Source organism: Vidua macroura, chromosome 2 (assembly GCF_024509145.1).
Source record: "Vidua macroura isolate BioBank_ID:100142 chromosome 2, ASM2450914v1, whole genome shotgun sequence".
NCBI classification, from domain to species: domain Eukaryota; kingdom Metazoa; phylum Chordata; class Aves; order Passeriformes; family Viduidae; genus Vidua; species Vidua macroura.
The window spans coordinates 73,116,177-73,223,700 of NC_071572.1; the positions used below are offsets into that span (position 1 = coordinate 73,116,177).

The following is a 107,524-nucleotide window of genomic DNA, read 5'->3' on the forward strand; positions in this document are numbered from 1 at the left end:
CAGGCAATTGATCAGCCTTATCTGGGGCAACCTCCACATCCACCCACCCCTCTCTACACTAAGTTTTGGATGTAATGAACCAGGATTTGGAGCACTGCCTTGAAAAGAACAGCCGCCCGCACATCCTCTCTTGCACAGCATGGTGAGTGTGCACCCTGTAGTGTTTGAGACGTGGCTGGTATCACGTACCAGGCCAGTCTACACTCTCCATCAGCACAACTGGCAGCTTCCTCTCACGTCACTGTGCTGCTGTTATCCTGGAGAATCTCTGCTGGGAAACCACCACTGGCATTCTGTACAGCTTTGAAGCTGAGTAGCATCTTGCACCATGTACTATTCCAACACAGAAGAAACAGATCTTTACCATCGGCAGGCCACTACTCACTGGTCCTATTTAAGCAATTTTAAGAGTGCCAAGCTATTGTTGATAAAAACACCAGTACAACAAAAGCAAACAAAATAACCTCCACCAAATCCAAACCCCAGGGTTATGTATTTACTAGTCATTTTTAAACAAGGAATGAAGTCAGCTCTGTAGAAATGATTGTGAAAGCCTAGTCAGTAAGGTCAGTCTTCTGGTTTCACAGTGACATGTAATTGTGGCTGGACATGACACATGGTCTGAATGTCTTTAAGATCTTCTAGAGGAAAGCAGCCCTCCACGTACCAGCTGAAGATCTGTTCTCATTGTCACAGGAACAACAGCCTTGATTTTCAACATGCTGGTCTGCAAAAAAGGTTTCCCCTCCTGCTACCCATCCTGATTTTGAAAGATTTCTGACATCATACATAAAAAAGGATCAACAGAAACCCGACCTTCAGCAGAACAAAGTTATCATGGCCCAGCCTATGCTGAGCCTCTTCCTCTCAGTCTGCTTCACGACAACTGAAATCTACTGTTAAAAACATTCTATAAAGAAATTACCTGTTTCATCAGTCTTTCATGCCTACAGGCTGCAGAAGACAACAGCACTGAATGCTAGAAACAGAACAACACCTTTTTCTATTTCACAGAAGGAAAGATGCACAAGCTTGAGAGGACTTTCCAAGCATGCGGGATCTGCCCACCTCTATTCACCACTTGAAAGCAACGGGAAAGCCCCAGTGGAAGAGGCAAGGCACCCACAGGACTCTGGACACGGCCATCAGCTGTGCTCAAATGCCTTTACTTGCAGAAATAGAACTTAAAACCAGGGAAAGGAAGAAATTCTGCTGTTTGTAGGGTCCACTATTTGACCCCCATATGACAGCAAACAGCCCAGTAATTTTGTAACTACCTCAATGGTAATGCTGAAGCAAGGTTCAATCCTGGACAAACACCATCCCGGAATCCTCAGGGGTCCCTAGCCACAGAATTTACCTGCCTGTGTTCAGTGTGGCACACAGCTCACACCGATGCCACTTGCACACATTCCAAAACATCCCACTCCACACACAGCTCTGAGGTTCTCAGGAACCAGCAGAGCCGCATCCTCCTGGCCCACGCCCAAAGTGTGGCATGCAATTCCATTTACTCACCTTCGTGTTCCATCGAGTTCAACAGCAACATTAAACAGCCTCTGAGCCACCTGATTTGCTGTGGGCTACTGTAAGAGACACCCTCTGTGCTCAGAGCAAACTAAATAAAGCAATTCAACATCTTATTGCAACCCTCTGTATGCAATCACCCCAAGAAGGGATGCTGGGGATTCAGGAGTCTTCTCATGGTATCAGTTTTCCATACTCAAGTTTGTATAGGACTACTTGCTTGGCCTTATATTCAAACTGAAAATAATTAAATGTTGGGCTGATTTTTTGGGGTTGGGGGTTTTGGGGTTTTTTAACATAGTTTCCTCATAACTAATGCAAAAAAGGAAAAAAAAAAAAATCTGTGTATCACATCCATTTCACAGGTCATTTATCACAGCATCTGTTTAAGTGAAGAAGCTTTCCACAACAGCTGAGCAAACATCTGGATGGATAAAGGAAGACAACGATTAATTCTCATTACAGTCTCTAGTTTATACAGAAATAAAAAATTATTATTTCAAGACTATTGATCCAAGTCTATACACACTCGTAGAAGTTTCTATTGTACAACTGGCTTAAAAGGAGAATTTGTCCTTGCAGTTGATCCAAGCCCTGGAGAGAACAAATATTTTAGACACCTATCCTAGAGATCAATAATTAAGTACCAACTTTGAAATCAAAACTTACTGTTCTCAACATCTCATTAATTGACCATCATCTCCTGTTGAAATTTCATTAGTGGCAATTCAGCCCAGAGTGATAAGCAGTATTTGATTTACACTTTGATGATAAACAATTATAAGAATTTAACAACTGAAGAATAAACACATTTTCTGCTTTCAGAGTTGCAGAAAAACAGTAAGAAATCTTCAAGAATGAGTGCTCCAACTCAAAGTTCTGCATAAAGCAGTTGCAGTACTTTGAGAAAAAAAGAGGGGGGAAAATGAAGTTTGAACATTAGGATTTACATCCTCAAAGACTTAAAATATATTTCTACCTCATTCTCAGAAAAAGGTAAGACGAAATGACCCTGGTGCCTAAAAACAAAAGGCTTCCAAGCAGTTTGAGTCTTAACTGCACAAACAACTACAAAACAGATGCTGCTGCACAGATCTTTGCCAGCTCTCAGTAACACAGGTACATTCCTTAATTTCCCACTCCCTATACATGCAAAGCTTTAGGGATATGAGAGTATATCCAGTAATTTCATTGCTGTTGCTGAATTCCAAAGTGTTTGCAAGACAGGGCCTATATTTTTAGGGCTCTGTTTGAGTTCAGTGGTTCTTAAGATCATATCAGCTGATAACCACACAGACCTCGTCACTTGACTGTCAACCTATCTGAAATAAATACAAAATAAAAAGTAAAATATACAGGTGTAATTGCAGCAATTCAGCTTTCCTCCTACTCATCTGCCTTTAAATGCTGTGTTACTGCTGGGGTGCTGCATTCAAGCTTTCTAAACACAACACCATGGCCAGGATCAGCAGGATCAGGTATGAACAGCTGTTTCCTCAGCTCAAACACAACTCACCTTTAGAACTACTCTTAAATATTCAGATGGAGGGACAAAAAGGGGCCCCTGGACAGTCTCATTCCCAAATAAGACACATCTTCAGCTCCAACCCAAAATGGTTTTAATTGACACCATATCCCCTATATAAAGGAAAACTCCAGAACTTGGAAACACAGACCAAAGGGCAGCAAGCAACAGATGCTGCCTGTCAGCATTGCCGGAGCAATGGCAAACCTGTATCCATACACAGCTCTGAGCCACTGCTGCTCATGTTGAGCAGTTCAGAACAAGGCTGGTCACTTCTTACTTTCAGAAATGCTGAACCTACTACACTTGTTGATCACTCTGCAATTTTTATTTCCTTGCAGACTTCAGCAGATTATTTCCACAAAAAGACCATGTTCACTGATATTTTAGCAGGCACCAGCTCAGGGAGAGCCTTCTCCCTGCTCAGGATAGGTTTTACTCTTTCTTCCCCTCTGGGATCACTGAAGCTGTAGAAGTTCAAGAAAGATGCCAGTTTTGCATTCCGATTGAAAATTGTTTTAATACTATAAAACTCATTTGTTCACATATTTTGTACAAAAGATGAGTTGTTTTCTCTTAATTACAGGAGAATCATTTCAAGCTTGAGAATTCGGCTAAGTAGGTCCAAAACAAAACAAGACTGGGTTCTACTGGTTCTGGAGGGTCCCAATTCAGCTCACCCAAGGTCTCTTTCCAGTTTGGCTCTCACAGTTATGGACCACCTTGATGGAAAATACCCCACATCATCATTGACTCTTCGGAGGCTTGTAGTGAATTCGGCACCGCTCGTTAAATACCTGAGATACCAAAATAGAAGAGCAAAAGTGAATCAACCCCATCCAGGAAATGAGCAGAACTTCACAGACAGTTCAGGCAACTACTTCTTCATGTAGCACCCATCTCAAGCTGCCCAGCTCTGAGGTATCAATAAATGGCACTTACCAAGACATCAATCTCCATCCACCTTCACTCCTGGCTTTAGTAAATCCAAAGTCTGCAGCCTGAGACTGTTGGGAGACTGCACAGCACTAAGTGTTCTCCCTCAGAAAATGCAGACTCTTAATCCTGGCAGGCTGTTACCATCAAAAATGCTGATGCCTTTTTGCTTTTTAAAAGAGAGGGAAATAATGATGGGAAGGCTCCTGAATGGTTGTGTTCTATTAGGTTCACTCTGGCATTCAAATTTGGGTGCTGTATTCTTGTCTTTCCTGAGCAGGAACATTTTACATTGGCGTGACAGCCAAGAAGAGGGGCAAGGGCTCCTGAAAGCCACGTGCACAACTTCCAGTGACCTGCCTGCCTGTGCCAATGCTGCCAGCACTCCCTGCAAAGGGCACAGCACTCCTGCCTCACTCACCTCTGGCACCTTCTCTAGGTAAAATTTAGCCTCCAGAACTGGATACTGAGGATCGTGTATATTTAGCTTGAACTGCTGCCAGCCTGCCCTAAGGAGGGCCAAGAAACGTGACTATTTAAAGTAAGGCAGTCTGAATCCAAAGCAAAACACACTGGCTCCCACCAAGGTTGCAAGTGCTCTTCGTAAGCCATTCAGTTATTTATCAGTTTTTATCCAAAATTGTCCAGCACAAGTCCTGAAAGCGACACAAGCAGCACCTGACATCAAGCTGAGGCTCTGGCAGGCTGTTTGTTGGTTGTCCCACCAGCATTCCCACAAGAGCATGTTTTGCCAAGCTGTCCAGGGATTTGGCAGACCCAAGTGCCTGTGATCATCAGGATATGAAGTTTCATGAACTCTCCCAATGGCTTTATGTGCAAAGTGAGTGATCTTGTCATTTTGGGGAAGTTATCCAACACTTTATATAAATACACAGTTTCAAGCTCTATCTTCCTAGAATCTTCTACAGCAGATCTTATTCACAGTTCAGAACCTATGGCAACTTTAGCAAAAGTGAAGCCTGGAGCACACATTAGGTACAGCATTGCTTCTCAACAATTTTGGAGCAATTTTCAACTACCTTTCAAATTTAATTTATTTAAAGAAATAGACATGTATTACAAACTGATTCATACTGCAGAAAACGAAAGCTGTGATACAGTTTCTTTCACACACAGTAATGTGCAGCCATTATGTTACTATATGGAAGGGACACCTCTGGAAAAGTTCAGATGAGGAAAAGGTTTGAGATCAGTGATAGGAGGAAACTGTAGAAATTAAGAGCAACAGCATGAAGTCCAATTCAGAAACATTTTACTCATAAACAAATCACACCATTTTTTGTCCATTGTCTGTTAATGACATTTTAATTGAATAATGTCTAAAAGGGTGCTGGAAATACTCTCTAAAGCACTGCAAGGGTCTCTAGCATCAAACAACACACCAGCTTGCTTGCTATCATGCTAACTTTCAAAGTATCTTCAACAGTAACTCCACAACCTGTGGCAGGAAGATCAACACTGCACTCTTACTAACACTGCCTCCTACTTTTAGGATCATTGGCTCACAGGTCTCAGTGTGTTTCTCAGGCCATTTAACTTAATTGGTCTACCTGTGAAGTGCTATTCTCATTTATCAGACATTTTTCAGGAAAATCAATGGCTGAGAAACCTTAATATGCATGTTACTACGCAAAAGTTTGATTTTGCTGGCTTTTACGTATTTGTATAAACCACTCCAACAATAAACTCCAATCTGGAGGTGCTGGACAGAGACTAATGCAAGTGTCTTGTTTGAAAGTCAATTCCTTGTTTGGTATCATCCAAATTCCACATGCATTTCTCTAAAGCAGTATCTTCTGTATGCCACTGTTGCTACAGTCAGCCAGTGTTTAAAAATCTGTTTTCTAATCAGATTTTTCCAATTAGTTTTCAGTTGTTTAGGATTAATGGAAATACACAAGTGTACTTCCCAATCAGAAGTCTACAACAGTGAAACACCAGCCTGCACACCAATAATCACTTCCATGTAACAAATTGCATTCAGTCTGCAACCATGACTGGTTCTAATTGACATTTTAACAGGCAGCTAAAGGAGAAATTTATGTGTATATTCAGAGCACAGTACAGCAGAGCTGGAGATAAAACCCAGAAATATTTATCTCTCCAAGCCCCACTCTGAACACTGGCTGAGGAATACACCAGCAGACTAAAGTACCCCTGCACCATGCATACCCTCACTGTTTATAAACTCTCCATCTTTAGGAAAAATTAGACAGTTCTGTCACCAGTAAAAGCTTAATGAAACTACAAGAAGTCTCTGGGATCATTACTAAATTTAGTGCTTGAGAATGAAGAGTAGGGTGGGGACTGTTCCCCTGTAGCACAGACACTGTAAAATATTTGCCCCTGGTGACCTGCAGCATATTGTTGTTAAGGCTGTGGCATTGCTTAATCAGATCTGAGTGGGTTTAAAATTAAACAGAAGTGCATGCTTAGCTTTTTTGGGACAGTACAGAGGTGTATTGATGACAAAGCATATGCAGAAAACTGTGTAAATGCTCATTTCATCAGCCTGCACTGAGGTTACAGATGAACAACCAAGACATAAAGCTGTATTGGTTTTACACTGGCGCAATCTAGGGGACTAAAATCATGAAGTAGAGATTAAAAAGGAAGGTGCAGCTAGTAATATGGCTATTTGCAAAAATCCTTTTTGCATTTAGAGAGGGAAAGAGGTTCTCTCTGCAGTACTGAAAGCTGTGAGAAGCTACATCAAACCAGAAAAGGATGCCAGATGTGAAATGCTGCAGTGACACAATACAGCCACCTCAGAACTTAAGCTCAGTGCTAAAATCACCAGATAGACTTCAGGGCCATCAATCCAGAGGGAGATCTGCACCCTCTGCTGACACAGGAGAGCAACGGCAAGGCTGCCTTTTGCACCAGGGAGTGTCTGTTCATGCCTGAAGAAACTCCATCAGGAAAAGCTTCAACTTCTACAGCCTCACCCTCCCCTGGGCTCTGCTCAGAGTTGTGATCAGCACTAGACACAGGCAAATGTGAAAGACCCTTCTCTTGGACATTGTTAGAGGCCCTGAAAAGCTTTTCAGAGAAGTCACCACAGAAAAGCCTACAAGTGTTCAGCCACTGGCAAGGGGGAGAAAGGGACACAGGGAATAATCCACAGTCCTTCCTCCATGCTAAACTAGATGCTTTTCTTCCCTTAGCAGTGCAACAGAAAAGCTTTGATCTCTCCATCCAGAACTGGGAAAATTACTGACTTGAAGCATTTCCCCCAGCAGTGCCCTCATCTATTTCCAGTTAACCTACTTCACAAGGCACCAGTCCCACACCTCCAGGGCAGGACTGTCTGTTGGGACAGAACATCATCATTAAATGACTGAGTACCTTCCAGCTTCTGTCGTTTACCACTTCTTCAACATTGAGCTCCGACTGCATCAATTTCAACTGCAGAAAATAACAGATAAAAGGGTTATTGTCAAACAGGCCTCCCTGCAGCCTTCAGTATTTACTACCAATGCAACTTTCCAGCTCCCAACCCCAGCACCAGGTGCACACCTCCTCTGATGGTGCAAACCAAAGGGCACGATGTATAATCACCCTGGGAGCCTATCCCTTCCAGTCAGCCAGACTCAGAAAGCAAACCTGGCAGTAGATCCTGATGACTCATGCTCTATTCCTAAATAATGCCCATCAAGATTTGCTAGCAATTAACTGATTAACATTGATGGCTTCACAGGCACAAATAACTGCACCTAATGCAAGCACTGAGCAAAGGGAATGCCAGGGCTGGGGTTAGCTCTGCAGCCTTGAGTTGCCACATTAGAGTCATATGAAGCTGGCAGCAAAGCTAGGAATCCAGCTAGGATTCTGGATTTAAAACTAAGGTATGAACAGACCCTCTCTGCTTCATTTGCCATCTACTAAGTGCACTGACTAAAAAGGGTTTGCAGTCTGATCATGTGTTGCTTGTGCTGTCTGAACCAGTTAATTTAATGTCATCACTGCAGTACAAATCAGCTCTACACAGATGCAAAAGCTCTGGCAAGAACTACCACCAATACACAGTTCTTGAGCACTCACTTGACCACTGAGAAGGATAAGAATCTCTTTGTTTCACACCTATTAGAAACCCTGAGGGGCACGTGTGACGGTTGTGTTTGGGTAATTTGGTCCTGAAGAGATTTAAGAACCATCTGCCATTTTGCCCAAATTTAGGATGTATTCTTGTTGGAGTCTTTAACAGAACAGACAAAGAGTCAGAGTTTATCCATTTTCAATACGTGGTTCCAATTAGAAGCCTGGTAAACAGGTGCAAGCCAAGAGAGCAATCCCACTAAAAACCCTCCAAGTAAGATATCCAGGGACACAGAGTTGCTACAGCTGTTGGATGCACTTTCCCCAACTCAGCAGGACTTCAATCTGTTTGAAATAACAACGCAGCATTCAGAGTGACTGGATGACCAGGATAAGTCTCTATAAAATAAATACTCAGAAGATCTTTAGTAGTTCAAAGAAACTACCCCTCCAGTTTTCTCATTCAGTAACCCAGAAGTAATAATTATGCATTAAGTCCTCCAAGTTGTACAACTAGCAGGATGAGAGAAACACACAGAACAAGGGAAAAGAGATCTGTATTGCAAACAAGTGTATAGATATTTGAAATTCCCACTCTTAAAACTAGGATGTGTTCTGTCAAGATAGTTTTTCTGACATGTAGAAAAAACACAACTCTCTGTGTTTCGGAGAGCCAAAAAAAAATAAACAAAACAACCAAACAAAAAAAAAAAAAAAAAAAAAAAAAAAAAAAAGCATGGGATCACACCTCATAAGGTCCAAGTACAAATCTGACTGACATGATCTAATAAAAATTTCTGAGCTGTGTCTAAATCATGAATTGCTTTTAACATTTAAAGCCACCTCCTATCATTAAACACTTTCATTGTGATCCTCTCAGTGTTTTCAGTAAGAGATTTCGGGCTCAGTAACTAAATTATTTAAGGAACTGCCTGTGCTAACAAAATTTGTAGAAAATACTAAGCATTCCAAGCTAATATCCATGCTTGTTCAATAAGTGAGGCTTTAAGAATAAAACTGCTCATCTGCCACATGGTTCTCTCAGTATCCTTTTCCTTACAAAAGGGACCCTGGAAGTGAGGAGAGAACTTCAATGGGGTTCCTTTCTCCACTTCTGATACTCAATCCCCTCTGGTCACCTCTGTTAAAGTACTTCCCACCCACAGGCCAGAAGGCTGAGAGGGCATTTGCACATTAGAATTCTGTATGCAAACCCAGAAGTCTCTCTCTCATCACAAGGTACTCCAAATATTAATCCAAGAAATACCAACCAGCAAAAAGGTTGTGTAAGTGGAATTCAAGGTTGCCTGGGAGCATTTTGTAGTGAACAGGAAAAGTTAAGCTGTGCCTCAGTGGTGTCAGTCAGTGAAGGTTAGAATCCATCACAGGAAAGAATGTGTGTTTTTCTACAGCATTCATGTAAAAGAATCTCAGGAAATGCTCCAGCTGCAGGATAAAAGCAGCTCTCTGCCTTGAGGCCTTGGGAAAAATACTTCTCACAAGACCCAACAAGAACCTTGGAAAAGACTGCTTGACTCAGGATCCACTTCAGGTTCTCTCCATCACACTGGTCTTTCCGTTTGGGAAAGATATCCACTTTTTCCTCTATAAGTGATCTCTCAAAGGCTCCACCACTCACCTTTGTCTGCTCTTTCCTGAGTTGCTTTAATAATGCTGCATCTTCATGGGCCTTTTCCCTCTCTTCTTTGAGAGTTTTCACTACAGCGGAAGTCTGAGAGATGCAGTTTTTGATGATTCTTTCTCTATTGGTGTGAGCATCCATTAACTAAGTGGGGAGAAAAAGAAAGTCACAGTGACTCATCAGAGAATAAAAACCTCCTAATTATAAGTTTAAATAGACACTTTCTAAAGTCATGGTATTGCTGTGCCTACAGAAATCCCTTTGAATTCATAATCCACACGTGGGAAACAACACGGCTTTGAGCAGCAGCTACTCTCAATTTAGACTATCCTGTCATTCTTGCTTTTACCAAGTTGATCAGAAGTCAAAGGTAAACATGAGGAGTCTTGCAGAGCAGCAGAAAAAGCAAGCACTCTTTTAAAAAGATCCTCGAAGGATCAGTATTGCCAAACAAAGAACTGCCCTGCATGGTTTTAAACTGAAGCAGTGTGTGGAGATGTTGAGCAGGACAGTTAGGAATACACAAAGCAGGATCTACCAAGGCAGTGTTTTCCTCAGACACTGAGGATGCTTTACTGGCCACTGCACACGACAAAGCAGCAGGAAGGGAGCTGAAAGTGGAAGGCGTGCACACTCACAGACTCGTACAGCTCTTTACACGTCTGGCCAGGATCAACTTTCCCCACAAAGGAAGCTGTTGGAATTGTAGTGTTTAATTCATGAACAATTCTATCATCGATTGTCCTCATCACCCTGAGCAGCTCCTGTATTAAAAAAGAGAGAGAGATACTCAGTTATATCTCTCAGAAAAGCCTGCTACAGAAAAATTTGCATAGTTAAGCATTTTAATAGAAACTAAATAGGATTCCTTACAAAGAGTTAGAAGCACACCGAAGGAGCAATCCCACATGCAGGAGTATGTGCTGCAAACCACTGAGTTTCCTTGGCAGCAAAGGCCAGAGCAGGGGTGAGTAACTGATGCCCCCTGAAGTCCCCTGGCCCTGCAGGCAGCATGGACAGGCTGAAGAGCCTGTGCCTAAGTCCCCGACCCCACTTCCACACAGGAAACTGGGACCAAATCTGCACCAAAACAGCAAACTTTGAATAAAACCCCCCCACCATTCTGGGGGCCGTGAAGATGAGCTGGGGGAGGTTTAGGTTGGATCTCAAGGAAAGTTTTTCACACAGAGTGGCAGAGCAGTGGAACAGGCTCCTCAGGGCAGTGGTCACAGGAGCAAGCCTGACGGAGTTCAAGATGTGTTTGGACACTCTCAGGCACACGGTGTGCCCCTTGGGGTGTCCTGTGCAGGGCCAGGAGCTGGACTCGGTGATTCCTGAGGGTCCCTGGCTACTCAGGATATTCTGGGATTCCGTGTTCGAGACACAGGCCGGTTCCCACGGCCCCGCCGGCCTGGGCCCGGCTCGCACCGCCGAAGACACGGGTGGCACCCCACGCTCCCTTGAACGCCGCGGAGGCGCCCGCGGAGCTCCCGCCGCCCGCGTGGCTTCCGCGCCGCGAGCGCTCCGTCCCAAGAAAGGCAACTGCGGGGAAGGGGAGGGGTCCGGCCCCGCTCCTGCCGGAGGGAAGAGGGAAGGGGAGGGGGAAGGCCGGACCCCCCTCCCTTCCCGCCGCATCCCGCCGGCCGCCAGCAGCGGGGTGACCTCGCGCACGGGGCGCGCGCTCCCGCGGGGCCGCTCGCCGGGGAGCGGCGGGAGCGCGCGGGGCGCGGGAGGGAGCGGCGGCGGCAGCGCCCGGCCCGGCCCGGCTCGTCCCCGCCCGCCCCGCGCGGGTTACCTGGAATTCGGCGAAGTCCTCGCAGCTCGCCGCTCCGCTGGGCGCCGCCATCCTGGATCGGCCGAAGGAGCCGCGGCGCCCAATCCGGCGGGGAGCCGGGATGACGCGCGGGGCGGAGCGGGGCGGGACCCGCCGGAGCGCGGCCCTCGGCGCAGCGGCCCCCAGCCGGGCATCTCCACCGGCAGCGGCCTCGCGGCCCTTTCGCTTCCTGCAGCCGCTGCGAGAGCTCCGGCCGCCCCCAGCGGAGGCGGTGCCGGCCCCGGCGGCCCCGAGCGTCCCGCGGCGCGGCTGCCTCCAATCGCGGGCCCGGGGCGGGGCCCAGCGGTGACATTGAGCTGCGCCCGGCGGGGCCGAGGCAGCGCCATGTGGGGCTGCGCTGGTGAGCGAGGGAGGGAGGGAGGGAAGGGGGGAGGGAGTGACCGAGCGAGCCCCGCGGCCGGGCCGGGGCTGCCGCCGCCGCTTCGCCTCCTCCCCGGGACCCCGAGCGGCCGAGCGCGGAGCGGGGCGGCGCCGGCCGGCGCTGCGGCGGGAGCCAAGCCAAGCCATGTCTGGGGGGCCGTGTCTGATGGACTGGCGTCCAAAACAGTGACAGGAGTGGGGCTGGGCCTCGGTTTCTCTAAAGAGTTTGAAAAAGGGCCGGTTTCCTTGGGGGTGTCGCCTGTAAATGTAAATTATTGTTTTTTCAGAGCGGGAGTATATTATTCCTCGAAAGTAAAGGGCCTTAGGAGAGACACCTTCAGACAGTGTAACAAAGTAAAAGAATTCATTTTGTACTTTTTAAAGTGCCCTTTTTGCCTTTCTGAGATAGGTTGGTTGGTTGGGGTTTTTTTCCCGAACTTTTTCATTATATTAATTAATGCATTAGAAGCACCTTCTTTAAAGTATGTGTTCGTATATAAGGTGCCCTGGCCTTTTCTAATGTGCTACAAAGTCGTTACCTCTCAGTGCTAAATATTCTGCTTTTTTGACTTGACTCTGTCAATGCTTTTGGGATGTGACAAGATTGGTAGAATGCCGGTGTGCAGTCCTTGAAATAGCACCATCCAAAGTGTATCTGAAACATATGTATAGATTAATTCCTGGAAATTGTAATGTGTTTTAGAAATTGCTGGCAGGACATTATCTTGCTTTTTTTTTTTTTTTTTTTTCCCTAAATTAATTTAATGGCATTCACATTTTTCTATATAAGATTACTGAGCAAGCTCAAGGCATACCTTATAAGCAAGTTTTAATTTCTTTGGTAGGCTATTACAACTAAATCTGGTACTTCTTGCCTTCATTTGTACCTATTGGTTTTCTTTCTTTTTTTCCTCTTGTGTTAAAAAAAAAACCCCAAGTGCTTCCATTAAAAAGCTAGTTCCCACTTTCTACTGCTCTGAGTTAAATTTGGCCTCTTTGCTTCCTCTGCTTTCTCTTCCAGATAGGGCTGTTAAACTGCTGGGAAGAAATATTCCCTCCGTTCTGAGGATGACCACAGGAGTGGACCCAAAGATAAGCAGAAGGCTGTGCATTAAACCCCAGCAAGACGTTCAGTCAAAGAGTAAGAGTCTTTGATAAAGTCATGGAATGTTTCATGCCATGGAATACTCACATATCCATGCTGCAGCCATCTAAACAGGAATTTGGCTGACATAGGTGGTCATATCCCTGATTTTGTGAGAGTTCTGGTCTCTAGACTGAAAAAATGGAGCATTAAATTTGGTAAAGTCTTGTTTTCTAACAAAAAGCCAGGGGTCAATGTTTCCACTTGTGACGGTCACACAGCATTCACTTTGTAGCAGATCACCAGAACCTTATCTAGTGAACACTCCTACACTGAGGCTCCTCAGCTCTGCCCTGGAACTGCTTCTTCAGCCCCACTGTAAACTGTTCATGTTCAGGAATGTTGTGTGAGATAAAAGGCTTTTGCAGTTTTTCAGAGTGCAGCCAGCTCCAGCTGTTCCAAAAACTGAATGTGCCCTGCAGGGAAGAGTCTGAATTGTTCGTGTTTAAGGGTGGAGCTGGTAAGGGAAATCTCAAGCAATTAAACATTTTTTCACTATATATGGGACAGTTTCTGTGCTCCCTGTATCACAGGTTCCTTATGGCCCACCCATACAGGAGAAAAGGAGCACACAGATGTGAAGCATTTGGCATGACTGTGTTAAAAACATGAATCGGCTGTACTGGGTATGACAAAAGGTCTCCTTAAAAGTGTGATGTCTCCAGCAGGGGCCAGTAAAGGAAGTTCCTTACATTTTTGTAAAGTGGGAGTGGTGACCTACAGCAAGAACCTAAGGAATAGAATAGGAAGAGGGTTCCTCTCTACCACTGCCCCAGAGGTGGCATCTTGGTGTTTAATAGTCCTCACAGGATTTTTTTTTCCCCAACAAATTTTCCCAGATTCCTGAAGCTGGGTTGGATGTATTTTTAGCATTCACATTCTTAGAGAATGTGAATGATAAAATTCCCTAAGAATTTCCTCTCTAAGAAGAAATTCCTCAGCTAAAGTCTTGTGTTTGTTTTTTAACCCAGTGTGCACTTTTTTATAATCTGATTTTCCTTTATTCAGTACCCTTTCCAAACCAAGACCTCATTAAAACCCACACTCCCAATGTCTCTTACAGTGCTCTCTGCTGGGCTGAAGAGAGCTTCAGTCACTGCTTTTCCAGACCAAAGGGTCTCAGTCTGTGACACAGTTTCTTACATGGTGACCATTCCATACCTGTGCCTGTTCTATTTCAGCTCCCTCTAAGTATTTCCCATGCTTTTCAAAAAGCTGGAGTGACAGTTTTACACAGAGGCTCAGTAATGCTGTGTTGGTCAGAGTTCCTGATCATTGACAGTTACGCTGTTTTCCTTTCTGTTACTTGCCAGAACCACTGTGGAACCCCAAGGCCTTGCTCAGGCCTAGGTAATGATTTGTAAGTGAGGGCAGAGTCTGTCACTTGTGTGTGAACTGGAATTGCTTCCTGTTTATGGACAAGGGAGTTCCCAGGCCAATTCATTGACTCTGAGTTCTGAAGCCCCATGGCATTTTGGGCTCAGCCCTCTTCTTTATGTTTTTGAATAACCTGGTGATGTCAGCAAACTGTATCCACTCCAGTTCCTAGGTAATTCATGAATCTGTGACGGAGAACATGGCCATACAGGATACTGCCTATCGTTTAAAAGGAAAAAGCTGTCTATCTTGGCACTTTTTTTCTTAGATATCAATGCTATGTAATATATGAAAAGCTTCCCATGTTACATTATGGATATTTTGTTTATGGAGTTAGAAAGACTGACCTGAAAATTATGTGTCCAGTCTTTGCCCACAGTCATCTGTTTATTTTTACCTTCAGATAAAATCTTACACTGCCTGAAAAAGTTAACATTCTGTGATGTTATATTGGCTTTTATTGTTATTGTGCAGCATGTTGGCTTTTCTATAGCTGTTCCATTTTTTTTAAGGTTTTTTTTTAACCTTATTTAAATGAAATAGAAAAACAGTGCTGGAGCACCTTCTACATATTTAGACCTGTAGATGCAGAGGTTTTGAGAAGGATTTGGCTTTCCTTACATGGCTTCAGTTTAATTCATATTTACACATTTGTTAATCTGTGATACAGTTTTCATTCTCTAACCACGTCTAGCAGTCATATTTAGCAATCTGCATTGCTCACCCTAACTGGTTTTGTTACAGCTCTGACCATCCAGCCTCTCTGACTGTTGTTTTTGGTGGTGTTTTTTTGTTTTGTCTTTGTGTGTTTTGTTGGGGGTTTTTTAGGTCGATCTGCTTCGGGAGTGCCTGGATACAAGCCTACACTCTGGGAGAGAAGGTTTTTGTTGTGGGCAGGCCATTTCAAAAAGCCAGAGGATATTCCAGAGACTGTCTCGTAAGTGTCGCTTTTGAAGCTGTAAAAGAGACTTAGTCTATGCAGAAATAAGTTACTTGCATGCATCTCCAGAGTAACTTTTCTAAAAAGGAATGGGTTTACACAGCTGAAAAACCGTACCCTGCTGTGTTTGGTGTATCATCCTTGTAGATGAAATGACCTCAGCAATTCTCTTGTGCTAAGATAATTGATTTTTTGATTGTTTTTTTCCTTTTTTTGAAAAGGGCTGACCAGCATTTATCAGTTGTTTCATTAAAAAACCATGTCAGATCAGTTAATTTTTACTCTTCTCTCACAATTAGAAAGCTTTTTTCAAACATTAGTGTGAGCTTTTTCTAGTGTTTTTCATTATATGTCAGTCTCTTGCAGTGGGAAACTTTCATATACAGCTATAAAATAACTGAAACTCATATAAAGTATTTATTAATGAATACCTAAAGGGCATGGGTCAACTTCCTTTACTGTTGGAATTTAAACCAACAAACAGTGTTAAGGCTCCCTAACTATGTATAGTCAAAATTTCCCTGTTCCTGCTGAGTCCAAATGTCAAAAGCTTTGTCCAGTGTGAAAAGTAGAAAATAAAACTGGATGTTCTAGTTTGGACACCAAAAATAAAGATCAAACTTATCAACAATAGACAACTATTAGTTTAAAAAACATTCCTAGTGGTAGTATAGTTATCTTTTAAAACATGCTCGTAATGCTTTTAAATACATGTATTTATTGACATTAAAAAAAAAACCAGTAAATCTTGCACTACTTGAGTAAGAAAATGATGTAGCTGCCCTCTTACATATTTTCTGTTTGTTTGGATGCACCACGTGGGAATTGAAAATCCACCCCTATATTTAAATGTATCACAATGAATGAATTTAGTTAAAAGTGGAATCCTTCCATTTTGTATTGAATCATTTTTCTTAAAACTACATTTGAAATACATACAGGAGTAAATTATTAAAACTTAGTATCACTTCTTATATTTTTGCACACCAAACACTTGTCATTAGTGTTTTTAAGAAAACAAGAGTTAGCAGAGTGATTGATTTCAGTAGTTTATTGAAAGGACAAACCAATTTCTGATAAAAGCTGACCATTTCTGCAAGTGCATAGGGAATTCTTTTTATTTAGATAAATAATTCAGCCAAATCTGAGAAGACAGTTGAGAACTATAAAAGCACAAAAACTTGTTTTTTCTGTTCTGAGATTAATTAATTAATCTGAGATTAATTATGTGTTGTAAGGGCTTGTGCTTTAACTCAGTAATCTTGTAAAACATGGTGAAGCAACCCATTTATTAAACAAATGTTAAACTTAGCCACTGAACTGATTTAAAATGCAAGTTGTGTTTAGATATCTACCTTTTGCTCTTGTAAATTCTTAACACATCTAAGGTATTTTCAAAATTAACTAGCAAACTTTTTAAAATCCTACTGCTGTGCATTTCAGCTTAATTGCAGCCTGCACTCAAGGCTTTCACTGCAGATTATTAGCAGAAACAAATAACCTGGATGCTAAAGTTAGTTTCATTGTATTCATTGTAGATGGATGTGTTTGTTCCCTATGATCAGAAATCTTGTATGCATATCAATGCTCTGACAAAAACAAGAACAAAACTTCTCAGCTCTCAGGTCCTGTGTGATTTACCATGCTGAATTACCATGGATCCTGAAGTATCTTTTTTTTTTTTTCTTCCAAATGTAAGGATCAAAATGTGGTAACAGATTCTATATTCACTCATGTTTATGTACAGCAATAATTTCCCAGTTCCATTAAATCCATTCTCCACATCAGTTTGGGGGTATAAGTAACCTAGTTTGATGCATTTATTCTTTTCATTACACAATGTTGGTGGTTTTCCAGTCTTCTAGAATTTTGTCATGTGCCAAATATAATCAGTCAGAGTATCAGCCCTCCTTGAGAAGGGAGTTATCTGCCCTAAATTCTGCAAGGAGAGTTAATATACAAGGTCTTTGGTTGTTGTGGAAAGCACTTCTAAAAAGCATTAATGCTTCACTGGTCCTTCTTCCATTGTTCTCTCTAACACAGACTTAAAACCTGCTGTAACCAAGATGTCATTTGGGTAGAATGACCTTCAGAGTTAACTCAAACAAAAAGATCTTTAGTTTTTACTTTCCACACAGCTGGAAGGTGTCAATAACTGCTACTCTTCTGGTGGAAGACTTCTGGTTTTTAAAAGATAACAGCAGAGTAGGCAACACATTTCCCAAAATGGTGGTATAGCTATTGGTGTGGCTAGCTAAGCACCCTAAAATTAAAAAAAAAAAAATGTAAAGAGTTCCTCTGTCCAGAGCTCATACAAAAGCTTATGATCCTCCATGCCTCCTTAGTTTCTCAGGGAAGCAGATCACTTTAGGACTATTTATTCAAGCAGGAGTGGGGACCACTGGTCTTTTACCAAGCCCTATTCAGAATTTGTGAGTGTTGCATTCAGCAGCCTGTGTGTCACTTATTGCACTTCCAAGTGCAATAGCACTTTCCTGTAGCAGAGGAAGCACCTTGCTGGGAAATAAGACTGCCTCATAAATGAAACCACTGTGAAGTTCGGGCAGAAGACGTTGCTAAAGCTGTGCTAATTCTTCCCTCTGCCCAATAAACTCTCAACTGTTAAAACACCATATTTTGGGTTTTACCAGACTTCTGCTATTGGGAGAAAAATGCATGTTTTACTATGTTAAATACATAACAATTACAATACAGATGAGTTTTTCCTGACTTTGCAGATATTGGAAGGTGGTAGTGAGCACAGACGGAGCTGACAGTAAGAAAAATATGGTATTGGTTAAACCATTCCTCTCTTTTTCCTGTTCTTTCCATAATGAGCGTACACACTTAAATCCTGCAGCCTTCCTCCTTTGCATTGCAGTCAAGTGGTCTGCAAAGGCACTATTTTAACAATAGAGTAAGCCAAGTTTAAAAAGTTTTGCTTGTTTCCAGCTTTGAGAGGAATGCCTGTTACCAAGTATCTCCCAATGTAGTTAGGAATCAGCCTTTCCTGTTCTTGTAGAACTTTTTTGTGCAAAGAGCCAAATGCTGTTAGCATTACACAAAACTACCAAGACAGCGCACTAGGAGAAATTAAATAATTAGCCAAGTGAATTATTTTGGGTCTCTGATAATGAGTCTGTTCTTTTACTCTTTCTTGAGGCTTGAAACAGTGAGAGCAGCAGAGACCGCCCTGCGTATCAAGTTCAGCTATTTCATGATTGCCTTGACAATAGTGGGATGCATCACCATGGTGATCAGAGGGAAGCAGGTAAGCACAGAATTTGGGCTGATGAGAGCAAATAAACCTTCATTTAAACTTCTTAGTTCCTCTATGGATTTTTAGTACTGTCTTGCTTTGAGGGTTTGGTGGTTTGTTTGTTTGTTTGTTTTGGGTTTTTTTTGTCATTTTATCACTGAACAAAATTTTAACAACTCCTCCTGGTTCCCCAGAAGTGACACTCATTGACTAATTCTCATCAGAAAAGGATGATGTCACCTTTAAGATGCTTCCTTAAAAAAAAACCAAACAAAAACCCCTGAGCTTACAGCATCTGTGTGGCAGAAGAACCTTATTTGTTATGCTGCCTCTCTTCTGATGACAACGTTCAGGTCTGGTTTCTACGGACTACTGTGTTCTAGAGAAACCTTAAAAGTAGTGACAATCTTAACCCCAGCACAGTGAGCTACTGAGTGTCACCTGACATTTCCATCAGGATTTGTCTATTACAATGAAAAGGATGCAGCTCTCTGAAATGAAACAGTGGAAGGATTTTTCCTGGTTTTAATAGCAGAGATCAAACACTGATGATTCCCAGAGCATTTTCCTCTGTACTGGAGAAGTATGAATGCAAATACCAGGAAGAGAGGACAGCTACTTTGGAATCCTTGTTTTCAAAGCAGCTGGAATTATTTATGTTTCCTGAGATGAGCTCAGTTGGCCAGAGAATGGTGCTAATAAAGCCAAGGTTACAAGTTTGATCCCACAGTAGGCCATTCACTGAAGAGTTGGAATTGATAATCCATGTGGTCTCTTCCATCTCAAAATATTCTGTGAGTCTGTGATAATGTTTAACTTTTGATTTGTTTCTCTGTCTTGTGAAAATCAGATCAGTATTAAATACTGACCAGAAGCACAGAATGTATCTGCTAGTGCCTCGAAAAAGGGGTTTAATTTTTTCCCAGAGAAGTAATTACTTTCAGCCAAAATAATCTCTCAATATTTTATTTTAACCCTCTTGGCTTCCTGGCCTTAAAGCTGTGACAGATCTGCCTTGGTAAGGACAGGTCAGGTATTTTGTAAGTTATTGACTTAAGTTTCAACTTCATGGTCCTTCAGGTGATAACTGATGATCTTATTACATTGTAGGGTATGAAAAGACATGAATCTCTTACGAACATAAACTTAGAGAAGAAAGCCCAGTGGAAAGCGGAAGGTGCATCTGCTAAACCATAGAGGAGGAAAAGAAGAGATCAAGGACTGGGGTACAAAAACACTGACAGGAAGATATCATCCTATCTTTCCTGTTTGTTAAGTTCTGTACACTAAGGTTCAAGAAAGAATGAATATGCTATCCTGTAATTAATAAAAGCAGAAATACCTATTTTCTTTTCCTTATAACTGCCCCTTTCTTCCAAACTCTTTTTTTCATGGTTAGTGGGACAGGACACATGAGCACAGTGGAGGAGAAATGTAATTGTTTCACATGTGCTGTGCACCAGAGCATCTTTTAAAGTACTGCAGGACCTACACCTGAATTCTTGGTACCAATCCCCTGCATGAAGTCTCATGTTCTTACTTACCACTTACAGGAAGGTAACTGTAACACAAAAGAAGGGTCCATTTGGTTTCCACTTGTACATTCCATGCTTGTAGAAAAAACAAAAACCTTCACTAGCCAGCCATCCACTATCACTGACTATTTCAGGTCAGCAAAAATGGAACTGTATTTATTCTGTATTGGTACTGGCTACTTCAAGTAATCCACATGTTCTTATGCAAGACAGAAAATTATTAAGGCAGCCCTTGAGCCTAAAGTTACTGTCTAACCTGCATTAACATCAGCAAAATTATCCTAAGGTATTAGCCTAATTCCCTGGTCTAGGTCTTGTTATTCTGTCTGCATTTGTTTAAGGGAGGGATAGCTTCCTGTGAAGAACTGCCTGCCTTCAAGAAAATGAGGAAGGAGATGAAGAGTGAAATAGCATTCCAGAGAACCATGTGTTGCAGCTGACATCTAAGAGTGGTCCCAGCAGAGCTGGCAGTGAGATGAGAGAGAGAACATCCCAGCTGAGGGAACAGAGATTACTATTTTCAGGAATACTGAGCAACTGCTTCAACCTGTACTGTCAGATTTACCAGAGACACACGAGTATGAGAAAGTCAATAAGGCATCCCTGCTCTCTGGTACTAAGCTCTTTCTTTATGAATCTCATTTAGATTTATGTGTATTTTGCTCTTTTAAATTACTAGACCCACCTAGAGATCACCTGCCTCAAGAGTACTATTACTGGCATTGAGCCCAGTCACACACTATTCACGTTAAAGAGCCCACAACAACCAGGGGAAATATTTTCCTTTCTCCTTTCACTTAGTCTGTAAGGAAACGCAGATTGGAAGTGTCAGGACTGCTCAAAATGTTGCTGCCCAGCACTGCCCTCCTGACTGGCCCTGGGGACTCCAAAACCACAAGAGACATATCAGCTTAACAAAATTAGTTTGTGAACTTTCTCAGAGATAGAGGGAGATGATTTTTGTTGTACCCCTAAAAATTAGCAGTATTGCTGAATAATCAAAAGCCCTACAAAAATGCAGGGCAAATCTTCACTAGCTGCTGCAGTTCCATCAATGAATTGCATTTCTGAGTACCACAGTGAGATGTAACCCATCAGACAAGCTGTGTAGTCAATTCCACCACAGAAGTCACAACCTTCAGGTGATAACAATGACCTGTCATCAGATTCTCTGGATGGAAGCTATCATAAGTACACTGTCAATCAAGCAGAGCAGGATTGCACAGATTTGTCCACTTAATTAGCACTGAATGCAAACCATGTTTAATTTCACTGCAGGTATGTGAACAGATTTTCCATAAAAATTCTGGTTCTTGGCCACACCAGTAGGCACACAGGTGGGAACCAAACAAAACCTTGCCCAATTACATGCCTGTGGTAATGTATGTACTAAATGACACCAAAAAAAGAGAACGTGCATTTCAGGTTTCTGTGAAGAAAAAGCTTGTGATTTATCCTCGGGAATGGCAAAGCTTAAAACTGTGCATCTCAAAAATACCACCCTTTCAACACACCTCTGAGTGCACTCTGTGAACAGAACTGGCAGGTTCCTCTCCTAGTTTTGGCAATAAAACTGTTTGGACTCACCTAGCTAGTATAGTATTTCAAATGGAAATATGCAAAACACCACTTCAAAAGCAATACTTCAGAGCAGCAACAGTAACCAGTTTTTCATTTTACTTAAATTTCTATAAGCTTTATGCAATTTATTCAAAAACTGAAGTCTGGTCCAGTGGTTTGACAAAAGCTCCACATATCCTTCTGCCACCCTGGTATCTCCATTTCAGAATCTGGCATAAAGACTCCACATCACTGCCCAACTTTGTGTTTTCTTTCAGCTTCTCCATAGGCTCAAGTCTCAAACCAAAGCCCAAGACAATGGGCTTTGTGTGGTCTCCAGCTCGCTCCCAGCCACTGTACTGTTTTCTCTGCAAGTAGCTGGGTACTATAAAATGATGTAGATCTTTCTCAGTAAGGCAGTGAAAGGAACCACCTCTTTCCCGGTGCGATGGTTTCCAAGAAGCACTTCTAAACGCAGACAGTGGTTACAAAACCAGCACATGTTTCTGGCTGAAGCAGCCAGTCCAGCTGACTGGAGAACTTAACACCCCTCAGATCACTGAGAGCTCACAGCTTCAGCCCAAAGCCTTTCAACAGTGCACAATGGAAGGAACATACTAAGCCTGAAATGGTACCTCATTTTCTTTCTTCCCTTTGGCTTGGTCTGAAACACCATTCCCATTTATCCAGAACAGTCCAGTTTATCAATCCTATACTATGTGCCTTATTACTGTACCTGGTCCAGAGGCAACTGAAGTTTCCCAATGCAGCAATCACCTGACAACTCCAACACTGCATCAGTGGAACGTGCAAGAGCCACAGCAGGACACGGCCATAGCAGCACACAAAGAAGTCTCACTTACTTTTCTAAGACTCAGGCACCTGAAGAAACACCTTCAAGTCTAACACCTTCAAGAGTACCAGTGGTGTGTTGTGGCAATTTTCAGAAGCAAAAAAAAAAAAAAAAAAAAAAAAAAAAATCACACTGGAAGAGATGGGGATTTACTGTAAGCTGGCATAGAGATCAAAGTGTAGAGAGCTAAGACAGCTGTTGTGGAAGTCCCCAAAGAAGCAGAGAAGTGTATTGCCAGGAGCACTGTCACATGTAGGACCATGTGGTGCAAACTAGTTCTTCAATAGTCTTGGGTGCTGACAGTAAAAAAAAAAGCAGGTCCAAGAACATGTAGGTCCAGGGTCATTGCCTTCCTCCCTTCTTCTAACATTAGGCAAAGGGTCTTAAACCACCTGTATTTGGTTGGCATCAAGGAGCAAACAGGAATTTAGGAACAGGCTGAAGTCTCTAGGCAGCAGTTCCCTCAAATGATAGTGTGATATCCTTCCCAGGAAGTGCTGGCCCTGACTTAGTTACTGAGCTTTCAGTAACCTGCTCCATCATCCTTTGTACCCTCCTGAATCCAAGACATTGACCTTGCCTACCATTTTCCACTGAGAACTTTACCAACAGAAAGAATGATGGTTCCTGTTTGCTGCCCAAACAAAACAATAACTTTAATGGCATTACAGATCTGTGTGCTGTACTGCTAGATAGCAATTCCAGGCAGTCCTGCATCTTCCTTTCTCTAACACTCAGTTTAAAACAGACATTGTTAAAATCTCAGTGCAGTTCTTCCACCTCATTCCTGATGTTTCAAAAAAAAACTCAATAAATTCTCATTACCAGCCTGTGTTGCTTTTGGAAGACACTTAGATCGGATCTCCACAAGCAGACAGAAACCAATGCGAGTATTTTAATTTTGAAGAAAACATGAGACACTTTTCTACCATTACATGCTGCCTGACAGAGCTAAGAGAAGAACACAAGAACTCCAACAGCTCCCCCACTTACCCTCTACATGAGACCATGCTGCCTCTTATTTAGACAAAAACCAACAACAGATCAATCAAAACACAGTGTGACCTTCAGAAAAGTGGCAGCTAGAGGTGTTCTCTGAGATGGTCCCTATCTGAGCACATCCTTCAGGAGAGCAGAGAATACTGGTTTCAGTGCTTCTAGCAGGGGGGACAGCCACACAGAACTGTGTTAGGAAGCAGTGTTCAAGCAATATGATATAATGATCCTCATACTTTCACTGGCACTTTTCCTCCAAAACAGAGTCCTTCATCTGTGGCATGAATGTTACTTACTAGATGGGTAAAGTTACACTACATGTTTGGCTCTGTTAGAATGCAAGTAGTTTACTTGCCCTTGGCTTACCAAGTAATTCTGGTCAGTCTGTATCAGTGAGCTTTTCCTTTTATAACTCACAAGTCTGATCTCCCTTCTGTACCCATTTAATTTGCAGCCTTTGTTAGAAGTAGATTTTGTTTCTTTTCAACCTATTAATAAGGCTAAGTAAAGCAATGCCAAGAACTGGTTGCTGGAAGATCCTGATGGAAATACACTCAATTAAGCACCATTTAAAATTACATTGAGACCTATGAATTAGCCACATTTTAATCCATTTAATGTGTGCCATGTTGATTCTTGTATTGGTGTGGTTTTTGCTCAAAATATTATGCAGTCAAATGCCTTACACAGTCTAAGTATTTAGGATAACAGTATTACCTGCATCAACCAGGCCTGTCACTTCAAACAAACATACCAAGTTTAAAGATTTATACTTATCTGCTCTGAATTCACATATCCACGGCAAAAGTAACAAATACTGGCCAGGCTCCTTACACAGGAAGGCACACCAGTCAGCTTAAATGGACTCTTTTTTAATTCACTCATTTAGAGGCAACTGTCATTACTTTCTTGGGGGGCAGGGGAGGGAAACGCCAATGCACCACATTGTTTTCACTAGCCTGGAAGAGAAAACACTTATATATATATAGATATATAGGTATGTATATATATACACACACACTTTATGCGTGTGTATATATATGTGTGTGTGTGTATATATGTATATATACACGCCAGTGTATATATACACAGAATATACATATATGAATATACAGAATATATGCACACACACTTTGCTCAGATTTGTTTACAAAATATGTAGCATTTTTATACCATCCAATAAGAGGTACATGGTTTTAAACAAATCTTATAGAAATGACATGTTATTGGAAATTTACACGTAAAAAAATCCAGCACAAAAAAATCCAAAAGCTAAAACAAGATTTTGCTACTAATCAGTGCTTCTATCACCCTTCAAGAAAAGAGAAACACAGTTATTTATATGTGATGTAAAGGCAACATTGAGGGTTTTTTTTTTCTTTTTTAAATTAACCACCAAATTTAACCCCCTAAAATTACAAAGAATTGAAGTCCATTTACAGATCAAGTGCAGTAAACTAAATGTTCCTTCAGCACAAAGCAGCACTAGAGAAAATAACTGGGAGAAGGAAAGTAGAGGCCAACTGGCTTAGCTAGGGAGGCAGCAGGTGGCTTCTGCAGTGGCCACACAGGTCAGAGTCTCCATCCTGAAGCAAAGACAGAAGACTTTATTTAAATAATGGTCACACAGAGCTGATGTTCAGGCCTTTGCCTAGCTTCTTTCAGCAGTATGACAAATGACTTATATGTTTTTATAACTCTGTATCCAATGGGCTGGTTTTGCTTTTGCAGTGGCTTATCACTGAGAGGAGTCATGAGGATCTTGAAGACAGTTCTGCCACAAACATTTACCACAGGTACATGACGCTGCAGTTGCCAGTGGCGATTCTGAAATGTTTACACTGGACAAATGTGTGTTCCAAGCATCCAAAATGGCTTGAAAGAACATAGCCCGATGCAGGGGGCAGTGGACGGCCTAGGGAATCCATTGCATTCTCTGAAATGGAACTGCCACTTTCAATCAGGCGGCATCTCCCCAGATGTTAAGTTTGGTGTCAGTGTCAGCTGAACTCAGTGAGGAGTGGCTGGCCTTTGCATCAGAGGTCTGTGATCCAAGCAGGTTGCAGAGCCAAGAACATGCTGCTAGCAGAAGGGCAGTCTCCAGCTGCACGCGGCAGCTGCTATGCAGTCAACGATGCCTTACAGATGTCACCTGGAGGAACCATGTGTTCCATGCTAATTCACCTGAAATCTCATCAACAGTGAAAGGGGAAAGTGAAATGAGAAGGCCAGGTGGATACAGATGTAATAGTACTGTCCTGCAAATGTAGTGTCATTTCAGTTAAATAAGGGCCTTGACCAGAAGGACTATATTCCATCAGGTGAGTTGGAGAGGAAGCTCTTGTCTCGTGAAAATGAAAAGGAGATCTAACACTCCGTGTGCCAAGTTTTACAAATGAAGATTTCTGTATTCAGAAGTTAACTTTTCAGAAGACAAATCTGTTCAAGTCACGCTGTGTAAAAATGTAAAGAGGCAGACAGGAACTTTTCAGACATAACTAGAATACTGGGGACCAGACTAGAGCATGGAGCCAGAAAGGGCTTGATCTTTAAGGAAGGCCCAGCTGGATCATACTGTGCTGGCAAGCAGAAGTGGGGGCAGTTTCTCCATTCTAGAAGCTCTTTTGGAAAGTCATTTCTGGGGAGGTGTTACAAGTGACCTATTCACAGGTTCTTTTTTAGTGGATGGAGAGGAAAAACTGGGAAGGTATACAAATCTCCACTCCAGTGGTCTGCAATCCAACCTGGGAGCTCAGTGTTGAGACGGGGCCAGATGTGTTCAGTATTCCTAAGAACCAAAGAACATGTCCATTGCAGCCTGTTGTTGCAGGGGAAAGAGAACTTACTCCATTGTTTGTAACATGTTTCTCATGCCAATAACCCCAGCTGGCACATACAGCAAGGTAGATGCATTGCGTGTGAAGGTTTAACGCATCTCTCACAGCTGTCCAAAGAGGCATCCAGGGAAGAACGTGAGGGATGAATTCAGCTACGTTCTCAGAAAGGCTGAATGTCTCCCTGGACTGCAGGCACACTCTGCAGCAAATACAAGAGAAAGGCAGCCTTCTCTTGGATGCCAGGAGTAGGGGGCCAAGTGGAGGAGGGATTACTTTCCTGTAATAGGAACAGGGAATATCTCAAAGTATAGAAAGGTGCCTCAACTCCACGAAGATGACAGTGGAGAGATTCAGAATCTAGAGGAGAAGGGTGATTCTGGCGACCCCTTGCCAAGGAGGGGGCATCCTGCCACGGAGAGCCAAAAGTTTTCCAGACGTATGTAAGAGCATGTGCACAAGGCAAGCGAATGAGCGCAAACAGGGTTATGGAAAACATTGAGAGAATCACTCCACGGGTGGCTTGTGGCTCGACAACAGGATTGGCTAGGTAGAGGAGCACACAGCACAGGGGCACCTCAAAGCTGGAAGCCTTCCATGGGAGCCTCACACTGCTGGAAGATGTATTGTTGCTGGTTGAGATCCACTTGTGGGGCAATGCTGCTGTCTTCATCCTCTGTTCCAAAGTAGTGCTCAATCAGATCAAAGGCCTTCTGATAAATCTCTTGATTCTCATGGCTCTGCAGGAATTCAATCTTGTCTAGGCCTGCAGAGAAAAGCAGTACATAAAAGTTACAGCTCAGTCAAAGGATATGACCATGATAATTTTCAGTCTCTTCCATTATTCTCTCCCACCTTCAGAAAGAACAGGCCCCTCTATGGAGACCTGCATCCAACTTGTACTCACCAGAACCAAGGAAAGCCAGTTTGAACTACAGAGATCTCTGTAACTGTGTTATGTGTTCCATATTTTCGGTCTGCCTTTACCCTTTCACTCAAAAATTAAATCAACAAGCTTGAATGGGTAAAGAACAAGGCCTCAAACTCAAAGACTTTTTCTGAAGAGACTTTTAGGATCGTGTTTTCTAAAAGTGTGTTCACAGTGCTTTCTTTAGGAAGACAGTGACTACAGAATCACCTACGTGTAAGCTGAAATAGACTTCTGATAATCATCTAGACCAACCTGCAGCCCATCCCAGCAGTACTAACCAACACCAGATAAGATCTGATGTGTCTGGACAAGTATTCCAAACTTCCAAGGATGGAGACTCCATTTCCTAACCTGTATAATAATATATATGTATACAATGCAGTTAAACTCAGGCAATCAGTTTTTGGGCAGGCATTAAAGCACATGGGCAAACTCAAGCCATGAAGTCAGATACAAAGGAAAATAAACCAGCAAGGAATGATGCCGTAATGAAATCCAAGTGTTAGCCATTCTAATAAATCTCTACTGCTGGGAATTGTAGTGGTTTTCTTGTTAACACCTTTTACTCTGTATGGATCAAGAAAAGAAGATCTGCACGTTCTGTCTCCAATCTATACACAGACAAAGATAATACAGACGATGGAGTACTCTGGAGACTTATCAAATAACAGGTTATTTTCAGTAACAGTGATAAGGGAACAGAACTGGGCCTGCTGAGACTCCAGTGAGTTCGTGACCATTTCTGTATCCTCTGATTTCCCCAGGTGTTTTGCTCATACCATATGCTTCTTCAATAAGAGCACAGTAAGGATTAATGCCAGTGCCGCTGCGTTTGGATTCTTGCTCTCCAAGCCTCAGGATGTTCTCCAGCCCATTCAGTGCTACTTGCACAATCTTGGAATCCATTACTGTAAGGAGGTCACAGAGTGGTTTGATGCATCCCAGTTCTACTAAATACCTGAAAAATATCACATGGAACCCAGTAAATTGTCTGCAAAATTATAATTGGTGTAGCCATTTAAGCGCTTAGTATGAAAGTCAAGCAAATCAAAACAATCAGATAAAGTACCAACTTGACTGGAAGAAATAAGCGAAATTAAAGACATCTATTTCTATCCAGTCAATTCTGCTGAAACAATGACAATACCTTTAAAATAATTTCTCTGTCTCACTCTCTCCATATAGCTATGAAATAATAACTTACTTTTTGTACCATAAACTGTATATTTCTATAATGGTAATTTATAAATATTTTCTATAAAAAGCAATTATATTAATTTAACATGCTTGTAAAGTATTTTTTTCATTTTTCATTATGCAAAATTGCATATAAGCATAATGTACAGGTATAAGCTAAACAAGAGAAACAATGCACGTGATGCCATTGTCCAAGGGGCTGAGCTATTCCTCTCCAGACTGTTACTGCACTCTGTTATACTCTACACCCCTCAGAAGTTAGTTTAAAAGCTGCATTTAGTTTTTTTTTTTACATAAGACAAATGGTTCAATTATGTAAATAAGTATTACAGCTGAAATACTTTTATGATTTCTCCCTGAAGGAATGAAAGGCTCATTCATAACAGGGACGTGGTCTCTCTGGATACAGCACTGAAATCATAGTGAAAGCTTTTTCAGTTTCTAGGCTGATAGTTTGGTTTTTTTACACAAACTAACTCAGTCTATTGCATCAAAAAATTTAAACTGTTTCATACTTGATCTGTTCAGCAGAGCCTCCCGATGTCGCATTTGTGATTGCCCAAGCAGCTTCCTTCCTTGTCCGAAACTCAGCCGTTTGCAAAATATTTATAAGAGCTGGGAAGATATGGGCGTCTATGACTGTCTGCAAAAGCAAATGATATGACAGGGTCATAATAAAATTAGAAATAACTTCTTTGCCCTCAGTTAATGTCCATGCCCAGCATAACACATTAAACAATGAAATGTCACTTTATCAAACATCAAAACTGATAAATAAGTTTTCAGCTTTACATTCAAAACCTTAGTTATTGCTGTGGTCTGTTCTTACTCTAAATGAATTCAAAACACATTCAGACTCAAGTGACTGCCCTATCTAATGAGTTACTTAATCATACCTTGACAGCAAAAGAATGCCATAGTTCCCTTGTTTTTCCAGGTAGTAAACCTCTCAGCTATTAAGTCAGTAAACCATTAAGTCATTAAGATCCCCTAAACTCAATAGGCCTGTATGCCATAATACATTTCCAGTGCACAAGACAACAGAGCAAAGCTGTTCATGTAAGAACTCAAAACAAGCAACCACCTGATGGAAAGACAAAGCACTGATACTTTGGCAGTAGGGTTCTCTGCTTAGCTCAACAAAGTGATAGAAGCCAAATGAAGACTTGGGCAGCAGCCTTAAGTTTCTGGTAGCTCCTTCTGAAAACAGCCTTTTGCAATAAGATTAAAATTAAACCAGTTTTGTTACACACCTATGACAAGGATTTGAAACACTTTGATAAGGATCATTCAAACAAGCAAGATCTCAGGATTACTTTTTTAATCTACCACTTTACAAACATAAATCATCACAGAACAAAGGGAAATCCATAAAAAGCCAAAGAGATCCTTTGCACAGAGCTCTGTAGAAGAAAATAGATTACATACAGCAAAAGCCACAGTCAATTCATAGTGTGAATGGCTAACCTGGTATAAATAAAACAATTGTTTGATATTTCTTTTATCCTTCCTGTTTGTCCGGGCATCCACACTGCCTCTGCTTCATAAATCTCTACAGACTCTCAGCTGTACCAACAGGCCCATGAACACTGTCTCCTATGCCAAAGAATCCACACTTCCGATACAGCAATCTGGGGTCCTCAAGGAACCTATTACTTCCACCAGGCCATGTTGTATTACATTTGTACATTCCCAAGAATATTTCAAAAAGTATCCTTAACTGAAATTTTAGAACATGACTGCTGAAAGTGAGAGGTCATAAATAGGAGCCAGCTATTTAAAAAAAATTAAAAAGATAAAAGGAAGTATCTTAAAAATAGATGCATTTTACCCCCTCGCATATTTTACTGCAAAAAAACCCCAATTAATTTGTGAAATTATCACTGTAGGGTATTTGGAACATGAGAACATCTGCTTCATTAAGATTATCACATCAAGAACCTTTCCAGCTCAAAGGCAGATACAAATAACAGGAAAGTAATAATTAAAACACACAGTGACACAAACCTGATAGACAAGGGATAAGGAAACAATCACAAAGAAGAAAAGGTTCCAGTCACTAATTAATAGGTCATTAAGAATCTACAGGCAAAGAGCCAGCTGGACTTTGTAACTGATGACAGGGACAAGTGGAACTGTGCAAATCTTAGTAACAAATCTTTTCTTAACTATTTTACCACATAACCTCTCTCTCTGTCCCACCTGAGCACTGTAAAGATTAGGTGCTAGCAACTGAGCACAATGCACTTTGGGCCAGGAATTGGACCAGACCTCAGGAGAATCCCTTGTGTCTGTGGGGCCAGCAGCTACAGTGGATGGGTGTGTCTCAGCAGCAAAACGGGCCATGAAACCAGGTCCCATAAAATGTGAATATGGGGTCAGCAACTGGTGTCATGTCTTGGATGAAAGGGTCACCTGCAACTGGAGCAGGTGAAGGTCTCAGCATCAACCACTGGGGCAGGATCACAGCCCATCAGGCCCATGTGCCTGGATGACAGCTACTAGAGGGACTGGAGCAAAGTTTAATGAAGATTCCAGCACCTCAGCTGCAAAGGGACTGCAGGTCACAGAACCCGTTTGCCTGGGCACCTGCCGTGTGTGGTGGGGGAATTTATGTTATTCCCAAAAGCAGTGGTGGCTATGGAAGATCACAGTATACTCAGATTGCTGGCAAACTGACTGGGCAGCAACTGGGAGGTCCAGGATCCAGGACATGGACAGAGGGTTTGTGCTGATATTCAGTGGGTCTGCAAGCATGGAGATGCCCAAGACAAACGTCATCTGTTTGCCAGTGAGAATCAAGCTGAACCAGCCAGTGAGTAGAACCCAAGCAAGGGGAGTTAAGAGAGGTCCAGATGCAGCCATGAACAGCAGCTGAGCAGAGAACCCACAATGGTACTTGAGATGTCTATGACTGTGCACCTAGAGAGTGAGAGTGCAAGTTTTTTCTCCAGTGAACTTCAGTCCTCATCAGATGGAGAGGAGAAAGAGGACTTGTCAGTCTGCACTTTGGCTTTATGTGAGTCCAGAGAATTCTATACAGGGATGTTCTGAAGCCCTCAGAAGAACAATGTGTTACAGGATGTCAAGCACTGCCTGCTGAAAGATCTTGATATGGATCTAGGATAGGGATATTTAAGGGCATTAGGATTTTACTATTGTGGCAAAAAACAAGCCAAAAAATTCTCATTATCACTTCTTAAATCCTCTATCCAAAACAATCCTTTTACAGGAGATTCATTTCCTTAGAAAGTATCTTCTTAAAATCAACTTCTATAATAAATACTAAAATCAGAGTATGTTACATGATAGTGTGCAACTACATAAGCACATCTTATCTCACAGGCAGTAACTAACACTTGAGTCTTTTTACTGCCAAAAAAATTGTTACCTTAAAATATTTCAACTTCAAACTTGTAAAATAGAAAGACAATTTCAGAAAAAAAAGGAAACTACCAACAGGAAGTCAATTAAGTGGGAGAAATACAAAAGACTGTTTTCCTCAGGCTCAATCAACTTTGAACTCTTTGCTTCAGTGCTTGGATGCTTCAGTTCAGTGGGTAAAATTACTCTTCTTAAGAGTGGAGAAATACACACTTGAACCTTCTCAGAAAGAACTGAATCCAGATCTCACATCTCTTGGCTGAGTGCTCTTACTTCTATTTCTACTGCATAAAATGCTATGGGCACCTTGCTTTCTTTCTGCTCTACAATGAAATTGGCTATCTTTACCCAAGCAGAACAAGTTAAAGCACCGCAATGAATCACAGAGTGTCATAAGGCACTTCTCTGAAAGAGACTGACTCAAGAGAGATGATTACCAGCCAGTATACTTTTCTGTTTTCTGCTGCTTGACAGGCAGCATAAGTGTTGCCGTCTCACCCTAGCATGAGTCTTAGTGAAAGGTTCTCAACTCTCTCTCTGTAACACAGCCAAGCTTTTCCACTAGCACTCTCTCAAACAGTTGAAACCCTCAGACCTCAGATTTATTAAAAAAACCCCACCATTAACTAGGTGAGAAAATGGTCTGCTTTAACCTTAATATCTTCACTAGATTTCAAAAGTCTAGTTAAGCTCAGCAAGGGAGGAAATAATAAAGTACCAATACAGAGTAAGTGCTAGGCAGCATCTATTATTTACACCCTATGACTTGTAGCCTGCCCACAGTAGTTACTCTTGAAAGCACATTAGAATGCTTAAGGATTCCCATCTCTATGATATTTTATGTGGGAACAACAGTTACTGTGGAAATAGGTCATGTTTCCCTTTCAGGTAAACTTCTTTTAAGTGATAAAATAGTAAATGGTAAAACAGAATTTGATTTAGTTTTTTTCGGTTTCGGTTTTTTGTTTTTTTTGAGAAAAGCAAGCCTCATGCAGAGCAAAACCCTAAAGAACTGTAGCAGGATGAGGCACTTAAAACTTCTAAGGACTTAGATTGGCTTAATTCAAATTACTTTACTGTTTTAGCATTCTTATACTGTGTATGCCTGACATGGAAGTGTGTTGAAGACTAAAGGAGTGTAATGCATAGAAAATGCTCAAGTATAGCTTTCAAACAAAAGGAACAGAGTTAAGAGATTTCAGTTCAACAAGAACTTGAAAAACATGAAATAAATAAAAAGGTTTTAGGCTGCCACTACTAGGCACGGAAGTGCTATCTACAAAATACATTAGAAATCTCTTTTTTGCACAACAGGCAATCTAAAGCCCATCCTTTAATACATTAAACTAACACTGAAGTTTTTGCCCAGCTGCATCCATCAGTGTTTGCTGGAACTGAACCCCATCTGGAGTTGTAATTACAAGTCTTTTGGAAAACCAAAACTAAATTTTAACTGAAATTAAATTTTAATTGAAATATTAACTTTCAAATTTGATTTGTAATGCTCGGTACTTCAGCAAACCTGACCCTCACTTCTGAAGTGTCAACTTTTCTGTGTTTGGTTTGGGGTGTGTATGTTGTTTTGGTTTGGGGTGTTTTTTTTAATACTTGGCATCCCAGTGGTGTAGTCCTCTAGGAGGGTTGCCTGTCTCTTGGAAACACTCTACCTGTCTTATTTTAATCAAGCTTCTTCACTTCACAGTATTGGATTTTTAAAGAGTGAAGCTAGATTACAAAAATAAATTTTCTAAGCACCATTAAACCTGCATGGATGTTTAATCTAAATATTATGTAGTTGTTCTTAGGGAGGTCTTCAGCCATAGTATATTAAATTCATATTTTGAGCTCGTCAATACCCTGTGAGAATCTGCTTCTCCCCCTTTGGGTTCCCACACCTAAATCACTTGTGATATGCAAACACACACACACATTTAGTACGCGTGTGCTGGCATCACATGTCTACGTATTATTCATCACATAAATGTGAAAGCAAACAAGTCGTAGACCGTGATTTATTCCCTGCTCCTGCAAGGTCTCTCATTACCTTTAACAAATCAAAATTACAGACACCATCTAATTGGCAGCTGCAAATACAGCCCTACTGCTATGATCTCCCCCTCCTGGCTGGAAATTTTAGTTCATAGAAGCTTCTCAGTGACTTCTTTTCCAGTTACCTTGTTTATTTATTCAATTTACAACTGCTTCATAAATAACTTAGCAAATATTCGTAAGCCAAAACTACTTCAGACTATGGCATGGGTACAAAGAACACTGCCTTCCTAGAGTCAGAGGGGATGCACTTCAGATCTCACTTCTAATGAACCTTTATGCTGTTGACACAGACACCTAAGCCTATATCCTCCAAACTGTGTATGAAGCAAACTTCTAGCCAGTTTACACAAGGCTGTTATTGCCATCACGAAGAACCTACAGTATGATGAGCAGTACCTTTTTGAGCTCTCTCCTGCTTTTAGAGTCAATCCTAAAAAAATCAAATCAAAGAAAGAAAAAAACCAAACAGACCAACCAGCCTCCCAAAGGCAGTAACACACCACTGACTGCTGTGGTTTTCAGACAGAATAAAGAAATTAAAGGTATTCTAGCTCTGCTGCCCTCAATGTGGTATAAGGTATCCAAAAGCCTGAAAGCAGATTTTGTACTTAAACACAAAGTCAAACCTGAAAGAGATTAATCTTTGACTTTCACTAGTCTGCAAACAAATATGACCTTGTCAGCAATGCCATATTTTGCTCTTAATGGATATACCTTTTAAAGTTCTACTACCACAAATAGCATGTTAAGATTCTTAGGTTACTTATGCAAACTATGACATAAACTAAACACACTTTATATTTAAGGTAACTTGATGCCTGTATAAACCACAGCTCTGTGTGAATCATGTAACTTCTTTTCCATGCCCCCAGTACTGCTTTTGGAGTGGTCCCCAGTGGTCCTTTTGGAGAAGAGCCTCTGACAACTCTGACCTTGTAACTTCCACCACATTTTGTAAAAATGCATTTAATTCCAGAGTTTTTAAAACTGACAAGCAATATATCATTTGCTACATTTGCCCATGTCACTCTTCTGCAAGGTTAAGTTAAGAAACTCTAGAGGAGGAAAAATATGGCACAGATCCTGTTGCTACCATGCCTATCCATACTCAGACCTCTGGATGTTCTTGTGAAAATTTAAGGTATGTTAGAAAAGAAGTGAGAAGTTTCTTAACCTGTCAAGAGCAGAGACCTCCTATGATGTCTTCACTTTCAGACATGGAAGACTGTGTCTGATGTACTGCCCTCCATAGCTTTTCAACGGGTAGCGAAGTTAAGCCACAGAACATTTTCTGAGGTATGTGATAGCCTTTCATACCCTTCAGAAGGGTCGACAGTCAGGATTAAGCTTCAGTTGTGCAGTTCTCCTTCTGACTCCCAGGAAGATGTAGTTCCCCTTCTCCCTGACTGGGGAAGCTATCCACTGAAGTACAGCAAAGCTGTATACAAACTAGGAAATTAACAAACAAAAACTATACTTAGTGACAATCACGACTGCATCAGGATATACACATCCACCCCAAAACTTGAAAGCACAGAAATAAAGAGGGGAAAGACTGCTGCATTCCACCACACTTTTCTGTTGCCTAGGCACTGTTGATAACACACTCTGAAAGGCTTTCACTTCCACCTTTGGTGGGGAAAAAAACCCAAACCTCCTGTGCTTCAGTAAGAGCCACCAAAGACAGTTCAGCACGCACTTTCACACATTTCATGCATGTTAATTTACACTGCCTTAACACTAGAAAGAGTTTACTTTATGGTGTTGGAGTGCAAATCTAATAGTGATAGGCTGCTGCCTTATCTTTTAGAAATGGCAGTGAAAGCCTTTGGAGTGTGCTACCAAACAGCATTGTAGGCAGTATGAAAGTGGAGATGAATATAAAAGTCCTTCCCTCTGACTTTATATTTCTATACTTTACAGTGGGTGTATGGAGGGAGTGTAACCCAATGCAGTCTTAGACAACACTAAATATAGTTCTGTCTGTTAATACTGGTTAGGTAAAATTCCTATTAGATTCATCAAAATATTGTAATGTCTTCTTGGTGTGCAGAAGGGATTGCTAGATTATGGCTTGAGCACTACCTGAAGTTCCATAGAATTTTAACATCCCAACTGTTCTGAAGCAACAATCAACTAGTTAGATCAGCTGGTAACTTGCAAAAATGTGGGTTACTATGCCAAGCAGATGTGAAAAAAATTACCATGTGCTAAAATCATTCTTGTCTGACTTCTGGCTAAAGATTGTGCATATTCAAAATCCAGTAAACATCACAGAGAGCGGAACAGATCTGCTCCAGCTGACCTCTAGTAGCAACTATTGAGCAATTTAGAGGGACTAGGAAGAAAGGAGAATATATAATTTAATTTATAGCTGCATCTAGTATCTTAGAATTCCTTCTGTAAGGAAGACCAGTTCTCAAGAAGTAATGTTTTAATTCGTCACAATGTGAAATTAATGTAGAGAAAGAAAAAAAACCTACCTCAGCTCACAGATGAAACAGGTTCACCCATGAACTTAATTAAATCAAGTATTCATCCCAGATGGGAATTATCCTTTATCATCACAGCAATTAAAAACAGACTACACTTTTATTCACTATTTTAGCATATGACCATCTTCAAGAAACATTTTACCAAACAGCATTTTTCAATTTCAGAAATCCTTTTTTTCAAGTTCTTTTCAGCTCAAATGTTTACAATGATATTGCCATTAAACAGGAGTTGTCTGAAGTAATACCTCAAAGGCATTTTCTAAGAAATGCAGACGCAGCTGTGGAGCTGAAAGTAGGTTTCATCACACCTTGTATCTTACACAACATTCTCTAGGTTGAGACTAGGAACTAAAGAATCAAGGGTCTTTCTGGAACTTGTTACACATCTCTGATGAGACTTTCCTTTCAACACAAGGTAATCATTGCAATCACATCTGCAACTGCCAATTTTACTTCCAAGAAACACTGACTTTGAGCTCTCCAATCAAGCGTGTTGTAAGCATTCTCCACTGTGCTTTACTTCACAACTTTCTCTAATGATCCATTTTCTGCAGTTCCAAAAATCAAGGCCTCATGATGGACACGATTTGCAGTATGTCATCATTAACAGGATAGTTATATCCTGCTCCCAATCAGAAACACTGGTTTTTAATTTATTTTTTGTAACTGTCAGTTTAGGGTATGCACTTAGTCAGTAATTTTTTCACTAACAAAGCAAGTGTGTGCTTGGAGTTTGAAGGCAGATCAATTACTCTGAATGGGGCCTGAGGGACTCTTAAATGAAATACAGCTTTCACCTTTGAGAAGATGCTTCTTACATTCTTTTTCCCTGGACTTGCGTAACACATCAACACACTTCCAACTTTGTCTGTGACATATCCTAAGGCAGCTGCTTTTAAGCGGGATTCTTTTAAATCCACATGTATTCTGGTGATTTGTTTGACACTTTTCTTCTTGATATAAGACTCCTGAGAATGAGAGCTTCTATGCACATAATCCCAAATATTTTTCTATGGAGAGTTAAAGGGCTTTTTTTTGCACTTTTTAAAGAGTCGCTGCTAGAAATGAAGATGCAATACTAATGACTCAAAGCATTAATTTCCCTCTCCCTTCTGACCTCACCTTTTCAAGTCACCATGCAATTCTTATCTGTTCTCAATAGAAAAGCAGCTGATTGGTGATAAAATACCTCAAAAGATTTAAAAACTGCTAAACACACACATGCATAGATGAATTATTTTGTTCAGGTAGATCAGGCAAATTCTGTTTTAACAAAGGAGAGGTTATTTTATCCTTACTCATTTTCAAGTAACGACGTGGTAACAGTTTAGAAGACCAAAGATTACCAGGGATACAGATAAAACTCTTCAGCTAAAGCCTCACTTGTGCCTGAGTAGCAAATACCAGGTGTAAGAGTACTGTGCAAACAAGGACAGGCATCTATTCCTTCACAATGTGGTACAGTGAATACTTACAAAGAAGTTACAGAAGTGAATACACTACTGAAATAGCTTCTGGTGCAAAATCAAGTTACCTCTAGGACTCTTCATAACTGTAACTTAAGCAGATCAAGAATATGAAAAAAAGAGATCCCAAAGTTTTGAAAATGTTTTAACAACAAACTACTTTCCACTGTCACTTCTGATGTCTTTATGGAATAACTTGTATAGGTATCTGGCTTTCTAAAGTTTGGAACATCCCTATACAATTACACATCCTGAAGTAATCCTCCAACAGACTTGAGAAAAAAACACAAACTGAAGACAATGTATTTGGTTGCACCGTTCCTCAGAAAATACTCTTAGACTTTCCAGAAAAAGCAGAAATGCCCTTCTAGAGAGAAAATACTGTATTTCAAAGGTGGCTGTTGAAGGGATAAAGAGCAAAAAAAGAAGAAACACAAGAAATACAAAGGCAAAAACATTTTTACCTTGGTACCAGCAGCAGTAACTACCTTCTGAGCACTGCTACTTGCACAGCAATTACAATTGCTGATGTGGGGAAAAAAACAGTGGTACACTTGCTGATTTTACACAACACTTTTTGTTAGAAATTCAGCTAATCCACAGATTAACACACAAACCACAATAAAAGCAGAATCAAAATTCTTGGCTCTCTACCAAGGTTAGACTGGGTAACCATATCGTTCCCTGTATCTGACAAAAAACACGACCTCCAGAGGTAAAAACAAAATCCTGACTGAGAAAGCCAGAGCAAATACCACTGTAGGGGTTCCTTTCCTCACAATCCCACTTCCATCTTAGTCACATCTTTACATCAAACAAGAAGGACCTAGAGAGCTTTCCACCTTTCTAAGTTTTTGGGTTTTGCCTACTCATTTCCTAAAATAAGGATCTCTGAATGTTAGATGAGCACTCGCTCTCATTTTCAGAAATTTCAGGTATCTTAGCAAAGACTGAAGTATCTTTCACAAAGGTATTAACTTTATTTCCCATGCCTTCTTGAGATGAAGCTCTCACTGAACGTATTAAAGCTTTATGCCTGCCTCTTCAGCAGCTGAATGTTCTTTGTAAGGGAGAATGCACACTGAAAATTTTCCAAGTGTCACCTGCAAAGGGTATAATACACTTACTCCTCAGGAAAAAAATGCAGCCTTTTCATCGTCTTGTGCAAGTTTTCTGCAAAAAGAGAAGTAACTCCACCCCACAGGTGAAGAGGATTAACCACTTCATGCTAATTCTGATCATTCAGAATGAGTAATCCAGAGTCACTATTGTAAGAGCAGAAATCAGTCTGCCTTCCAAGGAAAACAGAGGCAACAAGTACGCCTTGGCTACTTTTGCCAATATATTAAGAGATTTGGTTCATTTTCTGTGTAAATATTGTTTCTTCCAGGTTACTAATGTGTAAGACAAATATTTACAGAGTCTAATATTTCTGACATTTACTGCCATTCCTCAAAGAATAAATGTCTCCAGCAAGACTTTCATGCACCCTCTGCAACCTCTGAAAATACTTTATGTACCCAATGAGGGAAAAAGAATTGAAAAACATAACCTCAGAACTAAATTTTATTTACTTGAGACTGTTAATTTAACTGCCTTGATAGAAACACTTGTATTTATCAGATAAAGCCTGGCTTGAAGGCCAGGTTGGATAGGGCCATGGGCAACCTGATCTAGTGAATGGCATCCCTGCCCATGGCAGAGGGACTGAAACTAGATTATCTTTAAGGTTCCAAACCAAGCCTTCATGATTCTATCATTCACTACAATTTCTTTTTCCAACACTTCTGCAAAAGAGAAGGAATGAGGCAATGTTCTTTGTATTGGGTTTGCATGGTAAGGTTTTGGCAGCAGTGGGGGGAGCTACAGGACCGGCTTCTGAGAGAATCTGCCAGAAGCTCCCCCATGTCTGACAGAGCCAATGCCAGCTGGCTCCAAGATGGACCTGCAACTGGCCAAGGCTGAGCCCACCCGAGACAGTGACAGCAGCTTTGTGATAACTCATTTAAGAAGAGGAAAAAATATTGGACAAAAGTAATTGCAGCCAGAGAAGAGAGGAGTGAGAGTGAGAGAATCAGCCCTGCAGACACCAAGGTCAGTGCAGAAGGAAGGGCAGGAGGTGCTCCAGGTGCCAGAGCACAGATTCCCCTGCAGACCATGGTGAGGCAGGATACCCTCCTGCAGCCCATGGAAGAGCAGAGATCCACCTGCAGCCCATGGAGGACCCAAGAAGAGGTGGATGCCTCATGAAGGCTGTGACCCCATGGGAAGCCCACAGTGGACCAGAGTCCTGGTAGGACTTGTGGCCCACACTGGAGCAGGTTTGCTGGTGGGACTGGTGATCCCAGAGGGGACCCATGCTGGAGCAGCCAGTTTCTGAAGGACTGTCTCTCCTGGGAGGGACCCCATGCTGGAGAAGGCAAAGGACTTCCCTCCCTGAGGAGGAAGCAGCAGCAGAAACAACCTGTGAAGAACTGATTGTATTCTGCACTGCCAAGGAGAGGAGGAAAAGAATAAGGAATAAAATCCAGAAAGAAGGGAGGGGTGGGGGAAAGGTGCTTTTAAGATTAGTTTATTTCTCATTATCCCACTCTGATCTTGACTGCTAATAAATTCTATTAATTTCTCAAGTTGAGTCTGGATTTGCCTATGCCAGTAATCAGTGAGTGACCTCTCCCTGACTGTAACCTCAATGAAACATCCCTTGTATTTTCTCTCCCTTGACCAGTTGAGAAGAGTCACAGAGCAGCTTTAGGGGGACACCTGACATCCCACCAGGTCAAACCATGTCCCTGAAACACAAGCAAAAAATTCCCTAGTACAACTGCTCTTGAACAAAATTCCATATTCAGGGAAAACAAAATATATTGAGCTGTTTCTTCTTCATCTAGCCAAAGACATTTCTCTGGGGAAAAGATATTCCATCTCTCATTTATACCACCTGGAGACAAGTCCTGGGAATTCTTCCTGATGGCTGACAATCAGTCCAGACTCACAACAACAATTTGATCTTTTGGAGTCTAATTGTAATGACTGACATAAGGGAATGGGACTCAGCTTCTGTGTGCTACCACTCAATATGAAGGGATTACAACATTTGGTGTAATCAGAAAGGGCAAATCCCAGGACAACATGTTAGATAGCCTCCATTACTGTTCAGTTTTATAAACAGCAGATTTAGATTTGTCTAAGCACACATGCCTACAATGGGGCATTATAAGGCCCATTTATGGAAATTATAAAAGGAATTATAAGAAAATACAAACAGCAATAAAGTACTTTCAAATGTATGTCTGTGTCTGATAGTGAAACGAAGAAATATGTGAAATTATTTGATTCTCAAAGTTTGTAGCCTATTATTTTCATACTTGAGAATTTCTGTATCTTACTGTCTGTCAAAAGCACAAAGCAAATTATTTAAGACAAAATTTTCTTGAGCTTAGCCATATTTTGGCATTTTCTACCATTACTGTCTTCCCCCCTTATAATGTGTAGAGTATTAGAAAATTAAATTATTTGAGTTTGGAGATGACTGGGCCATTGATATATTCTAATTACACACAGTAATATACTTCTTGTTTGTAATTATATATCAGTGACAATGCATACACACAAATATGCACTTTATGCACAAAAAATCACCTGTGTTCCTTCTAGTCTGCAGGACAAAGATAACTGATCATAGCTGAACAGCTTACCTGGATCTGGGCTTTGTTTCCAGCTGTTATATTAGATATTGTCCAGCATGCTTCCTTTTTGATAGATTCTTTTGGGCTGCTGAGCAAGTGCAGCAAACTCTGCAGAGCTGAACAATTCAGAATTACCTGAATACAACACAAAAAACAAAACAAAACAAAACACACCATAGAAGAAATTTAGGATAAAGAATCACAGGAATAAGGAGTACAATGTCTTGAAAATATAAAAAGCATACCTCATTAAATGATCACAGAGGTATTAAAAAAAAACCACTAAATATACACTAAAAAAAAAACCAAAAAAAGAACTCCAGCAAGAATTAAGAAATAAATGTTTGCAGGAAAACTAAAGAGCAAAACAACCAAGTCTTTCAGGTAAGAGATTACACTTTCATAATGATTTCAGTGTGATCTGAAAACAAGAAGATACTAAGCATATTATGACCAAACAAAAATAAAACAATTGTATTTTCCCATATTTTTGTACAATTTTAAGCACCAACTACTTCTATTTCCACATCTGCTGGCACTGTGGTGCAGAGTGTGACCAGTGTTGTATGCAGTAACATTATGAATGGACAATTCTTATTTAAAAAATTCAAAAAATTGCAAAACCCTGCAATTTTACAGTGCAGAAAAATTGCAGCAACATTTCCTTTTCCCAAATAACTGAAGTACAACAAAAAATGCCCCAGAACTTGGATGTTACAAGACAGCACCCTTGATTTGTCATGTGTGATAGTGAAGGATTTTTTGACTGTCTAAAAGGGCATAACAAGATTCAAACAATGAAAAATGAACAATCTTTTTTTTTTTTTTCTTTTTGTTTAAATTCAATTCTAACAATGAAGCCAAAAACTGGAAGAGTATACCAAGAAGCACAATAGTTTTGCCTGGTGTAGCAAAAACAGCACCTTGGAAAGAACAGAATGTGTGGTACAGAATTTTATGAGAAATACCCCAGTCAAGCTGAATCATGGTCATGATTTCTGATCATGGAATCTGAGGACTTAATTCCCTTGCTTGCATCCCCCCCTGCTCCATATTCTTAAAATCTGTGTACTCCCCACTAAGATTAAAAAAGCAAAGATTATGGTTCAGGATTTTATCAGGTGTCTGCTGGGACAATATTTTTTTTTTTCTTCATGCATACTACATATGGTTTTAGCCATATTCAAGCACTGCCAATTGTTAATAGCTGAAAATGAGAGAAAAAGTAAAAGCAAGTTTGTGCCCCAAGAGAACAGCTCTTGAAGAACTGTCTTGTATGTTGCATTCATATTCAGCAATGTATCAGCTCTCAAAGCTAGGCTCTTCCTTCTGATTACTGATTTTTACATGCATCCTGTATCATTTTTTAGCATACAGCACAAACTGTAGGCAGGACTATCAAACTATCCTATCTATACAGTTCTCTAGAATTTTAGGAAAGCTCATGGTATGCTCCTCAGAAAAAATCATGCACAACAAAAAACTTTAAATTTTTAATTCAAATCTAAGATTCATGCAGTATTTAATAACCTGCATTGCATGTGAATTAGTGATCCCCTGTGGTTTTATCTTTAACGAGATTATGAAATCCCACCTCAGTCATTCTTTATGACTGATCTGCGAAACAAATGCCACTGAAAAAAACGCAACAATGCCTCTGCAATTCAGCTACACAAAATATATTGCAACAACCAAAAAATCATGTTATCTTCCTCCTAGGAATAAGATACTGACAGTGCCCTGATGCTGCTAACTCATCTTTAACTCTGGTCTCAGAGTCACTGAACTACAGAAGCATCCCAGCGATAACCTAGCGCCTCTGAAGCACCAGGTTTCCTGCCTTCCAGTTTAATTCCAATGCAGTGGTGGGAGTCACTGCCTCCTACCGATGCTTCTCCAAATAAATGTCCAGACACAGCTACACACCACCCAAAATATTACCAGACACTTGGTTTTCATCATAATATGACATATTTTCATCATATATATGATAGATTCATCACAGAATGGCAACAGCACTGAATGTGACAGGCGTTTGATGGCACTACCAGCGTACATCACTCAGCACAAAATTAAACTTAAGATACAGACTTGCTTTAAATAAGCCAAAAACATCCCACCCTTGAGGGGTATTGCACAGCTGCACATAAGTCCCAGACACAGCTACCTAAGAACTACCACCAGTTCAAGACTGAACAGAAAAACTGAAAACCATCACATTTTCAAGCAGTTAGTGTCATCAACATTCAGTTTCAAACTTCAAAAGGAACAAGAGGAGCTGCTTGTGAACAGGTTACCACAATTAACAGAAACATGAACTGCAGTACAACACAAGAGAAAGTTCATCCATACCTGGGTCTGGATATCATCTCCTGTAACGATGTTTCCCACAGCTCGTAAGGCAGGAGATACAACTTTGTAGTCATTGTGCCTAAAATTGACAAAGAAAAATGTAAGTATTAGCCTTCCCAGAGCATCTCCAGCTTCATATTCTCAAGGAAGAAACAGCTATCAGCCTGGGGAAAACTTCCCTGATAGATCTGACTTTCACTATCTAAATAAACACTGATTTTAAACTAATGGTAAACCTTTCTAGGGTTTCTAAATATTTAGACCTTTAGATGTCATTCAGCAGCTCCCATCCTCGGGAGGAAAAAGTAATTATCTTTAACTACAAAATACACTTAATGTAGCACACACAAAGGCCAAGAATGAGACAGAAGAACAGGGATAAAAGTTGTGTGTTTAACCCATCAAACCCTGTTTGATCATCTTCCATTATCATATGCATCCCTCTATCATCATTGTTAAATCAGAACTGGAGTAGGAAAGGTGAAGTAAGGATTTTTTTTTCTCCAATGAAAACACTATAAAACACTACTTAGAGGCAATATGTTCTATTCATTAATCCAGCATCACATTTGCTCTAATGTTAAGAGGCCTTAATAGTTTTTTTATTTACATCACTGAAAACCATTATTCTTTGTTCTTAGGCCATTGAATGGTCCATGTCCTGACCTTGGATCTGAAGCAATGGCTCTGAACAAGGCCAGTCTTTGTGACCCCAACTCTCACAGTTACACTTTATTGACCAAAGTGTGCATCTACTCTTCTACAGTAAGGGTTGAGGAAATTATTTATATTTCAAGTCCCTGGTACTGTCAATTCTAGTAAATTGAACTATTTCTTATATTTTTATCTTTGATATCCTTTAGGGAATTTCCTATAGGTAACTATAATACAGACTTCAATGACACAAGGAAAATTCCAGTGTATATTGTGGATTTTACAAAAATGTAGTTCTTAGGTGCAGGAAAAAAATCTCTTAAGAAACAGCAAAATTAGTACAAGAAAAGTTCTACTGTTTTTGTTAGTCATGACAAATAGAGAACATTGAACAGACAGGTAAAATTAAAACTCAAATCTTGCTCTTTGGAAATTACAACATTTCAAGACCTATTTAATTAAACTCCTTATTGTTACAATCTTGATGTCAGGGAAAAGAATGACACTCGCTTGCAATGGATTTCTTACATCAGCAGTTCCACAAGTCTTCTGCAGACTCCTGCATCAATCACAGCCTGGATTTTATCATTGGGGCCATCAGACAAATAGGACAAAGCCCAGCAGGCATCAGCTAATACATCTGTATCATTGACAAACAGCAGCCAGGAAAGCACACTAAGACAAGGTGAAACCTGTAAGACATTAAGAGGAGATACATACATTAAAAGTGCCAGAAGACCTATTATAATGTCAGCTAATTTTGAATGTCATTATTGGATTGGGCACTGGGATTTTAAGAAAATTTCAGACCTAGCTAGCACTTCTGTGCAGGACTGTAGCTATACGAGCATGGAGAAGCATGTCTCCAGAAAAGCACCACAGCAACTCTTCAACCTCTACAGAACGTCTGCCAATGAAACTTAGCCTTGTCCACTAAGATGTGCCAGGTGCTGCTCTACAGCAGCCAAGATGTGCAGAGTTTTGTTCTGCTATGTGACAGTCATCTCCAGCACACAAACAGTAACAAAAAGGTACAAGGCAGCCGTGTTAAAACAGTGGTTGTGAATGTCTGCCCAAAGGACTAAGCGAAAAACTTCATCTGGAATACAGCCATCAAATATTTCAGAATTTCTCTGAAACATTCCTTTTGCTTACTTTTAAGTTTCACCACCTTAAACTAATAATTTAGCTATCACCACTTCACAACACGTTTTCTTTCAAGGATCTCTTACCTTGGCAAAATCAGGAGGAGGATTTTTCCCTCTGCAGAGGTTGGACAGAGCCCATACAGCATTTCGGGTCATAGTGAGACGATTCTGTTTTGAAAGCAATCTAAAACAAACCAACAAAAAATTCCAACCCCTGCTTTTAAAAAAATCAAAGCCAGGCAACCCCACTAACTCTGTACACCATTAAATCAAATTCTTTTTAATATACACCAGGGCAAAACATGATAGGTTTTGGTTTTTTCAAAAATACATCGTAAAGAAAATCATCCTTGATTGCTACTAACATAAATGCTAGACACAGGAACCTAGTATCCCAACAAGAACAGTAAACATTACACTAAATTTCACTCAAATGCTTAGATACTGGCATGGCAGATTAACAGTCAAAAGAGGTGCAGGAATTGTGACAAAATTACTCTAAGAAGGAGGGCATGCAAGTAGTTTTGAAGAGAACTCTCATAGCCAAACTGCATTTTTATGTAAGTCTCAGACTATGAGTTCCACTTTGGCCTAAGAAAATGCAGAAAGTCAAGACCTAATTTCACCACAAGTGTAACAATTCAGTTTCTTTTTCTCATAGCCATCTCCCACTGTACCAATGCCTTTATGAGAGCATGGGAAATTCCCCTGGTACAGAGTCTGCAAAGGACAGAAACTGAGTAATTGTAATTTGGACATGACAACACAAGATGGTGTCATTGTTTCAGCAATAATATGCTTCTTAAGCAGAGGATCATCAAGATAATTAGCAGGCTAGAGAAATGACACGCAGTGGGACGTCAGTGACCTGGATTTGTTCGCCTTAGAAGGAGATAGTGCGAGAGGAGATACAACTGCCGCCAACAACACTTTAACAGGTGGATACAGAAATCAGGAAGCCAGATCCTTCTCAAAGGTGCACAGTGACAGGACAAGAGGCACCATCAGGAAGTAAAACACAGAAAATTCTGATTAGGTATCAGAACACTGTGTTTCACCACGCCATGGTCAAACACTGCAACAGGTTACTCCAGGTAGTTACGGAATCTACTTTTGATGTTCCAAATTTGACTGGTTAAGTAGTTGAGCAATCTAATCTGATCTCACCTGCTATGAAGAAAGGTTTTGACTAGATGACCTCCAAAGGTGCCTTTCAATTTAAATTATTCAGTGACTCTAAAATAAGCCCAGACATCCACCCACACTGTAGAATAAAATAGTTCCAGCTTAGCTGCTTCTAAAACATGTTTTCATTTTAGCTTCATTAAAAAAGTAGTTCAGGACTCCCCTTTAAAAACTGTGATTGGTCCACAATAAAAGAAAACAGTATTACTATTCTTCAAGGCAAAACCCAGATTTTAGTTCATATCAGACACTCAAGCAAAATTCTGAAAAAAAATTAAAACAAACTTACTGCAACAAAGGGGGCAAGATATTACAGTCCAAAACATAGTCTCTGCACATAGTGCTGTCTCCAGCAATGTTGCCAAGAGCCCATACTGCCTGCAATGAAAAACAGAACAATAATTGCTTTTATTCTCAAAATTCCACCAGTTTAACATATGTATTAGAGTTGGGATATAATCTGTTCTCTCTGTTAGGTCCTGGACAATGTACACAAGGGGAATGCATTCTGGTTGCATATTACATGTATACACTTAAGTTCATTATATGATTCAGGAATATTTGTGGCGATGCAAGAACACCATAACAGCAAATATGTATGTCTCCAAAGATTGTGCAGGCAGACATACCTTTGCTCTGCCCACAATGTAAGAGATGAGCTCACCTTCACAGGCTTAGGAACATTCTAATTCTACCCTCCTTGTTCACACCTAATTTAAAACCAGCCGTTTGTAGCACAGGTCAAGTAAGTCTGTATCTACCCAGAAATGTTTGTGTGGAACAGACTGCATTACTATTTACTATGAAGGCATAAAAGTGTGCATTGTTTACATAGTCATAGATAAAAATGAGACCCTATGTTCAAGATAAATCAGTATTCAGAATCAAAGAGTTCAGGTGGGCCTGGACATAAATTCTTTAAAATAAAACTATATGAGACAGAATCAGTGTTGCTGATTAAGTCATATGCATGGCAAAATGTAAGGGCTTGGATATCAGTACTACTCCTAACTTCATTTTGAGAAGATCAAAAATACCAGAATTAAAGTGGCATGAAGTCCATCTTTTGTAATATGATGAGAATAAAAGATTTAATTGGTTTTGATTTATATTTTGGGCCAAGTGGTGTTTTTTGTATCACTGTCCACTAGTAGGAGAGCTATAACTTTTAAAAGTAGAAATAGTCTATGTCAAATATAAAAACAATTTTATGAATTCCACGCAAATTGCAGTATTTTGTCACACAAGAAAGCTTATGAAGTTCACATTTGTTATTTACTTCAAGTTAGCAGAAGACTAAGTGTTGTATCAAATAGATACATGTATCTGCTCATTTGGATGGCTTATTTGACTTTTGGCTTTACAGACACATATATCTACACAACCACTATAGTACTTCCAATTCTACATACAGAGGACAAGAGCAATCCTGTTTGTCATGGATAGTAGCTGAATGTCCTCCCCAAATTTCTCTTCAGTTGAAGGCTATGTATTTAGCTGCAATAAAATGAGTTATAGTGTATAACTATTTATCCAAGTGAACAAAGCAAGTTCCTCACACAAAATAAACATCTTCTTCTCTCTCTCTATACCTATTTAAAATAAAATTCTCCTCTAAAAAAACTGACAGAATTGCCACATTTTTTACCTAAAGGAAATTTTTGGATAACCTGAAATAAACGCATTTATTCTTTTTCAATATGGTGTCAATTAATTTAATGCATTAGATTTCTCTTGTAAGATGTTTTTAAATGGTGGCAAAAAGATGCTACTATAAAAAAAATAAGACTCTAATCACTCTAGAGGCCCAAATGCACTAGCAAACCCTGCAAAATGGATACAGCTAAAACCAGAAGTATATACAGAATGTAGATAGAGATGTCAGCTTGCTAGATACAAAATAAAAAGACTCCTCCTCTGTACCACTACTACCAACAACAGCATAGGATTGGAGCCGTTAAATTACAAGTTGTGAAGAGAGTAGGCGACTGTTCTGGGAAGGATTAGTTTGTTTTGTTTTCTACTGTTTTCCAGGCTTCTGCTGTCAGCCACAGTCAGAGGCATGGCACGAGACTTTACTGACCTGTGCCATGAAACAGCACAGCCATTATAACTACACAATGTTTTCCCAAAACTGATCTTCATCATCATTTTTCATTCTAACTCTTGTTCTTTTTACAACTATTGTGACAACAGTTTATCTAAAAAGCGTGACTTTGATCTGGCAGCCTCTTGGACTCAACGCACAGCAGACAGCTACCAGAAAAATTTAGCTTAAGAGAGAGAATATATGCCACCTCCTGCAAAATATCGCTCATGTCAGAACTTTCAGGAGCCATACCTCTTGTTCACTCCAATATTTGCATTTCTACAGCAAGGAGAAGCCTGAGGAATGAACCAAGATTTCAGACAGTTCTAAATAAATTTGTGAATCTTCTGAAAATACTTGGTGGGGGGGAAAGAATAAATCTCTTTCACTGAAGATGTAAGTGATTTTGTATGAAGGCACAGTTTCCTTGCCTGAACACCCTTACACAGGTAAACAACAAGGAAGCCCTATTTCATTTGTCTGTGGTCTTTGTTTCTGCCATTATAGCAATACCTATTTTTAAGGTTGACAAGAGTCATAATCACTTAATCCAAGAATCCATTCTGACCCTGAATGACTGACTGGTTTTGCAACAGCAAATCTCACATCAAAAAGTCTGACCAGAGAAGTCAAATAGCACCTCTGCTTTCCCATTCTTCATTGTTTTTAAGGCAAGGAAAGTCTGCCTGTGTGGTCTGCTGTCACAGGAGCTGGTAAGAGATGATGTCGTAACAAATCCTTGTAATGCTAATCACTGATAGCACACAAGATGCCAATTAATTGAAATATCATGTCCTGTGGTGACTTTAGAAAAATATGCAATGTTTCATTCAATATGGAAGATGTGTCTCCTTAGGGAATTACTTTAGCTCTTCAGATAAGTAAGGAATGGAAGTCAAGCTCATTTAAACTCTTCTCATCAAACATTGCCATAAATACAAAGCTCTGTCATGGTTTCCACAAACACATGAACAATCACAAGTTTCTTTAGGGTTTGTTTGTCTGAATAATGTTCAATGATTTCCATTTCCATTTCTCCTCAAGATGCAAATACTTGCCACAACATTTTGGATTTGGCTTCATTCTACGCAACTTAAATGTTTCCATGGTCATTCAATTCTAGAGCTTATTCAATCAAAAAATATTTGACTAAAAAAAATCCATGTCAGTACCTTCTACTGTCTAAATCCCAACTTAAAGACGACATTAATTTCAAGATTTATAGCCTGATTTTTTTAACCCACGTTAGGTAGAAAGCTGTGTGCAAACTGAAAGTGCAAATGTTGCCTTTTTAATTGACATCACCTATTTTTATACACTTGTATAAATTACCATTTATTGCTAACAGCGGAGTAGGGTTTGTTGTAAATCTACAATATATTTTACTCATCACTGAACTCTAAGTGTTTTTTCCTGCAGTGCTGGACTTCAGTAGTCAGTAAAAGCAAAGTGCAAGTCTTGTAAAGTACTGTTGAACCATATGGTGCCTTCTGTGAATAATCCATGTGCTTTTTGACAACTTTCCATTTATCCCCTGGATTCTGAAGATTCTTAGTTTAAATATCCAAAGAAATAATGGTTAAGTGCTTAACCAATCACCAACAGTATGCAGAGTTTGCCTCTCAGTGAAGAAGAAATATTACAAAGAATCAACCCTTTCTCAACATTTAGATGCTGACCTGGGAAAAGGATCCAATGCTGAGATGAAGACGGTGAAGATTAGCTTGCATGCAAGTGTGATTGGCTAAGTGAACACAAGGAAGGAAACCAGAAGGACACATTCCTAGGAGATGACTACTACTATGTCCTAACACAGAAAAAAACTTTCTTTCAGTGGCTGGGGTGATTATAGCTCCTTCTTCTCATATCTTATCTGACAAACAGAGAAAGTAGCTCATCCTCATACCTTGACTGTTTGTCCTGATTTTGATTACCAAGAGCTTGTTAATAGGACTGCTGATGTAAAAGCCAAACAGAGCCTGGATACCAGGCTCTGCCAAGCAAGTGATGATTACCAAAAGGAATAGCAATACAACTAGAAATGGAAAAATACTGAGGGAGAAACATACTGGTTGCCTCAGCTGAAAATGGAAACTTTCCCAAAGGGGAACAGGGCAGCTGGGGATGCTCATGCCACTGTCTGTCCAGTGGAGCACGGTGACACATACCTGTCACAGTGAGACAATCACAATCCTCCTCGACAGGCAGCACAACACCTTGCATGGGTTTTGAAGGAAATTCCACATTCATCAAGGAAACCCAAGCTGACATCTGGGTTTTAAGTACCACAGGAGGGGAAGTCAGGAAAAAAGTGCAGCTAAGACACTGCTGAAGCCACATCAACCTTAAGCAGGTCTAAAAGGCTTTGATGGAGTCTTTCAATATAAATAATTTCAGGCAGGTATATCAAAATTTCTAGATGTCTTTTGGAAAAAATACTGTGGTAAGTGGAAAAGGACTAGGACATATGCCACTGACTAAACCTAAAAATCAGTACAACAAAAACAGAAATGGGGAGAGAAGGGAGATGTAGCCAGTGTTTTTCATAAATAATGCAGATATAGATTCTGTGATAAATTCAGTTTCTCTGATTGGAAAAATGTATGCTAAATGGTCTGACCACTGACAACAGAGAAAGACTGACACACAATACAAGCAATGAAAGAGTTAAAGGATGGTAGGCTAATTAAATAAGGCCTGCACAGCTTAATGGGAAACAGATCTTGTAAAAGGATGTAGGATGTAAGGAATCATTTCATTAACATACATGTTGCTTATTAAACATAGCTATAAAGATTCCTTCACAGACTTCTATAAAACAGCTGACTTAGACACTTCACTAGACTCAGAAAACTAGCATATGCAAAGGAAGAAACTGTAAAATTAAAACTGGCTTATAGATATGAAAAATACATGTTGGGAATATTGTGATCAGAAGATAAGGTACACTGATATCTGTTCCTGAACTACTGCTAAGGGAAGTTAGAAATAAAAGACAAAGTAAACACATACATCTTTAAAACTGACTCACTGTAAAACAAAAACAGTGGAAAATGACTAGCCAATAAGTAAGATATTATACATTTTTTTTGCTTATGCCATGCTACATATTCAAAATAATGTTATCACCTAACATTTCCTTCTAAAGAATTGCTATCCTAATTAGAACACAGCCTTCAATACTTCTTTCTCTCTTCATCTTCTACTATATGATTACAGGGTTAACTTCTGGCCCCTCTGCCCTGAACACGCTGTTAAATTTTCTGTATTTTCCTGTATTTTTCTGTATTTTCTGTATTTTTGTAATTTGTTGCAAATGCAGTTGCTTGCAAATAATAATCTTCACAGTACTACTGTGAGACACAATTAGGGTGATCATTTTAGAAGAAAACTGTAGCCAAATATCACCCAGTTTCAGAAATCCAACTTGAGAACTCCAGGATCAGACCTGCTCAAAACACAGGCCTAACTATAAAAATCACTGCTGAGTTGTCCTAACTACAAAATGAAAAAGAAATATTTCACCTTGAGCATTAAAAAACCCCAGAACAAGTACCCACTTACTGAAAAGAGAGAAGGAAATCACCCCACATCAGACACTAAGCAGTAGAAACATTTTTCTCACAAACCTACTATCAGGCTTAATCGCAAGAATTTCTTCCCTATTGTCCTCCATGTACTATAATTTGTTCCAACATTAACAAACAGGGTCATAGTGTGACAAATAAAAGCCTCCTTTACTACCCACTCATCGGTTACCAGGGCAACAATCTGTGCATATACTGAATGAGACAAGAGTCATCTGGAAAAATACTATGCAATTGTGTACTACTGCTATCCTGTAATGCAGAAGTACAAGAGCTAACTTCTCAATGCTTATATGCTCCTAATTTTTGTTTCAGAGGATACTATGGTGAAGTGCTTGGGGCTTTATAAAGCTGTTGGGAAAAAAGCAGAATTCCTCTTTTGTTGGCCAGCATAAACCCCATGGCAGCTGTGAGTAGGGCTACAATCTCCAGAGCTGCAGCACAGAAACCCACAATGAAACAGTGCAAGTAACACTTTGCCAAGGTACATTTTCCTTCTTCAGCACAACTTACTATGGAGCAATTTGTAACTGGTACTTTGAGATTACCAGTAAGAGAGAGATCATGAATTTGGCAGCAATTGAACAGCATGGAAGAATATTTTTCATTAATAACAACCAAGCCTCTCTGCCTGCCTGTAATCTGAATTTTAATATGTCAGCAGTTTATTAGGAGGTAGGGAGGGGGGAAGGAGCCAGATAAACTACTTAACTGTGGCCTCTAAGCTCTTCCGTTAATTCACCCATTTAAAGACTGAAGGCTGCACAACTTAATCTAAACAGGTTTGCTCTTCCCACCTGCTCTCTGAACATCAGCAGGGATGATAACAACCTAACAAAAAAAGCAAGTTAGCTCTTGCACAGAAGATCAGTCATTAGGAGAAAAATAAGTAAGAGCAGCCTTTACTATAAACAGAGCACCAATCATTCTGCAGGAACAGCACTCTTCAAGTGATGGCTGAATTTGGAAAGCAATGCTACCCAGTTCAACCCCCCAAACTACAAAATCTGAAAGGATCCATATAGCTAAGTCTGGATGGATTTTCACACGGGCAGAACACAGCATTTATCTGCCATTTTGCCAAGTTCCTTATTACATTCCTAATTTCTACAACAGCAGACTCAACTCCTCAAGGCTAAAGTAATGGACAAAAAATACTTCTTATTTTCTTTAACATTTTTTCAAACACCTGAATTTCATTCCTCTTTAAAAGCCTTCTCAACAATAATTCAGTCAGAGACAGAACATTGAAAATGGAAAGATACAAGTGGAGTAGCTTGAAAGCTACAAGCAACTAAGAAAAAAATCTGTCTTGTGGAAAATGTTAGGCAACCTTAAGTACAGGTGGTACACTCTGAGCCAAGAAAGCTACAAGAAAGAAAGGCAAGTTACACAAAGCAGTCCAATGTTTATGAGTTGGGACTCCTCCAATCATGCATCTCAATTCAGCCAAATGCAAGGTCAGATATCTAGCAACACAGAACAGAGGTCACACAGGATGGAGAACTGAACCCTGGAAGTCAGTGACTCTGAAAAGAACAATGGATCATACTGGATAATCAGCTTAACCTGAACTCACAGACAGCTTCTGTGGCAAGGAGTCCACAAAGACACTGGATACTTACACAGCAAATATCGAGCAGAAGTGAAAATGAGGTACTATCTCTGCAAGCAGCAGTGCTGAAAGAGTGCTACTGGAATAGCCAGTGCTTGTCATTTCACCACCACAAAAAGATACTGAAACTAAGAAACGTTCAGAAAAAGGTCACCAAAAAACAAACCAGCCACCACAGAAACATTCTCAAAATAAGAATACAGTGCTTAATTTCATTTACTCAAGTAAAGCCTAAACCATGGCCTGCAAGTAGCCATAGGAAAAAACAAAGAACTTACTAATGGAGTAAAAAATGTAACAAAAGCAATACGTGGACCCAAAGCTAGTCAAATTTGTACAGTAAAGGTACATACTTCCAAGTTAGGCTTAAGATTGGCTGAAACTAACTTTGTTAACATCGTTAATGTTTCATCACCCTAAGTCTTCAAAGCAAGATTACATGTCTGAAGTACATCCTTGTTTAAATACAAGTTACAGACCTCAAATGGAATCTATTGAATCAAATGTTTGGTCTGTGCTTTATACTCATGCCTGTGGGCCTTGAAGAATATTCATCTATGCTGTAAGGAGCTTGGAGAACAAATTATAATTTCTACTCATGCTTCATCTTCAGGAGAAACAGGCATGAACTTTTCATATCTAAAGCAATTATTCAAACAAGGCTCCCTGAATTCCTCAATAGACAGAAATATAACAACCTGTTAGAGAACAAAGTTAATTACCTCATTAGCTATGGTTAAGTATATAATTTCCAGAAAGAGAAAAATACAATACTTGCTTAGATAACTTAACACATACTAAGCACTGCATTTTCTCTAAAGGCTTTCTTACAGGATAGCCTTGTTCCTTTCCAGAGAAGGGGAAAAAAACCCCAACAAAACATCAAACAAACAAAACAAACAAAAAGTCCAACAAAAAAGCCTCCAATTCCACAAATTAACACACACAAAATTCAACACTGTTCTCAATCTTTACCTGTTCCTGCACATCTTCAAACTCTGAACTAAGCAGCTCTATGAAGATGGGGACAGCCCCTGCTTGGATCACTATTCGAGTCTGAAGGGAATTTCCCGAGGCAATATTTGTCAGCACCCATGCAGCTTCAAACTGGAAAACAAAATACGAATCAGTTTACTAGGAGCTCTCTATGCCACACCAAACATGGAGATTAAATGTCTTTTAAAACCAGAGAGATGTGACAGATTTGGCATAGGGAAAACATGCGATATTACTAATTAACAGATAATTTGCAAAGAACTAGAATCATGTATTTAAGAGTTATCACTATCGCTTGAAACAAAAACTTGCAGGAGTTCCTTATGAAAACATCAGGTTTGAGGTGGCTTTTCAAATTTTTCTTTTTTTGCTATGCATTTATGTTACCTTTGCCTTTCTTACTGGCTAAGAACCTGTACACAAAACAATGTGCTTTCCCACAACATGACACCTGCATTCACTGGATCACCAGTGATATTCCTGAAGATGCAGGAGAAGACCTTGTTTGACAAAACTTCATGGATATGAAGCAAATAAAAGATCTAGAAGAGATTTAAAAAACAAACAAACAAAAACAGATTTCTAACAAACAACACAAAGAACTTTTCTCCAACTCTGGTGATCAGTACTGATGCCAAATGTTATTAGTGTATGATGTTTTTATTCATGACTTGAAGAAAAAGTGAGATCCTGAACACTGCATTTTTAACTGTTTTTGTCATTTATTATTTTAATGTCAACTTGCAAAAGCATTAACTTTTTAAGATGAAATGCAAATTTTAACTCTACGTGAGACCTCAGGCATCAGAAAACACAGATTCTAGAAATTTGAAAAGGATTTGAGTAGGTTTCTGCATGCTTTCAGCCCAAAGATTATTACACTACTCTAGCAAATTTACATCTTAATAGGTACATTCACAATCTATAGAATTAAAAGACTGCTAAAAGTTGAATGAAAAATAAAAACCAACAAACAGTAAAAATGGAAAGTTCTAAGCTATAAATGAATGATTTTGACATTAACAAAAGATGCTGATCCAGCTGTATTCCAGTGGAAATACTGACATACCTTCAAAAACAATCTGTCTCTGTCTGAAGAGACAGAGCAAGGACTTATATTTAGGGTTTAGTTACAAAACCAAAAACTCCTGCTAAGGAGTTGCACGAAATCCTGAAATGTGCCTGAAATAAGAACTCAAGAATTAAGCCTAGACTTCTAAGGCTTTTCATTTCTATGTGTTGTTAAAGACTTTGGTTTTGAAAAGACAATTAGTTAATACAATTAATACAATATAATTAATCCTGCCCTTCTGATCAACTGAACATTCTAGTAAGATGTGATCAGAATAAAGAACTCCAAAATACATCACTGCAATGCACAAAGAGTATAGGCTGCAAAATAAAGTAGAAACAGACAAAGTCAAAACTGCAAGATTCATCATTAATGAACAAGAAGCAAAACAGTGTGACCAAAACCTAAGGCCAACGTAAAATGTTGCTTTCCTGTAATTCTACTTTCTCTGAAGTGAGTATCCAGTGTTCTGGGGTATGTTATAACATAACTCATCTTTCAACCACAGAGGTCTCTTATTTTAAAGTTTGTCCTCCAGCTTCCTAGTGGTACCACTAGCTTGAACAATTCACAGCTTGGAGACACACACTGTCTCCAGTGTAAGTCACAGAAAGGTTAGAGAATGACAGTTTCTCCCTTCCTTCTTTTCTGTGGACACCTGATGCTCCAGGATGTATAAACTAAAGAACAGTCACACATTAATGGCAAAGATATCTTTGTGGTGCTGTTCTTTTGTAAGATTCCTCTCTCCACATGAGACAAATGTACTTGCTCATGTATGGCTAAACTGACCTTGGAGAACAGGGGAGCTTTTTAAAGTCTTCCATTTACCTTGAGTAAAAACAAGACAGAGGAATTCCTAACAAATTAGGCCTCCCTATCACTGATCCCAGAGGCCTAGTTTTTACAGGATATTCCATTGAAAACATAGAAGAAAAGCAGACCATAAATTCCTGTAAAGTTCCAAGTTCATTAACATGGAAGTTGCCGTATTTAATCCATCATACAAGCAGTATAAATTATACTTCACTGCCTCAGAACAAGTTGAAAATCCTTTCCTTCTAGGCTAGGCTACAGTTAGAAATGCCTAGAATGCCAAGCCCAAAGGAATATTTTCGGAAACAATAACAGAGCAAATAAAAACATTAAAAGGTGAGCTCCAGAGAACTTCCCAACTGATCACAGCAAAAAGTTCTACCTGCAGACACTAAATTGCCAAGCAGGCAGAGAGATTTGGCAAGATGGAGGAAAATTACCCAGGTAAAATGGAGTATCAAGAGCAACATTCTCAAGCTTGTATTTTCACTGCTTTCCTACAACCTCTTTAGGACAAGTTTGCACATTTCCACTCTGACTGATTTTTCCCATTTCCATGTAAAAATCAATAAAGGTTACACCACTGAGGCCACAAGAATTGCTTCCATTTATCTGCCTGCCTTAGGTTTCTGTGCTTGACCCCAATAAGTAATAAAAGGCATTCAATTTTTTTTTTACAACACATAGCTTACAAATCTTCCCTTGGGGTTGCAAACCAACCAGCATAAATCTGATACATATTCTTAGTTACTGTCCCCAGACTCCTCAAAGGAAGCTAACAGACCTCTGGAATTCTGTGGATAACAATCTGAAAAGTAATACCTGTAAATGGTTTCTCTAATGTGTAAAAAAACTAAAGTTTTGCATACTTCCAGTCAACAAAATCTGGATTTCAAATGGCATTCACAAGCTTGTTGCCTTATGCATTTTAAAAGAACACTGATTCTGTGTGTTGTATTTAATGGTTACATGTTAACATATTTTTTCCTTAACCAGGTTATTTGTTTTTTTTCACTTTCTATTAGCCAAGATAGACTGACCAGAAAAACACACAGCTGGAAATAAGACAAAGGTCAAGAAAAATTAACCACCAATGTAGCACATATAATTCAGTTTTTTCAAACCACAGTAAAGTTTCCAGCTTTCTGTGTTTATCACTACAAATTCTAAACTTTTTTTTTACTTTAATCAATTTAAATCCTAATTCTAAAGATTTAAAACTACCTTCAATTTGTACAAAGAAGACAAATATAAAAGTTTTGTTTAATAGCTTTTCATCTGTTGAGTTCCAAATTTCAAATTCTGTATTTGCTGAAGACCCCATCCTATCAGTCATTCAATGCGCGTCAGACATCTCTCTTTCACTCTCTCTCTCCTGTCCTGCATCCAGAGGTCTTGTCAGAAATTCTGAAGATAAAATAGCTTTTTTAACATAGTGAAGAAAGAGAGGAAGTATAGCTGAACAAATCACTAATCTTTTTCCTATCTAATTTGCATCACCAAATGCCTTCCTGAACTAAGAAGGCAGATACATTTATGTTTTTATACCTGTAATGTACAGTTTTCTTTCCGTTTCAGGAACTCCACAAACCGGGCCACTACTCCTTGTGTGCTTATGACTTCATCTATTGGAGGATTTGGTTCTGTTTAAAATAAGAAGTTAAGTTAGATATATTCACTTCTTTGTAAGGAAATTCTCAAATTACTGCATCAAGACAATATCCAGTGACATACTGGCTGCTCTTTTCTTGGAGTGTGTTCTTTTTCTACAATACTGCACTAAAAGGCAACAGATTCCTATCTGTCAACATAAGAAAACTCCCAAGTTTTGACGTAATAAGATAACATGATTCAGAGCACTGATGCACTCAGTAGTTTAGACAGACTGATTTCAGAGCAGCAGCTCTGTGCAGTCACTCTTGCATGCACACATGCAGAGCACCTTTGGTATATCAGCACATTTAGATCACAGAGACACTGCCTACAAAATTTAAACTTCCATCCAAGAGGAGATCTCACATCTGCAACACTCAGTACAGATTTCAAGAAAAGAAATGACTATTACATACATCAAGCTGGCATTGTGTCAAGCAGAGCTTGACCTACAAATTTCAGTGTGAAATTCAATTTTTATTGCTGTCAAATTAAAACCACATGCTAGAGAGGCTTCTACATTTTTCTCTGCATAATTTCAGCCCTTACCTTTAGAAAGCAGCTTTCGGAACTTCTGGGTGGCTGAGAGCTGCTGTTCTGGACTATTGGAGAAAATCATCTCAATCATATCAGCAGTGATGACCGCACTCTAGGATTTACATGGGGAAAAAGAATGAGGGTGAAGAGAACAAAAGGGGAAAAAACCTGCAATTAGCGACAAACAGGTTACATTTGCTAAACCAGTATAAAGCTTATTTCTTACTGAATAAAAACTTAGGTAAAACCATTATGGACAACAAAGGAATCACTATATATGCACATCTACATATATAATATGTAGATGTATTGGGCAGCATCATTCTCAAATGCAACTTTGCTTTACTGAAAGCCAAAATTCAAATTTTCCTGAATATATGGCAAGAAAATTACTCTTCAGAATTTTTCACTGGTATTCTCTCTCTTCCTCTAAAATAAGTGTAAAATTGTCAGCTTTAATAAAAAGTAATTATGTTAGCATTTAGATTTCCCTAACATGTACATTTTGACTCACTCTCTTACACTAAAATGTATAGGGCCTGTCATTTCTAGAAGAGTCGAACCCTAATGCTTGTTATCAAAATCAAGGAGAGGTATTAAATTTTCCATAATAGTGATGGTTTCCAATAACATAAATAAATTAAATCAGCAACCTTTCTTATGCTAGGTAAAATCTGACATTCTGCTCACTACACATGTACCCATGTAAAAAAGCATAAGAAAAGTCAGATTTTTTTCTTCCACTTCTTATCTCATCTTCAGATACATCTGATCCCAACCCTTAGACAGACAGGGAGACAGATGACAGTGCTGAAAATACTTAAGCGTTGTCTGTAACAGCCAACAGCTCCAACTGTTAAGAGCCTGAAATTAATGGCATTTAACACAGAAAACTGTGTAATGACACTATCTATCAATTAGGCATAAACCTTTCCTTAGTTTTTACTCTCTGTTTAATATAAGCTTCCACACAAATGATTAATGGTATTTAGGACTTGCCTCGATATTTGAATAGTATCTTGAGGAGTAAAACCATATATTCTATTATTGATCCACCACAATGTTTATAAGCATGTCTCTTATGCTTAAATTCTCAGTAATTTTCAAGGCTCCTATAACCACCAATAGCTCAGCCTGATTTCTATGGAAACATCACTTGCATACTCTGAACATAGACACTGTGAAGATCAGCAACACTTTTAAGTGAGAACTGCACTTTCCTTAAACTTTTCTGTTGTAGAACTGAAACCTTTACCATTTTTCTTTCCAGAGAGAAAGTAAAATGTCTAATTCCCACAAGAAGTATTTTTCTGTAGTTTTTAATTCTAGCATAGAAAGTAGTTCAAGGCCTCATGCATACAGTTAAGCTAGGTCTAGCAGTGTTTCAAACACTTAGGTTAAAAATGGTGCCACTTGAAAGTCTGCTAAGAAAGACTTCCACTGAGCCCCTTTTTAACTTTGTAAATTGCAATAACACACCGCCTGATTGGTATTTTCATGCTTCAAGCAGTATGAATTTCAGATTAAAAAATCTCTGGGCAACAGTTGATAGAATCACCCGTAATGGTGATCCAGGATGTGATCAGTCTGCCAGGACAATGACATTTTTTTTCACTTTCTTGAGCACATATCCTCTGGAAAACCACTTGCTATATATCCCTGCCATTTTTCTCTCATGTAATCTGTTTCAGGGTGGTTCATTGACACGGATGTTTCAGAGTTGTCCATCTCTGAATGCATTCTTCACATCACTCTGAAATTTCATTTCCATCACGTCACTGCACAACAGACTTGCCCAGTTTCAACGAACACTGTATTCATTTCTCATCACTTACAGAAGTCATCTCCATGTTGTTCATCTGAGCCTCATGAAAGCCCCCATCTGACATCACTTCCTCCTCCGCCTCTTCCTCAGCCGTTGCAACATTTCGGCGTTTAAACAACTAAAGAGAGAAAGTATTTAACATATATATATATATATATTTAATATATATTTAATATATATTACATAGCCAATATATACATAGCATGTTACATTAGGCTGCTATAAGAACTACATATTGCTATCACCTGAGAGAAGGCAGTACAGTGGCTACAGGACTTCAACTGAAAGCACATGGAGAAAGCTTAGCCATGGAGTAAATGCAAACAGCAATGTGCTAAAATATTGGTTCCTAACATTTTTGGAAAATGTTCTCTGATGTCCCCTTCTCTTCTTCACCATCTGCCTCCATCTACAAGCTGTCTAGCTTTCACACCATTGCTTTCTTGCAGAGGATGCTGGGGTTCAAATTCCTGTGTGTTGCACATCTTCATAGAACACCTGCAGGGGCTCTGACAGTCCAGTTACAGTGGCAAAGAGGGCTTTGGAGAATGATCATACATAGGTTATTATACTGGGATGAGCAGAATTTGGTTTTGTAAGATGAGGAGAAGGTACCCAGTTTAAGATGTCATGAGAAGAGCTGGAGAGGCTACAGCTATTAATCAGACAGTTTTGTTCAAACCCTCAAGCTGCTCTGGCCAATGTTACACTTGAGTGAATGAGGAGCACTCACTCTATGTCTTGTAGAGCCTGCAGAAGAAGCATGAAGTGTGCAAGTGATTCTGATTTCAGACTGACTGTGTATGAATTTGGAGGGCAGGAACAAGTAAGAAGGGGTCTGAGAGAAGCAGAGAGTCAGAGACACTGCAAGACAGGACTGTTTAAGGACTGGTCACAGATATCTCAATGCTGTGCATTACCTGCTCCTCTCTCTTTTGTTTCCGTAGCTGAAGACCTTCTTCCTCCCGCCTGCGACGCATCTCATCAGGGTTTAGAGATTTGTTCTTGTAGCTCTTCAGCCGGAAATTCTCTTTTCCTGAGGTCGTCATGATTCCTTCACAATGCAATTTAAAAAAGAAGACAAAATTACTCTTCAACAACACATCATTTTATATCATGTCCACTCGTTAAACTCTGTAGCCGTGAACATCCAGCCACTGCCCCCCTATATTCCATCACCTAACTTCTAATAAAATTTAGAAGGTGGAAAGTAAAATTTCACAGAATTGTCACTTTGGCGTGTCAGTTCCTTACATCAGTCCAACAAACTTTTATTTTACCACTTTGAGGCATCAGAGAGTAAGTAAAATATTTTACTAAGAACTAAGGTCTATAAGGCAGAGTATATAGCCTGGGCTAAAAAGAAAACTATACTAAAAAATTTTAACATTTCTCCACACAGAGATTTAGCCAAATTACATACTCCTGTTTTTACTCAAGAGTGAAGATGTCTTAGCTGCTTTTTAGCTTAATTTACTTTGCATGTCAGTACAGGGGCTTTTTTTTTGCACTTCATATCCAACATTTTAAGTTAATTCAACACAATCCTGTTGAAGAAACCCTGTGTTCTTTCTATCCAGACAAAGCCTACAAGGAAATTGAAATGAAAAGAAAAATTTTAGGTGAAGGTGGTTTAACCATAGAAAATGCTCAGTCCTGAAAAGAAAGCAGTGCTATTGTTCCCCTCCTCCCCACCCCCAATCCCTAATCCTGCCACTGTTTACGCAGAGGGGCCTTTTTTCAGTCTGTGATTTCCATCTGCCTTACGTAACTCAGTGGGTCAGCATTTATAGCTGCCCATGATGTTTTGCATATGTACAACACCACACTTTGAAGTCACTTAGCATAAAGCAGTAGGTGGAGAACTGTGTGGAAAGAACTCATTCCCCTGAAAGCAATGGGTGTGGATCAGGTCTCTACTCTTAGTGCTCCATTCTGCTGCTACTTCTCTCCTTACATCATCCCTTTAAATCCAAAAGAGTTTGGGAATCAAATTCTCAGCACGTCAGTGTTTCCACGCATCTTCACAGAGATGCAGAGACTCCAACATATTGTAAATCCTGCAACCCAGAATTTAGGAAGAGGCACTATATAAAAAGTAAATCTACAGGACTTTTAAAGTTCTCTTTCAAATGCTCTAATGTGTTGTATTAAATAAGCTACCTACCTCAAATTCCATAAGCACAGAATCACCAGATGATAAATGATCTCCTGTGCATTTTCAACTTTAAAATGAAGCAACATGAGTCTGTACAGATTCTCAACAGCTTAGGTTTCCTCTTTAAAATGCATCAAATGTATACTGAGTCTACTCTAACAACTCTTCTTTCGGTTAGCACAAGGAGTTTTAAGAGAATAATAATAAAAAAAAATACTCAAATAAGCTTCTTGTTAGAGGCTCTTTTTAAGTTGCTACTACCTGACAACCATTTATAAGAATTCTGACGATCAGAACTGACTTTCACAGAAAGTGGACAGAATTCCACAGAAATTTTGGACATCACTTCAAGTGTTACTGTATTCTGACAACTGAGAAAAAACTGTTCAGGGACTCAGAACTACTACATTGATTGCCAGTCAGTCACAGATTGCACCAAATGCAACATTAAAAACCTGAGTATATAGGTAAGCAATTCAGCAGCCTAATTTTGCTAAAAAGGCTCTCCTGAAATGGCCTTTTTTTCTAATAGAGGTACAACAAAAAGATAAATCTCACAGCGCCAGAAGTTCCCTACATCTTTCTTAACAGCTTTGAGACCCATTTCTTCCTGTGTTTATACATTTGAGCTTCAAGTGTTCTTGCTTCTTACAGTATGCTTGGCAATTATATGTTCTTCACATTTTTAATTTAAGTGACTACTACCTGTATATTAAACACACATACTATTTGAATAAGCCTGGGATTTTAACTGTAGAAAGAAGTTCAGTCAACAAACACTCAAAATTTCTTTCATTCCTAAAATATTTTGAACTAAGTATTTTATATATTTTAGAATAAACAAGTTGAATTCAAACACCAGGTGGACAACCATGAGCTAGAAGGACATTCCTAACAGGAAAATGGCATTGCAGACACTCTGATCATTCTGTCCCTGACCATGAATAAACACAGGCATACACTACAGCCCAGATAACATCTCAGGCCTTCCATAGTGTTACTAATAATTCTCCATTTTTGTCTGAAGTCTGTCTTCTCCAAATCATAAGACAGTATTTGCCTTTGTTTGGGATTTCAGGACTCTGATAACTCCTTTGATAAAGGAGTGTCCTGTGATCATTTCATACCTTCACTTTCAATACCTACAAGTTCTTAATTTAATTGAATTCTTGACAGGGAACATCTTCATCCCTTAAATACTGAATTTAATCTAATTTCTATTATGGAGCCTCTATATAATGTTCCAATGTTTCTGAACCTCAATGACACAACCAACTTCATCATAAGTAGGTTTCCTTAAGTGTATTCTTCCTTAGTGTACTTATTAATCTAGTTTCCCTCCCAGTTTGCATACTGATTTTCTTTCAATTAATTTTGCTTCTGTCTTTAAGGTAATAATTTCCATTTTCCTCTCAGAGTTCTCTTAGCCCCTCCTGTTGTACCCTAAATCATTGTTTCACTTATTGAAAATACAGGTACAGGATTTACTTGAATTCTTTCTCTGACTTTACTGCAAGCCCTCTACCCAACAGCTTCACAGGTATTATCTTTCTTACACCGTCTACAAGCTGTAGCTGCAGGTTTTGGTTATGCTTATTTCTGATTTTCAAGACAGCTTACTTGGCTGACTAACCCCTTCCTCTACTTCATGAGCAAACTGTACACTTAAAATCCTTTCGAAATAGTATATTGTCTTTTACCTGGGAGTACAAATACCAACCACCAAATGACTGGGAAGAGAGTTTCTTTCATTAAAGGTGAAAAGATTAAACTCTCTTCATCACTGAGAAGTTACCAATCCAACTAGAGATGGATTCAATACCTTATTTCATACTAGGCCATCATTGGTAGTAAATAAAATGCCAGGACATAGCCACATACCTATTTTATACACCTGTCTGTCTAATCTCTATAACTGTTAAACCCATAGTTATTTTCTATATGTAGTTCTTATATCCTGAACGTATCTTAAAATCAATTCTTTCTTTAACATTCTTTTACTGGTTTCCTGACCACTGGTGAAAAATTCAACGAGTGCATCAAGGATTCCATCCAGCCCAACACATACTGACAGCATCTTTGGACGTATTCAAATGTGTGAGCACACGATGGCTTTTTAGGACTAAAAATGCAACAACTCTATGTTAGTTGTTACAGTCATCCAAGGATTGTTTGCTATAAATCTCCTCCTCCATTTCTGAGGATGTAACTTTTTCCCCAGACTAAACCACAGAAGCAAAACAACTTCAAATTGTCTCTCTGGTCTTCAGCAGCTTTGGTGTGACTTAGCTGAAAATCCTTCTGTGGTTACTTCAAGTTCACCCTTGCAGCAAATAGCAAACCCTGGATCTTCTCTGCATTGTCAAAATTAACGCTACTTCTGGAGAAAATCTGTGGTGGTTGTCATGGAAATGTTCTACCCATCTTTTCTTTCCTAAAGATAGCACGGCATTGTCCACATTTTTTGATACTCCTGGCTACAGATAAAAACCTCTGGAGACCCAGTAATGAATTTTCATGTTGTTCATATTCATTTTCATATTTCTTGGGCTTTTGTGCAACAGCACTCAAGCTCCATATGACACTTTCTCCTTCTCATTTTGTCTGCATAAAAACAAATTTTAACAAAATTAAACCCACTATTCCTGGATGTCTGCACTTCCATAGGGCAAACATGATCCCAAATTTTTTTGCTGATTAAGACAAGAATTGTACTGAATGTACACGTCTTTAGGGAAATAAGAAGTTCTGCATTTCTCCTTGCTCACCAAGTCAAAGAAACTCTGAAGCACTGGGAAATACAGAGTCACTTACTGCCATGACCTACCTTGTCCCAAGCAATCAGCTAGATAGGAATAAAAATTAACTCCCTGCCTTCTTAAATCAGCTATCACTGTCACTAGACTTAAGGGCTTTGCCAGAAGAAAAACCTTGTGACTAATACTCTTGGATATTCCACATGTCAGAGGTACCAAGATGTAAAAATAAAGCCCTTATAAATCAAGAACTGTATAATTATATATATGTATAAATTCCATATTTTTTATTAATGTAATAGCATATATGTACCATGTATACATAATGAAAATAAGATTACCAAATCCTGATATTAAGGACTACTAGAGACAGACTTTCCTTCTTTGGAAATAGGGGCAAGAATATGAAAAAATGTGGAAAAAAAAAAAAAAAGTGTTTCAGAAGTGTAGATCTGTATGTGACATTCTACCTCACAATGGGAATAGGTCAGAAGGGGAAGACTTGAAAATTAAGGCAGAATAGGAGTTTGAAGAGAAACAGCGTGATAAAAAAATTATCAAAATACCCGTGATTTGCCATTCTATGAGCGTACATTTCCTATCTGAGAAGGAGATAGGAAGGAGTCACTGGAGGCAGACTTGGGAGTTCTGCTGTGCTGTCACACTGCTGTCTGTCTCTCCTTTAGACTGCTGCGAGAGAGACACAGAAAAGATACAAGAGGCACCACCAGTCCTGAAAGGACAACTCGTGTTAGAAATGGCACTGTCAAGCAGTGAAAGAAGCTGGAATTATTCAAAGGAAGAAATGCACAAAAGCTTTACTTCCAAGGAGACTGTAGTTTGTTTACTGGCTCTGCCACGAGATTCTACATGTCCTAGAGATGAAGTTTCCTCACAATCACACTTCTTGACATCAAGCCAAATACCTACAGCACAGCCTGGACAGATGTTTGAGCAATTCATTGAGCTCTGGTTACAGGATACATCACCTTCTGACACTCTTCAGTGTGAGACTAGAAAACCTATCCAATTGAAAAAGCCAACCTGAAAGCAACACTTGGTCATTCATTGCTCTCAGCAACACAATCTCAAAAAAAAAAAAAAAAAATCAGTATTTTGGCCACAAATGTATCTGGATTTTTTTCCCAATGAAGTGTAGATTTTGGAAAGTCCTTCTGATTTGCTTTTTGGTAATTCACAGGCAACGAGTCAAGATGCTAACAGAAGTATTTAAATCTTGGGGAAGTAAATGGTCAGCTTTATTGGAGAGGACAGACAAAAACCCTTCCTAATAAAACCACGAATAATACAGGGCACAGAATGATAAAAATATCACCTGGGATTAATGCTATTTCCCTGGAAAAACTTCTAGAGCAAAATCCTACATTTGGCATCATCCTACAGAGATGAAAACACATCCACCAAGTCTCTATACTGTTGACAGTGTTATCTGAGAAAAAAAAGAAAAATAAAGGAAATCAACAGATTGACTTCTCTCTTCACTGCTGTCTCCTGTTTTTCAAAAGCCAGCTCAGCCAGATAAACACTATGATGAGGTTGTACCACCTTCTAATGAAAAACTATTTGACAAACCATACTGGCTTATAGGGGTCTGTGGGTATGCCCATCAGAAGGAGCACCCATATCATCTGAGAGACAGGGGTTTTACTTTCTCTCTGTCCTCAGACTCTTGTAAAGCTCAGGACATCTACAGGAAAGGATATTTAATCATCTCAACTACAAAAAGCTATTGTTCAAGCAAAGCACAGCCAATTTCCCAGATTTCTGCCTACCTCTCTTTAGCTGTAAAAGAGGATTGGGAAACACATCTCACAGTCACTATAAAATCAGCGGTTACAGCATCCGTAAAGACCTGTAGAGTAAGTTTAACTCCAGCCCTAACAAGGAAACAAAACAATCCTGTGAATTTCATTTTCTGTGGTTAATGAAAGCTGCAACAGCCGAGCAGCAGGGATCCACACTCCTAGGGCAACCAGCATACAAGAACAATGGAGAAGAAAAGGAACCATCACCGTCTGCTATCCAGAAGGCCAGAAGATTAAAGGAGCTTCAAATGTAACATAAGAATGGTAGTCAAACATGAATAGAATGTATAGCCTTGAAACAGGGTTCAGACTTTAAGAGACTTTCTGTTAAAAACTGGAATTAAGAAGTGGAACTGCTGCCCATTTCCATATCTTTCAAATCTGCTTTATTTTGCAGGCTTCCTAGTCCTCTTAGGGCTTTTCCCTGCCCAGTGGTAAGCCTTAATTCACAATTGTTTCTGTTCTAGCACTTTTATAACCATGTGAAATAGCAAAACAAGTACTAATCCACCTAACCTATGGCTAATTTGGCATGTTCTAGCTCTAGACCACTTGGCAAGTTGCACTAGTTCTTGTTTAAAAATAAGAATAACCTTAAAATAATACAAGACCTAAAAGACAAACAACATTGCACAACATGGAATGTGATATTACAGACAAATTACAAACTTTAATATTGCTCAAAGGCAAAAAAAAAAGGAGGGGGGAATACATTGTGTGCTATCTGAACAATGTTGAGACACCTCCGTCAAATCTGCAGGGATGTCACATCATCACACTTCAACACTTCATCCTTTCTCACAAACAAACACAAAAAAGGCTGAAAAGTTGGCTAAAATAAAGACAAACAACTACCACATCAAAGGCATTTCTGCAAAAGTACTGATCTTGAAGTGTACATTGATTTTATGTCCAGGTAACATTCAGAAAGATCTTCTGTCCTTACAAAAAAAGTATCTACTTTTTAAGAGATGTACTTAAAAGCAGGCTAACACCAGCTTGCCAAGCTCCTGATTTTTACACTTAAAAAAAAAAAACACAGGGAAAAAAAAAAAAAATCAAGGCAGTCTATTTCTGGTTGCATAAAGAGACCAACCACTAACAGAAACAGAATTACTTGAAACTTGGTGCTACCTCAGACGTATCGGGCACATCAGTCCTGTTTTACTAGTTAAATCCACTGATAGCTACAGAGCTGGACACCTAATTTTTAAAAGTTTGATGACTGTGTGCTTTTTTTTCCTCTTTTTTGAAGAAACATTGCTGAACAGATTAAGAAGTAATGCTTTTACAAGGTTTATTGGAAAACCGTTTTAGCAAGGGGACATGCACAATAAAAGATTATATACAGTGGATCTAGCACTTCACTGTAGATTTACTACCATGAAGATATTTACAAGATGTTTTGAGTTTCATTTCTAAAAGGCCCATTTTGACTTAACAAGGCAGCAGATACAGTTTTCAAAGTTCCAGAAAGCTTTTAATTTGAGTGGGAAGGCAAAAAAACTGACTGTCAAAGCCAGGTCAATTCCAAATGAAAACATCTTCAAATTTGTTAACTAAGACTTTCTGACTTGAGTTGAAAACACAAAATTCCTTTACTGCGTTCAAAGACACTGCAGTGCAATAAATCTGTTTAAATTTAAAAAATCTCACCTTCATTTCTATAGCCCCACAGCCCACAATCAACCTGAAACCAAAACGTCCCACAAGTCATAACACAAAGCAGCAAGTGATGGGGAATTAAACTATTCAGCCACACAGGATTATACCAACATTAAAAAAAAACCCTCACGTTAATGTACCCATCCACATGAAACAACAGAAGTGATTATTCCTGTGTGCAAAATGAAAATGTAATCTGTTTTTCTTTTAAAAAGGAGATACATTTGTACTTTGATCAAGATTACAGAACACCCTCCCTGCACTCATTATGTGTTTTCTGTAAGGTCATATTTAGAAGAGGGACTGCTTGAAAAACCACATTTGACAGTCATTTGTCAGAAAAAAAATCACCCTAACATTTCCAAAATCCTAACTTGCCCTAAACATTATTTATGAATGAACAAGAGTGCACCTTTCAGAATTTCACACCATGAAAAGAAGAAATCTCTGACAGTTTAAAACAAATTAGGTTAAAAATAAACTAAATTAATAATTAAGTTGACTTTGTAGTTTCAAGCAGCTTTTGTTTAGGGTTGGAAATATCAGAAGGCACCAAAAGCAAAGCTACCTCATGCTTCCCATGATGACAAATGTGCCTGCGACAATTGTATTATTTGCTGTGACTAAGCACGATGGAAGATACATGTGCAAACCCACAAAATAACAGTAAGTCAAAATTCTACTGATTTCATCCTAGCTTTGGACATCAGCAATGAAAGAGTCACACAGCACTGAGGTATCAGCCACATCAAGCCAAAACCTACAAGCACTTCAAAGCTTAGTTACACTCACTCTGCCTCCCTAATCCCATTTACACCCAACACCCCTTCTACCAAAAGCTCCTGAATCCAACTAACAGCACATTCAGAGACAGGTTTTTTTATTTTTTCTGATAAATTACCAATACAAAAAAAAAGGTAGAATAAGAACACTTAGGCAGTTGAAGAAAGGATCATGTGGAAACTCTACAAAGAATCCCTGTGTCTTTAAAGAGGCAATCTCACCCTACTTCAGACAAAAACCACAACTTAATGTTAATCACAGCATTATTATTGGACTTTACTTATAGATACTTACAGTTTGTGATCCAATAATAGGCAGCTTGTTTGCCAAAATGACATTTTCATAATTCAACAGGTGAATTTGCTTTCAAGTGTTACCTTAGCACTAAATTTGGTAGGCTTACAAAGCCTTGTTTGGAGATATGTTCAGGATGTTTAGCCACAGGGTATTTAATTCATGGCTTTAGAAGCAGCGCATCACTTACATATAATCTCAACTTCATATAAAATAAAAATATGTGTGTGTCAAACCAGTTGGTATCTCACAGAACATATGAATCCTCCTGCTGAGCCTGACAAGCACTCTGAACTACCAACAAAAACAGAAAAAAAGAGAAAATAAATACTCTGGATCACAAGGAAGCTGTCAGCAGCAGGTGGCTGGTTAAATCTTATGTCACACTCTGGAAGCCCAAAGTCCATAACTCCCCACACACATCCAGGAACAGACGTATTTCTTTCAGTTCCAATGAGTTTTAGCATCTGTCTCCTTATGACACAAAGCAATAATTATGTTTCAAGAAAGTGTTCACATTATTCCAAACCAAATTTTTTCTGTCACTGAACTCCATTTATTCCTGTCTAACATGACCAGACCAGCAGAAGTGACCCTGTGATGTGCAGTCTACCACAACTTTCTAACACTTCTTCATACCTTCCTGCTACTAACATCCTTTTAAAATCAATTCTGGTGAAAGGAAATTTACTGTCACCTGTCTTAGACTACCTCTACTTTTCATCCTCAAAATGAATTATTAAGTCTGCACAATGTTTAATGCAATTCAAGACATTCAGGAGGTGGCATAATATCATTTCCAGTCCTACTGATCTACAGATTTTATATTCAGTAGAGGTTTTGAGAGTGTTTAGCTTAAAATTACCTCTTCTGTTTTTCCAGAGTCCCTTTACCTTGTCCACAATAATTTAAAGGTACTGGTATTTCTACAGGCCTTGCATTCTACTGCTGGCATTTTCTATCTTGAAAACTCCACATTTATTCTTGGAAATAACATCGAGCAGTTTAATCCACTTACTTGCTTAACAGACATTAAAAACTGTAACAGATGAGGGTTCTTTTTCCTTCAGAGCAGAAAAAAAGCTGACTTGCTATCATAATGCTGTCTCTATTCCCTGTAATTTACACCAGCATTTCTTTATTAGTATTATTATATTATTTAAACAAGTACATTCATTATGCTTTTGCCCCTTAGTATGAAGCTGAGTAATTTTTCTATCAGTTCAGCTTCCACTTGTTCTCTCAAAAAGAGGTGGTCTGGTCTTTCTAACTTGTTTGTCCATTACATCACTCCAGAACCTCCTGCACAGATATTTCAGCCTCTCAGAATATTTCATCAAGTGTGAAATTCCTTTAATGTCTTTTATTTTACTTAACTTACTCACAGCCTACTAGGCTCACTCACTACTCCCTTTGGACTTCAGAAGTATTTGCTGCTGCCCTTCTATTTCTCTTATGTTTCAAATTAACATTAAAGCCCCTAGCCCTAAATCACATCACACTTTTTTTTTATGTGCTATATTTTGGAAAAACTTGATTTCAGTTTTTCAGGGAGGCACTAGTTCACATCCATTACCTTCTTGCCATAAAACTTATATTTTGCAACTTAAGAACTTGTTTAGTTGCCTTTAAAGTTACACGTTTATTTTGTGTACTTAAAGATAGAAATTAAGCCCCCTCAATAACTTGTGGAACACTTCAGAAGAAAAAATTCACAACCCCGTGGAGGGACAAACAGAAAGATTTTAAAGCAAGCCTGGAGAAACAGGACCGTAAAAGAACGACAGAAAGAGAAAGGCAAGGAAGGAAAGGCAAGGAAGGAAAGGCAAGGAAGGAAAGGCAAGGAAGGAAAGGCAAGGAAGGAAAGGCAAGGAAGGAAAGGCAAGGAAGGAAAGGCAAGGAAGGAAAGGCAAGGAAGGAAAGGCAAGGAAGGAAAGGCAAGGAAGGAAAGGCAAGGAAGGAAAGGCAAGGAAGGAAAGGCAAGGAAGGAAAGGCAAGGAAGGAAAGGCAAGGAAGGAAAGGCAAGGAAGGAAAGGCAAGGAAGGAAAGGCAAGGAAGGAAAGGCAAGGAAGGAAAGGCAAGGAAGGAAAGGCAAGGAAGGAAAGGCAAGGAAGGAAAGGCAAGGAAGGAAAGGCAAGGAAGGAAAGGCAAGGAAGGAAAGGCAAGGAAGGAAAGGCAAGGAAGGAAAGGCAAGGAAGGAAAGGCAAGGAAGGAAAGGCAAGGAAGGAAAGGCAAGGAAGGAAAGGCAAGGAAGGAAAGGCAAGGAAGGAAAGGCAAGGAAGGAAAGGCAAGGAAGGAAAGGCAAGGAAGGAAAGGCAAGGAAGGAAAGGCAAGGAAGGAAAGGCAAGGAAGGAAAGGCAAGGAAGGAAAGGCAAGGAAGGAAAGGCAAGGAAGGAAAGGCAAGGAAGGAAAGGCAAGGAAGGAAAGGCAAGGAAGGAAAGGCAAGGAAGGAAAGGCAAGGAAGGAAAGGCAAGGAAGGAAAGGCAAGGAAGGAAAGGCAAGGAAGGAAAGGCAAGGAAGGAAAGGCAAGGAAGGAAAGGCAAGGAAGGAAAGGCAAGGAAGGAAAGGCAAGGAAGGAAAGGCAAGGAAGGAAAGGCAAGGAAGGAAAGGCAAGGAAGGAAAGGCAAGGAAGGAAAGGCAAGGAAGGAAAGGCAAGGAAGGAAAGGCAAGGAAGGAAAGGCAAGGAAGGAAAGGCAAGGAAGGAAAGGCAAGGAAGGAAAGGCAAGGAAGGAAAGGCAAGGAAGGAAAGGCAAGGAAGGAAAGGCAAGGAAGGAAAGGCAAGGAAGGAAAGGCAAGGAAGGAAAGGCAAGGAAGGAAAGGCAAGGAAGGAAAGGCAAGGAAGGAAAGGCAAGGAAGGAAAGGCAAGGAAGGAAAGGCAAGGAAGGAAAGGCAAGGAAGGAAAGGCAAGGAAGGAAAGGCAAGGAAGGAAAGGCAAGGAAGGAAAGGCAAGGAAGAAAGAAAAGAGCACTGTATAGAAACACCAAAGCTGAAATAAGACTACCAAATAACCTGTTTAAATAAACATTTACACTTAGAACTTTATAGAAAGAACATTTCAGAAACTGCCACAACTGACTATAGGCCTTTTTAGTTCTCGTGATGACTTGGGCCAGTGCTGCTGCCATGGGCTGTTGCTGCCTTTCACTTTCCAAATGGACTAAACCGGGACTTCTCCAGGAGCCAGCACTCAGCTGAATATAGAGGACCACATGAGCATGCCAGCTCTGAAGTCATCAACACAGAGAACACAACACTGGAAAAAATCAGCACATGGCACACTGACAGCAAGAGGTGAACACCCTGGTACAGTGTCAGAGCAAGAGACCGGATGTAACAAAGACTCTGCTTTGAAGTTGGGGGCTCAGTGGGGGAATGCCAAGCCCCCCAAAACAGTCATATCTCTCAGAAGTGAAGCATCACTGAATCTGTTTAAAAGACTGTGACAAGAAAATCCATGCTGAGAAAAACCTCTGCCTCATGTGTCATCTTGAGTTACCGTGCCTCAAGCTACGATTCATTTCCCCCATGCCTATGGGTATGTCAAAGGGTAATTAAAAGGTGCAACCACAGTTCAAGTAGAAACTTCAAAACTTGTTTTGAATGAGTTAGTTCATATGTCAATGCAGGTGGTAACACTGAAAGGAGAACCCGATGAAGTTACAATAAAAACAAGGCCAAATACACAAAAGATGAGCTTGATACAACTTATTAATTTACACAGTGCTTCATTAATTATTCTACTCTAACTACTAACTGCCAGAGGTATATACAAAATAGCTTTAAAATAAAGAGCTTCTGAGGATAAAGTTACAATCCCATTTCTTGAGAGCTCATTGACATATCCCAACTTTGCGAAGTCTTTCATTAACATCAAGCAGTCAGAGCAGAAAATACGCCAGCAAACAAAAAAAAAAACAGAGGAACAGCAGCTTGGATAAAGGGACCATTAAACACCACCATTCAGCACCATTTGGGAATTCTGCAGAAACAGCAGCCCGGTATTTTCACAGCTCATGACGTATCTTTTCAGCCCGGAGTTTCATTTTCGTGAAACGCCCTCAAGAGGCAAAGCTTAAAATCATTGTTACATGGACCGCGCTACAGGCAACAAGATTTAGAGGCTAAGAATGGGACGGGTTCCTGTTGCATATAAAGTCTCTGTAACAGGACAGCTGGAAACGGCCACCCAGCGCTAACCTGGCATCGTATACAGGCAGTCAAAAACACAATATTGTAAGTGAGATAATGCGAGGCTATGGGGTGATATTTGCAGGGAGATGGCAAAGCTTTTTTAAATCAACTAACACTGCAAGGGGAAAAAAAAAAAAAAAAAAAGTTTGGAAGATCCAGGAGAAAGTTTCCCTTCTCCCCGAAGGAATCATTCAGGTTGGAAAAGACCTCTCAGATCACCGAGTCCAACTGTGACCCAACATCACCACGTCAAACAGACCATGGCACCAAGTGCCACGTCCAGTCTTTCCTCAAGCACCTCTAGGGACGGTGACTCCACCATCTCCTTGGGCAGCCCATTCCAATGCTTAACCACGCTTCTCGTGAAGAAATTCCTCCTGATGTCCAAGCTAAACCTCCCCTGGCTCAGCTTAAGACGATGTCCTCTCGTCCAGCTGACGCCCTGCCTCTGCTCGCACCCCGTCCCGCCGTGGGAGCAGCAGCACCGGGCCATGCCGTCCCCGCGGCACGGAGTTGTCCGACTCCGCGCAGCCAACCACTGTGATTTCCAAAGCCGGCGCGCGGCCCCGCCATCGGCACAAGCCAAGAGAGTCCCTCCAGCCGCGAGGAGCCTCTCCCTGGGCAGAGCAGGACCGGCCTGTCTCTTCCCAGCTCCCCCGCGAGGTGCGGGTCCCAGTCCCGGTCCCGGTCCCGATCCCGGCCCACGCGCGCGCCGCTCCCGCCGCGCCGGCCCCGGCCCCGCCCCGCGCGTGGCCCCCGTGCGCCTGTTGCGCGCGCGCGCGCACGGGCCGGGGGTTCGCGAGAGGGCTCCCGCCGCGCGCGGAACCCCGGCCCGGGCCTCCCCTCCCCCCCCCCCCCCCACAACCCGAGCCGCCGGCAGCCGATCCCCGCCCGGTCCCTCCTCCCGCGGGGACGCGGCCCCGCTCACCGCCCGGCTGCCGTCACGTTCGCTCCGCCGGGGCCGAGGTAGCGGGGCTCCCCCCCGCCCCCGTACCTGCTGCCGGCCCGGCGCGGCACCGCGCTGTCTCCTCTCGGGCCCGAGGCGCGCGAGCGCCGCTCCCTCCCTGTCTCCCTCCTTCCCTCCCTGCCTGCCCGGCGCTGGCTGGCGGCGGCACTGCGCACGCGCGCGGCGCGCCGCGGCGCCCTCTGGGAGGGAGAGCCCTTCCGGCGAGACCGGCCGGCGGCGGCGGCGCCCTCCTCAGGACGGCGCGGCCCCGAAGGAAAGACTACGGCTCCCGGCAAGCAGAGCGCGCCCCCGCGCGGGCGCGCCTCTCCCGCACGGGGCACGCCGGGAGTTGTAGTGCGACGGGCGGCGGCGCCGCGCCTGGGAGGGTTTGGGGCGCGGGGAGAAGGTGCCGCGTCCCTTTCCCGCCTGAGGGGCGGCGGCGGCCGGCTGGTGGGGTCGCGTGCCGGGACACCGAGGCGGTGGTGGCGATGGCGCAGCAGCCGCCCTTGTCACGGCGGTGTTAGGCCCCAACGCGCCGCCCGCCAGCGCCGCCGCCAGGGAGCTCCGTGCCGGGAAGTGCTGAAAGGGGCAGGGATGCTCGCGGGGCTGTTACGGCCCAGGATAACGCAGCGGGCTGATGTTTCCACTTTAATTAATGCAGGTCCCCTAGCGGTGGCCTCGATGTCACCGCAGACCGCGTCACTGCGGGTGCGGCAAGCAGCGGAGCCATTTCGCTGTGCCACGGGCGATGCCGCGGCGGCCGCGGGCCGGAGAGGTTGCTGGTCAGCCACGGTGTATGATGCGACAGACATGTACATTAGATTGTGTGGCACAAGCGGGCCTGCACACCCACAGAGGAGCACAGGGTGACGATGGCAGGAGGGGGAGCCCAAGCAGCACCCGCCAGGCTGCTTCCAGGCCCGTCCCAGGAGCCATCAGCCCAATAAAGGCACATTTCCAGGGGCACAGGGGCAGGTGGGAACCCAAATTAAGGACTCAGAGAAAGGAACACCCTGTCCAGTGCCGCCCCAGGGGAGCCTCAGCCCCAGAGCACCTTTAGGATTGGGGGTGTAGCTGTCTTCAGGGGTGTGGGACACAGGATGAGATGCAGGGGAAGAGCATTTGGGGATTGCACGGGACTCATTAGGGAGTGGTTAGGGCAGGAGCCAGGGGTGACCTAGGTCACATAGAGAAACAAATATAGCACACAGGAATAAAAAGGGCCAGTCCTGTGTAAATGGTTTGTGATGATTTGTCCATGTCCTGCACCTGATCAGCGCAGCCTGTCAGGCCTTCTCATTAAACTCCTTTTGCACTTTGCCCTGCATGAGGAACTCGTGGTCAGAGCACCACGGGGAGCTGGCTGCTGGGGGCTGGAGAGGTTGGGATTGAGGGGCAGCTCCTGGGCACTGCCTGAGGCCAGCTGCTGGAAGGAGACACACTGTACACATGTGTAAATACTTCTGTAAATACACAGATGGACACAGAAGCTCACTAGTGCACCTTTGTCCTGCTCAGCTGGAGCAGAGTGTGGGATGAGGCTGCCAGTGCTGTGTGGGAGTGCTCTGTGTGGATGGATGTGTAAATCTATGTCCATGTGAATTTTCTCAATTGGTGCATATGAGAATTTGTGTGTGTGCCTATTGGAAATACAAACTCTGTCTGGCTATTGCTTGGACATGGGCATGGGGCTGCAGCAGCCTCACCTCTCTCAGGCTACCAGATCTCAGACAATTTTGCCACATCAATAGATACATATATTTGTGTACATACACACATTGGTATATTTCACAGGGCTTCATATAGAAGAACAGCATTTCTGCCTATTGAATAAGATAGATTAAAGCAGACAGGCAACAGCTTTCTCCCAAAGCATTTGCACAAAAAAAAAAAAAAAAAAAAAAAAAAAAAAAAGTTCAATTTTTCTTTCAGGGATTTCACATTTCTTGCACCCTACCTAAGCACGTCTGTAATGCAGCAGGAGGTCCGGTTACAGTATTGGTTGGCATTCCTGATATACCTTGAATCAAATTAGCACAATTATGGGTGGCAGCAGAGACCTTCAGGTTCTCCTGGTTTTGATGAAAGTCTGGTTTCAGGTGCAACTGAGCTAACACAATGCAGGTACAAGGATGAATTCTTGTTTCCTGTGTCTCTGCTCTTCTGCTCCTTTCTCCCCACCAAGTACATATTTTCAGGCATGGTGAACTATGTTCATTCAGCATGTCTTGTGATAACCTGCCTTAACAGCCACCACAGATGACACCTTTTTGGATCACAGCTATCACCTGCAGGCAAGGATTTGCAAAACTTGAGGCCTTGTGTGGGGTGAGGCTGTGAGGCAGCCTACCAGAGAGAGAGGGAGAGAGAGGGAGGGAGAGGGAGGGAGGCAGGTCCAGGCTGTCTGGGTCTGTGTGATCACAGAGTAAGGCATAGAAACAGCAAAAAGCACCACCAGAGTTCCAGCTGTCTGAAAGCACAGATATCTGAGATCAGGCTGATATCAGGTGCTGGTAAAATTAAGACAGAAGGTAGCTTCATTAATAACAATTTCTGAAGCTTTGAGTGTTTTTGTAATCTGAGTTAATTCAGCTGGAGGGAATTTTCTCTTAAACCAATACACAATTTTGAGCAGAATTTTTCTTCATGCAAAAAAAAAAAAAAAAACAAGGCACACCCTCAGCATGTTTTTAAGCACAGCCTGAAAAGATGACAACAACATTGAAGGCTGACAAATGACCCTGAGCTGGGAGAGGAAGAGTGGAAGTGGACAGAGTAAACAGATCAGCCATCATGCTGTGATTGGGTTAAATTTGAGTTTAGGCAAAATACCCCTGGCTCTTGTTTTCCCCAGTGCAATGGGATGCCAGAAAATGGTATCACGATAATACAGCCCTTTCTAAAAAAGGCCACGGAGCCAGACTGCTGACCATATTTAGCTCTACTAAGTTGCAATTGGCACCAGCAAGCCTTGGTTGTCACCCACTGACATTTTGTTCAGCCCTAAAAATGAAAACAGTTGCCTGCAATGTTTCAAGCCATGAGAGTCACTGGGGACTCACAGATAGGGAAAGAGAAAGATAAGGCAAAGTATCAAGTTCATCATGATTTAGGATCTCAAGGCCACCACAGCCAAAAGGGTTGTTCTGTGTTTCTGAGGCGGTGAGAAGTGGCAGCAAACAGCAGCAGACTCACAAGCCAGATGGAGTGAGCACCCACCGGGGAGAAGCAGGTCCTGCCCCATCTGAAACCCTGAACCTCACTGGCATGGACGACCTGTCCACACTTACCATCAGTATGAAGTGCTCACCATGGAAGTCACCGTGAAATGCTGTAATGGGTCGGTGCCTGCAGTAAAACATGACTGCTCTCCTTTGCTTCCCCAGGTTTGGCTGAGGAAGGGTAGTGCTGGGAGCTGTACCCTCAGGCTTACTCTTGGTGGCTGGTGGGACCTTTTCACTGTGTAGTGGAGGGATTGAAGCTTGGGAGTCTCCTGGGGGTCCCCAGGAGGAGGGCAGGCACCTTTGCCCAGATGCTCAAGTCTGGGCCATTCCCACTCTCCTCTCCTTATGTCCACCCTGCCTGGACAGATCAGAAAACCACCATTGCTGTCTGTGCCAGCTGCTGTGTCCAGTGACAATGGGAACTGGGTGACAATTCCAACTGCAGAAGCCACAAACTGGTGTGGGCACCAAGGGGAGTTAAGTTGTAAAGGGCAGACCTCCATCAGAGAGCAGCAGGGAGCTGATACAGGGCTGGGGAAGGGGTTCGATCTTTTCCTCTTATGCAGGGGGCACGGAGTACTATCGGTTCTGCCTCTCCACTTGTCTGTGAAGTATCACTCCAGGAGTGACAGAGTTAACAAATACAGTGGAAGAGACAGCTCTGTAAGCTGAGCTACATGGTCACATGCACAGGTTTTATTTTTAACATCCCAAAACTACTTGATGTTTCTGCCTGGGCTTGCTCCGTGTCCTTCTATTCTCTTCTTTCTTTGCGTGCAGTTCTCCCCCACCCACCTCACTTCAGCCCAGCTGAGCACAACCAGGAGAGAAGTGTTTGGTACGTGCACAGGGACTCTATGATCAAGGTAAGGCTTTGTAAATAGAGTTGGAGGTTTTATTGGACAAACCTTGATGCAATGTAATGGTTACTGTAGCAAGCTATGAAAATCAAGACATCTTCAAAACAACTTTAGTAATTAAGATGAAATAGAATAATCATGAGATGTCTTAAATGACACTCTAAAACAGAGGCAGCTGGTAACTGTGAGCACTTCTGTGACATACTACTCTAAAAAAAACCCCTCCATAATATATTCAGTGAATTAGCTGTAGTTTGCAGCACTGTTTTCAGAATTTAAGAAAAACTAAGATGCTGATTGTAAGATGGGAGCTTCATCAGCAGATCAGATGATAAATCAAAAATTCAATTTCTGTTATTTTAGGGAAACTCAGAGAAGACAAGGAGATACAGTAAGGGTCAGAGGAAAGGCAAGAGCAATCTCATGACAAAAGTGCTTATACTTAAAATGAGTTTTGTAGATTGAGACTGCAAACTTTATGTTTGCAATCTAGACTGAATGAATGATGAAGTACGAATTACAAGAGTTAATGGTACTATAGTACCATTTAGTCTTGTGACTGCTTAGCAATTTTTATTCATTAATCTCTTTTATTTTTATTTTATGACTTAGATCTTAACCAATAGCTCTGAGATTCTTTACACTGGGCACCTTTCAGAAAAGTATGTTAATGAGACTGTTACTGGAGCATAAAATAGAACCTGAGCCCAAAGAGAAAAAAAACCATGGTTTGGACCATTACCCTCCCTTTTTTTCCCCTCAAATTGCAGTGAAACTGGACCCATCCTTTTAAAGCACTTGTTGAACTCAAACCAAGACCAAACCCATTTCCTAGCTACCAATGCAAAGTGAAAGTTTGCTTGACTGTGTCTACCAAGGACAGCACAGGGACCCCTGACATGTCTGAGGAGCAGCAGAGCAGCTCCATGAAACAGCCTGCTGATCTGCCTGTCTCCCACGGGACTCCTCAACATGCCCAGCACATGATGCTGATGCTGAGCTATCCTGCACTATGCCACCAGCCCAGGGGACCATTTCAGCACCTGGAATTTTTGGGTGGGTTTCTCTCAGATGAGCTATGGCTACATTGCACCAGGTAGGGAGGAGCAAGAAACATTGCTGATCCAGGTCTTTTAGTGGGGAGTGCAGTACAAGGTTCCCACCAGCAGTGCCCTGTGTTACCTGTGCCTAACTGCTCTGGAGTCTCCCTGCTCCTCCTGTAACAGCTTTAGTGCATTTCATCAGATAGAAATTGCACAGGCAAATTTTGGTGCAACTTTACTGCCTGTGTGCAGAACAGATTTTCCAGGCAAGGGGGAGGCCTGATGGTGCAACAGCTTCTCTTGATCTCCATGGTCCTGCATGTCAGGTGTAGGGAGATGATGTGCTGTTCTGAGAACCTGAGCAACAGGCATGCTCTGGAAGAAAGGCAAGGAGCATGGATTGAAGTCCTTGCCCAACTGATGAACTATACAATGGATTTATTTTTTCAGTATAAAGCAATTCCAACCTGTTCAGTAACTCTGAAATAGTGGTTATTGCCATGAAACACCACAGCCTCATCCAGATGATCTCCAGGTAGGAAATACAGGCAGTAGCTCCCTAATTGTCACAGCTTCATCCTTCCATTGTTGGGCTTATCCAGCAAGTCAGTTGTTTCACAGAAAATCTTACTCCTCCTCATGTCTTATGCTAAGGATTTGAAGTTCACTAGGATTGCCCTGGAATCAAAGGGCCCCTGTAAAATCCATGTGAACTTGTTCAAGGTAACTTCAAAAGTAGGTCTTGTTTATGCTCACTATGAGTATTATTGAGGAAGATTTCATCTACACCTTTAATTCTCCTTTTCCACCTGCTCTGAGCCATACCATACTCACTCCCTGCCTCATCTAAAGCTTGGCTGGGAACTTGTATGTACAAGGTCAGTCTGACTGGCAACTGCAGAGCAGGAATGCCATGAAGGACAGTGACCCACTGTGGTGAGTGCCAAGGGGGTCACTCAAGCTGTAGGTGACCCTGTTGTGGGTGTTGAGGTGTGGAGTTCGACTTATTTAGAGGTCCCCACAATTCCAGGTGGTGGCATTTTTGGATTTGCTTTTTATTTTGTGTCTAAGGAGAGGTCTTAAGAAAACTTGGGCTCCTGGGATTCATGTACAAATGCAGTACAGTATGGTTTCCTATGGCATAGTGATTTTGTCCTCACCTCTAAGAAATAAAAATATCTATTTAGCAAAAGGAGACCCAAGCTTGATTTCTTGACAAGGTTCTTAAGCAAGTAGTGATTGAGGAAGAGCAGTGCATGAAGGGAAAAGAAAATAACTAGTTAAAGAAGACTTACTTGGTGTCCTAGATAATGTGATTCTACAGCTGGCTCTGCCAAAATTTTTGTGCAAGAGGCATGCAACTGCAAGTGAAACATAAACCTGAGCATCTCTATGCTTGGCATTTTTGCTTGGCATTTACATATTTGTATAAAATACCATATTTAATTCTATGTATTTTCATCTTTCTAAACTTAAATTTTACATCCGCCAAATAGAAGCAATAGTATTTTTCAACCACAAGTGCTCCTCTAGTATTGCAAAGATAAATTAATTATTGTGAACACGATCAGATCTAAGATAGTAAATATACTGACATGAAAATTCTTTTATTGTAAGAAAATTAATAACTATTCCCCTCAAGATTTCAGTATGATAAAGATGAGATAAACACTATATACTAGGTAACAAGGGTTAAAAGAAATAGAGAACATTGCCTATCTGCCCTATACACTTCACCAAAAGTATTCACATTCCTTCTGTTGTAACTTTATATATAACTTCAGCATTCTTGGCTCCAGCATTTGGATGTGAACTTTCATGAGATTTTTTTAGGAGCTTGTTATCATGTTGTAAAATTTAGAAAGATTGTTTTATGTTCATTTGCAATTTCATCTCAGAGGCACTCTTTAGGGTCATTATCTGGGTTTCTGGTGGCCCTTTTTGACGTTTCTTCAAACTGGGAGGTATCCCTTGATTCTGTGCAAAGAACTCAGGTACACTGTATGACCTTAGTATGTCAAATGGTCAGTCACATGCCAAATGAGAAAATACTTGTATTATTTTGGCTCATTTACTGCAAATTAATTAAATATATGTCTCCTGAAAAAAAAAATTTAATTTGTTTATAAACTGTAACTTATTATCACTGAACAAGCCCACTCCAGACAGAGACATAACTGCAGTTAAAATAGCAGCTGTATATTTTTAAACCTTACTTGATTTGCTGTCATGATGGTCTAAAAATATTTACCAAAGTGGACAGACTATGGACTGTAATGTGCATTCTTTCCTTACACAGTAGTTTGAACATGATTGAAGTAATAATTTTCTGGTTTGTTTGGTTTTTTTCTTTCTAACCCAGACTTTGAGAAATTTTGCAAGTTGCATGGAATCAAGAAGTGTACAAGTTTAGAGAAATGTTTTGTCACCTGATTTATCTGTGTGTCACCTACCTCTGGATGTTATGTATCAGACATACTGAGGCAAAATTTGTAAACTTTCTGCTGAGACTTTTGAGTTTACAGTTTGTGTACTTGCAATAATGCCATCAACTTATCTACAGCCAACTAAATTATCAATTAAAATACAGAGCTCCTGATTACTGGCATGTCAGAATAGAAGAAGCATTCAAACCCTGATAAATATCAGAAAGAAAATCTCTGTCCCTTCTTCCTGTCCTCTATGTTCACAGATTTGACAATGAGAAGAGAGGAATAGATATCTTTTGTCTAAAAAGAACAGCATATACAAGTTAGAGATGAGATAAACTAAACTAAAAAATGCCTGAATAACAAGGAAGACTGATTCTGCATCTGAATGCTGTGATATGGTCACTTTTCATAAACAAAGCATGTATTTTCTTTCTCTACACATGATTTGGACAGGGTTTATTTCAGCATACAACAATGTGAAAGCAGGCTTCTCTCCAGAAACTTTGCCATCAGTCCTTTCTGTGTTTTGGAGAACAATAAGGCCTATGCCTCTAATGTAGGGGTGTTTTTGTCAACTATTTCTCCCCAGTTGTTACTTTTGCAGTGGAAAGTATTGTTCCCCCAGTCATGTTTTTATTGCAGTGTAATGTACCCAGCCTTCCTCTGACCTTATGCAAGTCATGGCTGGGACTATTTTTAGAGATTATATTTGCAGCAAAATGCTACAAGAATGAGAGCAGCAAGGATGCTGCCAGTGTGAAATAAATCCATCTGTATCTCCTGCTTCTCTGAGCTGCATAAAAGTAGATGTAACTAGACAGCCTAAAGCAGGACAGGTGCCACCGCAAACCACATGTATTTAAGGGCTTGGTGTGGCTGAGGCCACCCTGGCCAGCACCCTGGTGTCACCTCTGTGCAGAAGCCAGTGTTTCCTAAGGCAAGGAGGGGATGTTATAATGGGAAGTCACAACGTTTTACTTTCTGCATTGCTGTCTTGAGCTCTTTCCCTGCAAAGGTGATGGTACCTTATACTTGAGAGTGCAAGTTTGTCTCTGAGTAAAGGGACCACAAAAGGTGTGTGTTCCTTTACTCTGCAGGGCCAAGAAGGAATAGGGTTGATTCATTAGGAGGGTAAGCAGGTATTGATCAGCACTGGAAATTGCAAAAGATGGAACAAAGTTGTGTTGAGCAATTAACGCACATCAAATTTTCAAATATCAGTGTTGGTATTTTGTGTAGAGACACACAAGCATTGCCTTTCCCAGACATTTTTCCTTCTCCGGTGTTGTTCATGACTTCCACTGCCAAGGTGTAAAAGTGTGAAAGACACAAAGTCAAGAGAACACCTTCAAGAAAGAGAGAGGAAGTTCTTTACATAGAGCCTGAGCCCACTTCCTCTGCAGCACACCTCTCCCCAGGGCTAGGTCACTTAACCCTGGCTTTGCAAAAGAAAGTACATCTGGTAAACAGTACTTTTCTTTAAGTTGTTTTCTTTAACCCTAGGAAAAATAATACAAAGTCTAAATTATTTTGCTACCAATGCCTGTCTTTTCTCAGGGCCAAGTGAGAGTCTATTGGGCCTATGGTAGTTCTTACTGAATGAAATGTGGGGGGGGGGAAGATTAGTCAAAATTTTTTTCCTATTTTCACATAAAAAAAGAAAAGCAACCTGGGTCCTATTTGAAAACAGAACTCGAATTCCTCCTTTTCATTAGCTTTTTTCTTTTGACAAAGATTGACAGCGATTCCAGAACCAGGCTGGAATGCAGCTCCTATAGTAAGGAGCAAGAAGTCAAAAGCTGGGAGGTTTCTACTTGCAGCAGGTCTTCTATGGGCCAAGTTACTGATACCAGTTGAAGGTATCCAGGGAAGTAGCTCCAAGTCATGACTGAGCAGCCTCTAGTTCTGTAAGCCAACAACTGGAGTGTAAGGGTAAATTAGGTAAGCAGAGTAAAGAAGTCCAAGGAAACTAGCTCTTACCCAGGCTGTTTTCCACACTGGAATCATCCTGAAAATAATCCTCACTCTTGACCTTGGTGGGGTAGAGCAAAGGGAGGTTCATTGTGCAACATTTATGTCTTTGTAGGGAGATGAGAAGAGGCCTAGGCCAAATCTAGAGAGGAAAAAGGAATGTCATTTTTCCTACTCATTGTTGAGGAAGTGGGATGCTCCTTCACTGTGCCCCTAGCAGTCTTGATTTCAGCAGCCTGGTGAAATATTGGGACAGAAAACAGTTCATACCCTGGCTGCCTGAGCTAAGGAGTAAAGACCTTGTCTGTATCTGTGCTGGTACCAGGCCACGCTGTACCGTGGGGATCAGAGATGATATGTGACTCTATGGAGCTGGCAGTCACTTTCTCACAGCCTCATTCCCACCAGAAGAGCATGTTAACACCTCATGTGTGGAAACCAGCTATGGGCGCGGAGGGTCTGTGGCCATCCTCGTTCCTTCGGACAATAACTCTTGTCTTCTTGTCTTTGCCACACACAGCACCGGGCCCAGAAAGCTCCCCCTGGGCAACACAGGCACTGTGAGCGATGTTTCAGCCGGCACTGCCGCACACCCATTGAGATCTCCGTGTCCTGCATGGTGATCAGCTGCCACCTCCACTGCGGGGCCACCTTCCACATGTGCAAGGAGGAGGAGCACAAATTGCTCTGCCCCTTAGAGCAGGTGTCCTGCCTCAACTCAGCCTATGGCTGCCCTTTCTCCATGGCCCGCTTTAAGCTGGGGAAGCACCTCCAGGTCTGTCCAGCCAGTGTTGTCTGCTGCTCCATGGAGTGGAACCGCTGGCCAAACGTGGATTCAGACACAACGCTGCACAAGAATATTATGAAAGAGACCTTGAATGAAGAATGTCTGGACACAGCTTTGGCACTCAGAGACCAGAAGATACTTTTCAGGGCTTTGAAAATAGCTGAATTATTTCCAGAGTGGAGGAAAAAGGATGAACCGGAAGAACTAATGGATCAAGCCATGGGTGGGGAAGCAGGTGCTGTGGGAGGAGCTGCCTGTGGTTCCCAAGAGGGCAATGACCAGTCTGAGCTCAGCCAACGTGAGCGGGAAGATTTGGCAAAGGACAAAGAGGGAATGGATCTGGGGAGTTACAAAACATGGGAGAACATTTTCAGCAAAGAGCTTCTGGCTTGCCAGGTAACAGGCTCAGCAACCAGCACAGGACAAAAGACAGAGGAGGCTTCCAAGAAAACAGCATCAGCCTCTCGTGCTGCCAGCTCCACAGAGAAGGCAAAGGAAGGACCTGATGGTGCAGAAGAGGGAAAGGGCCAAAAGTCTGAACAAGTAACACCGAGTAGAGAACTGAATGGACTGGCTCCCTGGCAAGAAGGGGTCCTGGAGAGGCTGAAGAAGGAAGTCGGTGTAGCGGATTACAACATGTATCTGGTACATCACGGGGGAATGCTCATCCGCTTCGGCCAGATGGCTGCTTGCACTCCCAGAGAAAAGGACTTTGTCTATGGGAACTTGGAAGCCCAGGAGGTGAAGACTGTCTACACCTTCAAAGTGCCAGTTAGTTACTGTGGCAAAAGAGCACGACTAGGAGATGCACTGGGCCACAAGATGCCAACTTCAGACAAGTCAGTGGATACCTCAGAATTGGGAATAAACATAGAAGAACTACCTAAGACAAATATAGTTGAAGCCACACTGCTGTGTGCTCTGGAAAAAGAGCTGAAAGGCCATGAGATCTCTGAAGCAAGAGGTATCGATGGACTCTTTGTGGATTTTGCAACACAGACATACAGCTTTCCTTTGGAGCCCTTCTCCTCCAGCGCAGTTCTAGCAGATATTCTGGATGAAAACAGCCCACCAGAACTGCACATGGAGCTCTACACTGAATGTGTAACCAGAAGACACAATAAAAGCAGTTCAGCTTTCACATTCACTTGCAGTCATTTCTTTAGGAGGGATGAGTTCCCATTCCACTTCAAAAACGTGCACGCTGATATCCAGTCATGCCTGGACAGATGGTTCCAGCATCGCTGCCCACTGGCCTACTTGGGATGTCCTTTTGTCCAAAATCACTTCCGCCCCGAGGGACTTAAGGCCAAGGTTATTTACAGCAAGCCTCTCAAGACATTTGCTATTAAGCCAGAGGTGGACACCCTTCTTGCTGAACCGGGCAAGTGCAATTTCATAGTGGATAGCAGAGGGAGAAACAAAGACTTGCTGAGCAGCCTCCCAGTGGAAGTGCTCAAGTACATTGCAGGATTCCTGGACAGCTTCAGTTTATCTCAGCTATCACAAGTGTCAGTGCTCATGAGGGACATCTGTGCCACTCTTCTTCAAGAGAGGGGAATGGTCCTGCTGGTCTGGGAGAAAAAAAGATATTCCCATGGTGGTACTTCTTGGAGAGCTCGTAAAAAGGCAAGTGACTATGACACTGGGAAAAAGAGTCATGTGTTCTCTTCAGATAAAACATGGGAATGACAAGAAAAGCTGCATATAAACATGCAGATGTGGGGAAGGTTCATGAGGTTGTGAATTTGCACAAGGTTTTTTTGTCAGGGACCAGGGCTGTAGAGTGCAGTACATCTAACAAAAGGATGAAGGTGTAACTAGACATTTTCTGAAAGTCCCCACCCAAGCTCATCTTGGGTAACCCATTTGCACGTGCACCATTTCTAGGCACTGAGAACTAAGAATTCCTGATATTTAAGTATTACCATCCCCATTCAAAACAGCAGGTGATAACTAAAGCAGCAAAACCAGCAAGTACAAGGTACATAACAATACAGACCCCACTTTCACTTGCTATGCCAGCCCTGCACCATCAGACATTCATTGCAGTGTCCAGAGTGAGTAATGTACACCCATTGTAAGCATAGAGAGCTATTTAAAATCCTAACTTCCTCTCCCCGATTCCTGTCCCCTCTCTTGCATTAGATCTGGCAGTTCAGCAGCCTGTTCTCCAGAGTTCACAACTGGCAGCACAGCGACGTCCCGAGCATGTCGGAGCACCTGAGGAATTGTCCCTTCTACCAGGTGGAGCACAGGACAGACCCCGTGCTGCTGACGGGCATGAGCGAATCTCGGGAGCAGACTCGAAAGACTTTGGTCTCTACTTTCAAGCACAGAGTGTGAACAACTTGCTTCCCCTCTGACATGCTCCCTTCAGGGCTCTGAGATGAAGATTTGGGGATTCAGGTGTAAAGATTGTTGCTTCCAACTCTCCTTTGGACGTACAAAATTGGCTTCTCCCCAACTGCGTTTGAAACCTCTGCATTTTTTTACCCCGCATTAAATTGTTAAAGCTTCAACCACTGCTTACTAACATCACGTGCTTTCTGTTTTCTGTTCCTGGTTTAATACAGCATCCTGAAGAAAGCAATGAGGATCTTATTTGAAAACAGCATTTTTACATCCTTGAAGGTAGGCTGCTGCTCCTGTACCATGTGCCTGAGAGAAGCAAGAGCAGTTAATGTACTTAGCTCAAATAGATCTGAAACACCTTCATTTTGTCTGGAAAGCCAAATTCTTGGAGCACAAGTAGATGTCATCCTGCCTGGCAGACCTAGGGACTGCTAACCTGCTCTGAGACGTGGGCAAAAGAAAAGGACACCCCAAAATTACATGAATTAATTAGAACTCCAGTGAGAACTTGGGAATTCACTGCGCAGCCACAGACCATCATTTAGAACCCTGACTAAGGCAAGCACACCTAGTTGAGTGCAAGCCTAAAGCTGAGTTCATGGGAGCATTCAAACTAAACCAAAGCAAGCAAACTTGCTCTTTGTTAGAAGTAATCAAGTAGCTAACAATTTTAGAGACTCAATAGACTTTTTATATTTTAAGGCAACAATTTTCTGTGTTTTATCTGAAAATTCATTAAAGCAATTAAAGAATATTAAAAGTCATTTTTAGAATGCCTTACCAACACAGTTTTGCAGTTGTAAATTGCAAATTCTAATTGTAAGCAACTGAAAACAGGATGTCAAGGAAATAATATTCTTTTCCATAAAGAAAGTAATTCAGTAACCCGTTCAGTATGGTTAACAGTATGAATAATGTTTTCTTCAGTTGAATGGTCTGGAGCATAGACTCTTTTTTACAGAGCAGAAAAGTGATTAGAATTTGGCTTATCTTTTAATAAATACACTAACTTATACCAGAATGGGCTTGCTGAGGCAAAAGATGAGAGAAAACAGGCATATTACCAGCAGTGTCTGTCTCATTACACTACTTGAAACCATTTCAGTGGTGCTAGTCAGAAATGCCATGGATGTGGTGGTGGGTGAGATTCCTGTGAAACAGCCATAAATTTATTTGTCAGCTTAGGACAGTTTCCAGCCACTGCACAGCCATAGGGTGCTGACTCACCCCCTTTCTTTTTTAAGCTCAGAGCCAGAAGTGTGAGCTCAGGACTGAGATCTGGCTTTCATCTCTCTGTCTCAGGCAGGAGAACCTTGCTGGGAGCTGGGATGTTTGCTGGCCTGGACCACTGCTCTTCTCACCTGGGCTGGCCAGGTGCAAACTGGCTTGGGCAGAGGGATATGTGCTACACTTGCCATCCTCGACCTCGGTGCAGATCTGGGATGAAGTTGCCATGCAAAAAGGAGCCCTCTCTTACCCAGAGAGGTTGCTGATGAACCTGAGCTGAGTGCTTGGCAGTTAAAGGCATGAATTGTGTGGTGACCCAAACCACCCTGAGTGCAGCTCAGCCTTGTCTACACTTGCAGCTTAAGTGGTCCCTGTGAGATTTTTAACCCTATGAGGATGTTTTTTGTCTCCAGACACGCACCCTCAGGAGCATACAGTCTGAGCTGTGAGGACAGTGGAATGGTCCCAGGAACAGGAAAAGCAACACTTTTTCTTTTTCTTTTTCTTTTTCTTTTTCTTTTTCTTTTTCTTTTTCTTTTTCTTTTTCTTTTTCTTTTTCTTTTTTTTTTTCTTTTTCTTTTTCTTTTTCTTTTTCTTTTTCTTTTTCTTTTTTTTTTCTTTTTCTTTTTTCTTTGTCTTTTCCTTTTTCTTTTTTCTTTTTCGTTTTCTTTTTCTTTCTTTTTCTTTTTCTTTCTTTTTCTTTTTCTTTCTGTCTCATAGTGCTTTAGATATGAAAATAAACTTCTCTGCACAGGTATCCTGCAGAAAACACAAGTAGCATCCCAGGTTTATGAAGAGGAAACAGAAGGAAATGAACACAGGGAACCTAAGCTGGGCCAGGAGCAGTTAGAACCAGACACTCTGATCCTTCATCCTGAGGTTTAAGGCCACTGCACAAAAAGAAACTGTCTATTCTTTAAAGCTGCTTACAAAAACTCACCTATTCTCAAAACATTCCATGTAACATGAGCTACCCAATATTATCTCCTTGGTTTACCCGGCAAAGTTGACAGATGTGAAAACATACAGCCAGAATTCCTAGACTTCCTAGGTCTCTAGGAATTCCTAAGATACCTAGAATTCCTAGGTCTCTACATCAGGGCCTCATTCTTCACTTATCATGTATCTGATTTTGAGATATGCTGAGCACCCAACTGTAGCTACAGATCACAGTATCTGCAAATGTATGTCCAAAAATTGGGTGCCAGAATTTATGCTGGGTGCTTGAAAATGGAGCCACTTACTCTTATGGATAATGTGGGGAGGGTAGAAAAAACAAGTTGCTTAAATAATAGGGTCTCAGAGTAAGTCAGTGTTCAAGGCTGGCAAGATACCATGAAAAATTTCAGCCTGTGAACCATCTCTCATATGATCAGCCACTTTAGCTGCTGTAAAGTGCTGTGGCTGCCCTGAAATTTTGGCCTATGTTAGGTGTGAATTTGGCTCATTTTACCTTTAGTGCCAGTGTCACCAGCACCGCTGCTATTCTGCTCCTGGCTGCCTTCTGTCAGTTCCAGAGGATTTTGTTCTTGCCACTACCTGCTCCTGGAGACAGCATGACTTCTGTTCCAGCCTTATTAAAATGGATCCTGCTTCTTCCCTCCACAAAGGGTGCCTGAGTCAGACTTCAGGGGGATGCAACCTTTGGAAATGTGATGGTTGATGGTGCAGGTCAGAGTTAGGAATATTGCAACCTCTACTTCATGGGATCAGCCAGGGTGTGCATAGAACATCCAGGAGACTGGGTCATTTCCCTTCTGGTATTCCTACAGGGCTGGAGAGACACAGAGTGCTCATTCATAGAGAGACGTATTTGCTCCTGTGAATATTTAGGTGTCTTTCTGAAAAACTGTAAATTGGATTAAGTAACCTTCAGCACATCCAGTGAAAGCTAAAAATCCACAGCCAAAATCTTCAGATTAGTCGAGTCAACCTGATCTGGGAGAGGCAAAGCTGTACAGGGAAGGGGAGATCACCCTTGCATTTCTGCATACCCACCTGGCCAATGTCAGCAGGGAGCTGCTTTTCGCTTCATCCCAGCCTTACCAAAGGTGGAGTGCTGTGGGCTGGTGTCAGATGCAGTTTTATTAATCCAAGGGTCATGCCAAGCTAGCCAATTGTTGATGGTCCTGCCATTAGCAGAGTCAGCAAAAGATTTAGGAGCTGGAAGGAGCTGAATTTTCCTGCACTATGTGTCTTGGTGAGCACAATGCTGGCGTATTTAAAAGGCGAGAGGCTTCGGTTTGGGTTCAGCAAGTTCTTAGTTCCTGGTTTGAGTTTGTAATTTGGCCAAGAAAACTTTGGTTAAATCTCAGCTTGAGTAATTTCATTAGAAGACATTGAGCATGTGGTGTTTTTCAAAATAGTCTATTGTTTTGGCAGGGTCTGAACTGGAAAAGGGGATCCAATTCCAGCAGAGCATTGAGGTTGCTCTCAGTCCAGCCCCCACACTCTGGAGCTTCATGACTTTGATCTTGTTCGTGCTGTCCACAAATCCTGTGAAGTGCAAGAGCAATACTCCACACACTCCAGGCTGATGTGTCTTGCAGTGTTTCCTCTCACTGGAAAAGTGGAAGTGAAATGAAGGAATCGTGGAAATCAGAAAGGTCAGAGCAGGGCAAAAAATCTCATGACAAGAGAAGACAAGAAACAGAAAAGGTAATGGGATTGGATAGAGACCTGCCTCTTTGTAGGTGGTGTGAGGAGAGGCAAGAGGAGACAGGTGAAAGGGCACAGGAATGAAAGGAGTTGGGATGTGCTGCCAAAACCAGAGGTTTTCTGGATAAAAGCATTTCCTTTACAAATACTCTGGAAATTCCCAATTGGTGCTATACAGTAACATGGGGCAGATGATAATTTTTAAGGGGTGAAAGGGCAAGTGACCTACTGACATGTATCCTAAGTCTGGGTTGAAGGAAGGAATTTTTGATGGACCTCCAATTCCCAAAACTGAGAGAGCACAGATAAGGTGAAGTTTATCTGAACAGTGCCTGTTATTTTGTGAAACTCTGTAACTCCTTGTTGTGTTCTTAGGAATAAAAAATATTATGGTATAAAAAAATCCATTCAAATTCAGGTCTTAGCTTGTTTTCTTGACTTCATCACATTAATGTATGTTTTGCCTTCAAATCAGGGGTGGCAATTCCTGTACTCTCATATTCATTATGCTCCTGTCCTCTGCTTTGCTCTTCACTATCATTTTCCTGGTTGAAGACTTTTATTTATATATGTTTTATATTTATTTAATTTTAACAAATATTTTTAGGTTTGACCTCATCTTCTTTGCACAGCCATTTTCTCCTTTCTGGTTCAGTTATTTACTTAAATGAAAAACTATCTCTTCTTTTAAAAATCCATTTCCCAGATTGATGCTACATTATATCTACAAACATATGAAGGAAAGTTTTCTCCTTACCCTTCAATTTGTGGCTGTTCATCCAGGGGCTTTTGTTTCTTTGCTTTGCATGTTCCAGAGACACTGCACATCTCTGTCAGAAATTCTGAGCATCTTTCACATACAGTTTCCTTACCACTGCATTCCACACTAAAGATTCTCAAATTCCTTGGAGTTTAATTTCTTTTGAAACAAAACATACATATGCAGTGCAGGCTTATTCTTATTTATCTTCCCACTGAATTTATATGTAAGGAAATTATGATTGCATGCTCCAAATTTATTTTTGATGGCCACCTGCTCTATGACTTAATTGCTATTTACAGCTAACAAATCTTTTGTAGGTTCAGTGATGGTTTGGTGAAGGAATTTGTCATGTCAGGCTGAGAATCATAGGCCTGAGGCCCATTATGATGATGAGAGATGATTCACTGGTCCATAACTCTGTTATTTTCCCATGTCAAGTTATTTTCCCCATATCAGCAGAGATCTTACTGGGGTTTATCTCTTTTAATATTTGCTCTCTCCCTACATATCCAGGTATGAACTCATGCAGTTCATGGCTGACACTGAGCTGCACCAGAGAAAAGCCTCTTTTAGCTTTCTGAGTTCCATCTAAACAACCTGTAACATCATACATGTGATATTAATGAACTGGCTTTATTTTCCTTTCTACCAGCCCTGAACAGCAGAATTTTTAACACCAGGGATGACTGTTAAGCTACCATGTTCCTGGTACTTGCCTGGTATCTAATTTACATCCTATATTTTTTCCTACCAAAATCTAGAAGGTGGTTACAAAGATAATGGAGCCAAGGTCTTCTCAATAGTAACAGGTGATGTATCAAGGGACAGTGACAACAAACTGAATCTTGGTAGGTTCAGGCTGAACTTCAGGAATGACTTTTTTACCAGAAGGGCAAAAAAGCATCATTGGAAGAGGTCCCCAGATGGGTGACAGTATCTCCACTCTTGGAGAGTTTCCAGATTTGGTTGGACAAAGTTATGGCGACCTGACTGAGTCAGAGGTTGTACCAGAGACCTCTGGAGGTCTCCTCCCCGCATCACTTCTCTGATTCCGCAGCATCACTTGAGATTCCCTCAGTGCACCAGCATCTGCCACTCTGGCCTCACCTGCTTCCCTTAGCTGAATTAGATGGTCCTTTGGCTACTGCTTTTGTCTGCTGCTGCTCCTCTCATCACAATGAATGTATTCTTTCCCCTTGGATGTCTAGGCCTCTGCTCATTGATACCTCTTATCTGTCATCACATAGTGATTTAACAGGTTTTCATCTCCCTGAGTAGGAAAACAGATACACAGCTCTCTCCCAGCAGCTGTAGCACCACCGAATGGCTCTCTGGAACTCAATGCCTTCATGGCAAAGCTGTGCTTTGTTGGAATATGTGGGCGCCCTCTGAGAGCACAGATAATGCTGGACAACAATGCTGGCCCCTGCAGGGCCAGGGGAGCACAGGTGAGTGCGTCTCAGACTGGCAGGGTCTTACAGGGTGTGCTGGTAGGCGTGTGTGATCTTACCCTGGAGAGGCAGCGGGAGCACCAGGCGGAGCAGCTGGCCACATCTGACAGCTCATGGCTCCTAAGCATAGCTTCTGCAGGAAGAGTTAATATTCCTTGTGAGGCTTTTCCAAGCAGGACTGAACTGGTGAGTGAGGATGGGACTGGGATGCAGAGTCTGTATCCAGACCCCCGAGCTGTGTCTGGTAGTTATCATGGTTTCCTGCAGGTGTGTATCCATGATTTTAGCTGGCCACAGCAAGGGTGAGTTCTGTTACTGTGAGGAGAGGAAACAGACCAGCAGAAGCCAACTTCTCCCCATGTGTTTGAAAGACAGAGAAAAGGCAGCAGTTAAACACCATCAGAGCTCATCCATTTCCTTTCTCGCAGCTTGTTTTATCCCCAGTGACGTTTCTTCCTGCAAAACCAGGGCTGAATTCACAGCTGTGGTGGCACTACACGCCCACTGGGCTAAAGGGGAGCTGGAGCTGGATCATGCACTGCAGAGCAACCATCTTCTTTCCAGCTGAAGAAGGTTTGGCAGGGGGGAAAAAAGAAAAAGAAGAAAAGAAAAAGAAGAAAAGAAAAAGAAAAAGAAAAAGAAAAAGAAAAAGAAAAAGAAAAAGAAAAAGAAAAAGAAGAAGAAGAAGAAGAAGAAGAAGAAAAAGAAAAAGAAAAAGAAAAAGAAAAAGAAAAAGAAAAAGAAAAAGAAAAAAGAAAAAAGAAAAATAAAGCCTCTTCAGCCTCCAAGTCTTTCACAAAAATAAAGTAGCATAAAAAGCAAATATCCAGAGAGGTGACTGCTTTCAAACACTGCGGGTTGGGAAGGGCTCCTTGACCCCAGCAGTTGTGCCTCATTTCCCTGCTGCCTCCAGGCTCCCAAGCTTGGTGCAGGAAGAGTTAATAGGTTTGAATGTAAGGGTTTTTTTCTCTGTAGCTTTGTCAGAGTGAAAGTGAAGCAGCTCTGGTAGCCAGTGTGGGGCTTCTTCTGCACACCCACTCCTGTAGTGAAGGTCACCCAGTGAAAACAGAGTCCTCCTAAAGGTAAATGCTTTTCCAGAGAGGAAAATGGTACAGGGTGAGAGGGATCCACTAACAGTCAGTATCCATCCCCCATGCAGAATCCCTGCTGTGTATGGTCTAGGATGGGGAGGAGGTGGACCCTGAGATCCTCACACACAGCTTTCAGTGGCCTAGTGAGGGCCCTGCCTTACGTCCTGGCTCATGGTCACTCTGTGGCTCTCCAGCAGGGTCATCATTGCCCTGCTGCTCAGAAAAACCTACTGCAGCAGCCAAGGAGGGAACAATGCTGACTACAGGTGACCAGGTGGCCAAAAGTCCATGTGGCTGTATCAAAGCTGCTAGGAAGTGGGGACCCATCCCTTGGCTGCAAGGACTGAGCCTGGGAGACAAGAGATGTAGCATTTGTTTGTTTGTCCACCCCACAGCACCAGGTCCAGCAATCACCCAGCTGTGTTTGGCCAGTGAGGAAGGGAAGTACCTGGGGGCAACAAGAGTCCCCTGCACCCTCCTACCACTGCTCCCAACACCCATTGTCACAGGCTGCTCAACTTCTTTCCCTTGGGGACAGACTTTTGTACTGTGCTACCAATAAATCAATTCCCTGTTTACCTCCTCCAGAACTTCCAAGAGTTCATGTCATTCCAGCAGTGGCATCTTTGAGAGAGATGTGAAGACTAGTCTGATCTGCCACAACACAGAAATTCCTTTCCCAAACACACATTTCTCCAGGCACTGGCAAAGCTGAGATGGCCCCTCCAGCATGTCCTCCTGCCTCAGCATCAGCTCAGTCCCAATGCAGGCACCAGCCACCCAGAGCTGCCCTGGCAGAGCCCATCTCTGTGAGTGCCCATCTCAAGGCACCAGGTAGGTGTCAGGGGCAGAGGGACAAGTTCTTCATCCTGCCCAGACCTCCTCACACCCCATCTACCCACCATGAGGATCAAAACCTCTGAGTTACTCCACGTCTTCCTGGTTCCCCATGCTTTCTTTCTGGTGTCCTTTCATACCCATTCTCTCTGTCCTCCTCCACCCTTTCACTTCTTCAGCTTTTATTTGACTCCCTGAGGTTCTGAGGAAGCAAACATCTCATTCCCTTCAGGGGAAAAGAGATTTTATGACTGAAGGTGAAGCAACAGAACAAGTCTGTAGCAAGTGGGCTGGACCTCAGTGGGCAGGCACAAGAAAGCAGACATGCCCCAAGGAATTGGGCATACAGCTGGACCCCATGTTCAGCTGGAGGCTGAAGCTACTAGAGAGCTATAGCGAAAAATGCTTCCCCCTGTTGGAGCTGTTGGGGTTCACACTCTCCTTGCTGATGTCAGATTGCTCCTGTGTCTCTTTCTGACCCAGCAGGGAACAGCAAGCCATACTCGTAGTTTAACGAGTCATGACACATCAGTGCAGCCAGTACACCAGGTCCTGGGTCTGTGTGGCTTTGGCTCACTTGCTTCCTGTCACATGTGTGACAAGAGCACGCACACGGCCGGCTGCTGGGGAATATGGTTGTTCAGCTGTGACAACTCGCCAGCTACTCTGCACTCCAGGTAACACAACATCACTGAGCCTTCTCTTCCTCTGCAGAGCAAGGGACATCCCAAGGACAGGTGGGGGATGTTATTGCTGCTGTCATCTTCATCACTGACCTGTTCACTGTGCTCAGGAGAAGAACAGGTGGGAGTTTAAAATGCTGAGCCTCTTCCCTTGTGGTCGAGATGCACAGAAGAGCATCTGCCTCTCCCCTGCACTGCTGCTTAAGAGAGATGGAGGTCAGGATATCCCAGGATCCTGCAGGGAGAGGTGGGGAGTGGATGAGCTGGAGACTCATTTCTGGCAAAAGGCAGCACAGGGTGATGTTTTGCACTGCTTTAGTCTTACTGCATTTTACTTCTTTTATTGTTTCTCTCTCCTTTTCAGATAAACCAAAGCCTCAGCAACATGGAAGGACTTCAGAATAGAGGACAGCTTTGTGCCACTCACCTGCAGTCCTTTGCCTCCTGTCTCTTGACACATCCTGCTCAGAAAAGCCAGCCCTGTCGAAATATTAACAGAGTGCTTGGTTGGTCTGGGAGGGGGAGGGTTGCCCTTGGTGGAGGAGCTGAGTGACCATTCAGGATGGACTCACAGAAAAACACATCTTCATCCAGGAAGGGCAGCCTGGACAGCCTCAGCTCCGTGCTGCATGGCTGTGCTACAGGCAACAGGCACACTTTTAGAAATGCCTCTTCTCTGCTTTCAGAGAAAAATACACTGCATATAGGTGTGTTTGTATGCCTGCATGTATGATGTGGAAATGCAGGTACATGCATGTATGTGTACATGTTTTAAGTAGATATACAACGTGTATGTAGATGTGTACCTGTAGATGCATAGAAGTACACTTGGTCAATGCCTACAAGGCATTAACCAAGATCTTTATGTATTTATGCATTTTATGCGTGAAGATGAGCATATATGTAGGCAAAAATTGGTATTTCAAAATGGTAAATCCTCAAGCAGGGGAAGTTATGGGTTAAACTGATGGTAAATCAAGCAATCAGAAAAATAGGACTCCTCAGGAGAAAGCTGCAATAAAATTTTTATTAATCAACATTTCACTGTTGGGAGTTTACAAGATGAAGAAGATCTGTGACTCTGTAGTTGTGAAAAAAAAGACAGACACAATTCAGCTGTTTTCTGGCCTAGCAAAGAATGTGAAGGTTAAAGCTTAGAAATCTTGTATAAAACCAATGGCGGGGGGAAAAGGCAGAAGGAAGGGGTATGGAAAGGAGGTATATGGCACACAATAAAAGTGAGAATTTATGAAGCATACAAGGTGATAAGGAGTGTTCAAAATAATCTGGAAAAACTGGATTGCTGCAAGTGCTAACGGCACTTGGAAGCAGTTTTTTTCAAAATACATTGAAAACTAAGGAATAGCAGTGAGAGCCTAGGCTCTTACTGGGTAGATATAGGTAAAACTGTTGATAGTGATGACTTTTGATGGAGGTTTCTTGATACAGAAAAGTTAGTCGTTTGCATACAAAAAGAAACAGATTTGTGTATTCATGCTACAAGAGGATAGTGAAAAACATCTTCATCTTTCTGCAAACTAAGGAAAGTTTTAACAGCATCTATTAAGCATAAGTATTTTCAGATCAGTAGCCAAGCAAATTTGCATCTCAGAATCATAGAAAAATTTGACTGAGGAGGCACCTGGCCCAATGGAGTTTGGTATTTAAAAATCCTGGTGTACTAGATAAATCCCAAGGTCTTGGAAAAACATGTGCCAGTGTCCAGAGACAGAAAGTGAGATGACACCTGACTGTTAGATGGTTCTGTAGTAATAATCATAGGTAAAAGAGTGTGAAGTTACTGCAAGTTAGCTAACAGATGCTCCAACAATTAAAATAATTTTCATAATTTAGTATTAAAAAAAGAAAGTTGTGAGAAACAAACCTGACTTCATTCTTTGACAAAATAATACATTTGGTTGATGAAAGCACTGGTGCAAACAAATCAAGAAACTTGTAAATTCTGAAGAAAAAAAGGGTAACATCTGTATACATCACAATTTGCATTACACGGATTAAGTAGCAGCTAACAGGCAAAACTTCATTGTCCAAAAAGAAGCACCAATCACTGCTGAAAATGTGTGTCTCTCTGCAAGAACTGTGCTCTTTAATAATTGCACCAGGAGATACAACTGTAAAAACCACTTTTGATAAAACTTGCAAATGTCAAGGTCAGTAGCTAAAGGAGAGGGAGTCCTTCAGATGAGAACGAGTCACCTGGCCAGGTGAACATCCTCAGCCAAGACAGGATGCTCAGTGGTGTTAGTGGAGTCTGTTCAGGTCCTGGACCACCACACTCCCTCAATGCTGATCCTTGAATCCCTCTGAATTGTCTGACCTGTGGAAACACCTAAGAGTGGCCAGGGGCAGCGTGCAACTGCTGGTGGAAGCAGTTTTTGCTCATATCCTTTCCTCTTCACTTTTAATGCCGCTGTTCTGGCTCAGGACTCATGGATCCTTCGTGGACGGCCCGCTGGACTCGGACACCCCTGGACACCCCCAGGTGGGTGTGTGACCGCTGGCTGCTGTGCAGACAGTGAGGAAGGACAAGCTGCCAAGAGCAGGAGCCTCACTGGCAGCCACTGGAGGAGTCACTGTCACCTTTGTCTGACAGTGCGGAGTTCAAAGCCTGAAGCTGCAGCACCCACCCACAGAGCAGCCACCCACACGGCTCTTCATTATCCTGAAAGCCTGGAGAGGGCCCAGAGCACAATGACAGGAGCAATTAGGAAGGTCAGACAATGCCTGACAGGGACACTCTGAGCCATTACTCGGGTCTCACTAAACCAGTATCTCTCAATCACACCACAGAAAATACAGAGTGCTGGTGACACCATCACCTGCAGAGAAAGGCACAGTGAGAATCAACCACTGCAAGTTTTATGTAGGCATGTTCAGAGCAGAATAAGACATCACATCCTCAACAGAGAGGATGACTGTCCTAGCTAGCAGTCAGTCAAAAGGGTAGACTGTCTTTCAAGGTATTCAAATAAAGGTCAGGATAGTTTTTTCAAGCTGTCCTTTCATAACAATAATAAATTTTTTTTAAAAATTAATTACATCGGTGAAAAGAGACACTGGGTAAAATTCCAAGGCCTGTGTTACACCGGAAATGAGAGCTGGCAGTTTGTCTTCCTTTTTGGCCCATAAACTGTCTTGGAAGGAAGGAAAAATAATGGAGATATGGAAGAAATGCATTAGGAGTGGCCATATTCCTCATAAGGAGAAATATACCATGGCATTTGATTTTGTTTGACTACCTGCTCTCTGATACTCCCCACTAGAATCTGCAATTACTGCGTCCCTGAAGGTCTCAAGCTGGATTTAAATCACAAAAACAAGTGAAGTAGATACTCTGAAGCAGAAAAAAGTAATGCTCACTGATAAACAAGGTGACCTTGTGCTTAACAGCAATACTCATTCCATTTTAAATATAAAACACTTATTACAGAAAATGTCACTGAGACTAAGAGTGCATCAAATATAAACTTGATTGCATTAAGAAGACAGGAATAAACAATATTAGTCGTTCTGCTTCTCTGGGAGACAGCCACGCTGCCTTCCAAGGTCAAATGTGCCGTGGCCAAGTGCCACATGGCATCACTGCCCGGCCACGTGGATCGAGGAGCAGGAATCTGGTCATCATCTGATTAGCTGCTGGGCACACCAGCCCATTGTAAGGCACACTGTGTCAGTGCAAATAAATATTAAATGTAGGCATTTAAAACTAGTTCTTTAGTAGAATTGTTGGATATAAGATACAAAATTTTATACATGTTTTGTCAACTTGCAAAGCAAAAGATTAAGTTCTTTGCACTTGAGCCAACAAAGATTACTTGGAGGCTGTGGCTGCATTGTTTTGTGGATATGGACAAGCCAGAATGTCTAAGGTGGTATTAAAAGAGCAGATATTTTTCAAAGAATAAAGCAAAGCTCAAGATTATATTTTCCCTGTAGGTTCCACTTGTTTAATTATGCCTCTGCTCATTCAATTTTAGTTAGCAAAATAGATTCAGCAGTTTAACTACATTGGTTTAGAAGCACTTTATGAACAGAGCTGAAGCTCAGCTGCCTCCAAGAAAGCATGCACTGACCAGAGGTAAATGATTTAAATAAACTATGTTTGCTTCAACCTCACATTATATCACAACCACACATTCTGCACTGCTTCCAAAGCTGTGGGCTTTGTTTCTCCAGCACAGGTACAGCAGCACAGGCACCGTGTTCAGCCAGAGCCCTTTTCTGGAACATGGCAGACACAAGAACAGGAGAGGCCACTCCCAACCCTCCAGGCCAGTGTGCTGGCCCCCACCAGCCATGCACCTGCCACCTCTGTGACATTGGAATTCAGTGTACGCGCACCACAGGAAAGACATGGCTTACCAAGGGTTGCTTTATAAGCCGTAGAGATGTCGCTCTAGAAACATGTGAGAATGCTGAATGGAGCTCTGAGCAACCTGGTCCAGTGAAAGGTGACCCTGCCCAATGGGTTGGAACTAGATGATCTTTAAGGTCCCTGACAACCCAAACCATTCTCTGATTCTTGGTATCTCTGAAATTGTCAGAAGCCTTGAGAGTTGTGCTCACCCTCACATGTAATTGCCAAGTTCATCACAGATCAGACTGTGAAGAACCCTTTATTTCCTCTGAAGGGTTACAAGGATACAACTTCCTGAAGAGTACAAAATGCTGACCAAAGACACGTCCTCACTAGTGCTGCGTGTTTGCTTCTCCTAGTGACACAAATCTTCTGCCCTGAACACTCTGTCTGACGTGTCCTTCACCTGGACTTCAGTAACACGAGCAGTGATAAGCTACAATGGATAACAAAGTGCCTGTAACTTTTCATATTCTCTGCCTCTCAAAAAACCCACAAACAAACAGAAACCACACACAAAAAAAAAAAAAAAAAAAAAAAAAAAAGGAACAAAAGGAGAAAGAAGGGAAAAGGATGTCTTTTTTTTCTCAAGGCCTCCAGCTCTGAATTGTGTCCCAGACAAAACGTGGGACTCATGCTTCCCTCCAGAGCATGATGTGTAACATTCAGTCAGTCCAGCTCCCACCCACTGCAAAAACATGCTCCTTCTCCCAAGTCAGTTGAAAATTCCACTTCTCCCAGCACATCCAGGTGGGTTCCCATGCATTTCCTTCAATGAGTGATGAGCAGACGCTGAAAAATGGCAGATATTCTCTCCTGAGAATTAACTGAGAAGAAAAATTAACTGAGAAGTCCAAAAAGCCCATCTGGAGTGGAAAGGGTTGATTTCAGGCTCTAGAACCAGCAGCAGTTGGCAACAGCCCCTGTTGAGGAGAGACAGCAGAGGAATGGAGACCATCCCCACCCACGTCTCCAGGTAGGCTGCAGCACTGGGAGCATCTTCTTCTGAATCAGGAAAGGAGAAAGGATGGGAAAGAGACACAGACACATCCCTCTGTCACTGCTGCTGTCCCCTTCACCAGGAGCTGGGTCAAAGCACCTTGACCGTCACATCCCTTATGTCCTGCAGCAAGAGCCAACTACTCCACAAGTCCTGGCTGGCTCCAGTACCACAGGCAGCATTCATCCACGGATGCATCCAAACCTTCAGGAAGTGGACCAGAGCACACATACTGTCAGGTTGGCAGAGGACAGTATGGATGTCCTGCTGGGGACCATGGAGTGGTGTGCCAGGCTGCCCTAGACCCTCTTAGTCTCTAGCTGTACTAATCTCTCATCTTTTTATTCATGTTATCTTCATCTGAAGCCCAAACAAGCCCTAGAAACTGTTCCACCACCTGCCCCTGGCCAAACTGGGGCATCACATTCAGCCCTTTCCCCTCCTGAGGTACCATGCTGGGGGTAGACATTGGGTTACACACTGCTCAGAGCAGTTTCAGCCATTTTACTCTAGAGATCCTTTAAGACTCTTGGACAAATGCCATTGCTCCCAGCAAGTTGTTACTGTTTGCTTTGTCAGTGTGTTGAACAGCCTTTTCCGCAGCCGCTTCAGTTTCAGACACGTTCGCTGACAAACCCCACCCTGCTGAAGAATGGGTTCTGCCACCCTGATCTCATCACTCAGCACTTCACACAGACTGCAGAGGTGTCTGTGATGGCCTTATCTCCACTGGGCACTCCCTGCACAGCCTGATCACTGTTTTGCCCTTCAGAACATCTGGCAGGTGCCTGATGGGTTTCAAGAGAGATCTGTTTAGTTTTGATTCCTTTTGCTAGTTGTTCCTTGTTGGACCTGGCTTGCTGCCTTTCTATATGCAACATTACAAAGTTTCTCTAATTTTCCAGTTGTAGGCAACCCCAGATGCTTTTTGGAACTTCCCTTACCCCACTGGACAATTGTTTCTGTAGCCCACAAGAAAAGGTGTTCACCCCATTTTTCAGCCCATGAGCGTGCCCAGTTACCAAGGATGGCAAAGCGTGACAGGAGTGAATTCAGGTGATGAAAATGTGGAAGGGGTGACACTTTTGGATACATAGCAGAAAACAGCTGTGGCAGGTGCTGTTATTCAGTGCAGGGCACTGGAATGTCACAGAGAGAGGGGAGAGAGGAGTAAGAGGGAACAGCAACACTTGCCAAGCAGGTAGTGATAGGTGACAAGAGGAGGCAAAAGGGGTTAGGGACAAATTAAGGGTAGCGGCAGAGGGCTGTATGGGTGGTAACACTGATTTCCCACCATATCCAGGTGCAGCTTCCAGAGAAGGAGGGCACAATTTTATTCTCTTTTTGAGTTCATTCACTACTGTTCTTTCTATTCAGCTCCCTCTCCTTCCCTTGTTTTCAACTCTACTTTTTATAATTTTCTTTCCTGTCTTTTCAAAACAGTTCTGAAGTCCTGTGTTTGTTTAGTATTGGTTTCTTTACAGATTGCTGGTTTCCCCTTTTTTTAATATTTCTGTACATACCTAAAGCATCCTCACAGACCTGTTCTCCCATGAAATACCATCAACATCTTACTAAGTCCTTAGCATGAAGGATCAATTGCCTCAGCTGCTAAACATGCACATCCTCAAACCAGGAGCAAATACTTTGAGATACTTTACTGGCAGGGGATATGAAAGATAAAAAACCTGAGACCCCTTGAAGTGGACCATTTTTCAAAGGGACAGAGAAAGATACTTTCTCTAAAAAAACAACCTATGTGTCTCACTTGATGAAAATCCCTTCCCAATCCCAAAATTCACCCAGGAGTACAAACTTCTTGGTACGTGAGATGTATTTGAAGCAGCTGAAATCTTGATACAGAGTTAAAAGAAGAAAGGACAGAATGAGACTGTGACTATAATGAAGAAATCTCACTCTTCTCACTGTCACTAGAAGTAGTCACATGGCTTGACTAAGATTTACGTTTTGATGGCCAACCTTTTCTGATTAAAAGAAAGAATGAAACAAACAAAAAAAAAATAATATATGAATCCAGATATTCTGAGTCCTACAGAGGACAAACCTCAGATTACTTCATTATAAAAACCAAGACAACACCAGAGAGTATCTTGTTACCTAATGCTTCACTTGAATTTATCAAGCTACACCTTGAACAAAATTTAGGTTCTTTGCCTCCTGGGCCATTCCAGACCTTTAAGACCATTTCCAGACCATTGCGTCACTGCTGGCCTGAGATCTTGCAAGGGAGGACATAAAATCTCTCAAGCAGAAGAATGAATTGAACATTGGAACAAATAAAAGGGAGACTGGAAAGTGGGGGTGATGCCTTCTGCTCCTCCTTTTGAGAAGGGTGTGGTGGGAGGTGCTCCCTTGGGCCATTTGGCTATGAAATCCGGCCTTACCCATAAAAGAATTAGGATTTATAGATTGACTTTTCTTCTTAAGAGCTTAATTACATTTGTATTCCCTTTTCAAGGTAATAGGTTTTGGCTTGTATTCCAGAGAAGAGATCACCATCAACAAAGCAGAGCTGAGAAGCAGAAGCAACATGAAACCACTGGGATGGGAGTGCCTGGGGAGGGCATTTGGAGAATCACATGAGGCAGTGTCAGAAGTCAAGGTGAACATAAGCAAGGCTGTCCTGTCACCAGATCTGGTAAAGCTGCAGGCAGGCAGCAGGGAGCACCTGTGTCCACCGAGCTGTGCCAAGGCCGGTGCTGCCTTGGGCTCGCAGGGGACCAGCCCCAGCCCTGCCATCTCTGTTGGCTGGGGAGCAGCAGCTGCCAGATGAAAAACTGGTCTGAGGTGGCTGCTTCTGCCTCCGATCTGCAGGAACAGGCAGGAGAGATCAGGAAAGGGGTGGGGACAGAGAGCCAGGGAGTCAGGTGGCTGTGATAATGGTTATATTGTTCGGGCTGGAATGAGGAAATTGAAGATTTCACCTGGGAAGAGCAGGGGAGGGTGGGGGGACGTCAAAGAGGCTCCATCTTGATTGCTCACTTATTAATTGCCCCTCAGGACAAAGCCGATGCAGAACCAGTCCTATAGGTTTGCTGGCTGCTGTTCCAGCCTGGACTGTCCACCCAGCCTCCAGATGTGTGTTAGCTTAGCTGTGCCAATGGGTGGGAATTTTGACCTGGCCATTTCCACACTTGGTCCCATAGCAGCAGGACTGGAATGAGATCAGTGTCTGTGGAGCTGTGGATCTGGCTGAGTGATCCTCCATGAGGGAATGTGCGGCAGAGGTAGAGCTTGGTGGCTCTGATTCTCTCGTGCCGGACAACGGGTCACAAGTAATGAAGATGGCAGCTGGCTTGGACACAAAGTAGTGTGGCTAAAGGGTCTGGGTCACTGGGCTTCTTCAGCACCCTGCCTCGTGCACCATTTCCAAGAAACCTGAAATATGGATGACAGATGGGAGTCAGCTACATTTTTCAGAAGCTAATTCAGGTTTGCCAGATGAGTCTTCTGGGGTCCACTCACCTTGATTTCATTCTCCTAGGAAGAGAGGCTGGGTTCCCTCCACCCAGTCTCCAGCAGGACTTTCTCAGTCCTACAATATTTTGTTTTCATTGTTCTGCCCATGCTGAAAGGCACAGATAACACAGAGGTTCAGTTTTCCCCTGGGGCTCCCTTTTGCTTCACCAGAGTGTCTCTCTGCAGCCACTCCGCTCCTACAAGGTACAAATGAAGACATGCACTGAAAATCAGCCTCCTGGGGACATGAAAGACTGAAAGTGTGTACATGGACATGCTCTTGTTGCTTATTTGGGACAGACACCACTGCTGCCTGGCAAGTTACATCAGTAGCAAAGGAGAAGGCATTCAACAACCCAGTAGATTTGGTTTGCAAATCCCTGATGGCTTTTTAATAATGACCTTCTTTGGAGATCACCACCTCTGCCCCCAGGGAGTCCCTGCACCCTGGGGAAACACCTCCCTGCTCCCTGCTCCCTCACAGCAGCCATTCAATGTGTAGCCTCACACCCACCCATCTTTGCCACCTACTGTGCTGGGGCTTCTTTGGCCAAACAAACTTACAGCAACATCCATGATGCTACTCCTTGGCTGTTCAGACCACTAGTTTTAATGCAGAAAAATGTAAGCAGCTGCAGGTCATCCAGAAATAATCCCAAAATAATCACTGGCTTTTGCTTTGTAGCAGAAGGAAAGTACAATTGCATTTACAGATATATGAAAGAATTAAATTGATCAAAGGTCTTATAAGTAGTTTAAAAACACGTATGATTTGTTACACTTGGAATCCATACCAGACAGGGAGAGATTTTTCTTCTTTTTTTTTTTTTTTTTCCCATCACAGCAGGGACAGCAGCAAACAAGCTTGTAACAAGCTTGTTCTATTTTAAAATGTTGTGCGTACTACAGATCATTATAAAATTCCTACCTGGGCAGATAATCAACGTAGCTGGTAAGGAAACATTTCAAATTTGGTGCCATAAAGAATGATTCATGTTTACTCAAAGGTTGTTCAGTAGCAATAAAAAGCAATCATGCATTCAGAGCTTGTGAAGATGAAATATACAGAAGCACTGCCCAGAACAACAGGGCGCTTCCCATTTCACAAGAAAAGGAACTAGTGACAACGATCTTCTCAGCATAAAGCTCCTTGGATTTAAAATGTTGTTAGAGGTGGAGTAAATATGATGAACCAAAACTTCCAAGGATGATTTGTAGTGCCTGATGGAAGATCTTTCATCCTGTTGCAAGACTTGGGATTTCAGAAGACAAATTATCCCATAATTGCTGAGCCTGAATGGCAGTGAGGGTAATAACCATCAGTGTCAAAACCAGTTCCATCAGGTGTGACTCACCTTGATAGGTCAATACCTCTGGATGGAAATATCCAGAAAGTTGTGGATGGACAAAATGCTCAGAAGACTCTTGTGTGAAGAAAGCTTGAGGGAGGAGTGAACCTAATCACCTAAATGATCAAAAGGAGATGCTTTTGCAAACTGCACCAATAACTCCTTACCACTGTCTTCTGTTACAGTGCAGTG

At 41.5% G+C, this 107,524-nt stretch overlaps 4 protein-coding genes across 7 annotated transcripts; 2 read left to right on the forward strand and 2 right to left on the reverse strand.

Moving 5' to 3' along the window:
* Positions 1 to 3,552: 3,552 nt before the first annotated feature.
* MIX23 (mitochondrial matrix import factor 23) lies at positions 3,553 to 11,561 on the reverse strand. 2 transcript variants are annotated; one of them, XM_053972123.1, is made up of 5 exons: positions 11,485 to 11,561; positions 10,328 to 10,453; positions 9,687 to 9,833; positions 7,358 to 7,417; positions 3,553 to 3,849 (listed from the first exon to the last, which is right to left on the reverse strand). In XM_053972123.1, the coding sequence occupies exons 1-5, from the start codon at positions 11,533 to 11,535 to the stop codon at positions 3,799 to 3,801; spliced, it is 435 nt and encodes a 144-aa protein (XP_053828098.1). In that variant the 5' UTR covers positions 11,536 to 11,561; the 3' UTR covers positions 3,553 to 3,798. The 2 variants fall into 2 exon arrangements, with proteins under 2 accessions (XP_053828098.1, XP_053828099.1); XM_053972124.1 differs by lacking the exon at positions 11,485 to 11,561 and adding an exon at positions 10,563 to 10,649.
* A 134-nt stretch (positions 11,562 to 11,695) lies between these two features.
* On the forward strand, positions 11,696 to 19,948 carry FAM162A (family with sequence similarity 162 member A). 2 transcript variants are annotated; one of them, XM_053972126.1, is made up of 5 exons: positions 11,696 to 11,863; positions 12,905 to 13,024; positions 15,233 to 15,341; positions 18,507 to 18,615; positions 19,714 to 19,948. In XM_053972126.1, exons 1-5 carry the CDS (start codon positions 11,848 to 11,850, stop codon positions 19,798 to 19,800), a joined length of 441 nt encoding a protein of 146 aa, XP_053828101.1. In that variant the 5' UTR covers positions 11,696 to 11,847; the 3' UTR covers positions 19,801 to 19,948. The 2 variants fall into 2 exon arrangements, with proteins under 2 accessions (XP_053828101.1, XP_053828100.1); XM_053972125.1 differs by lacking the exon at positions 11,696 to 11,863 and adding an exon at positions 12,144 to 12,237.
* Positions 16,381 to 75,885, reverse strand: KPNA1 (karyopherin subunit alpha 1). Of its 2 annotated transcripts, none has more exons than XM_053972120.1 (14): positions 75,792 to 75,885; positions 62,045 to 62,178; positions 61,135 to 61,242; positions 59,312 to 59,411; positions 58,658 to 58,752; positions 55,201 to 55,332; positions 47,224 to 47,312; positions 45,834 to 45,933; positions 45,130 to 45,293; positions 43,948 to 44,026; positions 41,605 to 41,730; positions 29,025 to 29,152; positions 28,092 to 28,270; positions 16,381 to 27,147 (listed from the first exon to the last, which is right to left on the reverse strand). In XM_053972120.1, the coding sequence occupies exons 2-14, from the start codon at positions 62,171 to 62,173 to the stop codon at positions 26,960 to 26,962; spliced, it is 1,617 nt and encodes a 538-aa protein (XP_053828095.1). In that variant the 5' UTR covers positions 62,174 to 62,178; positions 75,792 to 75,885; the 3' UTR covers positions 16,381 to 26,959. The 2 variants fall into 2 exon arrangements, with proteins under 2 accessions (XP_053828095.1, XP_053828097.1); XM_053972122.1 differs by lacking the exon at positions 75,792 to 75,885 and adding an exon at positions 75,431 to 75,487.
* Positions 75,886 to 79,054: 3,169 nt separating this feature from the next.
* Positions 79,055 to 88,974, forward strand: FBXO40 (F-box protein 40). Its single transcript, XM_053969799.1, has 4 exons — positions 79,055 to 79,076; positions 79,748 to 79,833; positions 85,794 to 87,689; positions 88,209 to 88,974. The coding sequence occupies exons 1-4, from the start codon at positions 79,055 to 79,057 to the stop codon at positions 88,404 to 88,406; spliced, it is 2,202 nt and encodes a 733-aa protein (XP_053825774.1). The 3' UTR covers positions 88,407 to 88,974.
* Positions 88,975 to 107,524: the final 18,550 nt, after the last annotated feature.

Bases quoted from the DNA above. Each gene is read 5' to 3' on its own strand.
- KPNA1 (XM_053972120.1), bottom strand. From the start codon at position 62,173: ATGACGACCTCAGGAAAAGAGAATTTCCGGCTGAAGAGCTACAAGAAC. The intron at 55,333-58,657 runs GTATAAAAACAT...TTTGTTTTCCAG, and splicing joins AAGAAAACTGTACATTACAG to TTTGAAGCTGCATGGGTGCT. The intron at 27,148-28,091 runs GTATGAGCAAAA...TTTTCTCTGCAG, and splicing joins TCTTATTGAAGAAGCATATG to GCCTAGACAAGATTGAATTC.
- FBXO40 (XM_053969799.1), top strand. From the start codon at position 79,055: ATGGAAGTCACCGTGAAATGCT. The intron at 79,077-79,747 runs GTAATGGGTCGG...CTTTGCGTGCAG, and splicing joins GGAAGTCACCGTGAAATGCT to TTCTCCCCCACCCACCTCAC. The intron at 79,834-85,793 runs GTAAGGCTTTGT...TGCCACACACAG, and splicing joins ACAGGGACTCTATGATCAAG to CACCGGGCCCAGAAAGCTCC.
- MIX23 (XM_053972123.1), bottom strand. From the start codon at position 11,535: ATGGCGGCGCCCAGCGGAGCGGCGAGCTGCGAGGACTTCGCCGAATTC. The intron at 10,454-11,484 runs GTAACCCGCGCG...TTTTTAATACAG, and splicing joins AGGACTTCGCCGAATTCCAG to GAGCTGCTCAGGGTGATGAG. The intron at 7,418-9,686 runs GTGAGTGGTGGA...TATTTTCTGCAG, and splicing joins TCAGGAAAGAGCAGACAAAG to TTGAAATTGATGCAGTCGGA.
- FAM162A (XM_053972126.1), top strand. The intron at 15,342-18,506 runs GTAAGTGTCGCT...CTCTTTCTTGAG, and splicing joins GATATTCCAGAGACTGTCTC to GCTTGAAACAGTGAGAGCAG. The intron at 18,616-19,713 runs GTAAGCACAGAA...ATTACATTGTAG, and splicing joins TGGTGATCAGAGGGAAGCAG to GGTATGAAAAGACATGAATC.